General features: G+C 45.6%; 3 protein-coding genes and 3 non-coding genes across 17 annotated transcripts; 4 read left to right on the top strand and 2 right to left on the bottom strand.

The window, feature by feature from the left end:
- Positions 1–27,213: 27,213 nt before the first annotated feature.
- On the top strand, positions 27,214–28,187 carry LOC132234627 (RWD domain-containing protein 1-like). Its single transcript, XM_059695756.1, is given in 2 exon segments — positions 27,214–27,648; positions 27,650–28,187. Coding segments are annotated over 2 exon segments (732 nt in total). The 5' UTR covers positions 27,214–27,273; the 3' UTR covers positions 28,007–28,187.
- Positions 28,188–96,583: 68,396 nt separating this feature from the next.
- On the bottom strand, positions 96,584–108,203 carry SH3BP5L (SH3 binding domain protein 5 like). The gene is made up of 6 exons (XM_059695755.1): positions 107,949–108,203; positions 102,175–102,237; positions 101,911–102,039; positions 100,328–100,489; positions 98,710–98,883; positions 96,584–98,391 (listed from the first exon to the last, which is right to left on the bottom strand). Exons 1-6 carry the CDS (start codon positions 108,129–108,131, stop codon positions 97,945–97,947), a joined length of 1,158 nt encoding a protein of 385 aa, XP_059551738.1. The 5' UTR covers positions 108,132–108,203; the 3' UTR covers positions 96,584–97,944.
- Positions 108,204–112,258: 4,055 nt separating this feature from the next.
- LOC132236371 (U2 spliceosomal RNA) lies at positions 112,259–112,449 on the top strand. The gene has a single exon (XR_009453299.1). It is a non-coding gene; the product is annotated as a U2 spliceosomal RNA (small nuclear RNA).
- A 6,362-nt stretch (positions 112,450–118,811) lies between these two features.
- On the bottom strand, positions 118,812–126,953 carry ZNF692 (zinc finger protein 692). Of its 12 annotated transcripts, none has more exons than XM_059695745.1 (13): positions 126,792–126,953; positions 126,236–126,428; positions 125,850–125,881; positions 125,238–125,501; positions 124,613–124,661; positions 124,401–124,523; positions 123,893–124,114; positions 123,730–123,807; positions 123,569–123,647; positions 122,070–122,184; positions 119,952–120,036; positions 119,353–119,403; positions 118,812–119,262 (listed from the first exon to the last, which is right to left on the bottom strand). In XM_059695745.1, the coding sequence occupies exons 2-13, from the start codon at positions 126,415–126,417 to the stop codon at positions 118,968–118,970; spliced, it is 1,575 nt and encodes a 524-aa protein (XP_059551728.1). In that variant the 5' UTR covers positions 126,418–126,428; positions 126,792–126,953; the 3' UTR covers positions 118,812–118,967. The 12 variants fall into 12 exon arrangements, 11 of the variants coding, with proteins under 11 accessions (XP_059551728.1, XP_059551731.1, XP_059551736.1 ...); XM_059695748.1 differs by having other exon boundaries at positions 125,238–125,333; XM_059695753.1 differs by having other exon boundaries at positions 126,859–126,943.
- A 9,965-nt stretch (positions 126,954–136,918) lies between these two features.
- Positions 136,919–137,023, top strand: TRNAL-CAA (transfer RNA leucine (anticodon CAA)). The gene is made up of 2 exons: positions 136,919–136,956; positions 136,978–137,023. It is a non-coding gene; the product is annotated as a tRNA-Leu (tRNA).
- A 223-nt stretch (positions 137,024–137,246) lies between these two features.
- TRNAE-CUC (transfer RNA glutamic acid (anticodon CUC)) lies at positions 137,247–137,318 on the top strand. The gene has a single exon. It is a non-coding gene; the product is annotated as a tRNA-Glu (tRNA).
- The last annotated feature ends 6,861 nt before the right edge of the window (positions 137,319–144,179 follow it).

Genomic DNA, 144,179 nt, shown 5'->3' with positions numbered 1-144,179 from the left:
GTAGTATTCATATACAGACCTACAAAAGAGGTCACAGATCCAATGCAGATAGAAATCTTTTCTGTTCTTTGCAGATAATTTCACCCTCACCAATAAGAGTTCCATAACTCATATTCATGACCATATTGCTATGATACTTTTTTTCTACTTCTGGCTGCTGGAAAGAAAGAATGGATGGGATTGTAATCCAGCCATGATATATGAAGTGTCCTAAACCATGTAGATTTAGTTCAGGGGTCAGTTAGGAAATGGCTCTCAGGTCAAATTCGACCATTGAAAGTTTTTGTAAATAAAGTGTTATTGAACACAGCCATACCCTGCCAGGAACCAATTCCAGCATGTCATAATTTCAAGAGTTTCATCAAAAGGTTGATGAGACTTGGGGACCAAACAGGGTTGAGTCACACATGTAGTCACCTGTTGGGAATGGCTGAAGGCATTTCCCCAAACCTGAATAGGATACATTAAATTGATTGTGGCTGCCAGACAGTTAAAGGGCATCTTAATCTACATGTTATTGCCTCCTACTGGCCAAACACCTGAACAGCCATAGGCTAATTCCCCCATTCTGACAATGGACTCTGTACCAAACCCTGACCCTTTGAAGTGTATATCTCTGCCTCGCCTCAGGACAAGTTGTGTTAATAAAAACCATGGGGTCCTGGGGACAGAGAGAACCTAAGGCCTTAGACTTAAGATCTTAGAACTTAGCTCCTTTAGCTAAGCTCCTCTGACCCTCAATGCCTTTCAAAATTATATTTTGTCTCCGGACTCTTTATTAGTCTCTGGATTCCTATTGAATCTGTGCACAGCCTTCTCCAGTTTCCTGAACCCTTCTTGATGCTGGGACAAGAACCCCGGCAATACCCATTTGTCCGTATATTGTCTATGGCTGCTTCTATCTGTAACATAGTTAATTGCAAGAGAGATAGCAGTGGCCTGTGAAGCCCCAAATGCTTACTATTTGACATTTTATCTTTATAGAACATTTTCCAGCCCTTGATTTAGGTTTTTGCATTAATACTAGAGTATTTTCCTTTGTTTTTTTAAGAGGAGAAACGCCCAAAGTTTATTACAAATGTACCTCTGGGGTGCCATAAAAACATTAGGCAGTTGAGGACTTGTATGCCATTCTGCACAAAGGAGAAGGGGGGCAGCATTCTGGGATTTCAAAGGGAAAGCAGGTAATTCACAAGTAGACGAGAAAGAGCAAACCTGCCTAACAAAGTCTCTTCCCCCTGAAACAGAGGGAAGTCCAACAAACAGGCCTTGCTAGATTTCTCCCTGTCTGCCATATTGAGTTTATATTACGATATGATCCAGGTTTAAAAAAATATTGATTGATTTAAATTTATCTTAATGTTGAAAGTATTACAGATGTCCACTTTGTTTTCTAGTTGTTGTTGTTTTTCCCCAGTGACCCCCTCCTCCCCCCACACTGTTGCCTGTGTCCATGGGCTATGCATATATGCATATAGGATCCCTGGTTAATCTCTTCCCCCCACCCTAACCCCACCCCCAACCTAAATCTTCCCTCTGAAAATTCATCAGTCTGTTCATGGTTCTATGTCTCTGGATCTATTTTGTTCATCAGTGTATTTTGTTCCTTAGCTTCCACATATGAATGAGATCATGTGATACTTATCTTTCTCTGACTGGCTTATTTTGCTTAGTATAATTCTCTCTAGGTCTATCCATGCTGTTGCAAATGATAAGAGTTCCTTCTTTTTTTTTTTTTTTACTGCAGCATAGTATTCCATTGTGTAAATGTACCACAGCTTTTTAATCCACTCATCTACTGATGGGAACTTAGACTGTTTCCAAATCTTAGCTATTGTAAATTATGCTGCTATGAACATAGGGTTGCATATATTCTTTCTGATTGGTGTTTCTGATTTCTTAGGATATATTCCTAGAAATGAGATCACTGGGTCAAATGGAAGTTCCATTTTTAATTTTTTGAGGAAACTTCATACTGTTTTGTACACTGACTGGAGCAGTCTACATTCCCACCAGCAGTGTACTAGGGTTCCCTTTTCACTACATCCTCGCCAGCACTTGTCGTTTGTTGATTTGTTGATGATAGACATTCTGACAGGTATGAGGTGATACCTCATTGTCATTTTAATTTGCATCTCTGATAATCAGTGAGTTTCAGCATTTTTTCATGTCTCTTGGACTTCTATTATGTCCACTTTGGAGAGGTGTCTATTTAGGTCCTTTGCCCATTTTTTAATTGGATTATTTGCTTTCCTTTTGTTAAGTTGTATGAGTTCTTTAAATGTATTGGAAAGTAACCCCTTATCAGATGTATCATTGGTAAATATGTTCTCTCATGCAGTGGGCTCTCTTTTCACTTTGTTGATGGTTTCTTTTGCTGTGCAGAAGCTTTTTATTTTGATGTAGTCCCATTTGTTTATTTTCTCCTTAGTTTCCTTTGCCCTAGGAGATGTATCTATAAACATATTGCTACGAGAGATGTCTGAGATTTTGCTGCCTATGGTTTCTTCTAGGATTTTTATGGTTTCACGACTTACATTTAGTTCTTTTATCCATTTTTAGTTTATTCTTGTATATGGTGTAAGTTGGTGGTCTAGTTTTATTTTTTTTGCATGTATCTGTTCAATTTTCCCAACACTATTTATTGAAGAGACTGTCTTGACTCCATTGTATGTTCTTGTCTCCTTTGCCAAATATTAATTGAGCATAATGGCTTGGGTCAATTTCTGGGGTCTCTGTTCTGTTCCATTGATCTGTATGCCTGTTCTTGTGTCAGTACCAGGCTGTTTTGAATATAGCAGCTTTGTAGTATAACTTGATATCTGGTATTGTGATTCCTCCAACCTGTTCTTCTTTCCTAAGATTGCTGCAGCTATTCGGGGTCTTTTTTGGTTCCATATAAATTTTTGGAGTGTTTGTTCTAGATCTGTGTATGCTGTTGGTATTTTAATAGGGATTGCATTGAATCTATAGATTGCTTTGGGTAGTATGGACATTTTAATGATATTGAATTAACCAATCTATGAACACAGTACTTTCTTCCTCTTGTTTATATCTTCATCTATCTCTTTTTTCAACATCCTGTAGTTTTCCAAGTACAGGTCTTTTACCTCCTCAGTTAAGTTTATTCCTAAGTATCTTAATTTTTTGATTCAGTGGTAAATGGAATTGTTTGTTTAGTTTCTCTGTCTGAGAGTTCATTATTGGGTATAAAAATGCCATTGATTTCTAGGTGTTAATTTTGTATCCTGCTACGTTGCCAAATTCATTTATTAAATCTAGTAGTTTTTTTGGTGGAGTCTTTAGTGTTTTTTATGTACACTATCATGTCAGCTGTGAATAATGAGTGTTTTACTTCTTCCTTTCCAATTTGGATGCCTTTTATTTCTTCTTCTTCTCTGATCGCTGTGGCTAGGACTTCCAGTACTATGCTGAATAAGACTGGGGAAAGTGGACATCCTGTCTTGTTCCTGTTCTTAGGGGAAATGGTTTTAGTTTTTGCCCATTGAGTATGATATTGACTGTAGTTTTGTCACATATAGTCTTTATAATGTTGAGGTATGATTCCTCCATTCCCATTTTCTGAGAGTTTTTTCAAAAAAGAGTGTTGTATTTGTCGAATGATTTTTCTGCATCAATTGATATGATCATGTGATTTTTGTCTTCCAATTTTTTTGTGTGCTGTGTCACATTTATTGATATGCAAATATTTTACCAACCTTGCATCTCACAATAAATCCCACTTGGTCATGGTGTATAATCTTTTTAATGTATTGCTGGATTGGATTTGCTAATATTTTGTTGAGGATTTTAGCATATATGTTCATCAGGGATATTGGCTTGTAATTGTTTTCTTTGTAGTGTCTTTATCTGGATTTTGAATTAGGCTAATGCTAGTCTTGAAAAAGGAGCTTGGATTTTTTGGAATAATTTGAGGAGGATAGGTGTTAGTTCTTCTTTGAATGTTTGGTTAAACTCCCCTGTGAAGCCATCTGGACCAGGCTTTTGTTTGCTGGGAGTTTTTTAATTATTATTACTACTTCTTCAGTAGTTATGGGCCTATTCAAGTTTTCTGATTCTTCTCAATTGAGTTTTAGAAGACTGTATTTTTTTAGGAATATGTCTATTTTGTCCAGATTGTCCAGCTTGTTGGAATACTTTTTATAATCCTTTGTATTTCGGTGGGATTAGTTGTTACTTTGCCTCTTTCTTTTTTGATTTTGTTTATTTGGGTCCTCTCTCTTTGTTTCTTGGTGAGTTTGGCTAACGGTTCATTAATTTTGTTTATCTTTTCAAAGAACCAATTCTTGGTTTTGTTGAACTTGTGTATTGTTTTTGTAAGTCTCTATGTCATTTATTTCCATTCTGATCTTTATTTTCTTCCTTCAACTTACTCTGGGCTTTTCTAATTCTCTTTCTAATTCTTTAAGTTGTAGGATTAGATTGTTTATTAGAAGCTTTTCTTGTTTTTTTGAGGTAGGCCTCTAGTGCTATGAACTTTCCTCTCAGGACTGCTTTTACTGTTTCCCATAGATTTGGGGTGGTTGTGTGTTCATTTTCATTTGTTTCCAGGAAGTTTTTGATTTCTTTCTTGATCTCTTAGGCAATATATATATATATAAGCCTAAGCAACCAGAACAACCAGAATGACTGAAATGACCAGAATGGTCACTATGATGCGCACTGACCACCAGGGGGCAGATGCTCAACGCAGGAGCTGCCCCCTGGTGGTCAGTGCACTCCCACAGCCAACCTCCCACAGTCAGTCAACACCCCTTCCTCCCCACCCCGTCATCCCCAACCCTGGCCAGCAAACCTCCCAAGGTCCTTTCCTCCGTCTGTTCTCCTGGCCAGTGGTCAGCAGGGGGCAGACCCAGGCCAGCAAGCAGCAGGTGACAGGTCCTGGCAGCAGGTGACAGATCTTGGGTGAGATGACCCTGATAGACCCTGATCACCAGCCAGGCCTAGGGACCCACCCATGCATGAATTTTGTGTACCAGGCCTCTAGTTGTTTAATAACATGCTATTTAGCCTCCATGTGTTTGAATGTTTCTGAGTGGTTTTTACTGTAGTTGATTTCTAGTTTCCTACCATTGTGATCTGTGCAGATGCTTGATATGATTTCAATCTTCTTAAACTTGTAGAGACTTGTTTTGTGTCCTAATATGTGGTCTATCTTTGAAAATGTCCCATCTGCACTTGAGAAGAATGTATATTCCACAGCCTTGGGGTGAAATGTTCTGAAGATCTCAATTAATTCCATTTGATCTACTGTGTCATTTAGGATTGCTTTTCCCTTGTTGACTTCTTTTGTCTAGAAGACCTATCCAGTGAAGTGAGGGGTTGAAGTCCCCTACTATTATTGAATTGCTGTCCATCTCTCCTTTAAAATCCTTCAGATTTTATATTATTATTTTATATTATTATATTATTATTATTTTATATTATTATTTTAAAATCTGAAAATAATATATTTGGATGCTAATGTACTGGGTGCATATATGTTACCAGATTTATATCCTCTTGCTATACCCATCCCTTTAGTATTATAAAGTGACCTTCATCATTTCTTGTTATAGTCTTCACTTTGAAGTCTACTGTTATTTTATCAGATACTAGAGGCCCAGTGCATGAAATTTGTGCACTGGGGTATCCCTCAGCCCAGCCTGAACCTTCTCCAATCTGGGACTCCTCGGGGGATGTCTGACTGCCGGTTTAGGCCCAATCCCTGTGGCCTAAACAATCCAGTACTGCTGGCTCCTAACCACTCACCTGCCTGCCTGCCTGATCATACCCTAACCGTTCCTCTGCCGTCCTAATTGATGCCTAACTGCTCTCCTGCTGGCCCAATTGCCCCCAACTACCCTTCCCTGATGGCCCAATCACCCCCAACTGCTCTCCCCTGCTGGCCTGATCTCATCCCCAACTGCCCTCCCCTGCCAGCCTGATGGCCCCCAGCTGCTCTCCCCTGCTGGCCTGGTTGCCCCTAACTGCCCTCCCCTGCAGACCTGGTCACCCCCAATTGCCCTCCCCTGTTGGCCTGATCACCCCCAACTGCCCTCCCCTGCTGGCCTGATCACCCCCAACTGCTCTCCCCTGCTGGCCTGATCACCCCCAACTGCCCTCCCCTGGTGGCCATCTTGTGATGATATGGGGGCAGCCATCTTGTGACGACGTGGGGCGGCTATCTTGTGATGACATGGAGGTGGTCATCTTGTGATGCTGTGAGGGTGTCGCACGAGGGTGTGAGGGCATGAGGGCCTCCTAGGCTTTTATTAGTATAGATGAATATTACTAACCCAGCTCTTTTTTTTCCATTTGCCTGGAAATTTTTTTCTATCTCTTCACTTTCTTTCTGTGTGTGTCTTTTGTTTTGAGGTGTGTCTTATAGACAGCATATATATGGTTCATGTTTTCTTATCCATTCAGTACTTAAATGATTGGAACATTTAAGTCATTTACATTTAAGGTTATTATTGATAAGTACTTATTTGTTGCCATTCTTATTCTTTATGCCTATGTTCTTCTCTTTCTATTTCTTTTTCTTACAACAGTCCCTTTAGCATTTCTTGTAGTGCTGGTTTGGTGGTAATACATTCTTTTAGCCTTTTTTTTGTCTGCGATGCTCTTTATTTCACCTTCAATTTTGAATGATAGTCTTGCTGGATAGAGTAGTCTTGTATTCAGTCCCTTGGTTTTCATTACTTTGTATACTTCATGCCACCCCCTTCTGGCCTGGAGTGTTTCTATTGAGAAATCAGTTGACAGTCTAATGCAGGGGTGGGCAAACTTTTTGACTCGAGGGCCACAATGGGTTCTTAAAATGGACCGGAGGGCCGGAACAAAAGCATGGATGGAGTGTTTGTGTGAACTAATATAAATTCAAAGTAAACATCATTACATAAAAGGGTACGGTCTTTTTTTTTTAGTTTTATTCATTTCAAATGGGCCGGATCCGGCCCGTGGGCCGTAGTTTGCCCATGGCTGGAATGGGAGCTCCCTTGTAGGTAACTTTCTGTCACTCTTTTCCAGTCTTTAAAATTCTTTCATTGTCCTTAATGTTTGCCATTTTAATTAATATGTGACTAGGTATGTGTCTTTTGGGGTTCATCTTGATTGTACTCTCAGTATTTCCTGAACTTGAGTGACTTTTTCCTTCACTAGGCTAGGGAAATTTTCTGCCATTATTTCTCCAATCAGGTTCTCTATTCCTTGCTTGGATACTTTTCTTTCTGGTACCACTATGATGCAAATATTGTTGCATTTCATATTGTCCCAAAGTTCTCTTAAACTCTCTTGCTTTTTAAATTTTGTTTTTTCCATTTGCTGCTTTGAATGGGTATTTTTTTCCGACGTTGTCTTCTAATTCGCTGATTTGGTCCTCAGCTTCTTTTAGTCTACTCTTGAATCTTTCCAGAGTGTTCTTTATTTCAGCTACGTAATTCCTCATTTCCAATTGATTCTTATTTATTGTTTCACTCTCTTCATGTTGGTGTAGCTCTCACTATGTCCCCTAATATTCTCATTAATTTCCTAATAATCCTCATGAAGTTGCTTGTAGTTCTCACTGAATTGTTTGAGCATTCTTGTTCCCATTACTCTGAATTCTTTATCTGACAAATTGCTTGCCTCCATTTCATTTAGTTCCTTTCCTGCTGATTCCTCATTTTCTCTCATTTGGAGGTTATTTCTTTGTCTCCCCGTCTTTGTTGTCTCTTTATATGTGTTCCTATGTATTAGATCAAACTGCTATGCCTCCCAGACTTTGTGGGGTGGCCTTATGTAGTAGGTGTTTTGTGGGACCCAGTGGTGCAGTTTATTAGGTCTCCTGAGCTGGGTGCTCTAAAAATGTCTCTTGCTTGAGTTATTTTGGTTCTCCTGTTATAATTGTGTCTTGAATGTTATTTTCCTGTTCATGGATAGAATCTCCTCTCAGGCTGGCTGGCTTTGTGGTTCACCCCTGACCACACCAAGCAAGCTGTTGTGGGGATGCTGACAGAACAGGACAGAATACAACATAACAAAATGCAAAACAAAAAGAACAAAACTAAAACATATATAAAACCCTTACAGCAACAATAAAAGCAACCACCAGAAAGGGGAGAATTAGGTAAGAGAAAAGGGAGCAAGAATGATAGAAGAAAAGAAAAAAAGAAAAAATATGAGGAGAAAAATAACAAAACAACCAACCAAACAAAAAACTCCACACAAACAAAAAAGACTCCAAAAAGAAGGGTGAGGAGAAAAAGGAATATATAGGTGCAGAGCTGAAATAAAGATAATAAGAATAAATAATTAAGGGAAAGAAAACAGTTTAAAATAAAAGAAGAAGAAAAGTAAAAAAAAAAAAATTGAAAAGGAAAATAGAGGTGAAAGCAGATAGACCCAAAATAAGAAAAGGAAATAAAATGAGATAAGAAAGGAAAAGGAAAAGAGATAAAGAGAAGAAAAAAATATTGTCTATGAAAAGGGAAAAGGAAAATTAGGTATATGAATGAAACAATAGAGACTAGAATAATAATAAATCAATAAAGCAGACAGATAAAGATGATAATTAAAAAAGAAAAAAAGAAAGGAAAAATAATGGGGAAACAATGCACTATTCAGTTATTTGTACTAAGGTAGTTGCCTATCCATTTGGAAAAAATATATATATTTATACCTAATATTATATATAAACATAAATTCTGGATCAATTAAGAGCCGAATGTAAATAATAAAACTATCAATGCACTTGAAGAAAATGCAAAGTTTTTGGAAAATAATTTTATGCTGGTTAAAAAAACTCAGAATTGATAAAGGTAAAGCATGTTGAACTTGCTTTATAAAAATGTAAACTTTCTAAAGGATCATGGTACCAGCACAAAATTAAAGACTAGTGATCACCTTTAAAAACACCTCAACAAATATAATGTACTGTGACCCAACTGAAAGATGATGGAGGTCAAAATATCATTGGTGATGAAAATATTGCAAAATGGAATATAAAGAAAAAAAGAAAGGAAAGAGAAAAAATTTTAAAAAGGAAAAGAAAAGAGAACAAGAAAAAAAAGTGAAGTGGTATTCTTTTCAGCCGAGTTTAGTGTCGCATGGGAGCTTGCTTTGGATCCCCCTCTTCTGTTCTGCCTGCCAATTCTGGGCTTCCTGTGAGGTATTAGGAACCACTGTCAGGCACTGTCCTTTGGCTTCCAGCAACCTGCTTGAAGCTCCAAGCGACCCACTGACCCACCATGTGTGTGTCTCCACAGGACTTCACTGTGAGCGGGAGGGGGCAATCTGCCCCCTAAAGCAGGTCTGTTAGCAGTGTGGGGCCCAGGGCTGGGTCAGCAAACTTCCCCGGGTTCTCCAGGCTCCACTTCTGCCTGCCTTTGTCTGCCAGCCAGCTGTCAATCTTAATCACTCAAAAGTCTGTTTCTGAAAGGGCTTTAGGTGGGGGAGGTGCTGTTGAGGTTTCAGGAAATGTGTTTGGTGTGTTTCCCTGTCCCAGGGCTCCTCCTCTGCAAGTGGCCCAGAATATTACTCTGCTCTGGGCTGGACAGAGATCCATGGATAGAATGGATAACTGTGTGCAAGCTCGTTGGATCAGCTGGAAGCCTGGCGTTTCTCCCAGCTCTCCCGTGCGGGGAAAGTACCAGACTAGAGTGGTGCCCAAGATAGTGGGATGGACGGACTCTCCCCGAATCCAGTCACTTCTCATAAACATGGCTATTTCTGCCTTTGTCTTTCCTTGGCTCTTTATTTGTTTCAGTCATTCTGCTTTTAAATCCTCCTTTCTTGATTAGGAATTATATGAAACAATATCCTAAATCTTGATTGAAAACAGGATCTATGATGGACAAAATGATCACAATCTCCAATTCTGATGTTGTCACTCACCTATATTTTAGTTACACTATTTTTGAAATGGATCAGAAATTTGTGAAAACCTTTTCAACCCAGCACTACCCTACGCTGTTACAAAATACATATCAATGTTATACAAAACTGTGATGGGTTTTGGAAATTTTGCAAGATGAGAACAAAGATAAAATTTCATTTCTAAACATATTGGCACAAGACAGATAATTATGGTATTTATTTCATTTAGCTTAGTTCCAGCAACATGTTTTTATGTATCATAATGTGAAAGTCATTCTTTTGTTATATTTGGGTGCATTTCTTTTCCTTCAGCTTATATAATGCCTCTCAAAAATTTATGGGAAAAATATGTGCTGCTGCATATTGCTTCTGCAACCACATGCGGGATTTGATTGTATCCACAGAAGAGCTCTCTAAATAAAGTGGGAAGATAGCTCTAAAAAGGACAAATGTGCATGCTGTGAGAGTAAGAGAAGCATGTTAAAGAATTACTGAGAGGAATGTTTTATTTTCTTTGTTCTCTCTCCTGCAAGGGCCTTTATATGGGCTACATACAATTTTTAAAAATTAATTAATAGATAACTTCATAGAACTTTTATAAAGATTAATAGAGCCCATTCAAATAAAACACTTGGCATACACAATTAAATAAATGTGAATAAAAACAACATTAATTTGTGCTATCCTTGGAACAACCTTTTAATGGGACGTCGCAATTTAGGGGCAAGTGTTTATAGTTTTAAAACATAGCTCTGGGAAATGGCACCACAGTGGTATAACTGAGCCCTGATTTGGGTAATGTAAAGAACATTTAACATTCAGTTGTTTTAATATCAAATGTTAAAAAATCATTTTAATACTCAAATTAAAAAATTCAAAACATACAGTATCTGACCTAAAATAAGCCTTAGAGAATTTTATTTTGTAATCAAAAACACTAAAGATGGTTTCCAGTTCAATGCACCAAGAGATTGGACGTCGTCATCCCTATCCTCACCACATAAAAATGTCAAATAAACTGAAAATCAATAACTACGCTTAGAAGTATCTAAGAATTGAGTTCACACACAAACCACTATCCTGCACCCCAGAGAGAAGGGTGAGTGCTGAAAATCTTAGCCTACTGGGAGCAGAAGCTGCGGCTGCACCCAGCAACTGGTAGGAGCGCTTCAAGGACACCTCACTGATTGGCAGAGACTGGATGTAGACTGATTTGAGAGAGAAACACTCGTGGGAACCCAGTTTTACTGAGTCCCCCACAATCTCCTGCCTTTTTATCTTCAAGAGCCTCATCCGGTTGTCAGGGTGAAGAGTAGAGTGAGGCCCCCTGTCACCGGCAGGGAGAGGGCGGAAATAGCCGCTTTGAAAAACCGCGGGAGTGTTCTGTTCTCCGTAGCAAATGCTTCCCCTTAAAGACTATTTCACCGGAGCCTAACCATCTTGGTTTCGCCAGAACTCACCAATATGAGGAAAGGGAACGACCCAACTCCAGCCTCCGCATCTCACCTGAGGAAGAGCCCTTGTGAAGTTCACACCCAGGAGGACAGGCTTCCTGGAAGGCTGAGCCCTAACCCCAGAGCCGGTGGATTCCTCCTTTCTCCGCATGGTACCGCCGTGGTAACAGAGGGGTACGGACCAAATAGACACTGTTTACGTCTCCAGGGAAGCCCCATGACAGGGGAGACTAAATCAAGAGGCCCTTCTAGCCTCTGACCTCTGCAGTTACAGCAAACAGTAAAAAGGGTCTGACTCCTAGCCAGATAAACACAAAACCTCAAACGCAATAAAGGCTTGTTTACCTCAATTCCTTTTACCCAACACACCAGTTCCAGCTTTAACAAATTACAAGGTATGTTAAAAAGGAAAACAAACAAACAAAAACACAATCTGAAGAGAACACCAGAAATTCAGAAAAATACTGATCCTCAGGGCGTCGTAATGAATCATCAATCCACGTCACTGGTGAAGATTTAAGATGGAATGGAAAGTCCACTAGCCAACTTTTATGTGTATCTTTGTAACAGTTTTCATGCATGTCACAACAGTTTTCTTATTTCATAAAGCTGGAATGCTTCACAATGACCTTGAATTCTGCAGAAAACCCAATGCAAAAAAATTCCATCGTGACACTCTCAAAGGTCCTAACCTGTTTTGCACAATAACTCTCACGTTATTTATACTCTTCTCAGCATTGCCCTGTCAGTCTTCCCTCAATGAGGTATTAGATGAATGAATTCAATCTGAGGTGTGAAAGACACACAAGATTTCATAGATGAGTACTGAGGAGTGGGGGGAAGATACAGTGGGTCAGAGGTCACCTAATTCTACTCACTCCCACGCGAGTCAAGGAAACCCTAAATACTCTTTCTCTGAAAACAGCATGCCACTAAATTATGGGACAAAAGTTGCCACATCAAATTTGCCCTTTTGTAGCAAGCCAATAGCCCTTGTTATTGTAAAATGACTGTTTACAAATCAATAGTGCGTGGTTTAGCTGATGGCCAATGTGGTAAAGATTTAAAAAGTAGGACAGATCTTGAAATCGAACATTTCTTGATAGGAGAACAGACTATTGGAAAGGAAAAGTTCCAGGATGGGCAGAATTTTTGAGAGATGGAATCTCCGTTATACTGCTCCTGGCTATCACCCAACAATAAGACAAAAAGCAGAACATGCATAATTTAGTCACCTAGAGATGGCATATGAGAGCATCACACCAAAACTTGCACATGGATGCTTATAGGGGCTTTATTCATAATTGACAAAACTTGCGAATAACCAAGACGGCATTCAGTAGGCTACTGGATAAACAAACTATGACAATGGGATATTATTTGTTGCTGGAAAAAAAAAAAAGGAAGAGCTATCAGTCCATGAAAAGATATGGATGAACTTTAAATGCATATTACTAAGTGGAAGAAGCCAGTCTGAGGCTATATATAATGTATAATTCCAACTATCTGACATTTGAGAGAAGGCAAAATGACAAAAACTAAAAATATCAGTGGTGCCATGGGGAAGGGAGAGATAAGTAGGCCTAACACAGATTTTTAATGTAGTAAAACTACTCTATCTGATATTATAATGATGGATACATGTCACTACAAATTTGTAAAAACCCATAGAGTGTACAACTCCAAGAGTGAACCCTAGTGTAAACTATAAACTCTGGGTGATAAAGATATGTCAGTGTAGGTTCATTAGTCATAGCAAATGTTCCACTCTGGTGAGGGGAGTTGACAGTGGGGGAGGCTATGCACGTGTTGGGCAGGGGGTATAGAGTAAATCTCTCCACCTTCCTCTCAGTTTTGCTGGGAAATTAAAACTGCTCTGAAAAGCAGGTCTATTAAAATAAATGTTAAAAATGAATTTTCTTATTTAATGGAGAGAAGTGTCTTTACTTAGAAGTCTAAGGGAAATGCATGGAGATATAAAATCCAAATGAATACATATAGATTTTTTTCTTTATTGATTAAGGTATTACATATGTGTCTGTATCCCTCCCATAGACCCCCCACCCCACTCCTGTTCATGCCCTCACCCCTTGGTGTCTGTGTCCATTAGTTATGCTTACTAGTATATGCATGCATATAAGTCCCTTGCTTGAGTTCTCCCCCTTACCCACACCCTCCCCTACCTTCCCTCTGAGGTTTGAGCTTCTCTGTCTCTGGATCTGTTTTTGTTCATCAGTTTATGTTGTTCATTATAATCCACAAATGAGTGAGATCATATGATATTTATCTTTCTCTGACTGACTTATTTCACTTAGCATAATACTCTCTAGCTCCATCCATGCTGTTGCAAATGGTAGGCATTCCTTCCTTTTTACAGCTGCATAGTATTCCATTGTGTAAATATACCATGGCTTTTTAATTCACTCATCTGCTGATGGGCACTTAGGCTATTTCCAAATCTTAGCTATTGGAAATTGTACTGCTATGAACATAGGGGTGCATATGTCCTTTCTGATTGGTGTTTCTAGTTTCTTGGGCTATAGTCCTAGAAGTGGGATTACTGGGTCAAATCAGAGTTCCATTTTTAGTTTTTTGAGGAAACGCCATACTGTTCTCCACAATGGCTGCACCAGTCTGCATTCCCACCAGCAGTGAAAGAGGGTTCCTTTTTCTTTGCATCCTCACCAGCGCTTGTCATTTGTTGATTTGTTGATGATAGCCATTCTGACAGGTGTGAGATGGTACCTCATTGTGGTTTTGATTTGCATCTCTCGGATGATTAGTGACTTTGAGCATGTTTTCGTATGTCTCTTGGCCTTCTGTATGTCCTTCTCTTTTTTATTTTTATTTTTGAGGTATAATTCACATAAAACATTATATTAATTTCAGGTATACAACCTAATGATTGATTTTTGTCTACATTGTGAATAATCTCCACAATTACTGTAGTTAACATCCATCACCATACATTGCCGGAAGCCAATTTCAGCATGTCATCATTGCAGGAGTTTCATCAAAAGGTTGATGGAACTTGGGGGCTCAACAAGGGCTGAGTCACATATGATGTCACCTATTGGGAATGGCCTGTAAAGGGATGATTGCTTGGCTGCCAGACAGCTCAGAGCATCTTAACCTACATGTGATTGCCTCCTACTGGCCAAACACCTGAGCAGCCATAGGCAAATTCTTCCAATACAACAATGGATTCTGTACCTAACCCTACCCTTTGAAGTGTATATCTCTACCTCGCCTTAGGACAAATTGTGTTAATAAAAAGCAAGAGGTCCTGAGAGGAGAACTTAGTTCCTATTAGCTAAGCTCCTCTGACTCCCTATAATGCCTTTCAAAATTATATTTCGTCTCTGGGTTCTTTATTAAGTCACACACAGCCCTTCTCCAGATTGCTGAACCCTTCTAGATGCTGGAACAAGAACCCTGACAATACATATCACCAAAAAAAATTTTTTTCTTCTGATGAGAACTTTTGAGATTTTCTCTCTCAGCACTTTCAAATCCTCATGCATATTACTAATTATAGTTCCACGCTGTACATTACAGCCCCGTGTCTTGTTTGTGCCTTTTGACCCACTTCACACATCACAGTTTATTTTATTTGAATTTTATTTGAATCACACATTTTATTTGAATCACTATTTGACATGTACTACATTTACATTGATATGGTGTTTTCCTAACACAATCATGCAAACTTCAGAAAAGGAAGAAAAACATTAAAAATGCCTGCTAGGAAATTTCCTTACAAAGAAAAATTAACGACATTTGTCTAGCCAGAGTTATATCATAAAATTAATCTTTTTAAATATCCTTCTTCATTTATGAACTGGAACTTTAAACCTCCAAAAGGCAATAAGAAACAATATAACAGTTAAGATGTTGTAAAAAGTGTTACTAATTTTAACCTATCATGTATTGATTATAAATCATAAATCATTTTTATTGCTGTATTTTCAGTTTTTCTTTTCTTTTTAATATCATGACTCTCTAAATTTTATGGTGGAAATAAATGACTATAGCTACTGCACAGAAGAATGAAATCCACAGAGAAAGAGAGGCATTAATGAATTAAGAAAACAATGTTTTAATTTTTAGACATTACCTGGCGAGCAGCTGTGACTACTGAGGCCATTTGCATTCTTTGTTACATGCAAAGAACTTATGATGAGAAAAGCTCTATTTTATTGTCATATAAAATATCTGTGCTATTCTTAAAATGTCCCTTTTGTAGAAGACTATAAGGGACATTATAATTACGTTGGTAATGGATTTGATGTGGTAAAACATCAAGCTAAAAATGATACTTCAGTGAGTTCACCAATTTTTTTACACTTTTCATTTTAATATCAAAATGTTAAAAATGTTGAATATTATGACACTCAGGCACTTAGAACTAAAATTTGCCACAGAGATTTTTTTTTTTGCACAGGTGTACACACTGAAGTCGAGAGAACAAGTGCATCACCACAGTCCATTTTATTCATATTGATTTAAAATGTATACAATGATTAGAATAGAGATTTGCTAACAACTTCAAAAGCCATCTTAACCACCTTATGTAACCTCGTAAGCAGAATTGTGCACGTCATTGAACAAAAATCTCACTTCATGAAGTCCAATTCTGTGCTTTGATTTTTGCAGTGTTCTCGCAGAAGTATTTCTGATCCAGTTGAAATGTGAACCATTGTTCATATTTGGCACACACAAAACTAATGAACCAGAACTAACACAGAACTCGAGGCTACCATCAACTGCCAGATCAACCCGGAGCCCTACGCTTCCCATGCCTACTTTTTCCTGTCTTATTACTTAGACTATAGTAATGCAGCTTTACAATGTTATGAAGAGAGAGAACATACTGAGAAATTCATAAAGTCCCAGCACAATGAGATGGCCAATATTACATCAGGATATCAAAAAAACCCCAACAAACCAGAACACGAAAATTGGGAGAATGAGCTGAATGCAGTGGAGGGTGCATGACACTTGGGAGAATGTGGAACTATAAAATCAGGTCACTGAAAAAGTGATGTCAGTTATGTGACTTCCTTGAGACTGATTACGTGAAAGGACAGGTAAAACCTGTCACAGAATTGGGTGGCTGTGTAATCATTGTACACAAGATGAGGCCTTGGAATACGGCATGGGCAGCTCTTTGACGGTACACATGGGGAGATGGGGAGAACAGGAGTTCAGCCTCAACTGGCTTTCCCATTGCCATTGGGATGACTTGCCAAAGCAGCAAATGCATGTTGGTTTACCTTTTCCATTTCATAAATTATACCAGCTCATCTAGTTGTATTTTCTTGTATTTGTATCATTCCTTTCAATAAATTATTTTGATATCCCCCCTCAAAAATTTCATGTGAAGAATAAAAATTCTTGAATCATCAGAAGCTGATTCTCATGAATTATTATTAATTAATTATCATTCCTCATTAATTATTTCCTATTTTACCCTAAACAGATCCAGAAGTTGGGATTAAAGATCAACCTCTCGCTTGGCTGGTGTGCCTCAGTGGTTGAGTGTCAACCTATGAACCAGGAGGTCACGGCTCGATCCCCAGTAGGGGGCGTGCAGGAGGCAGTGGATCCATGATTCTCTTTCATCATTGATGTTTCTATCTCTCTCTCCCTTATGAAATCAATAAAAATATATTTTTTGAAAAGATCAACCTCTCAGTGAATGTTACCCTCTTGCTAACTAAAATAGGAATAAAAATCGCAAAGAATATTAAATAATACTTAGATATACCTTCTTTTCTTGATCATGATTACCAGGATTTTATACACTTTAATAATGTTGTTAATGAATAAATGTGATTTGCTTTTGTTGATCCTCTCATAGTATCCTTTTTATGGAATTGATTTCTGTTCATATCTTCATTATTTATCTCCTTTTATCTTTCTTGATTTAGCCCATACTATTTTTGGAAATTCTTTTAGGTTGGATACTTAGCTCATTATTTTTACATCTCCCCCTCCCCCCTAAAAATACAATTATTCATGAGCACAAAATGTCCTGAAGCACCACAGGTTCGGATATGTGATATTTTCAAAAAGGAAAAGAAGAGACTTCAGAGTCAGTCATATCTTGCTTCACATTTTGATGTGCCTTTAAAGCGATGAATGGCCTTGGGAAAGGTTTTTAACCTCTTTTTATCTCAGTGTTTTATCTCTAAAAAGGAATCTCTTAGCCATGTCTTTCTTACAGGTGCGCTTAAAATCCAGGTGTTTGAGTGCACATACATAGCATGCCTAAACCTGTTGAGGTTTCAGCCAATGATATTTAGAACTAGATTACCTACAATTTTAATGTGTTAAGAGTTTTCCAGATAAAAATGAAGTTTTTATATTATTTCAATTAATCCTCATAGCTCCTTGAGAATTCTTTTTAGAAATTATGAAAATAAGAGTCTTGAAGATTAAATGATGTAAAGATTTGGGGGAATAAAGTGACAGTGTTCAGACCTCTTTAACAGAAATGCTCTCCTTGATCAAAGTCTTTGGCATCCATATTTTAAGAAGAAGCAATGCAAAAGAATCTTATTCAAATTTAAACAACATAAAATTATTTAATTTAGAACTATAATAGATTTAAACTTTTTATCGTGTCAAATATAAGTAGATTGTAAGAAGTATTTTTCTCACCCTTTTAACCTTCATTTTGTTGTGGTTCCCCCCACCCACCCCCACCCCCCATTTTTGGTACCACATAGACTGTTCTCTTCCCCACTTACTAGTATAAGAGAAACAAGTGATCTATTTTATTAGTTGTAAGACATCCAATCCTTTTGGGCCTATCAAAATCTCACTATCTTGCATTTAAAAAATGGTTTAAAAATGTATACTCTCTTTTTTGATCAAGTGGAAAAAAATACTTCCTATACCAATAAATAATTTCTGTTTATTTATATTCCAAATTATTTTTGTACTTTCTCCATTAAAGTCTTCATTACTTCTCATCACATTAATATTTATATAAAAACCCTGGGTGTAACGTCACATCTGAAGCTCAACCAAACAGAAGGAAGTCAGTTCTGCAAGGGTCGTCTTGGAAACGGCTGCGCCCTCCGCCAGCTGTTTCCTGGAGGGCGAGGTTTCAGGCAGGAACCCACCCTCGGAGCATGGAAGAACTGAGTCCTGGGTTGCCTTGCCAAGGGCTGCGCCACCCCCGCCCCCAGCTGTTTCCCCTGAGGCCTGAGGGAAGAACCCACCCTCGGAGCGCCAGGAGCTCCCAGCAGCAGTCAGTCCGGGGTTGCTGAGGCGGAGGCCCAGGTAGAACACTGGGTCTGGCCCAACAGGGGGTGTGGCCGGCCTTCAAACCAGACCCTGACAGGAGGGAGGAGGCAGCCCCATTCCTCACAGAATCTGCTGTTGGATAGCTTGTTGTCAGTGGTCTGCCAGCCAGGAACCCCATTCACCTGCACCCCGGACCCTGACAGGAGAGAGGAGGGAGCCCCATTCCTCACAGAATCGACAGGTGGCCAGCTTGCTGTCAGGGGCCTGCCAGCTAGGAATCCTATTCACCTGCATATCTGTATAAAGTTTTAATACGTTATATTAGAGGTCGTGGTGGTACTGTTTTACCCACAGTGTCTATAGGAATTGCTGCAAATTTACTTCTCGGTGGAAGCACCTTTCATTCCCAATATAAATTACCAATTCCATTAATTGAAACTTCAATTTCTAGACTCGATATAAATAGTGAAGTTGCTAAAACTATTAAAAAGTCCCAACTTCTCATTATTGATGAATGCACTGTGGCATCCAGTCATGCTATAAACGCCATAGACAGATTACTAAGAGAAATTATGAATTTGAATGTTGTATTTGGTGGGAAAGTTCTCCTCCTTGGAGGGGATTTTTGACACTGTCTGGGTATTGTTACGCATGCAATGAGATCGGCCATAGTACAAATGAATTTAAAGTACTGCAATATTTGGGGATGTTTCAGAAAGTTGTCTCTTACAACAAATAAGAGATCAGAGGATTCTGCTTATAGTGGATGGTTAATAAAACTTAGAGATGGCAAACTTGATAGCAGTTTTCATTTAGGAATGCATATTATTGAAATCCCCTGTGAAATGATTTGTAATGGATCTATTATTGAAGCTACCTTTGGAAATACTATATCTATAGATAATATTAAAAATATATCCAAACATACAATTCTTTGTCCAAAAAATGAGCATGTTCAAAAATTAGATGAAGAAATTTTGGATATACTCGATGGAGATTTTCACACATATTTGAGTGATGATTCCATTGATTCCACAGATGATGCTGAAAAGGAAAATTTTCCCATTGAATTTCTTAATAGTATTACTCCTTTGGGAATGCCGTGTCATAAATTAAAATTGAAAGTAGGTGCAATCATCATGCTATTGAGAAATATTAATAGCAAATGGGGTCTTTGTAATGGTACCAGATTTATTATCAAAAGATTATAACCTAACATTACTGAAGCTGAAGTATTAACAGGATCTGACACTGGCCTCCCATTTAAATTGATTCAACAACAGTTTCCCATGATGCCAGCACTTGTGATGACTATTAATAAATCACAAGGACAAACTCTAGACAGAGTAGGCATGTTCCTACCTGAACCCATTTTTGCACATGGTCAGTTATATGTTGCTTTCTCTTGAGCTCGAAGAGCATGTGATGTTAAAGTTCTAAATACTTCAGCACAAGGGAAATTAGTCCAGCACTCTGAAAGTGTTTTCACTCTTAATGTGGTGTACAGGGAGATATTAGAATAAGTTTAATCACTTTATCAGTCATTGTTTGCATCACTGTTGTTTTTATGTCATGTTTTTGTTGTTTTTATATGTTTTGTTGTTTTCATATCATGTTTTTGTTGTTTTGATATCATGCCTCTGTTGTTATAGCCTTTTGTTACTGTTTATTTATTAATAAATTTAATTATTATTTTCATATACATTTTACTAATTTCCTTTCATCTCTCACACTTCTATTATAGAGAAAGGGCAAATAGCAATATTAAAATATTTCCGCTAATTAATTCCCTTTTTTAAAAAAAATACATTTTATTGATTTTTTGCAGAGAGGAAGGGAGAGGGATAGTTAGAAACATCGATGAGAGAGAAACATCAATCAGCTGCCTCCTGCACACCCCCTACTGGGGATGTGCCTGCAACCAAGGTACATGCCCTTGACTGGAATCGAACCTGGGATCCTTCAGTCCGCAGGCCAATGCTCTATCCACTGAGCCAACCGGTCAGGGCTAATTCCCTTTTAATGTGCATAAATTTCGTGCACCTGGCTACTAGTTAAAAATATTTTTCATGCTTTCTAGAAGAAAGTAGTAAGATAAACATAGTAAGCTTATATAAGTAAGATCATCTTAAAAAGTATAGATAGAAAAAATAAAATGAAACCTTCAGAGATTGCTTTTATTTTTGCTTATAGGACCCAACTGGTTTGTGACAGAAGACAAAGCTAATTTATCATTAGTGACCTCTAGTTTAAATCAAGCAGAGCCCTGAGGCATCAAGCCCCCTGTCCTCCCACATAGCTCTAACTGACATAAAATCTCCAGTTCTCTCACATGGATAAGGAGATCAATAGAACTTCACAAAAGTTCTTTGTCATTTCCTTTGCCTTGAGCTACCAGCTGTAGGCTGATTTTTCATAGTCCCAAAAGTTTCAGTACTCACCTGGCTTTTTAGATTTCCCCATAAATACAACTTCATTTAAATGTCTTAACTTCCCAAATATTTCTCTCTTTTTTTGCAGTTGATAATCTATTGTACTCTTCAGCCATACTCTCTTAATTCAGACATATGTGGTTCAATCTTCTTGCTTTTTTTCTTCTTCTTCTTCTTCTTTCTTTCTTTTTTTTTTTTTTTTTTTAGTATACTAGTTGCTCTTAACTACCTGATATCACAGTTAGAGAAAACAGACCAGTTCTTCAGGGAGCCTCTGACAGGGAGTTCTGAACAGCAATTTTCAACCTTTTTCATCTCAAGGCACACATAAACGAATGACTAAAATTCTGCAGCATACACACAAATATGTATTTTTGCCGCTATGACATGAAAATTGTCTATTGTTGTGTTGGCTGTTGTCATTTTGGATTTGACAATCCAAGGGAGAAGAGGTAAGCTCCCCTAACTAAATACTCAGGTTTTGCCTGTTTTGAAAATTGTTGTGGCACACTGGTGTGCCTCTCACAGCACAGTGGTGCCACAGAAAATCAGTTGAAAATCACTGGTTTATGACATTGTAATGCCTGCTCCACTTCCTCCAGAACAAAGGAGGCAATTTGTCTTTGTTTTTGTTTTGTAAAGTGCTGTATAATTTTGTTTCAATAACTTGCTTTTCTGTTGATGCTGGAGACTCACCAACATATTCTTCTTATATCCTCCAATTTTAAATATTAATTATTTTTTAACTTTCTTTGAATTTATTGGGGTGGCACTGGTTAACATGTTTCAGGTGCACAATTCTACAGCACATCATCTGTACACTGTACTGTGTGTTGACCACCTCAAGTCAAGTCTCTGTCCATCACCATTTTCCCCTCCCCCACAATCACCACACTGCTGCCCGGGTCCAGGAGTTTTCTCTCTTTTCTTTCCGTTTTGCTCACAATAAATTACAACATAATCCCCCCACCTACTTGCCCACCCCCACTCCTGCCAGCTGCCAGCTTGCTCTCTATCTATGAGTCTGTCTCATTGTGTTTGTTAGTTGTTAGAACTGGGCTTCTGCCTCCGATAGTCTATTGTGTGTTGTCTCACGTCATATTTTGCCCAAGGTGTCTGGAAGCTGTTCTCCCTCCAGCTTTCATGGGCACCGGCTATTACTTCTTGCCTGAGATCTGAGTAGGTAAACCAAAGACCAGTCTTTCAGGCAGCTCCCATACAGGCTACAATGTTGAAATAGGTCTGTTTGCTCCTTCTGATTTGTTAGATGGATGGGGAACTGGGTTGACACCTCCTCTGCACCAAGGCTATGCCACTCAGGGGAGGGTGTGAACAAAGGTAAACAAAGTGTCATAGAATTTCCTGCCATCCTATCTAATAAAAGACAAAAAGGGTAATTAACTGTACCTCCACTATGCTTCCCATTGGCTAATCAGCAAGATAAGCAAATTAACTGCCAACAAAGATGGCGGCTGGCAGCCACGCAGCTGAAGCGAGCAGGAGGCTTGCTTGCTCCAGTGATGGAGGAAGCCAAGGTTCCCCGCCTGCTGTGGCCTGCTCTAAGCTCCGAAAGCAACAGCTCCAAAAGCAACAAAGTTTCAATTATAGAAGCCAAACAAAACCTAGATATCTGCTTTCAGCCAGCCGCGGCCTCAGAGCTGGGAGCACCAGTGACGGCAACAAAGTTTCAATTATAGAAGGTAAATAAATCCCAGAATTAAAACAAAAAAGAAAAAAGAAAAAAAGGAGAGGCTGGGAGCTTCAGTTGCCGGCCAGCCTGAAAACGGCCCTCAGCCCCTCACCCAGACTGGCCAGACACCCCAGGGGGGACCCCCACCCTGAAGGGGATGTGACCAGCTGCAAACAGCCATCAGTCCCTCACCCCAGCTGGCCAGGAACCCAAGCAGGACCCCCACCCTGATCTGGGACACCCTTCAGGGCAAACCAGCTGGCCCCCACCCATGCACCAGGCCTCTATCCTATATAGTAAAAGGGTTCTATGCAAACTGACCCTAACAGCAGAAAGACTAGGAATGACTGGCCACTATGATGCACACTGACCACCAGGGGGCAGACGCTCAATGCAGGAGCTGCCCCCTGGTGGTCAGTGCACTCCCACATGAGGGAGCTCTGCTCAGCCACAAGCCAGGCTGATGGCTGCCAGTACAGCGGTGGTGGTGGGAGCCTCTCCTGCCTCCTCAGCAGCGCTAAGGATGTCCGACTGCAGCTTAGGTCTGCTCCCTGCTGGCAAGTGGACATCCCCCGAGGGCTGCTGGGCTGCCAGAGGGATGTCTGATTGCCAGCTTAGGCCCAATCCGCTGGGGAGCAGGCCTAAGCCAGCAGATGGTCATCCCCCGAGGGGTCCCAGACTGCGAGAGGGCACAGGCCAGGCTGAGGGACCCCCCCTCCCCGAGTGCACAAATTTTTGTGCACCGGGCCTCTAGTTTTAAATATGGCTTTTCTGGATTGGATGTGTGCTTGCTTCCTGTACACCTTTGAATGGTTTCCAGACCTCCCTCAGAGATCAAGAGCCTGGAACTTCCTAGTCTGCCAGTTTGCTAATATCCCTAAATCAATCACTTTTTTAAAAAAATTGAGGAGATAATTAAAAATATGTCATGTTCGCAGACATGAGACCTAGATGGCTTACAATCTGTTCTTAGGAAAAATAGAAGAAACAAATATTTTCTAAGTAAATTTGTGGTGTTTGAAGGGTAGAAAGAAAAGAAGAGAACATTACCCAACTTATTTATTATATCTATAATAAATTTAATACACAATTATGCAATAACACTATAAAAATATTACAACCAGATATTAGTAACATATAAGCAAAAATCCATAAAATAATAAATATTATTCAGCCATATGATACTTAAAAAAAATCTGTCACAGTAAATTAAGGTTTATAGCAAGTGGTTTTAGTGTTGGAATTTCTTTTTTTTTTTTTATTTATTGCTTAAAGTATTACAAAGGGTATTACATATGTGTCCATTTTTTCCCCCCGCCCTAGACAGACCCCTAGCCTCCCCTATCCCCCTGGAATTTCTTTTAAAAAATGTTTATTTCACAAATCTTAACTGTTGCTTCAATTTCCACAATTGTATACACCTGTATAATTACCACCATAAGAACAACCAGATATTCTCATTGCCCCACAGCATTCTCTAATCCCATTCCTATTCATTCACCCACTTTTCTCCTGATAAATTAATATGCATATTTTATATGATAATAGTTTATATTATTATATAAATGTCATTCTTTTATATTATATGAATAATTAACTTCTATGTTATATAATATAAATAATATCAATATGTATAATACATTATTAATATACTAGAGGCCCGGTGCACAAAATTTGTGCACAGGGGCGGGGGAGGATGTCCCTCAGCCCAGCTTGCACCCTCTCTAATCTGGGACCCCTTGAGGGATGTCCGACTGCCGGTTTAGGCCTGATCCCAGGGGTCAGGCCTAAACCGGCATCAGACATTCCTCTCACAATCTGGGACTGCTGGCTCCCAACTGCTCGCCTGCCTACCTGATTGCCCCTAACCGCTTCTGCCTGCCTGCCTGATCACCCCCTAACCACTCCCCTGCCAGCCTGGTCGACACCTAACTGCTCCCCTGCCTACCTGATTGTCCCCACCCCAGCCGTGGGCAAACTACGGCCAGCAGGCCGGATCCGGCCTGTTTGAAATGAATAAAACTAAAAAAAAAAAAGACCATACCCTTTTATGTAATGATGTTTATTTTGAATTTATATTAGTTCACACAAACGCTCCATCTATGCTTTTGTTCCGGCCCTCCGGTCCAGTTTAAGAACCCATTGTGGCCCTCGAGTCAAAAAGTTTGCCCACCCCTGCCCTAACCGCTTCTGCCTGCCTGCCTGATCACCCCCTAACCACTCCCATGCCAGCCTGGTTGACACCTAACTGCTCCCCTGCTGGCCTGATCACCCCCAACTGCCCTCCCCTGCAGGCTTGGTCTCCCGCAACTACCCTCCCCTGCAGGCCTGATCGCCCACAACTGCTCTCCCCTGCCAGCCATCTTGTGGCTGTGGGCACAGCCATCTTTGCAACGGCATGAGGGTCAATTAGCATATTCCCTCTTTATTAGATAGGATGTGTGTGTATATATATATATGTATATATATATATATATATATATATATATATATATATATATATATATATATATATGTTATGGACATTTTAATTAAGATGATTATGAATCAAGTTGATTATGAACATCCTTGTACAAATATTTTTGTGCACAAATGTTCACATTTGTCTTGGGTAAATACCTACAGATAAAGTTGGTGCATCATAGAAAGGTTGCTTCAACCACATATGAGTCTCCCACGTGCAACAGTCTTGTAAGTATTTAAAGTCATTAGTATTTTTTAAAATGAAATATTCTATCACTTGGGGAAGAGTAGTATGCACTTCCCAATGATTAATGTTCTTGAACATATTTTTATTTATTTTCTGGCCATCCACATACATGTCTTCCTTTTATAATGCTGAAACCTCTGCCCATTCTTTGAGTTTTTTATATTTTTACTGTTGGTTATAAAAATTCTTTGTACAATTTAGATGGGTGTTTTTTCAGATATATGTAAATACTCTTTCCTTAGTCTATGAATTGTCTATTTATTTTATGGGGTCTTTTTAAATTTAAATTTTTATAAATTATGTTTCTTATTTTTTTATTTTGTGATTAGATTTTTGGTGTTCTGTCTAGAAAATCTTCTATCTCAATTTTGCGATTTACCTTTTAGAGAGCCTTTTTAACACCTATATTTAGATATATAGTCCATTTTGAGATAATTTTTGAATATGGAATTTGTTTAGGTTCAAGGTTTACTTATTTTTGTTATAACCACCTTTTTTTATGGCATTGAGTTGGAGCTTCAGAGTCCCTTTTAATATAATGCATTATACTTACAGATTATCTGAAAGAAGCACACAGGGTAGAAAAATGTGTTTGCCAAAAGTTAATTCCACTTTTATAATGTCAAAAATGTAAAAGTCCTCTTAACAAAGTAAGAATAAAAGTAAACATTTTAAAATAGGTAAACACATATATGTATGTAAATATATATATATATATATATATATATATATATATATATATATAAAACATACACGTGCATGATATGTAATATAAACATATGCAATTTGGAGGTTTTAATAATCTTCAATTAATTCCAAATATCAGTTAAATCAGGGTCAAGACAATTATTTAATTTTTTAAAAAATGTTTACATTGTAATGAGGCACTGAGTAATGTAATAAGACGAACAAAAACAAATATGACGTACAATATTTGGGAATTTTTTTTAAAACCTGTTATTTAAAAAACATATGATTACCTATGTAGCAAATGCAATAAAATCCAGCAGACATTTTTTTAATGTGACAAGAACATCCTGAAATTAAGACCAATATTACTTTATACCTTAGAAACCCTATTTATCAATTTATTAATAGACAGTTTAAAAATATGTATTTAAATATGTTTTATTTCAATGATAACAGTGGATATGTATTTTATTATAACACATGGAGACCAAGATACATGCATCAGAATGCTCACACAATATATTTAAGTATCGTTTGAGGAAACAACCAAACATTTTATTAACATAAGACTTGATAAACACACATTTTGGTAGAAATTTATAAAATAAAATTTCAAAATTATGCAGCTGTAAAACAGAAGGATCTCTTACCCTTTGAGACAGCATGGAGGGACCTGGAGAGTATCATGCTAAGCGAAATAAGACAGTCAGAGGAAGAGAAGTATCACATGATCTCACTCATATGTAGAATCTAATGAACAAAATAAACTGATGAACAAAATAGATCCAAAGACATAGAAGCATGGAACAGACTGACGAATCTCAGAGGGAAGGTGAGGGTGGGGAGGTAGGTAGGGAACTTATATGCATAGCCCATGGACACAGACAGTAGTGTGGTGAAGGCCTGGAAGGGACGGATGCAGGGTGGAGGAGGTCAATGGGGCAATACTTTCAACAATAAAGATAAATTAAAATAAAGACATGAATAATGCGCAGCTACATCTCTCAAAATATGACTACATTAAAATTGTTGTATATAAGTACAGGCTTAGTAACCAAAAGCACGATATGTCATTTATTAAAATACTAGAGGCCCAGGCCCGCTTTCCCGGCACCGCGTGGTCCCGGCTGCGGCGCGCCGCCTGGGTGTCTGGACGATCCATGGGCAGCGGCGAGGGCCACGATGACAGACTACGGCGAGGAGCAGCGCAACGAGCTGGAGGCTCTGGAGTCCATCTACCCCGACTCCTTCACAGTACTATCAGAAAACCCTCCTAGTTTCACCATTACTGTGACATCCGAGGCTGGAGAAAATGATGAAACTGTACAGACTACCCTCAAGTTTACATACAGTGAGAAATACCCAGATGAAGCCCCCCTTTATGAAATATTCTCCCAGGAAAATCTAGAAGATAATGATGTCACAAGCATCTTAAAATTATTAGCATTACAGTCAGAAGAAAACATTGGTATGGTGATGATCTTTACTTTGGTAACAACTGTCCAAGAAAAATTAAATGAAATAGTGGATCAAATAAAAACTAGAAGAGAAGAAGAAGAAAAAACAAAAAGAAAAAGAAGCAGAAGATGCCGAAAAGCAATTATTTCATGGCACTCCTGTTACAATTGGGAATTTCTTAAGTTGGAAAGCCAAGTTTGATGCAGAACTCTTGGAAATTAAAAAGAAACGAATGAAAGAAGAAGAACAAGCAGGAAAAAATAAATTAAGTGGGAAACAGCTATTTGAAACAGATCATAATCTTGACACATCTGATATCCAGTTCTTGGAGGATGCTGGAGACAATGTGGAAGTAGATGAGTCTTTGTTCCAGGAAATGGATGACTTGGAGCTGGAGGATGACGAGGATGATCCAGACTACAGTCCTGCTGACCCAGAGAGCGACTTGACCGATTGATGGACCATCCCCATCTGCCGAGGCTTGACTGCCACAGCATCTGTGGTTATGCCGAGAGGGTGTTGATTTTCCTTCCTTTTTTTCTAAGAAAAAAACAATTTTCAGGAGAATATTCTTCTGAAAGCTTTCATCAATGAACTAATAAAGTGACCTTAAAATTTCAAAAAAAAAAAAAAAGAAATACTAGAGGCCCAGTGTACAAAAATTTGTGCGCTTGGTGGGGTCCCTCAGCCTGGCCTGTGCCCTCTCGCAGTCTGGGACTCCTTGGGGGATGTCCACCTGCTGGTTTAGGCCCGATCCCCTGGAGCGGGCCTAAGCTGGCAGTCAGACATCCCTCTGGCAGCCCGGGAGCCCTTGGGGGATGTCCACTTGCCAGCAGGGAGCAGGCCTAAGCTGCCGTTGGACATCCTTAGCGCTGCTGAGGAGGTGGGAGAGGCTCCCGCCACCACCACTGTACTGGCAGCCATCAGTCTGGCTTGTGGGAGCCCAGTGACCACCAGGGGGCAGCTCCTGCATTGAGCATACCGCCCCCTGGTGGTCAGTGTGTGTCATAGTGACCAGTCATTCCCAGTCGTTCTGATGTTAGGGTCAATTTGTGTATTACCCTTTTATTATATAGGATAGAGGCCTGGTGCATGGGTGGGGGTCGAATGGTTTGCCCTAAAGGGTGTCCTGGTTCAGGGTGGGGGTCCCGCTGGGGTGTCTGGCTAGCCTGGGTGAGTGGCTGAGGGCTGTTGGCAGGCTGGCCAAGCCCCCAGCAGGGACCCTCACCCCATGGGGTGTGGCCAGCCTGGGTGAGGGGCTGAGGGCCGTTTTCAGGCTGGCCATGCCCTCCAGTGACCCAAGCTCTAGCCTCTCCTTTTTTTCTTTCTTTTTTTTGGAAGCAGGTGTCTGGGATTTATTTATCTTCTATTATTGAAACTTTGTAGCCTTGAGATGAGTCCAGGGCCGGCCAGGGCAGGCAGGAAGCTTGGCTTCCTCCATTGCCAGGGGCAACCCAAGCCTCTTACTAGCTCCAGCTCCGTGGCCGCCGCTATCTTAGTTGGGTTAATTTTCATACTCACTGCTGATTGGCTGGTGGGTGTAGTGGAGCGTAGCGAAGTGGTGGAGTGATGGAGTGATGGTTAATTTGCATGTTTCTCTTTTATTAGTGTAGATTACAGTATTTCAAACAATAGTAAGAATCTTCGTGGTTTTATACATTTTAGCCAAAAATGGAACCATGTATTTTTCCCCCCTCTATTGGGTTAGTGAGAAAACTAAACAGAAAGGTTTTTAGTAACGGAATTCGTGACCAAAACTCCACAACCTCTGCTTCAGCATAGGAGGTGACCCACCCTGGGAACATCATAGGTGCTGGGAGGCTGATGGAGGGAAGGCTGCAGCTCCTACTTTAAAATTTGATTCATGATGACAACTGCCAGTTAGTGACAGAAATGATGTTTTACTTACACATCTCAGATCACTGGAGCAAACATCAAACTGGCTGAAGAGCTAACATTTATAGAGGACTAAGGAAGAAAGAGAGTTTCACTCTCGTCAGTATATTTGAAACACTTCAACTATAACAGACATTTGCTTATTTTGTCATTCTAAATTTGAATCATATACTTGTATCTATTTATAAGATGGATAAGAGATTAAAAAATTGAGGATAATTATCTCGTTGGAGCCTTAGTAGTCTTTAAGATTATCCAAAATAAATCTCTCTTCATGAATACATAATGTCCTATTATAAAATGAGAGATGAAATTCACTCTATCAGCATATATGTAAGAGGACGGTTTTTTATCATATTCTCTTTATATGTGTATATATACACAAGACTTATTACAATGAGTGATATACTAATTATATTTTAAAGTGAAAATATGTACTTTACTTAAAAACAGTAAATCAGTCTATTTTTTTTAATTTGTGAGTTTGAATTAACCCACTTTGGCTTCGTGCCTTTACATGCAGACAGCAGGAAACAGTGTTTTACTGTTAAAACGTGTGATATAATTATAGCCACTGTATACCAAGCACAGGCTGTCTACAGCTGCTTTGGTTTACAGTTCAGAGAGAGGACACTTTACTGCCCAGACTCATTTCTCTGCCAAGTGTTGCCATGGCAACCACACTTTAAGTTTGCTAATAAATGAACTTTACAGATCCCAGAGAATTTCCCTTAATTCCTATAATAGGTTAAGGGTCCAATTAACTAGTTTCCAGAGGGAAAGATACAGTTTTAACTCATGCTAATTGGGAAGCTATTCAACAAGTTTCTGTGGGTGCTCAATTTAGCTAACTCATTAAAAGTTTTTGCAATAATCCCAGAAGCCTCATGTAATGAGCCCCTGAGCACTGCTCATCCAATTAAGATATTTCCCTTCCATGCTTGGAGCGTACAGTTGCCTATGGTTAGTGTTTTGTTGTTTTCATTAGTGAACACTCTAACCCCACAGATGTAAAAGAAAAACAGTGATTCAAAGATTCTTAGAAATTGACTAGGCTTCCAGGCTGTTAGAAATGTCCCTCAATTTCTATTTACCAATTTCATTAAAACTATATTGGGTAACAGAAAACGCCACATGTCTCTCAACACATTTTAGAACATATATAAATGTAAGTATACATATGAAAGGGATTGCATAGTAGTTCCAACAAATCCAACATTGATTAGGAGGGATCATGTAGCAAACTTCCAAATTCAGAACGTTGAGATGTTATTTCTAGTCTCCCTTTGCTTCCTTTGTTGTTGTTGACAGTATTAAAGATGTCCTACATTTCCCCACCTTTGCCCACTCCACCAGCTCCTACCCCGGGCCTTCACAGCAATATTGTTTGTGTCCATGAGCAATGCATATATCCATAAAAATTATTTGGTTAATCTTTTCCCGACCCTCCCCCCCTTCCCTCTGAGATTCACCTGTTCCATGCTTCCATGCCTATGGATCTATTTTGTTTGTCAGTTTATTTTGTTCATTGGATTCCATATATAAGTGAGATCATGTGATACTTGTTTTTCTCTGACTGACTTACTAAACTAGTATAATAATCTCTAGGCCCCTCCATGCTGTCTCAAAGGGTAAAAGATCCTTCTTTTTTTACAGCTGCATAGTATTCCATTGTGTAAATGTATCACAGCTTTTTTATTCACTCATCTATTGATGGGCACTTGGGCTGTTTCCAGATCTTAGCTATTGTAAATTATGCTGCTATGAACATAGGGGTGCATACATTCTTTCTGATGGGTGTTCCTGAATTCTTAGGATATATTCCTAGAAGTGGGATCACTGGGCCATATGGCAGTTCCATTTTAAATTTTTTGAGGAAATTCCACACTGGTTTCCATAGTGGCTGCACCAGTCTGCATACCCACCAGCAGTGCACTAGGATTCATTTTCCTCCACAGCCTCATCAGCACTTGATGTTTGTTGATCTATTGATGGTAGTCATTCTGACAGGTGTGAGGTGAACCTCATAGTCATTTTAATGTGCATCTCTCTGATGATTAGAGGCACTGAGCATTTTTTCAGATGTCTCTTGGCCATCTGTATGTCCGCTTTGGAGAAGTATCTATTTAGGTCCTTTGCCCATTTTTACTTAGATTGTTTGTCTTCCTTTTGTTGAATTGTATGCGTTCTTTATATATTTTGGAGATTAACCCCTTACCAGATGCATCATTAGCAAGTATGTTCTCCCATACAGTGAGTTACCTTTTCATTTTGATGATGGCTTCTTTTGCTGTCCTGAAACTTTTTATTTTGATGTAGTCCCATCCTATATAATGAAAGCCTAATATGCTAAGTGTCTGTTCATCCATTCATCCATTCAACCAATCAAAGCATAATGTGCTAGTGATATGCTAAGGCCACTCAACCACTCGCTATGACATGCACTGACCACCAGGGGGCAGACAGTCGACCGGTCGGCCAGTCACTATGACGTGCACTGACTATCAGGGGCCAGATGCTCCGACTGGTAGGTTAGCTTGCTGCTGGGATCCAGCCAATTGGGACTGAGCAACATGGGCTGGACATGCCCTGGAGCCCTCCCACCGTCGCTCCTTGGTTGACCAACCACCAGTGTCCCTCCCTGGCCCTGATTGTGTGGATCGTGCACCAGTGGGGTCCCTCGGCCTGCCCTGCACCCTCTCGCAATCTGGGACCCCCCTCGGGGGATGTCAGAGAGCTGGTTTCAGCCCAATCCCACAGGCCAGGCAGGGGGACCCCACTGGTGCACGAATTCATGCACCGGGCCTCTAGTTAGTTTATATTATCCATTGTTTCTCCTGCCCTAGGAGATATATCAGTGAGAATTCTGCTATGTGAGATGTTTGATATTTAGCTGTCTGTTTTCTTCTAAGACTTTTATGGTTTCACAATTTACATTTAAGTCTGTTATCCATTTTGAGTTTATTCTTGTTTATGGTGTAAGTTGATGATCTAGTTTCATTTTTTCACATGTACCTGTCTAATTTTCCCAATGCTATTTATTGAAGAGACTGTCTTTACTCCAGTATATGTTCTTGCCTCCTTTGTCAAATATTAATTAATCATAGTGATGTGGGTCAGTTTCTGGGGTTTCTGTTCTGCTCCATTGATCTATATACCTGTTCTTGTGCCAGTACCATGCTGGTTTGATTACAGTGGCTTTGTAGTATAATTTGATATCCAGTATTGTGACTCTCCTTCTTTATTCTTCTTTCTCAACATTGTTGTGGCTATTTGGGGTCTTTTTTGGTTCCATATAAATTTTTGGAGTATTTGTTCTAGATCTGTGAAATATGCCACTAGTATTTTAGTAGGCATTGTGTTGAATCTATAGATTGCTCTGGATATTATGGAAATTTTATTGATGTTAATTCTACCAATTTATCAACATGATATATATTTCCACTTGTTTGTACTTTTCTATTTCCTTTTTCAATGTCCTGTAGTTTTCCGGGTACAGGTCTTTTACCTCCTTGGTTAAGTTTATGCCTAGATATCTTAATTTTTTGTTGCTGCAATGGAAAATGAGATTATTATTTTAGTTTCTCTTTCTGAGAGTTCATTTTTGTTGTATACAAATGACATCGATTTCTGGATGTTAATTTTGTATCTTGCTACTTTGCTGAATTCATTTATTAAATCTGGGAGATTTTTGGTGGAGTCTTTAGGTTTGTCTATGTACAATATAATGTCATCTGTGAATAATGACTGTTTTACTTCCTCCTCTCCAATTGTATGCTTTTTTTTTTCTTGTCTTATCACTGTGGCTATGATTTCCTGTCCTACGTTGAACAAAAATGGAGAAAGCATGTCTTGCACCTGTTCTTAACAGATACACTTTTAATTTTTGCACATTGAGTATGATGTTGGCTGTAGGTTTGTCATATATGGCCTTTATTATGTTGAGGTATGATCCTTTTATTCCCACTTGGCTGAGAAATTTTATTAAACATGGGTGCTGGATTTTGTCAAATGATCTTTCTACAGTTACCTATATGATCACATGATTTTTATGCTTCATTTTGTTTATGTTATGTATCACATTTATTGATTTTCTAATGTACCAGTTTCACATCCCCAAAATAAATTGCACTTGGTAATGGTTTATAATTTTTAAATGTATTGCTGAATCCAATTTGCAAATATTTTGTTGAGGACTTTAGCGTCTATGTTCATCAGGGTTATTGGCCTGTAATTTTATTTCTTTGTAGTGTCTTTGTCTGGTTTTGGAATTAGGATAATGCTGGCCTCATAAAAAGAGCTTGGAAGTATTCCTTCCTCTTGAATTTTTTGGAATAGTTTGTGGAGGATAGGTGTTAGTTCTTTGAGTGCTTGGTAGAATTTGCCCATGAAGCCAGGTGGACTAAGACATTCATTTTCTAGGAGTTTTTTTAATTGTTTCATTTTCATCAGCTGTTATCAGCCTATTCTGGTTTTCTGATTCTTCCTGATTCAGTTTTGTAAGATTGTTGTTGTTTTTTAGGAATTTATCCATTTTGTCCAGGTTGTCCAGCTTGTTGGCATATAGTTGTTCATAGTATTTTCTTACAATCCTTTAAATTTTATGCCAGTTGTTATTTCACCTCTTCCATTTCTGATTTTATTTATTTGAGTCCTGTTTCTTTGTTTCTTGATGAGTTTGGCTAACGGTTCATCTATTTTGTTTATATTTTCAAAGAACCAGCTCATTGGTTTCATTGACCTTTAGTTTTCTTATTCTCCATCTCATTCATTTCTACTCTAATATTTACTATTTCTTTCCTTCTACTCACTCTGGGCTTTTCTTGCTGTTCTCTTTCTAATTCTTTTGTTGTAGGGTTAGAATGTTTATTTGGGTTTCTTCTTGTTTCTTGAGGTAGGCCTATAATGCTATGAAGCTCCCTCTCAAGTCTGCTTTCACTGTGTCCCATAGATTTTTGTGTTGTGTGTTCATTTTCATTTATTTCCAGGAAGTATTTCATTTCTTCCTTGATCTCATTGATAATGAATTCATTGTTTAATAACATCCTACTTAGCCTCTATGTGTTTAAGTGCCTTTGAATGTTTTTATTTTAGTTGATTTCTATTTTCATGCCATTTTGATCCGAGAAGATGCTTGCTGTGATTTCATCTTCTTGAATTTGTTAAGGCTTATTTTGTGTCTTAACATATGGTCTATCTTTGTGAATGTTCTTTGTGCACTTGAGAAAAATGTATGTTTTGCAGCTTTGGGATGAAATGTTATGTAAATATCAATTAAATCCATTTGACTCATCTAGACATTTAAGGTCGTTGTTTCCTGGTTGATTTTGTGTCTGAAAGATCTATCCAGTGATGTCAGTGGGGCATTAAAGTTCCCAACTATGACTGTACTACTGTAAATCTCTCCCTTAAAGTCCATCAAGAGTATTTTTTTTTTTAGTTAGGTGCTCCTATATTGGGTGCATATATGTTAAGAAGGATTATATTTTCTTGTTGTGTTGATCCCTTTAGTATTGGGTAGTGACCCTCTTTATCTCTTTTATGGCCTTTGATTTGAAGTCTATTTTTATAAGATATGTGTATTGCTACCCCAGCTTTTTCCTATTTGCATGTAATTTTTTTTTCCATCACTCACTTTCAGTCTGTGTGAATCTTTTCTTCTGAGGTGGGTCTCCTGTAGAGAGCAATACACGGTCAATTTTTCTTATCCTTTAAACTACCTGGTGTCTTGTGATTGGAACATTTAGTTCATTTATATTTGAGGTTATAATTTATAGGTATGTATTTTTGCCATTTTTAAATACACTTCTTCCTGTCTTTCTCATTTTCTTCTTTTTGAAGCAGTTCCTTTAACATTTCTTGCAGTGCTGGTTTGGTGGTGATAAACCCTTTTAAGCATTTTTTTGTGTGTGTGTCTATGAACCTCTTTTTTTCACCTTCAATTTGAATAATAGCCTTGCTTAGATTCAACCCCTTGCTTTTCTTTACATTGTATACTTCATACTACTCCCTTCTGACCTGAAGTGTTTCTATGGAGAAATCAGTTGACAGTATAATGGGAGCTTCCTTGTAGGTGACTTTCTGTGTCTCTCTTACTGCCTTTAAGATTATTTCTTTGTCTTGTAGATTTGCCATTTTAATTATGATGTGTCTAGGTGTGGGTCTTTGGGGTTCATCTTGATTGAACCTCAAATCACTTTGTATTTCCTGAATTTGTGTGACTTTTTCCTTCACCATGTTAGGGAAGTTTTATGTCATTATTCCTTCAAACAGGTTCTCTATTCTTCTCCTTCTGGTACATCTATGATGCAGATGTTATTATGTTTCATATTGTCCAAAAGCTCCTTTAAACTATCCTCCTGTTTTAATTTTTTTTCAATTTCTGCTCTGACTGGGTGCATTTTCTACCTTGTGTTGTAATTCACTGATTTGGTCCTCAGTTTCTTCTAATCTTTTGTGCCTCTGCCTTTCCTACCCTCCTCTATGTGGTCTCCACTTTCCATCTTTGGTTATCAGGGTTCCCTCCAGCTAGTCTTCAGTTGATTATTCTGGATGTTGTTGTGTGTTTTTGGTTTCTTTGTTTGTTTGTTTTTTGTATTTTAGTTGTATTTCCAGTTTGGTCCTGGGAGTGTGTCTATGTAGTATCCACTTACTCTTCTGCCATTTCTACTCTCTCCAAAATGCATACTTTATCACATAAATTGAAACTTGAAAAAAGAATTGGAGATGAAGAGCTCAATAAAAAACATCAAGAATAAACTAGTGAGAATAGGAAATAAAGTGGACCAGATGGAGGAAAGAATTAGTGATATCAAAGATAGAAATCTAGAAATTGTTCAGAGGGAAGAAGAGAGAATAATGGGCTTAAAATTCAGCTTAAAATGAAAGAAAGAACTCTGTGAGAATATCTGATTCCATCAGCAAGACCAATATAAGAATAATAGACATACCAGAAGAAGAGATGAGAACTACTCAAACCCATGGAAACATATAGGTCTTCAAATCCAAAAATCTAACAAAACACCTAATTACCTCAATCCTAAAAGCATTCTCCAAAGTACAGTGTATTAAAACTGTCAAAAATTAATGACAAAGAAAAAATTTTCAAGGCAACCAGGGATAAGAAGAAAGTTGCTTATAAAGGAAAGCCCATTAGGTTATCATCATACTTCTCAGCAGAAACTCTACAAGCTAGAAAAGAATGGAATCAGATATTCAAACTACTGAAAGAGAGAAATACCAGCCAAAAATAATATATCCAGTAAAGTTATCCTTTAGATATGAAGGAGAAATAGACTTTTCCAGACTATCACTGGAAGACCTCCATTACAGGAAATATTAACTGGGGTTATTCTACCTGAAACAATGAGTAAAAGGTCATAAAACTACAAGTAAAGATCATCAACAAATTTACAGCATAAACAAGAATAATTTGTGACAAACAAAAAAGCATAAAAGGGGAGGGGATAAATGTCTTAATTTATAAAAGAGAGAAATAAAAGAGAATGTAGATCCAATGCATTCAAGTGAAAAAAGATTACTGTATATAAGAAATTTGATTTTTCATAACCTAATGGTAAGCACACAGAAAAAAATAATGGAGATGTTGTGCCCAGATTTCAAAGTTCCCAAGACCCCCAGGGAGCCAGTCAGTCCGATGCAAAAGCAAAGAGTCATCTATTTCAAACCCGGGTTTGGCTCCCCTGCCACACTCACTGATGCAACGGTAAGCTCCAGTGGCCGAGAGAGAGAGGCCTGATGGGACAGGGGGTTTTAAAGGGGGGTGGAGTGAGGGCAGGAGAGGGGACTGTGGGCCCCGCCGATTGGCCAGGCGTGAGTAGGTACAGGATGTGGTCATAGTGATGGCGTGCACTTCCCTTGATTATTATTGGGTAGTCCAGAGAAATCCTGGGTGTGGCTAGCAGCGGCGTCTTCCCGTGAGGAAGCACATGGCACCGTCCCAAGATGGAGGACCCAAGGCAAGATGGAGGGCGCACATGGTTCTGTCCCAAGATGGAGGACCCAAGGCAAGATGGAGGGCGCAGTCCTTGTCCGGCTCCTGCTGCTGCCGCTCGAACTCGCCACAAGGCAGGATGGCCCCCCCGCACAGCACCCGCAGTTGGCCTGCGGGCAGACCGGGACTCCAGCGCGTCTGGGCGGCACAGGCCCAGCAAACGGGGTGAGGCCGGTGGAGCGGCCCAGCTCTGGAGGAGCGGCATCCGCTCGGAGCAGGCCCGGCCCATGGGGCCGGCGCACCGCACCGGGCTCCCGCCGTGGGCCGGGGAGCCAATGCCCCCCCCCACCCATGGGGCCCGGCGGCCGGCCCACGCAGGCCCCCCCCGACCGGCCCCAGCGCGGGCAAGCGGGGAGCCAACCACGGGGGAAGGGAGGAAAGAGCCAGGCGGTGAGGCCTTCCGCTCCCATGACCTCCCCCGTGGTCGGTAGCCGCCCGGCCCCACCCCTCGGCCCGCCGCAGGCCACCACGCAGCCGGTCTGGACACTCGGACCCGCTCCGGGGAGGCCAGGCCCTACAGCAGGCGCGGAGGGATCTCAGAGCCGGGCGTTCAGACTCCTCCCCCCGCACCGCCCGGAGAGGCGGGCGGCGGCCTTTCAGAGACACATAACTTAAAAAAAGAGAAAACAGCCCCGCTGGTGTGGCTCAGCAGATGAGCATCAACCCAAGGTCGCTGATTTGACCCCAGTTGGGGCACATGCCGGGTTGCAGGCTCGATACCCAGTAAGGGGTGCGCAGGAGGCAGCCCATCGATGATGTTCTCTCTATCCCTCGCCCTTGCTTTCTCTAAAAAAATCAATAAAAACATATTTTAAAAAGAGAGAAAAAGAAACAGGAAAGAAGTATGGAATATCACCAAACAAAAACAAGAGTCAGAAAAACTAAGGAAAAACATTGAGCACAGAGGTACTAGAAAACACAAGAAAATATGGCTACAGGAAATCCTCATGTATCAATAATTACCCTAAGTGTAAATGGACTGAATTCACCAATAAAGAAATAAAGAAAAACCCTAGCCAGTGCAAAAGCATTGGCCCACAGACTGAAGGGTCTCAGGTTCGATTCCAGGATCAATCCCTGGCCCTGGTCGGGGCATATGTGGGAGGCAACCAATCGATGGGTCTTTCTCTGTGTCTCCCCCTCCCTCCCACTCTCTCTAGATTATCAATGTAAAAATATCCTCAAGTGAGGATTAACAAAAGAAATAAATAGAAGCACAGAGTAGATCCAAAAAACAAAGCCAACCATATGCTGCCTATAGTTGACACATCTAAGTTGTAAAGACAAAAATAGACTCAAAGTGAAAGGGTAGGAAATGATTTTTCAAGTAAATACCATCCACAGAAAAGCAGGTGCAGTCATACTTTTATTTGACAAAATACATTTCAAGGTAACAAAGATAAGAAAAGACAAAGATAGACACTTTGTAATGATAAATGTAACACTACATCAAGAAGAAATACCACTTCTCAATATATATGCACCCAATCACGAAGAACCAAAATATATAAGGCAATTACTAACAGAACTAAAAAGAGAAACAGGTAAAAACATAATCATAGTTGGGGAACTTCATACTCCATTGACAGCTCTAGATAGAACATCAAAACTTCAATAAAATACATCAGCTTTAAATGACACATTAGAGCAAATGGACATAATTGACATTTACAGAGCCTTTCATCTCAGAATATGAAATTACAAATTCTTCTACAGTGCACATGGAGCATTCTCAAAAATAGACCATATGTTGTGTCACAAACTAACCTTAACAAATTCAAAAAGATTGAAATCATACCAAACATATTCTCTGACTGCAATGCTTTGTAATTCTAAATAAATTACAAAAAGTAAAGAAAGCCACAAATATGTAGAGATTAAGCAATATACTATTTTAAAGTAACTGGGTAAAAGAAAAAAATAAAAGGTGAGATCAAAAGACATATAAAGACAAAAGAGAATGACAATACAATATATGAAAACATCTGGGATGCAATGAAAACAGTAATAAAAAAGAAGTTTATATCATTACTGGCCTATCTCAAGAAACAAGAGAAATCCCAAAGAAGCAACCTAATATTACAACTTAAAGACCTAAATAAGAACAAAGGCAACCCAAAGTCAGCAGGAAAAGGAAATAAAAATTTGAGCAGAATCGAATAACATAGACAGCCAAAAGACTATACCAAAAAAATTGAAAGATTAATAAAATGGTCAAATCCCTAGCTAGACTCAGTAAGAAAAAAAAGAGAAAAGACTTATATAAACAAATCAGAAATAAAAAAGAAGTTACCACAAACATCACTGAAATACAAAAGATCATATCAAAATATTATGAAAGACTACATAGCAACAAATTCAATAACCTAGGGGAAATGAACACATTTCTAGAAATATATAACTTTACTAGAATAAATCATGAACTCCTGGAACTCATGAAGAATTGGAAAATCTAATAGACTGATCAACAGTAAGGAAATTAAAACAACCATCAAAAACCTCACACACCCTTCCCTGCAAAAAGTCCAGGATCAGAAGCCACATAGAGTCAGATGAAAATCCAATGTGCTTCTCTGATTGCTTTTTTCCTTATAAAAAAAATAGTATCACAGGAGGCCCAAGATGGCTGCAGAGTAGGTGAAAGTAACACACACTTCCTCTCAGTGTCAAACAGAATTTACAGCTAAAATTTAGAACAATCAACCTGAATAAACAACAGAAGGACATCTGAACAGGAGTATTATCTATACTAATCAAAGGGTAATATGCTAATTAGACCAGGAGACCTTACGGGAGACCTTCCGGACAAAGCCATGGTGGTGGGGTCGAGGCAGAAGCGGTTAGGATTGATCAGGCCAGAAGGGGAGAGCAGTTGGGGGCGAGCAGGCCAGCAGTGGGGGGCAGTAGGGGGCAAGCAGGCAGGCAGTGGAGGACAGTTGGGGGGAGCAGGCTGGCAGGGGGGGCAGTTGGGAGCGAGAAGGCCAGTGGGGGGGCAGTTGGGGGCGAGCAGGCTGGCAGGCAGAGTGGTTAGGGGCGATCATGCAGGCAGGCAGGTGAGCGGTTAGGAGTCAGCGGTCCCGGATTGCGAGAGGGATGTCCAACTGCCGGTTTAGGCCTGATCCCACAGGGGTCCCAGTTTGGAGAGGGTGCAGGCCGGGCTGAGGGACACCCTCCAATCCCTGCGTTCACAAATTTCATGCACCGGACCTCTAGTATCCAATGACTGAAAAAGGAAGCTACACAGAGACTGGTAAGAAGGGTGGAGAGGCAGAGAGGGCTGATCCTTGCACCCAGAGACAGTGACTGAGAAGCTAGAGAAATATCACAACTGCAACAGTCCCCTCAAGGAAAGTGAAGATCTGGGTGGCATAGCTCCGGAGATCTGGAAGGTAGGCAGCTGAGGTCCTGGTCCTGAGTCAACATCCCACCCTGCCCTCAGGTGCCATCTGTCAGGGTCAAGCATCTCCATTCTTACAGCACCAGCTGGAGAAAGTGCACTAACCCCGTCCTCCAAACACTGGCGACACCACCCTGAAACCTCGAGTCTGGCATAAAAGACTACTGGCTGCACTCAACAGGGACCTGAGGGGCACTCTTCCTGGAGAAACTATAGATGATCATTGAACTAAGTGGCTTTGGAACAAGGCCCAACTCCTCCCTCCCACAGGTTAGGCAGGTGCCACCCCCAGTGGAAGACTCCCTTGTCAGGGTCTCAGGCAGCAGATAGCAGCAGAGTTAGGGCGAGGCATGTACTTGCACCGCTCCTATGGACCTGCACCACCCCCAACAAAGTGCTACCTTGAGTTGCAGTCCCAAATTTTTCTGGCACCAGCTTGCCAAATGCAGTTCCACAGGGGGGCGGAAGTGCAACCAGAACTGGGACATTTGGCGCGACCCCCTTGGAGTCTATCATCAGGGTCTCAGGTGGGGCACTGCTGAGCTACAAGAAGGCAAGCAGCTAGCTCCCTCCTAAGGGCTTAGAGTCCATATCACCCAATTCAAAGGTGGATTTGATTTGCATTCCCAAATCCTGCTGGCCCCATCTGCTAAGCTCATATCCAAGGGGGGGGGGGGGGGGGACGGGGGGGAGGAGGGGCTCAGAACTGGGACAAAATAATTGCAACCCCCTTGGAGCCTATGGTCAGGGTCTCTGGTAGTGTACTGCCAAGCTGGAAGTAGGCAACCAGGTCTCTCCCCTCCAAAGGGCCTGTGACATGCCAGGCTGGGGGTTTCCTTGCTCTGTTCCTCCAAGTCCTGCATGAGGAAAGGGGCAGAGAGCACAGATTGGAGCCAGGAGTTTTAGAATGCAGTTCAGTCGGGGTTTCTGAAGGCCTGACTGCAGAGCTAAGGGAAGAAAGTGTGCAGCTTTCTCCCCTCATGTGGGCCAGTGCTGCCTTGATCTGTTTTCAAAAACTCAGCTAGATCCATCCTACTTGGCTCAGTTTTGAGGGGGAAGGTAGGCTCTGCTCAGAGCCCGGACATTCAGAGTGCATCTGCCTCAGAGGCTCCAGTCCAGGGCTTGAGCTACAGCGCTAAACGGAGGAGTGCAGCTCACCACCTTCCCATGGTACAGTTGGTGCCACCCCAAAAAAGAAGGTTTTCTCTATTTGTTTGCCCAGTCCCAGTGAACCCGTCCTGTCCTGCTGAGCTTGCTCCTTCAGTGAGGACAGCTGGCTACACCAACCTGAACCTGCAGTGTGCTCCTCCTGATGGAGATAGAGCTGGACACTCTGGCAGAGTCTGAATGGATGGCTCTGGAGAAGGGGCCACATTCTCCCTGTAGAATGCTGGATCACAGTATCCCAAATACCCTGCTTGCCCAACCTGGTCATCCCAAACTATTGGGCCTGAGCCTTGCGGAAAGGTCAGTGGGGCATGACCAGCTTGGACCCACTCTACAGCCTTTCTGCATAAGACTCTAATGAAAGTCCATGGAAGTCCAGGCAACTTGGAGGGGCAGAGAAGTAGCTATTACATGGATGCTGACCTCAGGGAACTTAGTCTTTTCTTGATCTGCCCCCAGTGCAGAGATCACAGAAGCCAACCTGTCTACACAGATTAACCCCTCTCATGCACACAGACACAAACACATACAATGACAGTGTAAAAGCTCAAGACAGGTAGTCCAAAACTGGTTACACACAATGTCTCAAAGCAACCTGTACCTGGAACACACCCAAAAGGACCCAGAAACAACACAACTAGTGGTGGGCTTCAGACCACAACAGAGCTTGACCTAACCAGCCACACAAGTGACACACCCAAAGGAATAATCCAGAAGGCAGCAGTCCCTGCTCGAAATGACTCCACCTTGGGGACAGCACCTCCACAATATCTAGTATACAGTCATTGAGGTTTACCTTTATAGTAAACCCAGCAATACAGTTAACTCCACCCACAAAAGGGCCAACAGCTTTTATCAAGATGCAACTACAACAGGGGGTACACATAACACACAGGAAACATTCCTGGAGCAAGGAGCACAGGTGATCTGGAGGATTGTGCCACTAAACCTAACAAGACAAATTGAAACAGCACCTGAAAAGCAGCCTGGACACGGTGATTGGATTGAGCCTCAGCAAGCCAGCCTGAGGGTCGATCCCACCCATGAATGGGCCAACAGCAATCAAGACCCAATTACAACAGAAGGCCCCACATAACCCACACAAGGACATTCCTAGAGCATCTAACTCAGGAGAAAAAGGAGACTATACCACTGTGTACCAAAGGACACTTACTACATGAGGCCACCCCACATAAAAATCTATCTAATACACAGAAACAAGCACAAAAGACAGCTAAAATGGGGAGACAAAGAAACAAACCTTAAATGAAAGAAAAGAAAGAACCTCCAGGAAAAAAAAAGACAAATGAAATGAAGGCAAACAATTTATCAGACATAGAGTTCAAAGTAATGGTAAAAAAGGCACTCAAATAACTTAGTGAGAACCATGAGGAACTCAATGAGAACAATAAAGAACTTAGAGGGAACTACAGCTGTATGAAAAAAGGGCATAGAAGCCCTGAATAAGAACCAGTCAGAAATGAAGGATACCATATCTGACATCAAGAATACACTGGAAGGAACTAAAAGTAGGGTGGTAGAAGAAGAGGATTGAATCAGCAATTTGGAAGACAAGAAACAAATTCCAAATCATAGAAGTACAAAAGGAGAAGAAAGTGAGAAGGGATAGAGAAACTGCTTGAAGAAATAATGACTGGAAACCTCCCTAACCTGCTGAAAGAAAAAGACATGCCAGTTCAGTAAGCCCATGGACACAGAAAATATGAAGCTTGAGGTGGGGGGGGGGGGGGAAAGGGAGACATATGTAATACTTTCAACAATAAAGATTTTTGGAAAACCAGTACAAAAGATCAATGAATCAAAGAGCTGGATCTTTGAAAAGATAGACAAGTTGATGAATCCCTAGCCAGGCTCATCAACAAACAATGAGAGAGGACCCAAATAAATAAAATCAGAAATGAAAGAGACAATATAATAATGGACAGCACATAAATATAAAGGATTGTAAGAAAATACTATGAACAACTATCTGCCAACAAACTGGACAAGCTGGGTGAAATAGACAAATTTCTAGAAACATACAATCTTCAAAAATTTAATCAGAAAGAATCAGAAAACTTGATTAGGCTAATAGCAACTGATGAAATTGAAGCAGTAATTAAAAACTACTAGGAAACAAAAATCCTGGATCAGATAAATTTACAGGAGAATTTTACCAAACACTCAATGTAGAACTAACACCTATACTCCTCAAACTATTCCAAAAAATTCAAAAGGAAGAAGCCTTTTAAAGCTCATTTTACAAAGCCAGCATTATCCTAATTCCAAAACCAAATAAAGACACTACAAAGAAAAAAATTATAGGCTAATATCCCTGATGAACACAAATGCTAAAATCTTCAACAAAATATTAGAAAATCAAATCCAGCAATATATTATAAAGATTATACACCATGACCAAGTGGGATTTATTTTGAGGATGCAAAGCTGGTACAATATTTGCAAATCAAAAAACACAAATAACATAAAGAAAATGAAAGACAAAAATCACATGATCATATCAATTGATGCAGAAAAAGCATTTGACAAAATCCAACACCATTTTTGATTAAAACTCTCAGCAAAGTGGGTATAGAGGGAGCATATATCAACATAATAAAGGCCATATATGACAAACTTATAGCTAACATCATACTCAATGGGAAAAAAACTAAAACCATTTCCCCTAAGAACAGGAACAAGACAGGGATGTCTGCTTTCACCAGTCTTATTCAACATAGTAGTGGAAGTCCTAGCCACAGCAATCAGACACGAATAAGAAAGAAAAGGCATCCAAATTGGAAAGGAGGAAAGAAAACTCTCATTATTTGCAGATGACATATCATTGTACATAGAAAACATTAAAGACTCCACCAAAAAACTAGTAGATTTGATAAGCAAATTTGGCAATGTAGCAGGATACTAAATTAACAGCCAGAAATCAAAGGCATTTTTATACACCAATAATGAATTCTCAGAGAGCGAAACTAACAAACAATCCAATTTACCATTGCAACAAAAATATTTAAGATACTTAGGAATAAACTTACCCAAGGAGGTAAAAGACATCTGTATATATAAAGAGCCAGGGGCCATTGCAACCAAACGGACAACCGAACAGACGACTGAACAGGCTGTGTGGGGCGATCAGGCCAGCAGGGGGGATAGTGAGGGTCAACAAAACAACTGAGCAGCAGGCTGTGTGGGGTGACCAGGCTGGCAGGGGGTGCAGTTGGTGGCAACCAGGCCAGCAGGGGTGACAGTGAAGGTTGACCAGGCCGGCAGAGGGGGACAGTGAGGGGGGCATTTGGGGGCAACCAGGCCAGCAGAGGGGTCAGTGAGAAGCTACCAGGCTGGCGGGGGGGAGGGGGACAGTTTGAGGTGGCCAGATTGGCAGGGGGGTACAGTTAAGGGTGACCAGGAAGCAGATGGGGGCAGTGAGGTGCAACCAGGCTGGCAGGGGGGCAGTTGGGAGTGACCAGGCCATAGAGGGGGCAGTTAGGGGTGACCAGGCCAGCAGAGGGGGGCTGTTGGGGGTGACCAGGCCACCAGGGGGGGCAGTTAGGGGTGACCAGGCTGGTGGTGGGGGCAGTTGGGAGTGACCAGGTTGGCAGGAGGGCAGTTGGGGGCAACCAGGTAGGCAGGCAGAGGCAGGTAGGGGTGATCAGGCTGTCAGGGGGGCCAGTAGAGGTGATCAGGCAGGCAGGCAGGTGAGCAGTTAGGAGCCAGCAGTCCTGGATTGTGAGAAGGACATCCGACTGCTGGTTTAGGCCCAATCCCCGGGTCTAAACCGGCAGTCAGACTTACCCCGAGGGGTTGTGGATTGGAGAGGGTGCAGGCTGGGTGCGGGGACCCACCCCCCATGCATGAATTTCATGCACCGGGCCTCTAGTCTACTCAGAAAAGTACAGGACGTGGAAAAAAGAGATAGAGGAAGATATAAACAAGTGGAAAAATATACCACATTCATGGATTGGTAGAATTAAAATGTCCAGCCCTAACCGGTTTGGCTCAGTGGATAGAATGTCGGCCTGCAGACTGAAAGGTCCCAAGTTTAATTCCGGTCAAGGACATGTACCTTGGTTGCGGGCACATCCCCAGTGGGAGGTGTGCAGGAGGCAGCTGATCGATGTTTCTCTCTCATCGATGCTTCTAACTCTCTATCCCTCTTCCTTCCTCTCTGTAAAATATCAATAAAATATATTAAAAAATAAAAAATAAATAAAATGTCCATACTACCCAAGACAATCTGCAGATTCAATGCAATCCCTATTAAATTTCCAACAGCATATTTCACAGATCTAGAACAAAGACTCCAAAAATTTATATGGAACCAAAAAAAGTTTTGAATAGCCACAACAATCTTGAGAAAGAAGAACAAAGTTGGAGTAATCACAATACCAGATATCAAGTTATACTACAAAGCCCCTGTAATCAAAACAGCCTGGTACTGGCACTAGATTAGGCATATAGATCAATGGAACAAAGCCATTTAATATTGACAAAGAACGTACAATAGAGTCAAAACAGTCTCTTCAATAAATGGTGTTGGAAAATTGGACAGATACATGCAAAAAAATGAAACTAGACCACCAACTTACGCCATACACAAGAATGAACTCAAAATGGATAAAAGACTTAAATGTAAGTTGTGAAACCATAAAAATCCTAGAATAAACCTTAGGCAGCAAAATCTCAGACATCTCACCTAGAATTTTGCTGATACATATCCTAGGCAAAGGAAACTAAGGAGAAAATAAATAAATGGGACTATATCAAAATAAACGCTTCTGCACAGCAAAAGAAATCACCATCAAAATGAAAAAGGAGCTTGGCCTGTGGGGGCTCAGTTGTTGAGCGTTGACCTATGAACCAGGAGGTTGCGGTTCGATTCCTGGTCAGGGCACATGCACTGCTCGATCCCCAGTGTGGGGCATGCAGGAGGCAGTCAATCAGTGGTTCTCTCTCATTGTTGATGTTTCCATCTCTCTCTCTCTCTCTCTCTCTCCCTCTCTGAAATCAATAGAAATATTTTTTACAAAAATGGAAAAGGAACCCACTGAATGGGAGAACACATGTGCCAATGATACGTCTGATAAGGGGTAATACCCAAAATATATAAAGAACTCATACAACTCAGCAAAAGGAAGACAAACAATCCAATTTAAAAATGGGCAAAGGACCTGAGCAGACCCCTAAGAAGACATACAGCTGGCCAAGAGACATCAGAAAAAAAATTCTCAATGTCTCTAATCATCAGAGAAATGCACATTAAAACCACAATGAGATGTCACCTCACACCTGTCAGAATGGCTATCATCAAAAAATCAATGACCATCAAGTGCTGGCAAGCATGGGGAGAAAGGGAACACTAGTTCCCTGCTGGTGGAAATGCAGGTTGGTGCAGCCACTACAGAAAACAGTTTGGAGTTTCCTCAGAAAAATTAAAAATGGAACTGCCATTTGACCCAGTGATCCCACTTCTGGGAATATATCCTAAAAACCCCGAATTACCAATCAGAAAGAACATATGCACCCCTATGTTCATAGCAGTGTTATTTACAATAGCTCAGATTTTGAAACGACCCAAGTGCCCATCAGTAGATGAATGGATAAAAAACTGTGGGTCATTTACACAGTGGAATACTATGCAGGGATCTCTTACCCTTGGGACAGCATGAATGGACCTGGGCAATATTATGCTTAGTAAAATAAGCCGATCTGAGAAAAACACATATCACACTATCTCACTTATTTTTGAAATCTAATGAACAAAATGAATTGACCAAATAAAACCCAAAGCATGGAGACATGGAAAAGACTGACATCCCTTAGTTGGGGGGGGGGGGGAGTGTGGAGAGATGATGAAAATAGATAAACCAAAGAACTTATATGCATAGCCCATGGACACAGGCAATAGGGTGGTGAAGACCTGGGGGGCGGGTAAGGGTTGAGAGGAGGAGGATAAAGGGAGGCTGGATGAAACAGGAGACATCTGTAATACTACCAAAAATAATTATATGTATTTTTTAAAAGCTGTGGTATATTTACACAATGAAATACTACTCAGTCTTAAAAAAAAGAAAAGAAAAGGAAACCTTTCCTTTTCTGACAGCATGGATAGACCTCAAGATTGTTATGCTAAGTAAAATAAGCCAGTCAGAGAAAGACAAATACCATATGATTTCAATTATATGTGGAATCTAAGGAAAATAAGCTGATGAACAAAATCAAAGCAGGCATGGATTGATGGAACAGAATTACAGCTGTCAGAGGGGAGATGGTTTGGGGGACCAGATGAAAGAAGATGAAAGGGTTAAGCAAAATAAACCCATATTTATATAACACATAGAAACAAACAGGGTGGTGATAGCTGTAGGAAACTGGGGGTGGAGGTAAACCAAGGGGGTAAATGGGTACAAAAAGAGACTTTGCTTGGCGCGATGGCCACAAGATGCAATGTGCAGATGATGTTCTATTGAGTTGTACACTTGAAATCTGTATGATTTTGTGAACCAATGTCACCCCAATACACTCAATAAAAAAAGAATAAAGTTACCATATGTCCCAGAAACCCCTCTTTTGGGTATCCACCCCCAAAATGAGAACATTTATTCACAAAGTTATATGCACACCTACATTCATTACAGCATTATTTATGGTGGCCACACCATGTAAACAACTGAAGTGCCCTTCAATAGAGGATTGAACAAAGAAAATGTGGTACATATATACAATGAAATACAAAGAAAAGATGAAATGCTGCCATTTGTGACAACATGGATGAACCTTGAGAATATCATGCTAAGAGAAATAAGTCAACAGTAAAAGTGAAGAGCCATATTATTTTACTCATATGTGGGATGTAGAACTGAAAGCAACAAATAAACAGGAAAAACAAACAAAAACTCATAGACACAGACAACAACATGGTAATTATCAGAGGAAAGGAAGATAAAGGGGTAGTAATGGGTAAAGGAGGTCAAATATGGTGATCAAAGATGGTTTGGCTTTGGTGGGGGGCACACAATGCAATATGAAGATCATATACCATAGAAATGTACACTTAAACCTATATAATCTTATTAACCAATGACTCCCCAATAAATTTAATAAAAAGAAAAAATAATTTAAAAAATATGAGAGTTTTGGGTGCTTTGCAAGTTGAGTGAGACTGCATCTCAGGGCATCACCTGGCTAGGACAAGTTTAATGCAGATTCAGATACAGCATCAGTGCAAGGACTGGGATCACTAAGCAAGAGTAACAGGGCACAACACGGAAATAATTGCAGGTAATGTTTGCTTCCACCACTGGAACAGCCTCCAGCAATGCATGGGCGAAGGCTAACTGCTGGCTATTAAGAGAGCCTCCAATTGTGGGTGAGTTGGGTGGGATCTCAGGGAGTCAACAGCCTGTGGTAAGTGATGTTCATCAAGTTAATGCAGATTGATATTTTGTCATGTCGGGGGAAGGCTCAATATAGGAAAAATGTTGCCTGAATGTTGGCTGTGTGGGAGGACGGCTCAACACAGGGACAATGGCAGTTGTCTCTTCAGCCTTTGCCCTCAAGCAATACAACTCAGATTCTCCTTGTATGTCTCTGGCACTATCATGCTGTTGTCTTTCTACCTGAACCCAGGCTGAGTTTCTGTGACTAGGTTAGTTTGTGCATGGGCCCTTTAAGAGGACATCTGGGTTTCCAGCAACACTCCATCTTACCCAGATGGATGAAATCTCTAATTTTCACAGACAGATGTTGTGGGGCTCCTCTTCCCGTCACTGGTGCTTTGATCTGGGGAGTCTAGTGTGGGGCTGGGATCTCTCGCTTTTCCGGGAGGAACCCCTGCAGCTGAGATATCTTTCCCAATTCTCAACCACCACATGTGGATGTAGGGCCAATCCATTTCAGCCCTCCTACCAGTCTCGACATAGCTTCTTCTTTATATCCTTAGTTAAAGGCCTTCTCTTCAGCTAGTCTTCCAATGGTTCTCAGGTTCATTTGTTCTAAAATTTAGTTGTAATTTTGATGTGCTCATAGGAGGAGGTGAGTTCACTGTCCACCTAATCTGCCATCCAGATTGAAACCTTAAAAGCTAACAGATGTTAAATGGAGGGAAAAGATAATACATTAAAGTCAGGAATAATTATGTTGGAATATAAAAAAGTACATCAACTGCTCAAACATTTAAGTATAATCTTCAAATTGATTTTCCATCCCTTGTTCTCTCTCTCTCTTCTCCTTCTGGTACCTCTATGATGCAGATGTTGTTACACTTGATGTTGTCCCAGAGGTTTGTTAAATTCTTATTTTTTTCTTTATGCTGTTTCAATTTGTTTTTATTACCTTGTCTTCTAGATTGCTGATGCAATCCTCTGCTTCTTCTAATCTGCTGTTGATTCCTTTTAGTGTATTCTTCATTGTAGTTATTGTATTCTTCATTTCTGATTGGTCCCTTTTCATGTGTTCTGTCTCCTTTTTGATGGTTTCTATCTCTTTGTTAAAGTTCTCACTGAGTTCATCTCTATTCTTACCGTAAGTTTATTGAGAATATTGAGGTTAGTCACCATTTGTGCCAGGTGTGGGGCTGCCTGGTAGGAGTAACAAAGTGATCTTTGTTTGGTCACTGCTTGTGCTGTGCTGAGCTTGGATGTGCTTGGGAACGTCTATGCTGCAAGCCAAGGTCAGCTGCCACTAGTGCCAGCCTTTGAACATTTTCATGGGCAACTTGACTTCATTCATGATTTGTGCTTGGCTTGAGGCTGCCTAGTTGGAGCTACATTAGAGGCCAGTTCTGGCTGCTGTTTATGCCAGGTTTGGGATCACCTGATAGAAGGTACTCTGCAAGTTGAGACTGGTCGCCCCTTATGTTGAGCTTGGGGCTACAATGTGTGCCAAGGCTGGCCACTACTTGTGTGAGGTTTGTCGATTTTTCACTTATATGGTATTAGTGGGCCTTTGAGAACGTCTGCAGTGCAAGCCTACAGCAGACAGCACTCATGAGCTTTGCAGACCTTTGAGTGAAACCGCAGTGTGAGATCATGCAGGCTGATTCTGTGGAGGAGCCACTGGAAGAGGCTGGGCTGGGTGAGCAAGTTGGAGGGGGTGAGGGGGCCCCAGAGAATCACCAGGACAGTGCAAATGGAGTTTAGTTACCCAGGTTAATAGAGAGCACAGATTTGACACACACCTGGGCCAGGCTGACTGGCTAAAAGTGAAGCTCCGTAAAGGAACAACGGTGCCTGCCAGGCTTCTGTCCCCAGAGAGAGTTGCTCCAACCCCTGCCTGTCCTGTCCTAACTCTAAAGTTAGTGAAGTTAGTTTCTCCCCATAGGGCCCTGGTGGTTTTTCAGCTGCTGCCCCTGACCTGATGCTTAAGGTGAGTTTGTGTGCTGGTCCTTTAGAGGCAAAATGTGTGGGTCTCCCATAGCCTTTTGTCTCTCTGGGATGTAATCCCTGATGATTTTCAGAGCCAGATGTTATGGTGACTCCTCTTCCTGACACTGCGCCTGGGTCTGGGGAGCCAGGTGTCAAGCTGGGCCTCACACTCCTCAGGGGACACCTCCACAGCTGAGCTGGCCCTTCCAGTTTTTAATTGCCACACATGGGTGTCAACCTTCCCTTCCAAGTCTCCACTGCTCCCACCAGGTGATGTGGCTTCTTTTTTATCTTCTTAGTTGTGGGAATTCTGTTCAGCTTGTATTCAAGTGATTCTCAGTGGTGGTTATTCTGTAATTTAGTTGTAATTTTAATAAGATCATTGGAGGCAGAGATCTCAGAGTGTCTCTATTCTGCCATGTTGACCAGAGTCCTAAACATTTCAAGTTTTTATATTGGTTGGTTTTGCTTGAGGGGGTCGAAATCTTAAGTAGTACAATGGTGTGTTGCCCTTCACAGATAAACAGTATGCATTAAAATTTTATATGGGAGGAGCCAATTAGGAAGGAAAGAAGTTCTAAAAGGCTCATTAGAGGGACTACCGTATAATGAAAAAAAGTTGAGAAATCCTGGACTAGGGTGGACTGCACTGGGAGAAAAGTGAGAATGTTGAGGGGACCAGGAGTGGGAGTTAAAGCCTGAGTAAATGGCAGGTCCTATTCAGGGACAGGTGTAGAGAGTTAGGAATTCTGTTCTGTGTGTGGCACTGGATGCAGTGCAGGTGAAGGACAGAGGAGAGTAACTCAATGTGATAGCTCCAGGGTTTAGCTATTAAGTTTAAATTAATTAAAATTAGATAAGATTAAAATTTCAGTTTCCCAGTCTAACTAGCCACATTCCAGTTACCTCAAGAGCCAAGTGGATTGCTTGTATGAGTTTTCTAGGACTGCTGTAACCAATTACCACAGACTGAGTGACTCAAAACAACAGAAATGAATTCTCTCAATGTTCTGGAGGCCAGAATTCTGAAGTCAGGTATTGGCAGGGCCATGCTCCCTCCAGAGGCCCTGGGGGAGAATCTTTTCATTGCCTCTTACATTCCTTTGCTTGTGGCTGCATCACTCCAACCTCTGTCTCCATGGTCTCTTGGCCCCTCCTCTTCTCTGTGTCTTTTCCTTTTTGTGTCTGTTCAAAACTTCCCTGCTTCTCTCTTACAAAGGTACACGTGACTGCATTTAGGGCCCATCCAGAACGTAATCACAGCTTTTGCCATATGAGGTAATATCCACAAGTTCTGAGGATTAGAAGGTGGACACACCTTTGGGGCTACCATTCAGCACACTACAGTGCTGTGTCAGCATAAGTATAGGACTTTTATTTTCACTGTAGGAAGTTCTTTTGCACAGGGTTGTAGTGCAAGGTATGTACAAAAGAGGGGTACGGAGTAAATGCGACAAGCTTAGTGACTGAAAGTCACCTCACCGGGTGATGTGATTATGAATTCCTGACTGGGAAGACCATGCTGGGCAGTCACACCCCAGGCCTGTGGCTTCCATAATAAAAGGTTCATCTTTGTCTTCAGTAAGCCCTGCTCATCGATCTAGCGAATCTGGGTGAACACACCTTTGAAATGCCAGTGACCCTCTTTTCCAGATCCCTCAAGGGAGCACATGATCCTGCTGCCTATATTCCACCCTCATTTACTGTAAATATTAAATATTTATCTTTCCATTTTACTTCTATCCAATCATAGAGATATCCCCGCCTTTTCCCCCACTTCCTTAATCTACCAACAATGGGTTTCATGTAATCATCCCTCCTTTGATTCAAAATGTTTAATAACAACTGCAAAACTAAAATTCTCTGGAGCATTTTCTCAGTCCATTGAGATTTTGCTTTGGGGTATGTCCTCAGTTTGGCTCTAATAAACTCATAAATTTCTCTATAGTTTTGTATGTTCTGACATCAACAAAGGTTATGAACCAAGGGTCAAAACACGGGTTATATGGTCAAAAATAACTTAGTAGATGGTGACTCTGTCACAAAGAATATGGCAGTATATATAAATGTCAAAGGAGTAGAGTTTTTCAAATTGTGATTTTAAAAAACCCATAAGATAAAATTACCCATGTTAATAATTTTAAGTGTACAATATAGCAGTGTAACTGCACATCATGGTGCATTTGATCCCTAAAACGTATAACCATTGAACAATTCTCCTTTTCCACTCTCCCCAGCCCCTGGAACCACCATTCTACTTTCTGTTTCTGAGTTAGAGTATGTTAAATATCTCATATATGGGGAATCATGCAGTATTTGTTTTTTCTAACTAATCTCACTTAGCATAATGCCCTCAAGGGTCATCATGTTGTTACATATGCCAGGATTTACTTATTTTTAAGGATATATAATATTTCATATATGTATATGTATATGTATATGTATATGTATATGTATATGTATATATGAAATATTATATATATTCTCATTTTGATTGTCAATTCATCTCTCAATAAATATTTAGGTTGCTTCCAAAAAGAAGTAGGGTTTTTGCAGTTGCTGCAATATCCCGGCCTGAAAACAGCAGTGGGAGAACAGGTAGAATTCCGACCCTTGCACTCAGTACATGATGACAGCCCGTTTATATTCCCAGCACAAAATTCATAACTGTGCATGGTGACTGCACAGGCCCCTGACTCTCCAGGTGCTGGATGAGGGGTGTGAGCGTGTTAGAGCATTCTCCCCCCAGATGCAGGAATCACTCACAGTAGGTGCATGGGTCACTCACAGAGGCGGCGGCGGTCTGGTCAGAGTCCAGCATGTAGGTGCCTCCTCAGAGATGTTGAGGGCAGGCAGGGAAGAGGCTCAGTCCCAGCAAGACATCTTCAGTGGGGTTTGGTGGGTGAGCATCAGAGAACCCCCACAAACAGGGACCCCACCACCTCTGAGCTGCCATTCTCTGAACTGTAGAAATAGCCAGGCAAACTTTCTGCAGTCACATAAGCCCTGCCTGAGGCATCTCATTGGCCAGAACAGGAGGCGGGACCGTTGGGGATGGACCAATAGGGAAGCGCTGGCCCCTGCCTCGTGCGTGCGCAGTGCTTGCGGCCCACTGCAGGACTCGCCGGGCTGGACCATATTGTCAGTTGCGCTTTCAGGTACAGGTGTGCACAGCCTAGCCACGCAGCCCAGCCCAGACCACGTGGTCTTCCCGCTCACTAGAGCCTGTGTGAAGGGGCACACAGGCTGCACCTTCGAGCTCAGGTGCCGTGGGGGCCGAGATCTTCGCCGCGCACGTGATCTGAAGGCCGGGAGGGTCGCAGGTGGGAGGCAGCGGGTGGGGAGGGGGCCCGTGACATGGCTGACCGGCCCTGTCTCTCACAGAGAACCACCCCACAGCATGCTCCCCGCCGCTCCTGGACACCTGCTCCTGGCCTGCAGCCTCCTCCTGGCGCCCTTCCTTGCAGGTGAGAGTCCGTGAGGCCACCCGCACCCCACATCCCCGCCTGAATCGCCACCCACGCCCTACACCCCCGCATCCGCATCCTGCCCTCACCCTCACTCCCACCCACACCGCACACCCAAATCCTGCCCAGGCATCCTCACCCACACCCAGCATCCTACATTTCTCCCACTTCCCTGCTCCCCCACATCCTGCAACCTCATTCCCGCAGTCCCGCTCCCCTTCTGTGCCCAGCCCTCAGAGCCCCACCTCACCTCCAACATAGTTCTGGGAGGACTAGGAATATTGATCAGTTCCAGCCTATTTATTTTTTAAGTACATTTTATTTTTTTTCCTTTTTATTGAATTTATTGGGATGACATTGGTTAACAAAATTATACACGTTTCAGGTGCACAATTCTACAAACGTCATCTGTACACTGTATTGTGTATTTACCATCCCAAATCAAGTCTCTGTCCATTACTGTTTATCTCCTTTACTGGAGACCCAGTGCACGAATTGGAGCATGGTGGGGTCCCGCAGCCCTCCCCATGGGGGCCCATGGGGGCAGGGCCCGCCAGGGGAAGGGCAATTGGGGATGGGGCCGGCAGTGGGGGGGAGGGAGGGGGGGCTCCAGGGCATGTCCCACAAGTCCCTCTCAGTCCCCATTGGCCAGACCCCAGCAGCAAGCTAACCTACTGGTTGGAGCGTCTGCCCCCTGGTGGTCAGTGCAGGTTATAGCAAGCGGTTGAGTGGCCTTAGCATGTCATTAGCATATTACTCTTTGATTGGTTGAACGGCCAACCAGTTGACCAGACACTTAGCATATTAGGCTTTTATTATATAGGATACCCTCCTCCACCTCTCTCCATTCCCCTAACCCACAACCCCTGCAGTCCCCACACTGCTGTCCTTCTCCAAGAGTTATCTCTCTTTTTTTTCTGTTTTGATCAATCCCTCCCCCCTCAACACCCTCCCCACACACACACAGCTGTCAGCCTGCTCTCTATGAGTCTGTCTCAGTTTTGCTTGTTAGTTCAGTGTGTTTATTAGATTCCACGTGAGTGAAATCATAGGGTACTTGTCTTTCTCCAACTGGCTTATTTCACTTAGCATAATGCTTTCCAGGTCCATCCATGCTGTCGCAAAGGTAAGATTTCCTTCCTTTTTACAGCCGAGTAGTATTCCATTGTGTAAATGTACCACAACTTTTTTATCCACACATCTACTGATGGACATTTGGGCTACACTTGGGAGGAGCATGGGTCACAGCAAAGGGTTGGCATTTAGAAAATTTTTATTAGAGGGTAGCTTTCAATTTTTCTCCAGGGACCACTTCATATTGGGGGAAGGAAGGAGGAGAGAAGATGTTCACCCCTGAGGGGTGAATCATGGGCCCTGGTTCTCCTTCGTGATGTCCCTGAGGGTTGGGACTGTGGTAACAGCCTGCCCTATCCCTGCTTGCTCACTGGGTACCATGTTCTGCATCTGCTATGGGCAGCACTCATTTCATTAGTGCCACTTAATCATTTTAAATTCCTGGGGTTGTCCAGGGCATCCTGAGGTTTCCTCCCAAGGTGACCTCCTCCATCATCAGGATAGTCCACTCATCCATTGGCCACCAGCTTTAACTGCTCGTGCTCATATCCTTATGCCATCCCCTCTTCCACCAGCCTCTCAATTGTTTATAGGAAGGACTCATCCCGCACTGCTTAGACCAAAACAAATAGTTATTCCTTACTAAGAGTTCATTATGGGCTAGTTTAGAATTCCTGATACATATAAGAAAGGTCAGCATAATTTTATATGAAATTCCAGGTCTTTATTGATTTATTTCCTCCTCTGCTTTCTTCACCTAATAAAAGATGACAGAAAATCACTGATTGAATTTTGGAACAGGCCGTAGGTAAATGTGGAAGTTTATCTTGAGCTGTCAACCTTCAAGTCCTCCACTCCTTTCTCCAGTTCCTATCTTTCCCATTGCATCATAACTTTCCACCTCCCAAGCTTAAAGCCAGCCTCACTGAATGTTAACATCATAGCTCATTTTCAAGGAAGGATGGGAAAAATCATAATTTTTTCTCACTGTGAATAACTGAGAGCAAGGCTATTAACCTTCCCCTGGTGCTCTGCATTTTCACATAAATCAAAGCTTTTTTAAGAAAGGCCTTTTTCTTCAACAACAGATGTAGAGATGTAGGAGAGTTTTTTACAGGTGCTGGCTTGGGAGGACAGGGAGGTCGGTCAGTCTGCACAATGCTCATACTCTAGTAGTTTCCTTTCAGTTCAAGTACCATTTTCTGGGGGCACCCAAGGGTGTGAGGGCTGCCCAAAGGCAACGGTACGGGCAGGGAATGAAGTGCTGTGCCCACACTTAACCAGGTGACCACTTGTTTCCTCAGGAGTGCTCTCCTTTGCTTTTGGTTTGTGGTTATGATTTGTAGTGAAGTTTGCTTAAGTACTTTTCTATAATACGCCTTCTTTTTCAGTTTTATTGAGATATTAGTGGCCCAGTGCATGAAATTTGTGCACATTAAAAAGGAATTAATTAGAGGAAATATTTTAATATTGCTATTTGCCCTTTCTCTATAATAGAAGTGTCAGAGATTAAAAAGAAAATTAGTAAAATGTATATGAAAATCTTCCTCCTGTCAGAGTGTGGGGCATGCCGCGGGACCCAGATTTAAGTCCCTTCCCACCCACGTGCACCTCAAAATTGTGCAAGACCCAGACCCGGCCGGTCCCACCCCCCTTGGGCAAGATCCAGCCCCGGCCAGCCCCACCCCCATCAAGCCCCAGGGGTGTGCAGTCTCAGGTCCCCGGCCCAGCGCCAGGGCGGGGGCACAACCTGAGGTCCCCAGCCTGGCCCAGTGCCATGCAGCCTCAGGTCCCTGATGATTGCTTGTTATGGCTCATTATGGGAACCCCGCCTCTGCTGTGGGCGCAGCCATCTTGTCTTTTGGGAACCCTACCTCTGCTGTGGGTGCAACCATCTTGTGATGGAGTGAGGGTCAATTTGCATATTACCTCTTTATTATATAGTATACTGACATACACCAATAATTACCAAAATAAGTTTAGTTAGCATCCATCATCTCATATAGATACAAAAAAATAAAAACAGTCCCTGTGATTAGAATTCTTAGGATCTACTCTCTTAACTTTCCTATATATCAGTGTTAACTACAATCACATCATGCTGTACAGTACATTTCTAGTACTAATGTACCTTATAACTGGAAGTTTGTACCTTTTTGCTCACCTTTCCACAAATCCCCCTCTCTGGTAACCAAAAATCTGATCTTTTTCTATGAGTTTGGGTTTTATTTTATTTTTTAACATTCCACATATTAGAGGATCACACAGTTTTTTTCTTTCTCTGTCTGACTTATTTCACTTAATATAATGGCTTCAAGATACATCCATGTTGTCACAAATGGCAGGACTTTCTGCTTTTTTATGACTGAATATTCCATGGTGTGTACCACAGTTTTTTATTATTTCTTCTGTCGATGGACACCTAGGTTACTTCCATATCTTGGCTATTATAAATAATGCTGCAATGAATGTAGGGTTGCATATATCTCTTCAAATTAGTGTTTTCGTTTCCTTCAGCTAAATACCCCAAAGGGGAATTGCTGGGTCATAAGGCAGTTCCATTTTTAATTTTTTGAGGAATCTGCATACTGTTTTCTATGGTGGCTGCACCAATCTACATTCCCACCAACAGTGCATGAGGGTTCCTTTTGCTCCACATACTGGCCAATGCTTGTTGTTTGTTGATTTATTAATGATAACCATCTGACAGGTGTGAGGTGTTATTTCATTCTGGTTGTTCTTTAAAATAATTTTTTAAATAATTTTATATTTTTTAATTGCATTTTTATTGATTTCAGGGAGAAAGGGACAGGGGGAGAGAGATAAACACATCAATGATAGAGAATCATCAATCGGCTACCTCCTGCCCAGCCCCCACTGGGATGGAGCCCACAAGCCAGGAATGTGCCCTGACCGGGAATCGAACCATGACCTCCTGGCTCGTAGGTTGACTCTCAACCACTGAGCAACACCATCCAGGCTCACAGTGGTTTTGATTTGCATTTCTCTGGTGTTGGTCATTTGTATTTCTTCTTTGGTAAAATGTCTATTTTTTGCTTGGATTTTTGCAGGCTTTCTTTTTTCATTGTTTTATTGCTTAAAGTATTACAAAGAGTATTATATATGTCTCCTTTTTTTTCTCCCCTTGACCTTCCCCTAGCCTCCCATACCCCCCAGTGTCTTGTGCCTATTGGTTATGCTTATATGCATGCATGTAAGTCCTTCGGTTGATCTCTTACCCCCCGCCCCGCCCCCTCCCTCCCCCCCCCCCCCCCCCCGCCTATCCCCCAACCCTCCCCGGCCTTCCCACTGTAGTTTGACAGTCTGTTCGATGTTGCTCTGCCTCTGTATCTATTTTTGCTCATCAGTTTATAATGGTCTCAATTATCCATAAATGAGTGAGATCATGTGGTATTTTTCTTTCATTGATGCAGGCTTTTTTCTCAGGGGTAAAAGCAAATTTTAAAACCCATCTTTTCTTCTCCTTTCTCTGTTTTAATTTATTTATGTTTATTTGTTTTTAATTATACAGCTTTTAAAATAAATACTTTATGCCCTTGGTATAAAATGCAAAATGTGTAGAGGAGAGAATATATCCTCCTCCTCTTTAGCCCCCCAGCTCAATTCCTTGGAGGCAACCACAGTCATCCCTTCTTGAGTACCTTTCCAGAGATGGTCTGTGTATTTAGCAACATATCCAAGTGTATCTTTTTCTTCCCATGGCATTTTATACCTTGTGTCATACCTCTTGCTTTTTCCCCTTCAAGGTACACCTTGGAGGACTTTTCATAGTGTAATGACTTCAAGATACATCCATGTTGTCACAAATGGAAGGATTTTCATATCAGTGTGTGTAGAAGCACACATTCTCTATATGTATAACTATTTCATGGATGTCTAACCATGAGAATTTCAGTCATTTCTAACTATTTAGTATCAGAGAATCCTGCAGTGATTGACCTACAAATAAAATTACACATGTAGGAAAATACTTAGGAATTCCTGGACCAAAGAGTTTGTGCAATCTAAACTTTTTTCCAAATTATCAAATTGGCCTCTAAATACATTGCACTAATTTACCCACCAGAAATAGAATGAAAATGCCTGTTGCCCACACTCTCACCAGCACACTCCAGTTTTAATTTGCTTTTGTCTAACCGTGTAAGACTGTAGTGCAGTGCTGGCTTGTGGGATGTTCTATGATGAGTAAAATGTCTGTATATGCAGCTTTTGAGCATTTGAAATGAGAATGGCACAACCATGGCAGTGAGCTTTTGTAGGGGGGGGGGGTTCATTTTAAATCTTTATTGTTGTAAGTATTACAGATGGCCCCCTTTTCTCCTACCATGGCCTCCCTCCACCCGGTTCCCATCCCACCCCAGGCCTTCACCACCCTGTGTCCATAGGTAAGAGATCTTTGGTTAATCTCTTCCTACTCCCCATCCCCTTTCCTCTGAAATTCGCCAGTCTGTTCCATGTTTGCATGCCTCTGATTTTATTTTATTCACCAGTGTATTTTGTTCATTAGATTTCTTGTTCGTTTTTGGATTCAATTGTTGATAGATATGTATTTATTGGCATTTTGTTGTTTATATATTTTTTTTATTTTTTATTTTTTTAAATTAAATCTTTATTGTTCAGATTATTACATTTGTTCCTCTTCCCCCCCCCGCCCATAACTCCCCTCCTCCCAGCTCCCGCCCCACCTTCCACCTTCACTCCCCACCCACTGTCCTCTTCCATAGGTGCACGATTTTTGTCCAGTCTCTTCCCTCATCTCCCACACCCCTTTCGCCCCCAAGAATAGTCAGTCCATTCCCTTTCTATGTTCCTGATTCTGTTATGATCACCAGATTATTTATTCACTTGATTCTTAGATTCACTTGATAGATGCATATTTGTTGTTCATAATTTGTATCTTTACCTTTTTCTTCTTCTTCCTCTTCTTAAAGGATACCTTTAAGCATTTCATATAATACTGGTTTGGTGGTGATGAACTCCTTTAGCTTTTCCTTATCTGTGAAGCTCTTTATCTGACCTTCAGTTCTGAATGATAGCTTTGCTGGATAAAGTAATCTTGGTTGTAGTTTCTTGGCATTCATCACTTTGAATATTTCTTGCCACTCCCTTCTGGCCTGCAAAGTTTCTGTTGAGAAATCAGCTGGCAGTCGTATGGGTATTCCCTTGTAGGTAACTGGGTTTCTTTCTCTTGCTGCTTTTAAGATTCTCTCTTTGTCTTTTGCTCTTGGCATTTTAATTATGATGTGTCTTGGTGTGGTCCTCTTTGGATTCCTTTTGTTTGGGGTTCTCTGCGCTTCCTGGGCCTGTAGGTCTATTTCTTTCACCAGGTAGGGGAAGTTTTCTGTCATTATTTCTTCAAATAGGTTTTCAATATCTTGCTCTCTCTCATCTTCTGGCACCCCTATAATTCTGATGTTGGTGCGCTTGAAGCTGTCCCAGAGGCTCCTTACACTATCTTCGTATTTTTGGATTCTTTTTTCATTTTGCTTTTCCAGTTGGGTGTTTTTTGCTTCTTCGCATTTCAAATCTTTGACTTGATTCTTGCGCTCCTCTGGTCTGCTGTTGGGTGCCTGTATAATATTCTTTATTTCAGTCAGTGTATGCTTAATTCTAGTTGGTTCTTTATCACAACATCGAGGGTCTCATTAGATTTCTTGAGGATCTCACTACATTTATCGGCGGTCTCACCAGTCTTTTCGAGGGCCTTACTAAGTTTATCGGCAGCTTCTAGACAGTTCTTGAGAGACCTCAAAAGTGTGGTTCTGAACTCAATATCCTCCATTGACAGTTTTGTCCTGTTTCTTTGTCTCTGCATTCTTTATGCTTTCTTGGTACACCCCCTAGTGGTCTTTGTGCGCAGTCTTGTTGCCTTTAAGCCTTGATTGATGTCGGCAATACCTGGGGTGATTTGACCTCCAGGCTAACTGGCTATGAGAGTCCGCTGTGTCTGCAGTGGGAGGGCTTCTGTGCTGGATCTCTAGGGCAGTGCTAATCTAGCGTTTGCCTGAGGCTATCCGGCAAATGGTTCTGTGCAGGGCTTGGGTGGGGCGGGTCCCCGGGGATCTACAGGGCGGGCAGAGCGAGCAGTTATGGCTGCTCTCAGTTCCTTCCCCAGGGGCTCTGCCTCTCAGAGTCCCAGCAACCGCTGCAAACCTCGGAGAGAAAGCTGCCTTCGAGTTCCAACCGAAGCCAGACAGTCCCGCTTCTCCCGTTTGAGTCTGGGTCCCCAGAGACTCGCCCGGATCTGGAGCTCAGAGTCTGAAACTCCCTCCCGATTGAAAACAACAACCATGCCCTCCGCCTCCAGCCTGCTCCGCGCGCGCACTCCACACCTGAGTATTTCACTTCAGCACTGCGCCTCCTCTGAGTCTGGGTATGATATTCTCTTTCCTCCTAGTTGTAGAATTTCCACTCAGCCAGCCTTCCTGTGGTTCTGGATGATGTCCGTTCTGTCCTTTAGTTATATCTCTGAAGTGGTTGTTCGAGGGCAGCAATCTCCGGCGTTAACCTATGCCGCCATCTTGGTTTCTGTTGTTTATATTTTTAATCTTTTTCTTCTTCTTCCTCTTCTTAAAGAATACCCTTCAACATGGCATGTAATACTGGTTTGGTGGTGATGAACTCCTTTAGCTTTTTCTTGTCTGTGAAGCTCTTTATCTGACCTTCAATTCTAAATGAGAGCTTTGCTTGGTAGAGTAATGTTGGTTGTACATCCTTACTATTCATCAATTTGAATATTTCTTGCCACCCCGTCTGGCCTTCAAAGTTTCTGTTGAGAAATCAGCTGACAGTCATATGTGCACTCCCTTGTAGGTAACTAACTGCTTTTCTCTTGCTGCTGTTCAGATTCTCTCTTTGTCTTTAACTCTTGGCATTTTAATTATGATGTGTTTTGGTGTAGCTTCTTTGGGCTCCTCTTGTTTGGGGCTCTCTGTGATTCCCAGACTTGTCTGTTTCTTTCACCAGGTAGGGGAAGTTTTCTGTCATTATTTCTTCAAATAGGTTTTCAATAGCTTGCTCTCTCTCTTCTCCTTCTGGCATTACCATAATGTGAATGTTGGTGCACTTGAAGTTGTCCCAGAGGCTCCTTACACTATCTTCATATATTTGGATTATTTTTCTTTTTGCTCTTCTGATTGGGTGTTTTTTGCTTCTTCATAGTACAAGTCATTGATTTGATTCTCTGACTCCTCTACTCTACTATTGAATTCCTATAAATTATTCTTTATTTCAGTTAGTGTATGGTTAATTTCTCTTACCTGGATAAAAGGTCTTTTTTCATGTCTTTGACATTCTCACAAGTCCCGTGAAGCTCTCATGAAGATCCTTGAGTAATCTTATAACCATGGTTTTGAACAACTCTGTATCCAGTAATTTGCTTATTTCCATTTGTGATATGTTTTTCTGTCTCCAAATTTTGGCTGCTTCCTTGTGTTTGTTTCTGTGTATTCGGAAGAGCTTCTATGTCTTCTGGAATTGGTAGAGTGGCCTTGTGTAGTAGATGTCCTGTAGGGCACCGTGGCTGAGCCTCCCCAGTCATCTGAGCTGGGCCCTCTAGGTGCACCACTGTGTGGGCTGTGTGCACAGTCTTGTTGTGGTTGAGCCATGATTGCCATTGGCATCCCTTGGAAGAATTGCCCTCCAGCCAATTGGCTGTGAGAACCAGTTGCAACTACAGGGAAAGCGCTGCTGTGCAGGAGACACCCTATGGAGCAGGACTTGCTTCAGTGGGGCTTTGGTGCTCACTGAGTCTGCCCCTTGAGTGTATCACTTGAGGATGTGTAATCTGGTGTGGTCTGAAGCTATCCACCAGCTGCACTGGCTCTGGGCCTCCAGGGAGGTTCAAAGTCAGCTACTGGCTGGGGCCACCTAGCAGCAGCTGCAGATGGCTTCTACTTGGCTTGGAAGTGCCCAGATGTGAAGCAAGGCAGGCTGCTTCTAGTGGCAGGTCTTGGGTCTTTTATTAATAGGTATGAGCCATGTGGACACCAGCTGAAGCTTGTTTGAGAGATTTTAGCAAAAGCAATCCTGAGCTAGGATAGGGCATTCATATGGAAAAGCTGCAACAAACAGCTTGGGTGGGGCTGCAAATTGGATGGGGCAGTGTCTCAGGGAATCACCAGGGCAGAGTGAACAGTGTGAGCCAGACTGATGGAAACTCAGATATGGCTGCCAGTAAGCCCTGCAACAGGGGAGGTACCAGCACAGGAACAATGGCCCTTGGGAACACCCCTCTCTAGGAGAAGGCTGCCCCCAAGATCCTGCCCTGATGCCAGACAGTCAAGTTCTGCCCCATATGTTTCTGGGTCCCCTGGTGCTGGAGCTCAGATGAATAGAGTCCAAGTAAGTTTGTGCACCAGCCCTTTAAAAACAATCCCTGGGTCCCCAGCAGCCTTCGTGTCCCTCAGCCACAATCCCTGCTGGGTTTTTACAGCCCATAGTTACAGGGCCTTCTCTTTCCTGCTCTCTAACCCTGAGGTTGGGGGCTGGTGTAGGACTTCGACCCCTTGCTCCTCACAGGCAGCCTCCACAGAGAGACTCCCTCCTGATTTAAAAAAAAAAAAAAAAAAGCGGCACAGCCTTAGCTGGTTTGGCTTAGTGGATAGAGTGTTGGCCTGTGGACTGAAGGGTCCCAGGTTCAGTTCCAGTCAAGGGCATATGCCTGTTGCTGGCTCAGTCCCCAGGGTGGGGTGTGCAGGAGGCGACCAATCAATGATTCTGTCTCATCATTATGTCTCTATCTCTCTTTCCCTCTCCCTTTCTCTCTGAAATAAATAAAAATATACTTTTTTTAAAAAGTGGCACAAGTGGCCGCAACCGGTTTGGCTCAGTGGATAGAGCGTCGGCCTGCGGACTGAAGGGTCCCGGGTTCGATTCCAGTCGGGGGCATGTACCTGGGTTGCGGGCACATCCCCAGGAGATGTGCAGGAGGCAGCTGATCGATGTTTCTCTCTCATCGATGTTTCTAACTCTCTATCTCTCTCCCTATCTCTCTGTAAAAAATCAATAAAATATATTTAAAAAAAAAAAAGTGGCACAAGTGGCAGCCTGTTCCGTGTCTCTGCCCCTCCTACCAGTCTTGATTCGCTTTCTTCTTTACTTCTCTAGTTGTAGAACTTCCATTCAGCTAGCTCTCAGGCGGTTCTGAATGATGGTTGTTCTGTGTTTTAATTGTAATTTTGATGTGGTTGTGGGTGATGGCAAGTCCAGGGTTTTCCCTAAACCACCATCTTTCAGTTCCGACAGCAGTGAGCTTTTAATTAATTAAATTTAAAAAGACACAGTGGACAGAGTAGCTTCAAGCACAGTGAGGTATGAGAGTTTAGAAGGAGAGGGGATATGAGACATTGCTGAGAAATTATTAATTGGAATCTCTTTAATGTTTGATTGTAATTTGTTTTTATATTATTTTCTTTTGTTGATTTTTAAATTACTTTTGGCTCTTTGTACTATGCTTCATCAAACAGTTCTCTCTAGAGAGAGCAGGCCGGGTTAGCCCTGGATCTATAGGGGTTGCAGCTCCTTGAGAGCTCCAGCCATCTCTGGACTCTGGTTCTTATGGCACATGTGGCTCCCAGTCCCCAGGAACCAAGCCTCCAACTCCTGCTCCTGCCCAGGATGGAGGGCCTGCTGCCCACACATTTGCAGGGTCCAAGGCAATATGGCTCTATATTGAAATGGTACACAAAAAGCTTAAAAGAACTGGCAGCACTGAGAGCACTGGTCCCAGCTCACCTCCTCTCCCACCCTGCTTCCCCTTCCCTGTGATGGGCATCATGATCACATGCATGGACACACCAGTCCTTAGTCCAAGCTCTCCTCTCCTAACACCTCTGCAAACTGCTTGGTCTATTTGAGCAAGAAATCCCAGGATTCTTGGTACTCGGGCAAGGTTGGGGGAGGGCGCACAGGCTCCTAGTGGACATGACCCCTTGGTGTCACACACTACTTGCCCCTCACCCTCAGCCGGTGGGACTGGAGGAACCCGAGGGAGTGATGGGGGGGTTCTGCTTAGAGGAAAGTAAATAATTCAAACCACCTCTCAGAGCCCGAGAAAAATTCTACAGATAAATCCTATGACTTTTACCCCCTTTTCCCCTTTCCCTATGTTTCCACAGATTTCCACCTCTTTATCCATAGTTCTCTACACTCTGTGGACATATTTCACTGGAGCAGCCAAGCTCAGTGTTTTTCCTCCGTAGCAGGTGGTAGTAGGGACACGTGGATGAGGAGGGCCTCGGAGGACGTAGTTCACGAAGGCATTACAGAGAGTGCAGGGGCTCAGGCTGTTTCAGAGCCTGTGCACGCCGTGTCCTTTGACCTTTATTTGTCACACTGAAGTACTCAGTGCAAGGGTTTGGAAATCACCCTTCCAGTGGGGCCTTCCCTGACCACCCCGTGAACTGCAGCCACACCCTTCGCCTACTACACTGACTGTTCCAGTTCTCTCTTTAGTTTGTCATCGTCTGACATACCATGTATTTTTGTTGTTTGTTTTAGTCTGGCTTCCTCCCCAGGAAGGAACCTCCCTGAGGCGGGGTGATTTTTGTAGTAACTCCAGTGTTGCGTGTCACATACCGAATCGGGCTGGTGAGTCTGCCTGTGAGCACGGGTACATTTGCCTACCAGTGGCAAATAGCCAGCCAGTTTTCTGTCTTTTTTTAAGTCTCCTGGGAGATTAAGATGAATGACCTGGAGGAGAAAGATGTGGATGAATTCACCTCCAATGGCTTTAAGTGCCCGACCTGCTTCGCAGTGATGGGAAGGAAGTGCAACAGTAAGCTCAAGTGGTGCGCAGCAGACAAACTGAAATGCGTTGAATTCTCTGGCATCGTAAACACAGGTACTTTGAAAGGATGCGGTATTCTGTAGACACGGGACAGTGGCGCTCTGTCACCAGCTTGGGGCACGCATCCTAGAGGGAGGGTTGAGGAGAAATCAGCTTTTGTCCTCTTAGGCACGAGGATACTGCAGTGATCTGAGCCTGAAAATATGTCTAATTGGCTTTCTCACACTCATTTAGTCATTTAAGAATTTTTGTACTTTTTCCCTTTTTTCTTTTTTTGAATTTTTGTACTTTTATCAACAAACCCTCCGCTAGCTTTGAGGAAGCTGGTTTTCAGCACATTGAATGAAACTTCATCCTCTGCAAACTTTGCTTAGTTTATTTTAGCACAAGAATAATTTATGCCCTGCCTCGGGGAAGTTTAATTTTCAGAGTAAAAGCTTTGGAAAAAGATAATGATTAACCTTTCCTCAAAAACATCATAAAACATAATTTACAATGCTTGCTTTGAGAAAACCCAACAAAGAATTCCAAGTTAATTGAAGACACGTTAGAGATAAGTTAGGAGCACAGCAGGGCTCCTAGAGCAGAGATCCCTAAGCACCAGGCTGTTCTCATAGCTTTTCTTTACCTTCTCCCTTTCTCTCGCTGAGGAACTCAGCCTTCTTTTTTTTTTTTTTTAACATTTTTTAAAATATATTTTTATTAATTTCAGAGAGGAAGAGAGAGAGAGAGAAACATCAATGATGAGAGAATCATTTGTCGGCTGCCTTCTGCATGCCCCTTTCTGGGGATCAAGCCCACAACCGAGGCATGTGCCCTTGACGGGAATCGAACCTGGGATCCTTCAGTCTGCAGGCCGAAACTCTATCCATTGAGCCAAGCCAGTTAGGGCAGCTCAGCCTTCTTGAAGTCTGTTATTAGTGAGATAATCTAGCAAGGGCTGGTCATATCCATTGGTATCTTGGATTCTTATGTTTGTACATTAAAACAGCAGTCACTGAATATGGCACCCAGAGGATGCAGAGAAATCACCAAGAGCACAGAGTGCTCCGTGTGAAATGATGTATCTGGAGGCGCTTTGAAAGGCAGGGAACCATCAAAGCACTTGCTTTTGTATGGCTGTCGTTGTTTCTTAAAAGGTAATGCGAACCAAGGATAAAAGGAAATTAAATTTCGGTTCTTAAAGTCAGGAAGGGTGTACATACCTGACACAGATGCACCAAGTCCTGAGGTCGGCAGTGCAGAGTGCTCTGATGAGAACTCGGAGAAGAAACAAGTTCTTACTGCCACCTGCATAAAATGTCTGTAAAAACACAATGCTAGATCTGCAGGTGGAAATATGGGTTGGAAAAAATTTACTTAAACCAAGTGTAGAAATTGCATGAGTATTTGATTAACAAAGTTGTGAAGGTTTTGCAAGCCACACATATGGAGGACACCATGACAGCTGATTGCCTCAGCTGTGCAGAGTGACTCACATGCAGGGTGGCCTAGTGGATGTTGTACTCCAGCCCAGTAAGGGGGTGTGTGAAAGAGGGACGAACGGGAGGAGAAGAACGGAAGTGTCATTCATGGTTTCTCGCAGGTCTTAAAGACATCGCTGTTGAAATGAAGAAGTGCATACGAGCAGACCTTTGTAAAGAGACAATAACTTACATGGGTTTTCCAATTGCTAACGGGAGTAAAAATTGCAGATCAGCCATCAGAAATGGGGCATGGGTCAGACCCCCAACTCCCATCTTCTTTGTTTTATCTCTGGAGAAGCTGCTTTATTGAGCCACAAGGGCCCAGCCATCTCCCTTTCTGAATTAAACGTGCATTTTCGGAGGCGTATGTATTCTTTCATGTTGTTAATTTCTCAATACTTACATAGTTGTGCATTTATTGTCTCATTCAGCAAGGTTTACGTGTGTACCCAGCCTCACATAAAGTGGGTCAAGACCAAAGTCAATCCCTGCCCCTAAGAAGATCCCAGGGCATTTCCAAGAGTACACGCACAATGAAATGCTTAGAAAGCAAGACAAGAAGGTAGCCCAAGGTGATTGCTTTAGACACAAAGTAGAAATGGCAGGGTGTGGATTTCATTAGGGAGGGTGAAGATTTCAGATGTACTTTGACTAGATCTGTGCCATTTTATAGCAAGGGTGGTATGCATGGGGCTTGGAGATGGGGCAGTAGCTAGAGGCTACCTAAGGTCAGCAGCAGAGGTCAGTGATAGGGGGCATAGAGGCACACACGGAGACCTGGAAGCCCCTCTCTGTGAGTGATGGAGGCACCACCAGCGGGTGAACACAGTGCACCCACTGCACTGAGCATGGCCTGTTCCCTTCACGTTGGAAAGCAGCTCCCAGCTCCCTGGAGAAATGGTCTGAAGTCGGAGGCCTTCTTGTGGTTCTCACCCCCGAATGCCATTAGAACCCTCTGCTAGCTCAGCTGGGCCACGCTGGAGATCGGAATTCAGGCAATCTGTGAATCCTGGCCCCTGCCTCCATGCTTTTTGTCCTTAGCCAGTTTAGTTTTTATTCCTGTCCCCGCTCTCCCTCCCCCCAGCTATTCTAACTTTTAGCTACTGTTTAAAAAAAAAACAACCCACTGAGGTCTGAGGAAAAGAGTAAAACTCTTTATTTACACAAAATAAAAGATGTTCAGTTAAGCCAATCAACAAATGCATGTAAACACAAACACTTTCTAAAGATATAAAATGTCAATTGATGCAAAGTTTGAAAATTGCAAGTATTCTTCTTTAGCTTTAAATGAGCCATGCAATATAAGAACACTGACCAAATGAACATGTCTTATCTCAAAGGACTTCCAAATCTATACTAATAAAAGGGTAATATGCTAATTAGGCCAGGTCCACCGGACATCTTCCAGACGTCCGACTTCCTTCCAGACAAAGCCACCATGATGGGGGCCAAGGCAGAGGCAGTTAAGGGCGATCAGGCCAGCAGGGGAGGGCAGTGGGGTCGATCCGGCCAGCAGCAGGGTGGTTAGGTGGCGATCAGGCCAGCAGGGGAGCAGCTAGGGGGTGATCAGGCTGGCAGGCAGAGGCAGTTAGGGGTGATCTAGGCTGTAGAGGCCTCCTGTGAGGAGCAAGGGGGCCAAGCCCCACACCAGAGGGCAGTTGGGGGCGATCAGGCCAGCAGGGGAGCAGTTAGGCAGCAATCAGGCAGGCGGAGGCAGTTAGGGATGATCAGGCAGGCAGGCAGAGGTGGTTAGGGGTGATCAGGCAGGCAGGCAGGCGAGCGGTTAGGAGCCGGCGGTCCCGGATTGTGAGAGAGATGTTCCAGATTGGAGAGGGTGCAGGCCGGGCTGAGGGATATCCCCCCCTGCAAGAATTTTGTGCACCGGGCCTCTAGTATATAAAGAAAAGTGAACTCAACTCAAAAGCTAAACTCATGCCATTGGTATCCCTCAAATAAATAGTTAGGCTAAATATAATCCAATAATTTTTATCATAATGAATGGTACTCAAACTATAGTAGGTCAAATATAAGGATTTATTGGCATTTTAAAACAAGAGGCAGATGTTTTTTTCTTATTCCACTGAAAGTATTTTTGCTTAGTTTTCTGAAGAAGCCCCTCTCCTGTGAAAAATGTTGCAGATAGTCTTTAAAATCACTGAACGTATACATAAAAATGTTCTGAATTATCACCAGTTTACAGAACTCTTAAATGAAATAGAATACAGGAGATTTAATTATCTTGTGTCCTTTGCCAACACTGGCTAGGTGAATCCTGAAAGAGTTTTACAAACTTTACCATACTGTTACCTCCAATTCCTTGAAATAAAAAGAATTCTTAAGGGAGAATCAAGATGGTGGCGTAGGTAATCGCTCCAGCCGATAACCACATCAAAGTTACAACTAAAATACAGAACACCCATCATTCAGAACTGCCTGAAAGCCAGCTGAATGGAAGTCCTACAACTAGAAAGGTAAAGAAGAAAGCACAGTGAGACTGGTAGGAGGGATGGAGGTGCAGAACAGGCTGGTCAGACACCCACATGTGGCGTGTTTTTAATTAGAAGGGATATCTAGGCTGTGGAGGCCTCCTATGAGGAGCAAGGGGCCCAAGCCCCACACCAGACCCCCAGCAGAGGGCCCCAGAGCTGGGAAGAGAAGTCCCCATAACTTTGGGCTGTGAAAACCAGCGGGGATAGTGGCTGAGTAACAAGGAGGCTGCTGAAGACCCACACAGTTCCTCTTAAAGGGCCAATGCATTAACTTATTCACCTGCTCCCACTGAGCTTCAGCACTGGGGCAGTAGGTTAGGGGGATCCAGGGACATATGGGGAGGAACTGGATAGTCTGGCATCAGAGCAAAATGAGAAAGAGAAACCATACCTCAATATAATAAAGGCCATATATGGAAAACCTACAACCAACATTATACTCAATGGGCAAAAACTAAAAGTGAGTTCCCTAAAATTAAGAACAAGACAGGATGTCAGCTTTTACCACTGTTATTCAACATAGTACTAGAAGTCTTAACCACAGTGATCAGACAAGAAGAAGAAATAAAAGGCATCAAAATTGGAAAGGAGAAAATAAAACTGCCATTATTTTCCAAACACATGATATTATACATAGAATCCTAAAGACTCCACCAAAAAAAAAAATTGGATCTAATAAGTGAATTTGACATAGTAGAAAGATACAAAATTAACATTTAGAAATTGGTGGCATTTTTATACACTAATAATGAACTATGAGGAAGAGAAACTGAAAAATCAACCTCATTTACTATTGCAACAACAACAAAAATAAGGTACCTAGGAGTAAATTAAACCAAGGAAGAAAAAATCTGTACTCAGAAAACTATAGAACTCTGAAGAAATAAATTGAGAAATATACAAATAAATGGAAACATATAGAGTGTTCATGAACTGGAAGAATTAACATCATTATAATGTTCATACTATCCAAAGCAAACTATAGAGTCAACCCAATTCCTATTAGAATACCAATGGCATATTTCACAGATCTAGAACAGATATCCCAAAAACATACAACCAAAGGAGACCCCAAATATCGGCAGCAATCTTGAGAAAAAGAACAAAGTTGGAGGGATCATAATAACAAATATCAAACAAAAATCAAAACAGCCTGGTACTGGCATAAAAACATGGCTGTAACCAGTTTCGCTCAGTGGATAGAGCGTCGGCCGGCCTGCAGACTGAAAGGTCCCAGGTTCGATTCTGGTGAAGGGCATGTACCTTGGTTGCGGGCACATCCCCAGTAGAAGGTGTGCAGGAGGCAGCTGATCGATGTTTCTCTCTCATCGATGTTTCTAACTCTCTGTCCCTCTCCCTTCCTCTCTGTAAAAAATCAATAAAATATATTTTTTTAAAAACAAACATGCGGGAAACCAAGATGGCGGCATAGGTTAACGCCGGAGTTTGCTGCCTCGAACAACCACTTCAGAGATATAACTAAAGGACAGAACGGACATCATCCAGAACCACAGGAAGGCTGGCTGAGTGGAAATTCTACAACTAGGAGGAAAGAGAATATCATACCCAGACTCAGAGGAGGCGCAGTGCTGAAGTGAAATACTCAGGTGCGGAGTGCGCTCGCGGAGCGGGCTGGCGGGGGAGGGCGCGGTTGTTGTTTTCAATCGGGAGGGAGTTTCAGACTCTGAGCTCCAGATCCGGGCGAGTCTCTGGGGACCCAGACTCAAACGGGAGAAGCGGAACTGTCTGGCTTCGGTCAGAACTCGAAGGCAGCTCTCTCTCCGAGGTTTGCTGCCGTTGCTGGGACTCTGAGAGGCAGAGCCTCTGCGGACGGGACTGAGAGCAGCCATAACTGCTTGCTCCACCCACCTTGTAGATCCCCAGGGACCCGCCCTGCCCAAGCCCTGCGCAGAACCATTTGCCGGATAGCCTCAGGCAAACGCTAGATTAGCACCGCCCTAGAGATCCAGCACAGAAGCTCTCCCACTGCAGACACAGCTGACTCTCATAGCCAGTTAGCCTGGAGGTCAAATCACCGACAACAATCAAGGCTTAACTACAAGACTGCGCACAAAGACCACTAGGGGGTGCACCAAGAAAAGATAAAAAAATGTGGAGACAAAGAAACAGGACGCAAATGTCAGAAATGGAAGATATACAGCTCAAAACCACACTTTTGAGGTCTCTCAAGAACTGTCTAGAAGCTGCCGATAAACTTAGTAAGGCCCTGGAAAAGACTGGTGAGACCGCCGATAAATGTAGTGAGATCCTCAAGAAATCTAATGAGACCCTCGATGTTGTGATAAAGAACCAACTGGAAATTAAGCATACACTGACTGAAATAAAGAATATTATACAGACACCCAACAGCAGACCAGAGGAGCGCAAGAATCAAGTCAAAGATTCAAAACGCGAAGAAGCAAAAAACACCCAACCAGAAAAGCAAAATGAAAAAAGAATCCGAAAATACGAAGATAGTGTAAGGAGCCTCTGGGACAGCTTCAAGCATACCAACATCAGAATTATAGGGGTGCCAGAAGATGAGAGAGAGCAAAATATTGAAAACCTATTTGAAGAAATAATGACAGAAAACTTCCCCCACCTGGTGAAAGAAATAGACTTACAGGTCCAGGAAGTGCAGAGAACCCCAAACAAAAGGAATCCAAAGAGGACCACACCAAGACACATCATAATTAAAATGCCAAGAGCAAAAGACAAAGAGAGAATCTTAAAAGCAGCAAGAGAAAGAAACCCAGTTACCTACAAGGGAATACCCATACGGCTGTCAGCTGATTTCTCAACAGAAACTTTGCAGGCCAGAAGGGAATGGCAAGAAATATTCAAAGTGATGAATACCAAGAACCTACAACCAAGATTACTTTATCCAGCAAAGCTATCATTCAGAACAGAAGGTCAGATAAAGAGCTTCACAGATAAGAAAAAGCTAAAGGAGTTCATCACCACCAAACCAGTATTATATGAAATGCTGAAAGGTATCCTTTAAGAAGAGGAAGAAGAAGAAAAAGGTAAAGATACAAATTATGAACAACAAATATGCATCTATCAACAAGTGAATCTAAGAATCAAGTGAATAAATAATCTGGGGATCATAATAGAATCAGGGACATAGAAAGGGAATGGACTGACTATTCTTGGGGGGGAAAGGGGTGTGGGAGATGCGGAAAGAGACTGGACAAAAATCGTGCACCTATGGAAGAGGACAGTGGGTGGGGAGTGAGGGCGGAGGGTGGGGCGGGAACTGGGAGGAGGGGAGTTATGGGGGGAAAAAAGAGGAACAAATGTAATAATCTGAACAATAAAGATTTAATTAAAAAAAAACACATGCATGTAGGTCAATGGAACAGAACAGAGCCCAGAAATAAACCCATGTCTCTATGGTCAATTAATATTTGACCAAGAAGGCAATAGCATGTCCTGAAATAAACACAGTCTCTTCAATGAATGGTGTTTGGAAAATTGGGCACAAACGGGCAAAAATATAAAACTAGACCACCAACTTACATTATACACAAGAATAATAAAAATATTTTCTGGAGAACCAAGATGGCGGCATAGGTTAACGCCGGAGTTTGCTGCTTTGAACAACTACTTCAAAAGCGAAACCAAAAAACGGAAGGGACATCACCCAGAACCACAGGAACGCTGGCTGAGTGGAAGTCCTACAACTAGGAGGAAAGAGAAACGCACACGGACACTCAGAGGAGGCGCAGTGCTGAAATCAAATTCTGAGGTGCGGAGTGCGAGGAGCGGGCTGGCGGCGGAGGGCGCGGTTGTTGTTTTCAATCGGGAGGGAGTCGCAGACTCTGAGCACCAGACCCGGGCGAGTCTTTAGGGACCCAGACTCAAACGGGAGAAGCGGGACTGTCTGGCTTCGGTCAGAGCGAGTGCAGCTTTCTCTCCCAGCTTTGCAGCGGGTGCTGGGACTCAGAGAGGCAGAGCCCCTGGGGACAGTACTGAGAGCCGCCATAACTGCTCTCTCCGGCCCACCCTGTTGATCCTGTGCGACCCGCCCTGCCCAAGCCCTGCACAGAGGCATTTACCGGATAGCCTCAGGCAAAGGCTAGATTAGCACCTCCCTAGAGGACAGAAGTTCTCTCACTGCTGACACAGCTGATTCTCATAGTCACTTGGCCTGGAGGTCAAACCCTCCCTGGAATTAGCTACAACAATCAAGATTTAACTATAAGGCTCTGAACAAAGACCACTAGGGGGTGCACCAAGGAAGCATAACAAAATGCGGAGACAAAGAAACAGGACAAAATTGTCAAAGGAAGATATAGAGTTCAGAACCACACTTTTAAGGTCTCTCAAGAACTGTTTAGAAGCTGCCGATAAACTTAATGAGATCTACACGAAAACTAATAAGACCCTCGATCTTATATTGGGGAACCAACTAGAAATTAAGCATACACGGACTGAAATAACGAATATTATACAGATGCCCGACAGCAGACCAGAGGAGCGCAAGAATCAAGTCAATGATTTGAAATGCGAGGAAGCAAAAAACATCCAACCGGAAAAGCAAAATGAAAAAAGAATCCAAAAATGCGAGGATAGTGTAAGGAGCCTCTGGGACAGCTTCAAGCGTACCAACATCAGAATTATAGGGGTGCCAGAAGATGAGAGAGAGCAAGATATTGAAAACCTATTTGAAGAAATAATGACAGAAAACTTCCCCCACCTGGTGAAAGAAATGGACTTACAGGTCCAAGAAGCGCGGAGAACCCCAAACAAAAGGAATCCAAAGAGGACCACACCAAGATACATCATAATTAAAATGCCAAGAGCAAAAGATAAAGAAAGAATCTTAAAAACAGCAAGAGAAAGAGACTCAGTTACCTACAAGGGAATACCCATACGACTGTCAGCTGATTTCTCAACAGAAACTTTGCAGGCCAGAAGGGAGTGGCAAGAAATATTCAAAGTGATGAATACCAAGAACCTACAACCAAGATTACTTTATCCAGCAAAGCTATCATTCAGAATTGAAGGTCAGATAAAGAGCTTCACAGATAAGAAAAAGCTAAAGGAGTTCATCACCACCAAACCAGGATTATATGAAATGCTGAAAGGTATCCTTTAAGAAGAGGAAGAGGAAGAAAAAGGTAAAGATATAAATTATGAACAACAAATATGCATCTATCAACAAGTGAATCTAAGAATCAAGTGAATAAATAATCTGATGAACAGAATGAACTGTTGATTATAATAGAATCAGGGACATAGAAAGGGAATGGACTGACTATTCTTGGGGGGGAAAGGGGTGTGGGAGATGTGGGAAGAGACTGGACAAAAATCGTGCACCTATGGATGAGGACAGTGGGTGGGGAGTGAGGGTGGAGGGTGGGGCGGGAACTGGGAGGAGGGGAGTTATTGGGGGGAAAAAGAGGAACAAATGTAATAATCTGAACAATAAAGATTTAATTAAAAAAAAAAAGAATAAACTCTGATAGATGTGACTTAAAGTTAAGTCACAAAACCATAAAAATCCTAGAAGAAAACATAGGGAGTAAAATCTCAGACATCTCTCATAGCAATAGTTTTGCCAATACATATCCTAGGTCAAGGGAAACAAAGGGACTACATAAACATATGGGGCTACATCAAACTAAAATGCTTCTGCACAGCAAAGGAAACCACCAACAAAATAAAAAGGGAGCCCATTCAATGGGAGAACATAATTGCCAATGATATATCTGATAAGGAATTGATTTATAAAATATATAAATAACTTATACAACTCAACACCAGACAGACAAACAATCCAATTAAAAATGGACATACAGATGGCCAAAGAGAACATAGAGATGGAAAAAAGACATGTGAAAAAATGTTCAATGTCACTAATCATCAGAGAGATGAAAGTTAAAACCACAATGAGATATGACCTATCAGAATGGCTACAATCAATAAATTTACTAACAAGGAGTTGTGCAGAGGATGTGGAGAAAAGGAACTCTTGTGCACTGCTGTGAGAATGCAGATTGGTGCAGTCACTGTGGAAGACTGTATGGAGTTTCCTCAAAAATTAAAAATGGAACTGCCTTTTGACCCAGTGATCCTACTTCTAGGAATATGTCCAAAGAAACTAGAAACACCAATCAGAATTAATGTATGCACCCCTATGTTCATAGCAGCATTATTTCCAATAGCCAAGATCTGGAAACAGCCCAAGTGCCCATCAGTAGATGAGTGGATAGGAAAGCTCTGGTACATTTACACAATGGAATACTAAGCAATGGTTAAAAAAAAAAAAAAAAAAAAACGGAAATCTTACCTTTTGCGACAGCATGGATGAACCTGGAAATTATTAGTATGCTAAGTGAAATAAGCCAGTCAGAGAAAGAAAAATACCATGTGATCTCACTTATATGTAGAATCTAATGAACAAAATAAATTGACAAAATAAACACAGAGGCATGGATACGTGGAACAGACTGACAGCTGTCAGCAGGGAGGGTGTTGGTGGGCTGGATGAAAAAAGGTAGTGAGCCGAAACCGGTTAGGCTCAGTGGATAGAGCGTCGGCCTGCGGACTGAAAGGTCCCAGGTTCGATTCCGGTCAAGGGCATGTACCTGGGTTGCGCACATCCCCAGTGGGGGGTGTGCAGGAGGCAGCTAATCAATGTTTCTCTCTCATCGATGTTTCTCTCTCTCTCTCTCTCTCTCTCTCTCTCCCTTTCTCTCTGTAAGAAATCAATAAAATATATATATTTTTAAAAAAGGTAGTGATTAAGCAATATATAGAATACATAGACCCAGACAACAGTGTGCTGATAACCAAAGGCGAAGTATGAAGGGGGTTAGGTGAAGGAGGGCAAAGGGCGGTAAAATGGAGATGGAAAAGGCTTTGCTGGAGCGATGGGCACATGATGCAGTGTGCAGATAATGTTTTACTGAGTTGTACACTTGTAACCGCTATGGTTTTGCCAGTAAACTTACATTTTTTTCTACAAAACGACGATAATCTAAACAGCATGGTATCGGCAGAAAAACAGACACACGGACCAATGGAACAGGATTGATAGCTCAAAAATAAACTCACATTTATATGGAAAATAATTTCTGACAAAGGAAAAAACATATAATAGAAAAGATATCCTCTTCAGTAAATGGTGCTGGGAAATTTGGGAAGCCACATGGAAAGACTGATACTAGACTACCGTTTGTCCCATACAAAAAAATTAACTTAAAGGGTATCAGAAAACTAAATATAAGCTCTGAAACAATAAATTACATAGAAGAAAACATAGGTACAACATAGGTACTAAATTTATGGACCTTGGTCTTAAAGAAGATTTTACAAATTTGATTCCAAAGACAAGGGAAGTAAAGGCAAAAATAAATGAATGAGACTATATCAAACTTAAAACCTTCTGCACAGCAAAATAACTGCCAAAACAAAGGGGCAACTGTCAGGGCAGCAAGAGCACAGCTGCTGCGAGTCCGTGTATTCTTCCGAGTCCTGCTCGAGTACACTAAGTGTCAGGGCAGGTTCCTTCCCGAACCCTGCGCGCTACACTAACTGTTGGGTCCCAGCCCCTCTGCCAGGGGCTGGACCTTCCTGGATGCCGGGTCTTAGATGGAGAAGCCACAAGAAGTTGTGGGTGTGTAAGAAGGAGTCTTTATTGTAGAAGCCAGTGGTCGTATAGCCATCAGACAAAAGAGTTCTTCACAGGAAAGTTTTATACAGGCAGCCGCACACTGGCTGGTGAACAAATACATCTTTCCCACAAAAGCAGCAGTAGCCTCTGCACCCACAGCTATTATCTGAGCAGCTGCACGCTGCCCCCTAGACTCACTGCCTCACATAGTAGCGGCACCTGAGCTCTCTGCCTCAGCAGCTTCCTCTGTGCCTGCCTTTTCTTCTCCCCAGCACACTGGCTGGTTAACATGCATTCCACTATTTAGACAAAAGAGGCTTCTTTCCAAGTAGTGACATTGTTGTGCACTGCACATAGTCCTTGGACATTCTGATTGATTCCCATGTGCAGAGTGGCCTTCGCCGTCCCACGTACAATTAACAAGGCCTTTCACACTCTGAGTTGCCTTGACTATCCAGCGACTCTGGCATGGTTCCCACAACCACCAACCAAATACTAGTAAAAGAAGATATTTGTACACAACTCTGACAAAAGGTTAATATTCAAAATACATAAAGACGGCAGGTCACTTCCAGAGCACAGAGAGGGGCCGAGGCTGCTCCCCACCAGGGGCAGTGCACAGGCAGGGAGGGCAGGCTGCTGGCCTGGGGCAGGGTCCCAGCCCCCACCGCATGCACAGCCCCTCGCTGAGCAAATCCTGCTGCTGGAACCCCTGGCTGTGGCCGGGGCGGCAGCCCCAGGCTCAGGGGTTCTGCAGGCGGTAGAGCTGCCTGAACTCCTGGTTCCAAGACCGCAGGGCTGCTGTTGTGACTGGACATGGCACGAGTGCAGTCCAGCAGCTTTAAGTTATTTTCCCTCTGAGAAGGCAAACCCCTATTTTTTGAAACTACTGTTTAAAATTCTCTGCTATTCTTTAGATGGCCTCTTATTCTGAAAAAGTAACTTTGCTTTCAAGCCTGCTTGAATAATAAGGGGAGATAAACTTAGCTGTCTGACCTTGTAGGCCAGAGACTAGATACACCCAATGCCATGCCAGGTGCATTTTTTAATTGGATAGAACTGTGTAGTTTTCAAGGCCGCCAGCAAGCGCACACAGGGCTGGCTCTTCCATAAAAAGGGAAGTTCTGCTTGTAGCTTCACTTAGAATTTGGATTCATTTCCCTAAGCCCACCGCAGTGAATAAAGTGTAACTTCAAACTCTCAGAGCGTTGCTTGGTTCTTCTCTGGTTTTTCTGTAACACCTCCTCCTAGCAACACTTGATGTCCTATTTATTCGTCTTCCTGGTCTCGAGTGGAAGGACCATCCCAGCAGGTAGACAGAGAGCCCACCCGTGCCGGCCCTCTGTGCCCTTGTGGCTCCCCCTGTGACTCCCCGTGTGGCTCCCCCTGTGGCTCTCCTCTGCTGACACCTAGGGCTGGAGGCCCTGGACCACGTGGGGACCAGGGAGCTGGGTGAAGGGGATCCCTGCTTCTGAATGCCCTGCCCCCAGCCCCTCACCTTCGGAAATGCCAGTGTGACTGCCCACTGGACGTGAGGTGCTCCATGATCAGTTCCCCTGTGTGTGTGTGTGGGGGGGAGAGGTGAGCACATGTGGGGGTGTACATGTATGTGAATGTGTGTGTATGTGTGTGTGGTCATGCGAGCCCTGCCAGCAGCGAGGAGCCCCAGGGAGGGCAGGGCCTGGTTTCCCCGGGGTTTCGGGAGAGAAATGTACTTTCTGGGGTGGGATATGGCCCTGAGCTATTGTAAATTGTACTATGAACATAGGGGTGCATACATCCCTTCTGATTGGTGTTTCAGGTTTCTTAGGATACATTCCTAGAAGTAGCATCACTGGGTCAAATTGCAGGTTCATATTAATTTTTGAGGAGATTCCATACTGTTTTCCATAATGGCTGTACCTGTCTGCATTCTCATCATCAGTGTATTAGGGTTCCCTTTCTCCATATCCTTGACATTTGTTCTTTGTTAATTTGTTGAAGATAGCCATTCTGAAAGGTGTGAAGTGATACCTTATTGTCATTTTAATTTGCATCTCTCTGGTATATCCCCTTTGGAGAATTATCTATTTAGGTACTTTGTCCATTTTTTTTAGTTTGATTGTTTGCCTTCCTTTTGTTAAGTTGTATGAGTTTCCTTAGATATTTTGGATACTAAACTTTTACCTGATGTATCATTGCCAAATATGTTCTCCCAATACAATGGGCTCCGGTTTCATTTTGTTGATGGTTTCTTTTGCTGTACAGAAGCTTTTTATTTTGATGTAGTCCCATTTGTTTATTTTCTCCTTAGTTTCCTTTGCCCTGGGAGATGTATCTGTAAACATATTGCTATGAGAGAAGTCTGAGATTTTGCTTCCTTTGGTTTCCTCTAGGGTTTTTATGGTTTCACTAGAGGCCAGGTGCACAAAAAATTGTGCACTCGGGGGGGTCCCTCAGCTCGGCCTGTGCCCTCTCGCAGTCTGGGACCCCTCAGGAGATTGTCCACCTGCTGGCTTAGGCCCACTCCCTGGGGGATCGGGCCTAAGCTGGCAGTCAGACATCCCTCTGGCAGCCCGGGAGCCCTCAGGGGGATGTCCACTTGCCAGCAGGGAGCAGGACTAAGCTGCAGTTGGACATCCTAAGGAGGCAGGAGAGGCTCCCGCCACCAACACTGTGCTGGCAGCCGTCACCCTGGCTTGTGACTGAGCAGAGCTCCCCCTGTGGGAGTGCACTGACCACCAGGGGGCAGCTCCTGCATTGAGCATCTGCCCCCTGGTGGTCAGTGTGTGTCATAGTGACCAGTCATTCCCAGTCTTTCTGCTGTTAGGGCATATTACCCTTTTATTTATAGGATAGAGGCCTGGTGCATGGGTGGGGGCCAGCTGGTTTGCCCTGAAGGGTGTCCCGGATCAGGGTGGGAGTCCCACTGGGGTGCCTGGCCAGCCTGGGTGAGAGGCTGATGGCTGTTTGCAGGCTGGCCACAGCCCCTTCAGGGGGGGGGAGTCCCCGCTGGGGTGCCTGACCAGCTTGGGTGAGGGGCTGATGGCCATTTTCAGGCTTGCCACGCCCGCTGGAGACCCAAGCTCCCAGCCTCTCCTTTTTTTCTGTCTTTTTGTTCCTGGCTGGAAGGAGGTATCTGGGATTTATTTATCTTCTATAATTGAAACTTTGTAGCTTTGAGCGGAGCCCAGGGTGGGCCAGGGCAGGCAGGAAGCTTGGCTTCCTCCATCGCTGGGGGCAACCCAAGCCTCCTGCTCGCTCCAGCTCCTTGGCCGCTGCCATCTTAGTTGGGTTAATTTGCATATTTGCTCCTGATTGGTTGGTGGGTGTAGCAGAGTGACAGAGTGATGGTTAATTTGCATGTTTCTCTTTTATTTTATAGGATGACATACATTTAAGTCTTTTATCCATTTTGAGTTTATTCTTGTGTATGATGTAAGTTGGTGGTCTAGTTTGATGATTTTTTTTTTGCATGTATCTGTTCAATGTTCCCAACACCATTTATTGGAGAGACTTTCTTAACTCCATTGTATGTTCTTTCCTTCTTTGCCAAATATTAATTGAGCATAGTGGTTTGGGCCAATTTCTGTGGTCTCTGTGCTATTCCTTTTATCTATATGCCTGGTCTTGTGCCAATACCACGTTGTTTTGATTACAGTGGCTTTATGGTATAACTTGATATCTGGTATTGTGATCCCTCCAATTTTGTTCTTCTTTCTCAAAATTGCTGTGGCTATTCGGGGTCCTTTTTGTTGTATATAAATTTTTGTAATATTTGTTCTAGATCTGTGAAATATGCTGTTGGTATTTTTTTTAAATACATTTTATTGATTTTTTACAGAGAGGGAGAGGGATAGAGAGGTAGAAACATCGATGAAAGAGAAACATCGATCAGCTGCCTCCTGCACACCTTCTACTGGGGATGTGCCCACAACCAAGGTACATGCCCTTCACCAGAATTGAACCTGGGACCTTTCAGTCCGCAGGCCAATGCTCTATCCACTGAGTCAAACCAGCCAGGGCTGCTGTTGGTATTTTAATAAAGATTGCATTTAATCTATAGATTGTCTTGGTTAGTATGGACATTTTAATGTTGATTCTACCAATCCATTAACACAGTATATTCTTCCACTTGTTTATATCTTCCTCTATCTCTTTTTTTCAACATCCTGTAGTTTTCAGAGTACAAGTATTTTACTTCCTCGGTTAAGTTTATTCCTAAGTATCTTAATTCTTTTGTTGCAATGGTAAAGATTTTCTTAGTTTCTCTTTCTGAGAATTCATTACTGGTATATAAAAATGCCATCAATTTCTGGGTGTTGATTTTGTATCCTGCTATATTGCCACATTCATTTATTAAATCTAGCAATTTGTAGTGGTCTTTAGAGTTTGCTATGTTCAATATCATGTCCTCTAAAAATAATGAGAGTTTTACTTCCTCCTTTCCAATTTGGATGCTTTTTATTTCTTCTTCCAGTCTGATCATTATGGCTAATATTTCCACTACTATGTTGAATAGAGTGGTGAAAGTGAACATCCCTCTTATTCCTGTGCTTAGGAGAAATGGTTTTTGCCCATTGAGTATGATGATGGCTGTAGGTTTGCCATATATGGCTTTTATTATGTTGAGATATGATCTTCTATTCCCACTTTGTTGAGAATTTTATCAAAAAAGGGTGTTGGGCCAAAACTGGTTTGGCTCAGTGGATAGAGCGTCGGCCTGTGGACTGAAGGGTCCCGGGTTCGATTCCGGTCGAGGGCATGTACCTGGGTTGCGGGCACATCCCCAGTGGGAGAAGTGCAGGAGGCAGCTGATTGATGTTTCTCTCTCATCGATGTTTCTGGCTCTCTATCTCTCTCCCTTCCTCTCTGTAAAAAATCAATAAAATATATTTTTTAAAAAAGGGGGTGTTGGATTTTGTCAAATGCTCTTTCTGCATCTATTGACATGATTGTGTGATTTTTGCCTTTCAATTTGTTTACATGATGTATCACATTTATTGATTTGCTAATTTTGTACCAGCCTTGTATCCCCAGAATAAATCCCACTTGGTCATGGTGTATGATCTTGTTAATATATTGCTGAATCCAATTTGATAATATTTTGTTCATGATTTTAGCATCCATGTTCAGCAGCAATAGTGTCCTGTACTTTTATTTGTAGTGTCTTTGTTTGGTTTTGGAATTAGGATAATACTGGCCACATAAAAAGAGCTTGGGAAGTGTTCCTTCCTCTTGAACTTTTTTTAATAGTTTGAGGGGTATATGTGTTAGTTCTTCTTTGAGTGTTGAGTAAAACTCCCCTGTGAAGCCATCCAGACCAGGGCTTTTGTCTACTGGGAGTTTTTTTTTATTATTACTGGTTCTATTTACTCAGTTATTGGCCTATTCAGGTTTTCTGTTTCTTCCTGATTTAGTTTTGGGAGATTGTATTTTTCTAGGAATCTGTCCATTTCCTCCACATTGTCCAGCTCGTTGGCATATAGTTGTTCATAGTATTTTCTTATAATCCTTTGCATTTCTGTGGTGTCAGTTATTACTTTACCACTTTCATTTCTGATTTTATCTGTGTCCTCTCTGTTTCTTGCTGAGTCTGGCTAAAAGTTCATTAATCTTGTTTATCTTTTCAAAGAACCAGGTTTTGGTTTCATTGACTTTTGTTTTGTTTGTGTTTTTTTAGCCTCTATGTAATTTATTTCTGCTCTAATTTTTATTGTTTCCTTCCTTCTACTTACTCTGGGCTTTTCTTGTTGTTCTCTTCTAATTCTTTAAGTTGTAGGGTTAAATAGTCTATTATTAAGTTTTCTTATTTTTTGAGGTAAGCCTGTAATGCTATGAACTTCCCTCTCAAGACTACTCTTGCTGTGTCCCAGAAACTTTGGGGTGTTATGTGTTTTCACTTGTTTCCAGGGAGTTTTTTTATTTGTTTCTTGATCTCATTGGTAACTCATTCATTGTTTAATAGCATGCTATTTAACCTCCATGTGTTTGAATGTTTTTGAGTGTTTTTACTGTAGTTGACTTCTAATTTCATTCCATTGTGGTCTGAGAAGAAACTTGGTATGATTTCAATCTTCTTGAACTTGTAGAGACTTGGTTTGTGTCCTAACCCATGTCCACTTGAGAAGAATGTATATTCTGCAGCTTTGGGGTGAAATGTTCTCTAAACATCAATTAAATCCATCTCTTCCAGTTTGTCATTTAGAGTCACTATTTCCTGACTGATTTTTTGTCTGGAAGATCTATCCAATGAAGTCAGCAGGGTGTTAAAGTCCCCTACTATGACTGTATTGCTGTCAATCTCTCCCTTAAAGTCCTTTAGAAATTTTAAAAAATATATTTAGGTGCTCCTATATTGGGTGCATATGTTTACCAGGGTCGTATTCTTTTGTTGTATCGACCCCTTTAGTATTATGAAGTGGCCTTTACTGTCTCTTGTGATGGCCTTCATTTTTTTTCTACCCTGACTTCTAATTCACTAATCCAATCCTCAGCTTCCCATAATTTGCTGTGTATTCCTTCCAATGTGTTCTTTATTAGTGTTGTGTCATTTTGTCAGATATGAGTATTGCCACATCAGCTTTTCTTTTTTTTCCATTTCTATTTGTCTGGGGGGAAAAAATTGTCCATCACTTCACACTCACCCTGTGTGAGTCTTTTGTCCTAAGGTGGATGTCTTGTAGACAGCATATAATTGGGTCATGTGTTTGTATCCATTCAGATACCCTATGTCTTTTGATTGGAGCATTTAATCCATTTATATTTAAGGTTATTATTGGTAGGTACTTATTTATTGCCATTTTAATTCTGTATCTATATTCACCAAGAATATTGGCCTGTAGTTTTTTCCTTTGTAGTGTCTTTATCTGGTTTTGGAATTAGGATAATGCTTGCCTCATAAAAGAACCTTGGAAGCTCCCCCCCCCCGCCCCCCCACCCCACACACACCCTTCAAATTTTTGGAATAGTTTGAGAAGTGTTAGTCTTCTTTGAATGTTTGGTAAACCTAGCATGTAAATCCATCCAGTTTAGGACTTTTGTTTGCTGGGAGGGTTTTATTATTATTATTCCTGCTTCGACTTCATTAATTATTATCAGCCTATTCAGGTTTTCTGATTCCTCCTGTTTGAGTTTTGGAAGATTGTATGTTTTTAGGAATTTTCCGTTCACCCATGTTGTCCATATAGATATTCATCATATTTTCTTACAATCCTTTGTATTTTGATGATGTCAATTTTTACTTCACCTCTTACATTTCTGATTTTATTTGTTGGGGTCCTCTCTCTTTGTTTCTTGGTACGTCTGGCTAAAGGTTCATCAATCTTGTTTATCTTTTTGAAAACCCAGCTCTTGGTTTCATTGATATTTTATATTGTTATTTTAGTCTCCGTGTCATTTATTTCCACTCTGGTTTTTACTATTTCCTTTCTTCTACTTCCTTTGAGCTTTTCTAATTATTTTTAAATTTTTAAAAATATATTTTTACCTATTTCAGAGAAGGGAGAGGTAGATAGAAATATCAATGATGAGAATCATTGATTGGCTGCCTCCTGCACTCCCCCTAGTGGGGATTGAGCCCACAACTGGGGCACGTGCCCTGACCAGGAATAGAACCATGATCTCCTGGTTAATAGGTCAGCACTCAACTACTGAGCCACACTGGCTGGGCTCATTCTAATTATTTAGTTGTAAGGTTAGATATCCTTGTTTTTGTGGGGGTTTTTTCCTGCTCTGACTAGGTGATTTTTTTTTCTACCTTATCTTCCCAATCACTGATTCGATCCTCTGCTTCATCAAGCCTGTTTATTTCTCACAGTGTATTTTTTAAAATTTCAACTATGGTAGTCTCTATTGCCACCTGTTTTCCATGTTTTCTATGTGTTTGTGGGGGTTTTTCCAAGCTGTTGAGCATCTTTACAGCCATTACTTTGAGCTCTGTTTCTGATGAATTGGTTGCCTCCTTTTCATTTAGTCTTTCCTGTGTTTTTAATTATTTGGGGCTTGTTCATTTGTCTCCCAATATTGGCTGTCTCTTTTTGTTTGTTTCTATGTAGTAGATAAAACTGCTATCACTCACAGTCTTACTTAGGTGCCTTCTGTAGTAGGTGTCCTGTGGGACCCAGTGGTGCAATCTCCTTGATCTCCTAAGCGGGGTGCTCTAGGAATCTCTCTTTTGTGGGTTATTTGGGCCTCCCTGTTGTAACTGGGTCTTAAATGCTGTTGACCTATTTGTGGGTGGGATCAACCCTCAGGCTGGCTCTCTCACCCACACCCACAGCATGCAAACTTGCATGCTGTCCACTCTTGGTGTCTTCATCTACTGGACCTGTTTTGCATGGGAGGGGTCAATCTGTGTAGACAGGTCAACTTCCTGGAGCTCTGATATAATGGCAGATCAATAAAAGACCATGCACTGTGAGCTCAACATCCACATGTCGGCTACTCAGCTCGCCCTCTATGTTGCTTGGACTCCTAGTCTTATGCAGGAAAGCTGTTGAGTAGGCCCAATCTGGCCATACCACACTGACCCTTTCACAGGTGCAAGCTCAGTAAATTGGGGCAACCGGTTTGGGCAGACAGGGCTAGTGGGTCCGCTAGTTTGGGGCAGCATAGTTTGACACTCAAATGGGGAAAATGTGCCCCTACTCCAGAGCCATCCATTCAGACTCTGCCAGTCTCCAACTCTAGCTCTCCCAGGAGTGCACCACAGGTTCAGTTTGGGTGTAGCCAGATTTCCTCACTGAAGGAACAAGCTCAGCAGGACAGGATGGGGGTCACAGGGACTTAGGCAAACAGATCAAGAAAGCCTTCTTTTGTGAGTGTCACCAACTGTACCACAGGAAGGGTTGAGCTGCATTCCTCCTTTTAGCTCTGTAGCCACTCCTGCTCAAGCCCTGGACTGGAACCTGTGAGGTAGATGGACACTGAACGTCCTGGCTGAGCAAAGCCTCCTCCCCCCTCAAAACTGAGCCTAGCAGCATGGGGCCAGCAGGGCTAGGAAAACTGATCAAGGCAGTCTTCCATCAGTGGTGCTGCTAGCCCCGTGAGGAGAGAAAGCTGTACAACTTCTCTCCCTAGCTCCACAGCTACGCCTTCAGAGACCCCTACAGAGCCACATTCCAAAGCTGCAGTTCCAAACTATGCTCCCTGCTCCATTACCCCCAGCAGGACTTGGAGGAACAGATCAAAGCAGCCCTCTGATGGGTGTGGCGCTGGCCCTCAGCTCTTAAGATGGAAGTGAGCTCCTAGCCTTCCCCTAGTGCACCACCAGAGACCCCAACAGGAGGCTCCTAGTGGTCACACCAGTGTCCCAGTTCAGAGTTGTGCTTCCTCTCCCCTACAAGGCTGCACCAGTAGTACAGCAGTGCCAGCAGGGCTTGGAGAAATAGATCAAGGCTCCTTGGCCAGTTTGGTTCAGTGGACAGAGCGTCAGCCTGCGGACTGAAGGGTCCCGGGTTCAATTCCGGTCAAGGGCACATACCTGGGTCGCAGGCTCAATCCCCATTAGGGGGCGTGCAGGAGGTGGCCGATCCGTGATTCTCATCAATGATGTTTCTCTCTCTCTCCCTTCCTCTCTGAAATCAACAAAAATATATTTAAAAAAAATAGATCAAGGCAACCCTCTGCTTGGGGTGGCACCAGAACTTGGGAGGGGAGAGAACTGTTACCTTTCCCCTAGCTCTACAGTACACTGCCAGACTCTGATGGAGGGTCCCTAAGGGGCTATGTGAAATGTCCCAATTCGGAGTTGTGTGTCCCCCCCGCCGCCACCACCAGATCTGAGCCTAGCAGAATGGGGCCAGCAGGCTTTAGGAATGCAAATCAAGTCGGCCCTCCATTGGGAGTGGCAGAGCTGTGGGAGGGGTGCTAGTGCACACCTCCCCCTAGCTCTGCAGCTGCCCGCTGCCTCAGAACCTGACAAGGAGGTCTTCCTTTGAGGTGACACCTGCCTAAGCCGTGAGTTGGGGAAAATTGGCCCTTGTTCCAAAACTAATCAGTTCAATGATCATGAGTGTTTATAGCTTCTCCAGAAAGAGAGCCCACCTCAGGTCTCTATTGGGTACAGCCAATAGCCCTTTTTCCTGGATTCAATCTTGGCAGGTGGTGTCACCAGTATTTGGCAGACAGCAATAGTACACTTCCTCCAGCTGGAGCTGAAAGGATGTTAAGTGCTTGACCCTGGCAGATGGCATCCAAGGGCCGTATGGGATGTTGACTGTTGACTCAGGACCAGAACCTCAGTAGCCTATCATCCAGATCTCTGGAGCTATGCCACCCAGTTCTTCCCTTTATGGCTTCCATATGCCAAGTCTCCTTCCCTCTAACCGGAGCCCCAGGTGAGTGCCCAACCCCTTGTGTGTTGGCCCTTAAGCACCTGGGTTCTAGACTCCCTCCTCTTTCCAGCAGACAAAGTCCTCATTTCTGCTGCCAGATGCTATGCAGGCTCCTCTTCCCAGCCCTGGTGCTCTGGTTTGGTGGTCCCAGTGTGGGGTTCACCCCACTTTCCTCAGGAGGGACTTTTGCAACCACATACCCCTTTGGATTCTCAGCTGCTGCACCTGGGTTCAGGGGCTAGCCCTCTCCGCATCTCCACCCTTCTTACCAGCCTTTGTGTAGCTTCCTTTTTCCAGACTCCTGTGTAGGTGTTCTTCAGTGGTTTCTTCAGGTTGATGGCTCTAAATTTTAGCTGTAAATCCAGTTCGGCATCAGGTGTGCTGATTTCACCTACTCCACAGTGATCTTGGAACGCCCTGGCAGTTCCATTTTTAACTTTTTGCAGTGGCTGCACCAGTCAGCATTCCCATCACAGTGCACTAAGGTTCCCTTTTGTCAGCATCCTCACTAGCACTTATTAATTTATTGATGGTAGCCATTATCTCAGATGTGAGGTAATAACTCGTTTTGTAATTTGCATCCCTCTAATGACTAGTGAAGCTGAGCATTTTTTCATATAGACTCATACTTCTTTTACATTTGTGGGTGTAAGATAATGAGATTTGCGGTCTCTGTTCTGGTGTTGGTTATGCTTTGAGGGGTCCAGAAAAAAAAAATCTGATACTCCAAAGGTATGTTATCTTAGAAGCAAAAGACAACAGGCTTAGTTAAGGTGAAGATTTGACTTTTGTTAGGAAAAAATACTGCCCTAGCACATGACTACCCTCCCTGAACTATTTTTAGCTAGAAATTTTTTTAATTTCAGACCACTCTATGGGTTCTTTTGGTCTGAGTTTGTAAGGCTGCTATGCAGGCCTCCCATAAATGTGTAAGGTTTAAATTGGTATGTGGCCCCTTTTTTGTCCACAGCTTTACAGTGGCAACTAAAACCTCAGACACAGACTGAACTGAAGTTACCTAACACTCCAAATGCAACGTCTGGGGCTTGTTTGAAGCCTGAGACCACCCAGTGTTAAGGCAATGATGAGGCAATTGGGGAAATTTTAATTTGGTTTAACAGATGACGCTAAGAAATTATCAATTTAGTCTGGTGTGGCAAAGGCACTCTGCTTATGTTCCAAAGACCTTATTTTTCAGACTTGTATTCCAAAAACAGAAACAGCAAATCCAACTTCTGTCACCTCCCTGACAATGTTCATAGCCATTGTTTTTCCTATCGCCTAAAATACACCAGACACCCTCCCCCATTAAGTTAGACCAGGTGACCTGGTGAATAAAAGGGGAATGAAGTGACTGTGTTTGCCATGTTAACATACTGGGTGCCATCCCAACCCACCCCAAGTTTCTGACCCAGGGACTTGAGCTCAGGGACTTGAGAATGTGCATTTCCAAGAAGTTGCAGGTGATATTTATGTTGCTGGTCTGGAGAACCCACTTTAGAAACCAGAGTTCTAGAAGAATCCTCTCTGGGCCAGGATCTCAGAGTGATGAAGGGTGGATGAGAGACATTTCTACCGTTCTCACATCACGGTGAGATGTTCATGCTCATAACTGATCATCCCTCACAAAAAAAACCCAAAATTCTCAGAACCCACAGTCCTCAAGAAAACATCAGTTTTGATTAGACTGGCCCCATCAGTGTCAGCTGGGTTCCAGGCACACAAATCCTCATAGAATTAATGGTGCAGAGCTGCCCAGAGGGCCTGAGCACAGTCCTCTGGGTCTTCCTACCTGGTTATAGGATGGCTACTTCCAGGAGGAAATTCTACCCTCCCCGTGTCTCCAATGGGTCCTGCCTACATATTGCTTTCACTCGTATCTGGCTTCCAATTATGAGATATCAAACCCTGTTAGAGCCAGTTGGGGTTGGAACATGTTTGAAACAAGGTTTATCAGTGATTTTCCTGACATCAGAGCCATAAACTTCTAGCTGGCAGAGGGTCACAAAATGCAGACAGCTCCAGGAAGGGCCCACACCCTAGGACAGGAGTGGGCAAACTTTTTGACTCGAGGGCCACAATGGGTTCTTAAACTGGACCGGAGGGCCGGAACAAAAGCATGGATGGAGTGTTTGTGTGAACTAATATAAATTCAAAGTAAACATCATTACCTAAAAGGGTACGGTCTTTTTTTTTTTTTTAGTTTTATTCATTTCAAACTGGCCGGATCCGGCCCGCGGGCCGTAGTTTGCCCACGGCTGCCCTAAGACCTTGAGCTAGATCAAGGTAAGGATTATAAATCTGACCTGCACTCAGTGAGTGTCCAAGCACCTCAGAGCACCATCCTGCTACTGGCTGAATCACCGGGGCATGCTCCTGCTTCATCTCTGAGGTCCCTCACTGCCGCTGAGTGCACCCATCTTCATCTCTCTTCTCCACTTTTGTACCAATTCTTCTAGTTGCACAGTATTTCCTCTCATCCCCTCCATTTACGCTTCCATACCAATTTGCTTGCCTTTCACATTTTCTCTGGATGTGCCTTTAATATATTCAATTTTATTCAGAAAAAAAAGATAAACAAACAGCATATCCAAGATGGCAAGTAAGCTAAATAGCTGGCTGCATTTAAAAAAACAACAACAAAAAAATCTTGAGTTTGCTTTTGTTGGTGCCATGAAGACATAGCTTCCCTCCGAGAGAGACCATTCTAAGGCCTTGTGACCTTTCTTGTTGGACGGGTTCCTTCCAACTGAGTCACCACAGTCCCTTCTGCTAAATACAACGGTTTGAGGGAGAAGGAAAGTTTTGTGATCAGAGGATTCAGAAATCCTGTCCGAAGTGGAAGCAGAGTTGAGTAGAGGTCAGCTGAAAGCCAAATAGGAGAGCAGGGTGCACACTCCTGCCCAGCACAGGGGCAGCGGGGCTCCTGGCCTCTCCACAGCAGCAACACTGAAGTTAGAAAAGGGGAGGAGGTGTAAAGCGAGGGACTCATCCTCCCCTGAACACTGGCAGCTTCTGAGAGCCCACCCAGTTCCAGGAGCCCCGCCAGGAAGCCCTCCATGCCAGCAGCTTCCTCTATCCCTCCACTCTTCCCCCATCCCCACAGCGCTGTAAGTTCCTGCCTCACCTCTGGAGAAGGGTAGGCCCCAACATGGCTGACATGCCCTTCTGCTGCGTGTGGAGTGGAGAGGACCCCTAAGGAGAGAGGAATGGGGACAGGGTGGCTGAAGGCATGTGTGATGAAGAAGCAGCTGAGGAAAAAGGAGTTTGTCTTCTTTTGCCAAACTCTGCCACTCTGGCCTCCATTCCATCCTAGATACAAATGTTCCTCTGTCCTAAATGGGGAAAAAACTCATTTTGACTCCCCTTTTCCAACTGTGTTGAACAAGTCAGCTGGCTTATCCCAGGTGTGGTAAACGCCTGCCAGCCACCAGGAAGGAGAGGCCACCCAAGCACTCTGCGCCCCCCCCCTCCCCCCCCCCCCCCGGAACTGCAGGGTCCTGATGCAGTGGACAGTCATCGGATCACACCCAAAGCAGCTGGCCACTGCCTCTGGCTGGGTCCCAATCAACCCTGGACTTGGGAGTTCTCATGCTCTGTTCCCAAGACCTCTCTGCAAACGCATCCACCTGCCCACATCACCCACTAAATGCCTCACAGGCCCAAACTCTCCACCGGCCATGTCATTTTAGTTCTTTAAAGAACCTGAGAGGTCATCTGCCCGGTGCGGTACACTTCTTGCAGACTGGGACACTAAGGCCCAGGGAAGCTGGCGGGTCATTCATGTGCACACAGCTCCTCATGGCATAGGCAGGCCAATCACAGCCCTCTGGACAGTGTGGTCAGTGCTGTTCACTCCTGGGTTACATCTGCCCCCTTTCGCCTCACGTGCACCAGTTCAGACCTTACATGGCGTATGGTCACTCTATCATGTCTATTGTAGCATGTTAAGTGTTGAGCAAGATAAAGTCAAATGAGCTTTGGGGAACTTGGAGAGGGTGGGGGGATTAGTTCAGAGCTGGCTGGAGAGCTGGGAACCAGAAAGGCTTTTCTTTGATGACAAAAACCTGAGCTGGGTCTCAAATCCAGGCAGAAGTCTAACAGGTTAAGCAGGGGGAAACATGTCAAGAGTAATACAAGTATCAGCATGTTAGTGGGCAGACTTGATGGACAGTGCCATGTGCCAGACCCTGAGAACATAAGATGGGTGAGACACAGCCCTGGCTGGAGGGGCTCAGGACATGGTTCAGAAGAGTGAGGCCTAGGGTCAGGAAGACTTGGAGGTGGGGGCCCTCCTGCCAGCACCTGTCCAGCTTGCACCCAGTGGCTGGGTCAGAGCTCCAAAGTAATGAGTGCCCCACTCAAAGCGTCCCACTTTCCTTATCTCCCAGATCCCTCCTTCACTGTAGCCGTCTCTAGTCATCAATGTTTACTGCCCTGCATCACCTGCTACCAGCACGAACCTGTGTTCCTCACCTGGGCACCCCACCCACTTTATGGTGTTTCTAACAAGCCCTACCAGTGTTTGTACTTAGAAAGATCCTGGCAAATATTGCTTAATAAACTGAACACATTCAGCCCTGAGGGTGTATTCAGTGGTTAGAGCAGCAGCCCCCGGAACCAAAGGGTCACAGGTTCAATTCCCGGTCAAGGGAAGGTACCTCGGTTGCAGGTTCAATCCCTAGCCCCAGTTGGGGTGCACGCGGGAGGCAACCAATAAATGTCTCACTCACATCAATGTTTCTATGCCTGTCTCTCTCCCCTGCCCCTCCCTCCCTCCCACTCTCTCTAAAAATCAATGGAAAAAATATCCTCTGGTGAGGATTAACAAAAAAAAAAAGAAAAGAAAAAAAACCCGCACACATCCATTTGCCAGCCAGTGGATTGTCCCTGGTTCCATCAGTCCCAGGAGGGCCCAGTGTACAGACCTGGGGCTCAGGAATGGTGGGGTTGGGGAGGAGGGGTGGAGAGAAATGATTGCCCAGGAATGGAATGTGGAGGGAAGTTAAGAAATGAACAGGGACAGGGCCTTAGGGAGGACAAGAAATGTGGGTGGAAAAGAGGACAGGGCACAACAGGCACAGAATATCTGGTCCCAAATGACAAGCCACCCCAAACACCTGGGCCAGCTCACTCTCACACCGCATGGAACACAGACGCAGGAATGCAGGAGGCCTGAGAAGCGGGGACAGATGGGACTCAAGTGGTGTGACCCCCACACTGGCCCAGCGCCCACCCACCAGGCGCCCAGATGCCCACCAAAATTCCCGAATGGAATCTCACAGGACAGACGTGAACATATGCTTCTGCTGTCCCCTGCTGACAGCGCAGGGTGTGACATCCTGGGAGCCCATCCCTCTCCTCACACCTTGAGGGAGACCAAGCCTTAGGTGGGGACTTTATAAGGAGTCTCCTTGTCCAGCACAGGATGGGACCAGGCCCCCCTGTGCAGGTTCACTGTTGAACGGAGTGACTGGCATCCACTGATCTGCACCAGGCTAATCCACCTGGACCTTCTCCTTGTACAATTGATAACACCTAAGAACAGAGACATTGGAGAACCACCCCACCGCCCCCAATGGACGTGGATGTAGAACCCAATCCCTAACCAAGTAATCTGGTGCACATCAGACTGGGGGCGTGTGGGAAGCAAAAAAAGCACGGCCACTGAGCACCCATTAGGCACCAGGTGCGTGCTGGGCGCTGGGAGACTGAGGCCCAGCCGCTCACTTGAGGACATGGTTCAGCAGCACTGCTACCACTCACTGTTTCGTGTGACATGGTACAGGAATGGGAAGGACGAGGCCCCACATTCCCCACAACCTGGCCATCTCTTGCTCACAACAAAATTTTTAACAACAAAATTCCCTTTGACCATGCTGATACTTCATACAACTTCCTAAGAGGTGACTACATCCACTGCCTCTACTGTCACTTCTGGTTCCTGTGAGTTTGGACTCAAAGAATCCAACTGCCACCCTGGACAGATGGCTCAGTTGGTTGGAGGATCGTCCCTTAAACCAAAAGGTTGCAGGTTCAACTTCTGGTCAGAGCACATACAGGAGGCAATCAATTTGTTTCTCTCTCACTTCAAGGTTTCTCTCTCTCAAATCAATAAAAAAACACAGCCTTGTGTGAGGATTAAAAAAAAAAATAAATCCAACTTCCTCCATTTTCTTCTATGAAGCTGGAGCAGACGGGGTACTTCCACTCTACCTGTTGTCTCATCTGGAAAAAGGCAGCTGTGGTGCTACCCCCCATTGTGGGAGTAAAATGGGTCAATGCCTATGCCTGGCACAGGACATGCCCTGGGTGGTGTTGGCCATGGTTGTCGGGATCAGGCTGGGGTGCTTTCACATTTTATTCCATTAGAGCAGTGGTTCTCAACCTTCCTAATGCCGCGACCCTTTAATACAGTTCCTCATGCTGTGGTCCCCCCAACCATAAAATTATTTTCGTTGCTGCTTCATAACTGTAATTTTGCTACTGTTATGAATCGTAATGTAAATATCTGATATGCAGGATGTATTTTCGAACGACCCCCAAAGGGGTCGCGACCCACAGGTTGAGAACCACTGCATTAGAGGATGCATCATCAGCTCTAACCCTCCTGGTCTCTCCTCACTCCTACCTTATGTGACAGGTGATTTTGCAAGGAACTGGGTGGGCACTGCTAGCCCTTTCCTGGGTTCCTTCACACCAGGAGACATAGGTCCACACTACCAGGGCCTGGGAAGGGAAGGATGACCTGAGTGTCATCTCAGAAAGCTCACTTGCCTAAAGACATAGGCCATGCACTCAGCAGCTTTCCTAGTGACAAAGGAAATAGTTTGGCATCCATCTGCCTTATCATACTTTCCTTATTTCTCAATAAAAACAAGCCAGGTCAGAAAAGGCAGTCTCACACTGGACAGTACCTGCCAAAGGACACTAGTACATTTCTGTACACAGTGGCTCCTGATGTCCCATCTGAGGTCACCAGTCACTGCTCTGCCCTCCTGTCCCTCCAACTCCTGGCCTTTGCCCGGCCCCTTGAGTTTAGACCTCATTTCTCACCAGCTTTGCAGGGTTTCTGACCCTCCCAGCAGTACCTTCTTCATCCCTTTGACTGACCCCACTCTTCACCTGGATGTAAACACAGGTGCACCCCTGATTAGGCTCAGTCCAAAGCCTTCGTGTATATCATGCTCGTGAAGTTCTCAGCCCTTCTCCACCTGATGTTTCACAGGCTAGGGCTGTGGTTGGCAAACTGCGGCTCGGGAGCCACATGCGGCTCTTTGGCCCCTTGAGTGTGGCTCTTCCTAAGCCTTAGGATTACCCTCATTAAGTTAATAACAATGTACCTACCTATATAGTTTAAGTTTAAAAAAGTTGGCTCTCAAAAGAAATTTCAATTGTTGTACTGTTGATATTTGGCTCTGCTGACTAATGAGTTTGCCGACCACTGGGCTAGGGTATACAGGAGGGCCTGGCCCACAAGTCAAACCTTGATTTGGGAGTCTCCTCTGTGTTAAACTTTTAATTTCAGGTAGACCACAAATAACTAAGTTATGACCTAAACATTGGGGCAAAAAGCACTCACTATCTGAAACCCAAGTCTAATTGGGCAACCTGCATGTTTGCTAAATCCTGCAACCCTTTCTTCACGCTCATGCCAATCCAGGAGTGGCACTCATAGGGACCACCCCAAAGTAGCTGGCAAGTCACTCCACCCTACAAACCTGGCTCCACCAGCAGGTGGGATGGGGAACCACCCCTGTGCACTTACCCCAGCCATGTTGCTATAAGCCTTCCCTCCTCTCTTGGCCTGGTTAAATCTCAGATCCAACTCTTCTTCACCTCCCAGGGGCCTTCCCTGACCATCCCATCGAAAGAGGCCCCCATCATCCTGCTCAACACCCCCACCCCTTCTCCCTTCCATACAGGGGTAGTAAACATTACTGTTACATAAACTATTTTATTTAAATAAAATCAGGGCAGATCCTTTCCCCCCATACACCAGCACATGCACACACACACACGGGCACATCTTCCCTTTCTTCCCTTCACCCACGGCCACCTCAAACCCACAGGTTCTCATTGTGACCATCCTACCTCAACCCTAGAACAGGGACACACCGTCCATGTGAAGACCCCACTGCTCCCAGTCAATGGCAGCAGCACACAGGCCTAGGTACAGCCCTACTACCCAGTCTAGCTCTCAGCCCTCCTAGGGTGGGACAGAAGGACCAGTCCTCCCAAGGCACCCCAACCTGGTGAGACTTCCCCACCTTCCCCCCGCCAGACGCACACACAGCCTGGCAGCACCACTGAACACCTAAAGCTGCTCCCTGTGGAGGGTGAGTCCCCTCCCCACACCAAGGGCAGCCACACTTTAGCATTCCCCAAGGGACCCTGGAGTAGGTATGGTATTGTTGGGGAAAGAGCACCAAATTCCCCAACTCCATCCTATAGGAATAGGCTGAGATTCAGCTCAAAATCCTCTAAAAAGTAAACCTCACTCGGCAACAGGGATGGCAAGGGTCTCAGCATCAGGACCTCATAACATCTCTACTCCCCACATGGACCCCATTAGAGACCACTAGCACCTTGGCAATGTTAAGGGCCCAACTCTTCTGGGGAAAACACCATGTACATGGGAGCCTGTGCGGAGTAGGTAATGTCCCCTATGCTGACAGCAGGGTCGGGTTTCACCTTTCCTGAGACCAGCACCCTCAAGTCCTGCTCTGGGACACCCAGAGCAAAGTGGCTGAGGTCATGAGGAGGGAGTGCTGAAGGGACAGGGATGTGTCTTCCACAGGTACACAGCCCCACAGTGCATGTTACAGGTGATACACAGGCGGGCTGGAGCAGAGCATGGGGCCAGGCTGCCAGGAGGGCTCCTACACCTCCCTCTGGCCCCTCACGAGAAGGGGAGATGGGAGGAACACCTGTCCACTCACTCAGGCTTGGGGGCCCGAGATGCTAGATTCAGGTCCACATCCACCTTCTGTGATGGGCTTCCCTGTGCTTCCTAGACCAAGTTCCCTGAGGGAAAAGCCAGGCAGAAGGAAAGAATTAGAAAGAGACCAGCAAAGGGAATGGACAGACCGTGAGAGCCGGAGGTAAGCCTTCTGAGGGAGTAAGGCAGAGAGAGCTGTCACCTGTAACACTGGGGAGGTGGGGGGATGACAATGACAGAATCAGACACAGCCAACCCGACCTCTCCAGGGGAAGCAAGGACCCCAGGAAGAAGCTGGGAGCCCCTGTCCTGAGTGGGCTAGCAGGGTAAGGGCCACACCAGACCCCTAAGCACAGGCTACAGACTGATGCTGCGCTGGTGGCGGCCCCCACGGCCCCCGCTCCAGGTGCCCAGCTCCTGGCCGTCTAGACTGGCATGGTCCGAGAGACCCCGCAGGTGTTCCACGGAGTCACACTTTTGCAGGTCTGAGGCCACTGTGCGCAGGCTCAGCAGGCTTACCGTGTCTGCATCAGGGGCAGGACCAAGCCCCAGGCTGCAGCCCTCTTCTGGGGCCTCACCCTCGGCCCCCTCAATGATCCCACTGTCTCCGTCCTCCTCCTCCTGGGGCCTGGCCTCAGCGCCCACAGGGGAAGAGCGCCGAGGGCCAGGCGGGCGAGGGGGCAGGCCCCGCCGGCGCTCGTGAATCTGCTCGCTGATCTGCTCCAGGTTGCGCAGGGCCACCGAGTAGCGAGTCTTGGCCTGAGCAACCTGCTGCTCCAGCTCTGTCACCTTGGCCTTGTGCTCCTGAGGGAGGACAGATGGCATCACCCAGCTGGCAACGCTCCACAGCCGGGAGCTCCCAGTCCCCTTAGGTCCCACTGGGCAGCCCCACTCTGCCCCAAACCCACCGGATCCTCCTCCTCTCCCGATTCTCATTTTTTCTTGTTTATCTCCCTACAACTCCAATCCCTGCCAGCACCCACCCCCAACTCCACCTCCCACTTCCTTGAGGTCATTCTGATCACAGGCGCCACCCCATCCCACCTAGTTGATCACACACTGTCTCCCTGCTCTCACTTGCCATGCCCGCCCTCGCCCACCTGTCCCCCTCCCCATAGCTACCTCCAGGATCTGGCTGAACTGAGCCTTCAGCTCAAAGTAGGGGCGGCTCTTGCCAATAGCCCGCCGGAGGGTCTTCTGCAGGGCCTGCACCCGAGCTTCAGCCTGCTGGCACAGCCGCGTTACCCGTTGGTGCTCCCGCTCACCATGAAGCCGTTCCTCCTCTGCCTCGTTCACCTGGCCCACACAGCATAGATGACAGATTTCACTCAGCTGGGGGACATGCTCCTACCCCTGCCATTCACCCCAGGCTGCCACTCCAAATGTTACCCTGGGGGAAACCCCACTGTCTGAGGAGCCGAGAGAGAGCATGGATTTCCCGAGACACAAAGGAGAACAGTGGGTCCTTGCACCTGCCTATTGTTGCCTGCACCACCGCCACTCGGGTTTGCCGCTGCTGGGAGGGTGCCAGGGCCCTATGGACAACTTGTGAGCCTGTCAGGATGTCTGTCTGGGCACATCTTCTACAGTCATCATCCTCAGGGAGCCCTCGGTGCTGGGGTGGGAGCTGGGGAGACCGGAGGAGCCCCAGTGGGGGCAGCCAAGCTCTGCACTGCGTTCTCTACATTTTCACGCCCCAACAAGGAGTAGGCAAAGTCTCCTGCCAGCCTGTGCACCAAGACCAGGGGCCAACTTTGCCACACACTGGGCAGATGCACACTGGAGCCTGTCACACCCTGCCACTCACAGCTCAACAAGCCCTCCGCAGTGCCACACTCTCCTGTAGGAGCTCCGGCTGTGCAAGGCGGTGGCCTGGACTGAGGAGTACTCAATGGACCTGAGGCATGCCCACCTCTCAGGAGCTCACACTTGCTGCTCTAGACTACACATCTGAATCCCCCCCTCCTGCCCCCCCCCAACTAGAGTTCACATGCTGAAATCCTAACCACTACAGTGAAGGTTTGGGAGGCAGCACTCTGAGGTGAGTAGGTCATGGGTGGGATGAGTGCCCTTACAAAAGGGCTCTGGAGAGCTCCCTCGCCCCTTCCGCCATGTGAGGACAGTGAAAAGGGGGCAGACGGGGAGCCTGGAAGGGGGCTTTCCCCAAACACCAAATCTGCCTGTGCCTCGATGCTGGACTTCCCCAACTCCAGAGCTGGGAGAACATTTGTTGTTTAGGCCCCAGTGATGTCTTTGTTATAGCAGCCTGAATGGACGGAGACACTGCTCTTTACACGGTGAAGGTGGCTGATGCCAGGGAGCCTCCCGCTCCTCAGTCCCCTTCAAGTAGCTTGGAAATGATACACAAATTCCACTTTAAATATCAAAGTACAGTGGCGGAGCTCAAAAGCAAGGAAGAGCGAGTATTCTGAAAGCAGAAGGGGTCACAGCTAAACATAACAAAACATGGGTGTTAAACCGAGAGCATCCAGCAGGATGAACTGTTTGGGATAGTGCCTAACCTGGAGGCAAAGAGCCAAACATGCGTCCAGAGGAGATGTACATAAGAACACTGGAGGCCAAGCAGGGCAGGGCAAGAAACAGGTTTGCCTGAAACAGTTACAACTGAGGGAAGGCTGGAGTGGAAAAAAGAAAGGAGTGAGGAGGGTGATGGGATAAAGAGACAGCAAAGAAAGCAAGGGGACCATGGGAGGGGACCTGCTGGAACCGCCTGGCTCACCTTGCAGGTGGCGTGGTTGAGCATCTCCTGCCACGTAGGGTCCAGCCGGTTCTTGTCAGCCATGACACCCTGCTCGGCCACAAACACCATCTCCCGGGCGGCGTTGTGCATGCTCACAGCCCGCTCGTATCGTAAGGCTGCCTTCTGCGTCTCCTGCTGGGCCTGGGGGGAGAAGGCCATCAGAACAGGGAGTCCTCAGGGACCCCCAGTCCACTGTGGAGATATATCCTAGGTGAGGACATGAGGAGGACTGCCCATTGCAATGCCTCACTTCTCACACTGCGCTGACCAAGAAAGCAACATTGTACAAAGAGTATTTTGTAAGGTTATGGCCTGAGAGAAGATGGGAAAGCGTGATGCTGCCAGTGGAGGGTGAGTTGAGACCGACCCAGCAGTTTCAGAGCCGGATGGCCGCCTGCCCTACAGAGAACAAAGAGAATTCCACCCCTTGGTCGTTGCAAGGGAGTTAGCGACGTGGATCAAGTCTCAAAGAAAGAGCACACCCAAGACCATCACATCAACTCCGGTCCAGTAGGGAAGGTGAAGGAAACAATCTGACCATTGCTCAGAGATCGTCATCACAGCCATGCTGACCAAACAAAACACTGGAAACAAATCTAAGTTTTCAGTTCCAGGAAACTGTTAAGTAAATACAGTATGGCTCATATAAGGAAATATTCGGCAGCCCTTAAAAATGGTGGCATGGATGTATATTTATTGACATGGAACTATGTCATAAGTAAAATAAAGGGATAAAAACAGCATATACTGTATAATACGTTTGGCACAATGTATACAAAAAATGTAATGGGTGATCTGTACTGTATTAACCACGCTTTTTATTGCCTATATTTTATGATGCTTTGACATCCCAGGATCCTTACTGGCCCTTCCAAAGCTAGTTAATTTCTGAGATAAAACTCCCTTGTGAGCACACCTTTCACATGCAAACCAGCCAATCCAACACCCACCACCTCCTTTTTTTGACTCTTCCACACCAGCCAATATTGCCTCTGCCGTTATCCAGGACCAAGTACTAACTAGGTCCCACCACAGAGCACAGAGCCCTCCCCTATTCTCAAACCATCCTACCACCCTAAGTTTAGCCAGAGCTGCCTACCCTGCCTCACCCATTCCTCACCACAAAACACAGTAGAAAGGCCGTGGGCCAGGTTTTCTTCTCCTGCCTTCAGCCTCCTGATCAACCCAGGTGCTTCTCCATGTAACCCTGCATGGCAGGCCCCACTCTTGGGAACTGCCATTGTCTCTGCCACCTCACCCCATACTTGACCAACACAAATCAAGTGTGCATGGCAGGATTTAGGGCAATTTTTGTTTTATCTTTTTCTTGTTTTACTGTTACAATTACAGTTTTCTAATAGTGAACCCACATTATTTGTATAAAGAAAAGGGAGGAGGAAGGGTAAAAAAGTGGAGGGTAAATAAAAAAGAGAGGCATGAACCAAAAGGAAGAGAAGAGAAAAGCAAAGAGAAAAGGTGATCTGTCTCCCCTCCACACAGAGGAAGAATCTTGGGCCAGCATCGGTGCACGGCCTCTCAGATCGAGGGTCAGGGGGCTGTACCTCCTTAGCCAGCCGCCGAGCCTCATAGTAGGGCCGGGCCTTCTCGATGCAGCTCCCCAGCTGGGAGCCCTGCGTGTTAAGCTTCCTCGCTGACTCCTGCAGGATCCTCCGATAGGTGGTTCTGGCCTCCTGGCAAAGGGACAGAGATGTGGGCAGAAGAATAACTGTGTGTGGGTCCCAGTCCCTCTTGTTTCCTGTGTCGCCCCTTCCCCTGCCACTGTGCTGAATAGGGGACATATGGAGACACCGGGGCAGGACACTCACGTCCAACTGTAGCTCCACCTGGTTGATCTCCTCGCTGGCCTGGTTCAGGTGCTCCAGCTCCTCCTGCCACAGAAAGGGGCAGAGTTAGAGCCGGGAAAGAAGGAGCCTCCGTGGGCTGGGTGGGCAGGGAGTGCATGCAGAGACAAAAGCCCGCCAAACCAGGGAGGGAAGAAGTACAGGGAGGCACTGCTCCTCCTTGTCAGAGACCTAACCCACAGTCCACTATCTCACAACTTACCTGTGTCAGGGAGGAAAGCCCCCACGTTAAAGGTCAGGAGATCAAGGTTTGGAGATGAACACTCATGCACACAGGGAAGTGGCAGCAGCCTGGGCGCTCTCCCTCAGACTGTACCAGGTCCTCCTCAAACCCCAGCCAGGAGTTCTCCTCCTCCCTGAGCCACTCGCTCAGCACGTTTACTGCACACTTACCCCAGCTAAGCACATGAGAACCAAGAATTCAGGACTCGGAAAGGTGGCAGCTTATGGCCCAGCAAGTAAGCAACAGACCCTCATGGTGTGAGGAGTCATGGGGGGGGGGGGGGGGGGGAGCAGCATCACCTACCTGGGCAGCACAAGGCTTGGGGCAGGGTGCTCTAAACACCTGCCCAGACTGGGCCTTGATTGATGCACAGAAAGCACCAGTGACAGGCAGGTGCCCAGGAGGCAACGCTCAGATGAGAAGCCAGTGAGGTCAGGGCAGAGGGGAGGGGAGGGCACAGAGCCTGGCACTCCCTGGCTGTGGCTTGGGAAGGCCTATCTGAGCAATGTGAGAATGAGTGGGGAGCCAGGCAGACAATGGTGGAGGCAGTCTTCAGTATCCGGCTGAGGAGGGAAGCACAGGCCCAGGGAAATGCAGGCTGCAGAATTATGAGGGCCTGGTGGGCAATGAGGCCAGATTAGGGAGAGCACATGGTTCAAGAGGCCACGAGCCAGCTTGGGCGTAGAGCGACAGTGACCCTAAGTCCCCACACAGTAGATCCTGTGGGAGAAAGGAAGAGCCTCAGGGAGAAGTCACCAGACACACTGGCTTGAGCGCCTCACTGGACCCAGGACCACCTGGGAGAGAGAGCAGGGAGGAGTGCTGGACTCAAGTTTCCACTCCTGCTGCTTCTTTGTCAAGTTCCTGGAGCCCAACGAGTCAAGGACACTCCTGAGGAGGAGCCGGGCCCCAGAAGACGCCTGGTGCTCAGCTAAGGGACTCCATCCAGGAGCCCTGCAGCAGCCAACTGGACTCACAGGTATGGCCTACACTTGGCCAGGAGGCACACTGCCACTGCCACCTTGCACTCGCCTCATTCAGCCCTTTCAACAGTCCAGTGTATGATCCCCCTCAGTCCTTTTATTTCTATAAAGGAATAAAGTCCTTTTATTTCTATACACCTCCTCAAGCCCTGAGATTTGAGTTTGCAAGTAAGAATCCAGGAAACCAAGTTACATGTCCTAATTACAGTAAAGGAACACAAAGGAAGACACAACAGAACCAAGAACAAAGATATCATAGCACACTTTCCTGCCTCCAAAAGGGCCTCAAACTTGACTCTGGACTGAACAAAGCTGTCCAACAGAAATACAATGTGTGTCTCACCCTTTCTAGTAGCCACATTTTAAAAAAAGCAAAACTGAACAGATGAAATTGTAACTTTTCATTTAACCCTACATGCCCAAGAAATTGTAATTTCAGTTATGTTATCAGCATAAAGTATTTACAACACTCCTATGCTTTTTTTAGACAATGCCTGTGAAATATGCACGTTCATTTGATCCTCAGGGCACATCTTAGCCTGGCCAGTCGCACTTGGCTCCCGTACTGGGCAGTGTGGGTCTAGAAACTGGTGCACATGGGCCACCTGGTTAGTCACACAACCCAGCGTCCATGAGACAAGACAGTCTGGAGCCACAGGCAGCCAACACTCGGACCCCAGGGAGGCCGAAGGAAGTACTCCACCAGCACACAGCTCCGTTTCACTGCCTCCCCAACAAGGACTTCGCCTGCATCTGACAGGAGCACCCCAACGGGCCTCAGAAGAGGTAATTCCTGCAGGATGAGAGGCCACCTCTCCCATGGGCCCAGCTCCTATGTGTGACTCAGCCCAAGATGGTTTCAGACTCTGCGACAAGAGGTGCCGGCCTTCCCAGCAGCCTCGCTGGCATCCTCCCTTTCTCAGCCCATTCTCTTGACAGAAAAGGACAATGAGATGGGACCCTGGCTGCTGTGCTCAGTGGTTTGTGCCAAAGGGTCACAGGTTCAATTCCCGGTCAAGGGCACATAACTGGGTTACAGGTTCCATTTCCGGCCCCTGGTCAGGGCAGTCGGGGTGTGTGCAGGAGGCAACCAATCAATGTGGCTCTCTCACATCTCTCTGTCTATCTCTCTCTCTCTCTCCCCCGCTTCCACTCTCTCTAAAAATTAATGGAAAAATATACTCAGGTGAGGATTAACAAAAAGAAAAGAAAAATAAAAAAAGGAAACCATGAGGTGTGCATCTGGCCATCAGCGACAGAGTTGGGGCTGCATCCTGGACCCACCCTTTGATCTGGCTGCCCAGCCTCTGTGACCACCCTCCACACTGAGGATGTGCCTGGGTGGGACGCTCAGAGAAGACAGGTACACCATCACCTTAGACAACCACGGCAAAGGCCAGGCCTCAGGAGAGCAACAAGTACTGATTTTGAGGAAGGAGAGAAAGTGGGTGCAGTCCACCCTGCATTGTTCCTGTGGGCAACCCGAGATCCAGGCTGCCTCCCACTCGGTTCCACAGCCCACACTGTCCCCAGCCAGACAAGGTCATCAGCGTGGAGGGCTCTATGGAAGTCATCCCCCACTGGAAAAAGGACGTGCAGGGTTTGGCTATTGGCGAAAGGCAGGAATCTACGTCAGCACAGCAGCTCCAGTAATTAAAAGTCTTCTGTTGAATGAGGTCTGCCCCTCAGTCACAAAGCTCTAACAGGCTGGAGGTGGGCAAGGGGGTGGGGGCAGCCAGGCTGAACGGAAGCTGAGGAACACCAAGCAGTTGGGGAGCTGGAAACACCTGCCATGTGGCCTGCCCCACTGGGGACTCCTGGTAGCTGCTGACACAGAACTCCAGGAAAATGAGGTCTGAGTCAGCAAACACTGCCCATCAGTGAGCCTGCAGCCAGCAGGGAGGGTGACCTTCCTGGACACATAGTGCATTCCCAGGATGCCAGGCCACTGTGGCAGAGGCCTAACCACTCAGGCTGCCAACATGCCTGTCTGCCTGTGCCAGCTATTAAAACACTAAGCCACGATCAACGGGTGGGGCCAGGGTGATGCACGGCCCAGGTCTCAGAAATAAGGGAATTAAAGCTGTCTGCGAGCCAAACCAACATTTCAGATGAGGTGGCAGAGGCTGCAGAGTCATCCTTGAGAGTCTGAATGTATCCACTCACCCAGGAAAGATGTGCCCATCACAGAGGCTGAGAAAGTCACAAAGGAGGAGACCCAGGCCCAGAGAACCAGTTTAGAGGCCTCAGAGAACTACGCTGAGGTCAAGACATGGATATGGACAGTGGCCTTCCCAGGAGAACAGCATACTTCCTGTAGGCCTGAAGCTGGCTTCCATACAACTTCCAGGCAATCCCACCAGACAACGGGGGCACGGGCATGCTGCCTGCCTGCCCAGAAACCCCAGTCCCTACATCACAAAGAGCCTCGCCCAAAGATCCAGAAAACACCCGAAAAGGGGCCCTATCTTCGAATATCCCCAGCCCAGTGGACACGTCAGAACCATTTCTCACCCACCCAGGCCAGAAGGATGCACTTGTCTGCGCACAGCTCCGATGGCGGCTCTTACAGCTCCCTGGTGGGTTCTGATGGATCTGTGGGTAAAGACTCACTGAATGTACTACCGATCCACTTAAAACGCTGAAACACACAAAAAGGAGAACGGTCTGTGCACTGTCGACACTAAAGGGACGCAGAAGACACGCCCCACTCTCATCTGCACAGAAGAGCCCGAAGCCCGCAGGGCTGACGCCAGCTGCCTGCTCCATGAAGGGAGCTCTCACAGCAGCCTGCCTCCCACAAGACAAGGGCCGAATCCCCCCTGAGACCAGAAAACTGGCCCGGCTGAGGGCCACCTGTGCAAGGAGACTTTTCCTTCTTACATAACCCACAGCGCAACTCCTATTCTGGCAAGTCACGGTGGGCCCGCCGGAGGCGAGGGGACAGCACAGGTGCCCAGTGTCCTCTAAAGATCACAGAGCTCGTCCGCTGGAACTGCCCATGACAGAATGTTCTAGTTCTGCACTGCCAATAGCACCTGAGGAAATGTATCTTCAGCTTTTACTTCTCTGTAACTGATTTGCTGAAGTCGGCCATGTGAATGGACAGCGAAGCACAGAAGTGCCTGTGGGCGGTGGGCAATGGGCGATACAGGGGCAGGCGGGGCCGCGGGAGACAATGCCGGATTCCCTTCGGGGCAGGGCCAGGAACGCTGCCGCGCGCCACGTGGCCTTCTCCCCAAGGTGCGCAGGGTGTCTTTCCCAAAGCACCACCTGCAAACTCACCAACAGACCAACGAAAGAACGTGAAAGATTCATAGGACTGTCAGAGCAGTGCAGGAAGGAGTCATGCAAATCAGGGGGAACACCCCTCACTTGACAGATAGAGAAACTGAGGCTTGTGGAGGTTACACAACTTGCATGAAAATCACAAATCATCAGTCAGAAGGTTGCTTGAGCCTCAGTCCGAAATGTTTTTCACTACAACTTGTTTCCTCAGTGGAGGACAAATCTAAAATCAACCAAAGAAACTGAGCTGATTTCAAGGCAATACCCGTGAAACAGCAGGAATGTCTGACACACCAGGCTTCACTGTGAGCAGCGACACAGTTCCCACACCCCCCCCCGACTCCAGGAGCCCCGCCAAGAGGCAGGAAGGACTCTCGGACCAGCACCGACTTCTTGTGGACACACCAAAGAAATCTGCTAAAGGGGTGTTGACAGAGAAGCCCAGGAAGCAAGCCCAGGGATGTGTTGCTCACCTGCACAGGTGTGAGTCACCTGCACACCAGAATCTTGAAGACGCTATGAACTAAAGGGCAGACTCGGCCTCAAACACAGAAACGTGCTGACTCTCACCTGCCCAAGCAGCTTCCCCAGCTAGTCCTTCCCAGCCACTGCCTGGAATCACTGCAGTCAGCCTCGGGGGGCAAGCACCTCCACCCGGTGCCCACCCTGCTCCGGCCTCACCCACTGCTGCAGGTCTCCTTCACAAAGAGCTGCCAGCCGACCACCGGCCTGTAAATGCTCCACGGCGACAAATCAGCTCCCCTACACACTCGGTAGCCACCGCATCCTTAGAGCTGGGCATCTGTGTCACTGAGGACGGAGGACCAATACATATCAGGCTTCCTCAGGGGCCGAAACCGGATGCCACCTTTGTAACACACGACAGGTCTCAGCCTTCACGGACGTGAACATCCCTGGAGGCACTGATGAGGTGAGGCTGCCTCCCAATCCGTCCCCTCCTCTCACGTCCCAGCCACCCAAGTCCGAGCTCACAGCCTGCTGCTTATTTGGAAAGAACAATTCCGCGCTGCACTGACCGGAAGGGTGCCTCCTACATGCCCCTTCCCTTCTCCTGAGGCTTCAGCAACCACCCCAGGCATTCGGGGCCTTTCTGGGCTCTAATCTTAGCACTTCTCCCCGCATTGCACTGGTGTGTGGACAAGCTCGCTTTCCTGTCCTGCCGTGCCCTCATCCGCCAGCTCGTCAGGAAGCTGGCACCCCGGACTCTCCGTCGGTCCCCTCACCTGTATTCTAGGATCCAGCTCTTCCTCCTCCCCGGGAAACACTTTGGCCTCACTGCTACTGCTGCCGTCCCCGCGGGGCTCCTCGGCGACTGGGCTGCGGGGGCCTTCATCCGGCCCCGCCTCCGGCCGCAGCTCCCCCTGAGGGGTCTCCCGCCCCCCCGGGACCTGCCGGAGCTCCGCCATGCCGACGGGGAGAGGGCACAGCCCTATACACAGGAGGGGGCTGACATGCTGGGCCCAGGGCCCCAGCTTGAGGCTGCCCGGGCTCTGGGCGGCAAGAAGGGTCTCTCTCCTCAAGGACTGGCAGAGGGGACACAGGCGGGGCTCGCACTGGATTAGAGGCCGATCCCAGTCGTCAGGGGGTCCCTGCAGCTAGAGCCTTGGCTGCACCCCAGTTCTTCCCCCCCAGCCTCGTGGAGCTGCTGCTCCGAGGCGGGGGGCGGAGGGCCTGGATCCGGGGCCGAGGCCTGCGGGGAAGCACACCATTCGGGAGGGCGGAGGCGGGCGCCACGGGCGGGGCGGCAGCTGGAGACGCGGCTGGGCCCGAACGAGGCTGCGGCGAGGTCTCTGGGGAGCTGCAAGGGAAACAAAGGCCACGGGCGGGCTCAGCCCCAGGCCGCCGGCCGCCGGCCCCGCTCTCGTCCCCCCACAGCCCCGACGACAACCGGCCGCCTCCCCGCCTCGGCCCTCGGGACCTGCGGCCCGGCCCCTCCGCGTTCCGCCGCTCGTGCCCGCCCCCAGCGACCCCGGGCGCACCCCGGGGTTCACCTCGCAACTCCCCGCCCCGCCCCACCTGCTCGTCTTCCTCCAGCCTGCGAACACTCCGAGACCGGCCCCAGGCCGCCGGCGCAGTCGGGCGCACGGGTGCCCCACGCACAGCTCTGCCTCAGTTTACCTTACCGTGCGCGAAGGTCCAAACAACCTCCCCCCGCCCTCCCCACAACAAGCCGGTCCAACCTCATAGGACGGGGCCGAGAGGAAGCGGAAATACATGGCGGATAGCACGCCCTCCGCCACCCGGCAGCCCGGCCGCCCGCCCTCCCACGGTCTCCAGCCAGCGGCCTGGTCTGGGTTCCCCGCCGCTCGCCCCGCCCAACCGGCCAGCAGTTTCCGTACAAAATGGCGCCCAACGCGCTCAGGTCACCTCACGCTGCCTTCGGCCCGTACTCTGCCACAGATGGATGAGGTTGAAATATGAGCCAGCTTTACTGAGAAAAACTAGGCCAGGAGATGGAAACAGAGAGGCCCTGGGAGGTAGAGAAGTGCTACAAACAGGATGAAGACTGACCAGCCACTTCGGAGCGAGCGCTGCCATCTTGCCTTACGACCCTGTGGAGCTGAGTGCGGGGAAGCCACTTCCGGCCTCGCCCAGGAAGTTGGAAGCGCGCCGGAAGTGGGATGAGGGGACTTCCGGCGCGGCCAGCCGGGCGGGTGCTCGCGTCCGGCCTCTGGCGGACTTGGCAGGTGGTTGAGCCGTCGTTTTCCACTAGTGACCGTCTTCGCTGCGGTGGGTCGGCGGTGCCCTCAGTGCCCAGCCCACGGCTCCGCGGGGCGCATCCCTCCTCGGCGTCCCGTCCCCCGGAAGCGCCTGCGAGCGCTCCCCTGAGAGCTTCCCGGGGACTCTGCGCTCCCGGCCGCCGCGAGGAGCTTGTGCTCCCGGGAAGGACCCGAGCGCTGCCGCCTGCGCGCTGCTCGCCGCTGCGCCGGCGAGGCCGAGGGACCGGTGTTTCCGCCCCAGGCCAGACTCCCCGAGAGCCGAGGCCCTCCCTCCTCCCTCACCTCTTCACCCCACGTGAAAAAGTTGTTTTAACCGGCAGTGCCAGACGGCCCTTTAAAAGTGATTGCAGAGAGATTTCTTCCACAAAATTAGAAACGTTATTTTTAAAATTCCAGTAGTGACGTTGCTCGCTGCCGTGGGTTAGCGGGAGCCTGAGTGCCTCGGTGAACAGATCTGCATAATAAATGCCTCGGCCGTCTGTCACGTTCCTCCTACTCTTGCGGTGCTGCACAGAAACCGCGTACGGTGCACTTGGGAGTCAGTTCATTTGTTCCTTCATTTTGTAAAACTGTGACGATTGCATTACCCACCTGCGTGCCCAGGCCCGAATCCGCCCTCTGGCCCCGTGCGGTGCCCGGCCCCTCGCAGCCTTGCCCAGGCTCCCTCCCTGCGCAGCCGGCCCTCCGCAGTCATGGCTTCTAGTCGGCACCGATCGGGACTGCATTTGGCGGGAAGCTCCTGGGCGGACACCTGTAACCCGAGGGCGCTGGCGGCTTCCTGCAGTTCAGCCGCCCTCCTGCGGCGTGCCCCGGCCTCTCCCGGGGCTGCCCCCTCAGGCCAGGCGCCCTGTCATCTGTACGGATGGTGCTGGGGTTCCGAGCCGCTTTTCTGCTGGGCTCGGCTAACGTGTCCAGTGCGACGAGGTTGGGCGCTGCACTGCTTGTCTCACTGAGGCCCCGGCATCACGAACGAAGACTCTTTTCTGGAGCATCACTCTCCACTGGACCTTTCCGCAACGACGCGATGCGAGTGTTCCGTGGGCTCTGCACCAGTGGCCGCAGGTAGCCACTGAGCGCCGGGGATGGCGCTGGGATTAAGGAACTGTATTTCAATTTACTTCTTTAAGTAGCCACATGTGGCTAGTGGTTTCATTGTTGGACAGCACAGCTCTAGAACATGCCTTTCCTATGATCTCCAACGTATGTTGGATTTTCGTATCTTTGATACAAAATAGATATCTCTCCATCTCCACTGTCATTTGTCTCAACCCTCCTTCCTCGCCTCCTGTTTGCTTCTGCAGCCTGGCTTCTGCTTCTGCCAGTCCACAGCGGTCACAGGACAACCTCCTTTGTGCTCTGAACATGGCCACATCACTGACATTCGGCCCTGGGTTATTTCTTACCATTTTTTGTCTCCTGAGTCACCCTTGCCCTAGGTTTCCTCTTATTTCTCCGACATGTTGATTCATTCCTTCATGCAGTACGACTTCCCTGAGTGTCTACTATGCGCCAGGATTTGGGACACTGTCCCGGTTCGCATGTAGCTTATAGTTTGTGTTGCTCATTTTTTAAATCAGTGACATTCAAGCTACTTGGACCACAACCCAGAAATACATTTTACTTTGCAACCCAATATACATATATGTGTAAAACTAGAGGCCCAGTGCATGACACTCGTGCACTGGAGGGGTGGTCCCCTCTCAGTCTGGGACCCCTTGAGGGATGTCCGCCTGCCGGCTTAGGGCCGCTCCCCGCTCTAAGCCGGCAGGCGGACATCCCCGAGGGTCCTTAGTGCTGCCGCAGAGGTGGGAGAGGCTCCGGCCACCACCACTGAGCTCGCCAGCAGTGAGCCCGGCTTCCACCAGGGGGCAGCTCCTACATTGAGTGCCTGCCCCCTGGTGGTCAGTGCGTGTCATAGTGATTGGTCATACTGCCGTTTGGTCTATTTGCATATTAGTCTTTTATTAATAGGATTACTCATATTACATACAAAGCATATTAGTAGTTTCTATACTATATTTTTAATGCTGGTGGAGACCTAGTCTGTTGATTTCTTGACCCACTCACAGTTTGAAAACCCTGCCTAAATGCACTGTGTCCCAGCCTGGTGCCAGCCTCTGGCAGTCTCATGCAGCCCACTTCCTCTAAGCCCTTGCTCAGCTGCATGGCTCTATTTCTAGCCCCTACCCAAGGCTGCTGCCCCTTCCTTGGAATGCTGGCTCCGCTCAGACTCCTCACAGATCACAATCTGAGATGCAGCAGCTTCTCAGACCATTGTCCCAAGGCTTGCCTCTCACTCACTGGGTACAAATCTGATTTCATCCCCTTTTCCAAATCCTGCTTCTTCTGTATTCACTTTGTTGGTGAATGGTTCTACCCGTTTACCATAGGGAGGAATATAGAAAACATGATAAAAGAATCCCCACCTTCACTCTGCATCACATTAAGTATCTCAGGGAGATCCCTTCTTTCCATCTGATTGCCACAGCTTCAACTTAGACCCTCCTCATCTCCACTGTAGATAATGTACCTCAAGAGCCTTCCGGCTCTGGCCAAGTAGCTCATTTGGTTAGAGCCTTGTCCCAATACAACATGGTTGCGGGTTCAATCCCAGGTCAGGCACATAAAAGAATCAACCAATGAATGCACAAAGAAGTGAAACAACAAAATTGATGTTCCTCCCTTCCTCTCTCTAAAATCAATCAATAAATAAAAATTTTAAAAATGTCTTCAAAATCAACTGTTCAATAAACTTTCAGCAATGATGGGAATCTCACTATCTGCACTATTGAGAACTTAAAATGTAGCTAGTAATCGCTTCTTGGCCTTTTGGCTAAGATCAAGTGTAGTATCTGTTCTTATCAGTTTAATATCTGATATGTCCTCTATCCGAGGACAATATATTAAATGGATTTTTGGAGTTAGGAGATGGAATAGGAGCTTGCTCCGTCCACTCCACACATTGGCCTGGTATTGCAGTACCTCTAGGAACAGTGCATCAAAATAATAATAAAATAAAATGTAGCTAGTGGAGCCCTACCTGGTTTAGCTCAGTGGATAGAGTGTTGGCCTGAAGACTGAAGGGTCCCAGGTTCGATTCCAGGCAAGGGCACATGCCCAGGTTGTGGGCTCGATCCCCAGTGGGGGATGTGCAGGGTGCAGCCAATCAATGATGTTTCACTGATATTTCTATCACTGATGTTTCTGTCTCTCCCTTTCCCTTCCTCTCTGAAACCAATAAAAATATTTTAAGATAAATAAATAAAATGTAGCTAGTGTGACTGTAGAACTAAAATTTTAATTGTGGTTTGAATATCCACATGGGGCTAGTGACAAACGGACAGCACAGGTCTACATGATCTCCCCACCACGTTTACCCCCTTCCAGTCCTTGGCACAAATAACCAACCCACCCCTGTTGACTAAGCTAGTGAATGAAATATAAAAATAGGAAAGCCATATAAAGATGTTAGTAAAGCCATTAATTACTAGGTAGTATCACAGTCAACCATTTCTCAGTGAAATAAAATATTCTCATAAATTTTTATTTTTTAATTCCTTCACCCAAATTTCCTTCATTTTGGGTTTTGTTTTTTTCTACTATTAGAAACTTTTTTTCCTTTTATTGAATTTATGGAGGTAAGTGATACTGGTTAACAAAATTACGGTTTCAGGTGCACAATTCTACAACACATCATCTGTACCCTATTGTGTGTTCACCACCCCACGTCAGAGCTGACCATCACCATTTATCCCCCCTATAGTCTCCTCCACCTCCTCCCTCCCAACAATCACCATAGTGATGTCTGTGTCCATGAGTTTTTTCTCCTTTTTTTTCTTTTTTGTTCAATTCTTCTGTTATAGGCACCCCAGAAACACCAAAAAAGCTGTCATAGGACACCCCCTTGAGTTGAAGGGAGAGGGCTGTTTCCTCAGTTCTTTCAGTCTCGTGGGAAGGAATTCAAACGAGTGACTTGGGATGATTGCTTTGTAGTAAAGCCAATTTAAGAAAAAGTGAAGCAAGTAAATTTATTAAAGAAGCAAGGCAAGCCTGGCCAGTGTGGCTCTGTCAGGTGAGCATCGTTCCCTGCACAGAAAGTTTGCTAGTTTGATTCCTGGTCAGAGCACATAGCCAGGTTATGGTTTTGATCCCTGGTTGGGATGCTTGTGGGCAGCAGGCGATTGATATTTTGCTCTCACATAGATGTTTTTCTCACCCTCTCCCTTCCTCTCTCAAATCAGTATGTGTGTGTGTATCTATATAAATAAAAATGTAAATGTTCGTTTGTTCAAAATCTTTTTTTTTATCTTTAAATTCTCTCTCTTTTTTTATTATTATTAGTTAAGGTATTACAAATGTGTCCTCATCCCCCCCATTAACCCCCAGCCTCCCCCCCCGTTCAAAATCTTAAATCTCCGAAAGTTCTTCACCGATTGCTTTGAAATTTTGACACAACGTTGCATTCAAATATGCGTGTGTTTTTATATACCTATATGCCTACTATTATATAGATGTCACACCTGTGACAGGTAAAAACATGCTTTTTTTGAAAAACAGCGCCATCTGTTGGACGTAAAAGCAACACACCCTATACTAAATATTTTATGATTCCATTTCAATGTTTCTGTTTACAATTATAAATTGTAGATAAAATTAACTACAAATATGCATGTCCAGCTGCAAAACTATCGATCAGCTGAGATATTCTCACATCAATTGCTGGAAATTGGGAACTGAAAGGTGCCAGTTGATCTGACCTCAGGACGAATTTCATTGCCTCATAACTTCTGCAACTTAGTGACGTCAAAAGAAGAATTGGTTGAAAAAGTATTTCCCAATATTCAAACCAATTATAAGAATCACGATTGGCTGAGTGAATGAGCTATTCTTGTGGCCAAGAACAAAGACGTCTATGAACTTAACAGTATTATTCAGTCTAACATTCAAAGCGAGGCAGTCACATACAAGTCCGTCGACACTGATGTGGAAGCAGATGAAGCGGTTAATTATCCAACAGAATTTTTGAATTCACTCGATCTGCCAGGGATGCCACCGCACATATTGCAATTGAAAATCGGCGTGCTAATTATCATGTTGCGAAATATCAACCAGCCAAAGCTTTGCAACGGCACGCGGCTTGCAGTAAAAAAAATTAATGAGCAACGTCGTAGAAGCAACAATCTTGACAGGACCTTTCAAAGGTGAAGATGTCCTCATTCCTCGCATTCCTATGATTCCAACGGATATGCCATTTCAATTTAAGAGATTGCAATTCCCAATTCGATTGGCATTTGCAATCATCATCAACAAAGCTCAGGGCCAATCTTTAGAATTGTGCGGTTTAGGATCTAGACACGGATTGCTTCTCACATGGACAATTATATGTTGTGTGTTCCAGAGTCAGCAAACCAGACAATCTCTATATCTGCACAGACAATGGAACAACAAAAAATATTGTATACCCACAAGCATTGTGAAATTAAACATATTAGAAATGTGCGCTTTCTCTTTTCTTTCTTTTCCATTTAACCAGACTGAGCCACAGCAACACGTGGCCGGGTACAGCTAGTATATATATATGTGTGTGTGTGTGTGTGTGTGTGTGTGTGTGTGTGTGTGTGTGTGTATATATATATATATATATATATATTATATATGCTTTCATTTTATTTTTTTGTTAATCCTCACCTGAAGATATTTTTCCATTTATTTTTTAGAGAGAGTGGAAGAGAGGCGGAGAGACAGAGAGAAAGAAACATCAGTGTGAGAGAGACACATTGATTGTTTGCCTTCCACATGCGCCCCAACCTGGGCTGGGGATTGAGCCTGCAACTGAGGTACATGCCCTTGATAGGAATCGAACCCGGGACCCTTCTGAGCCAAACCGGCCAGGGCAGTCAAAATACATTTTAAAAAAATATATATTTCTTTATTGACTTCAGAGAGGAAGGGAGGAGATAGAAACATCTCTCATCCCCCTGATGAGAGAGAATCATTGATTGGCTGCCTCCTGCACACCCCCCACTGGGGAACCACCCTGCAACCCAGGCATGTGCCCTTGGCCGGAATAGAACCTGGGACCCTTCAGTCTGCAGTCTGACGCTCTATCCACTGAACCAAGCCGGCCCAGGCTCAAAGTATATTTTTAAAAAAGAAGCAAGGCAAACAAATCTATTTTTTTAAAATATATTTTATTGATTTTTTTTTTTTTTTTTTTTTTTACAGAGAGGAAGGGAGAAAGATAGAGAGCTTAGAAACATCGATGAGAGAGAAACATCGATCAGCTGCCTCCTGCACACTCCCCACTGGGAATGTGCCTGCAACCCAGGCACATGCCCTTGACCGGAACCGAACCCAGGACCCCTCAGTCCGCGGCCGACGCTCTATCCACTGAGCCAAACCGGTTTCGGCAACAAATCTATTTAAACTACATCTGGTGTAGAGGGCAGATGGCTTCTCAGCCAGCCTGAAAAGCATGGTCGGTGGGATTCAGTATTTTATACTTTCTATCTATATGTTTTAAAATTCCTCTGCTGGATATCTTGGGACAGATTAACTCTTAAGGTCTCTCCTTTTACTTTGTTATGTCTTTCCTAGAATTTATGAGAAGTACCAGGTGATTTTATCTTTTTTTAAAAAGATATTACACCTTTTAAAAAATATGTTTTTATTGATTTCAGAGAGGAAGGGAGAGATAGAAACATCAATGAGGAGAGAATCATTGATTGGCTGCCTCCTACATGCCCTCCACTGGGGATCGAGCCCACAACCCGGGAATTGAACCATGACTTCCATCGGTCGATGCTCAACCACTGAGCCACACCTGCCGGGCTGAATGTATGTTATTGAGGCAGCTTGTAAGTTTGCCCTTGTTTTCCTCTTTCATTTCCTGAAATCCACTTTGATCTGGCTTTATAATGTTTGCAACTTAAAGTTAATAAAAATCCCCATTGCTTAAAAGAAGTAAATCTAAAATTCAGGATTTCGTGAAATGTATGCATTCTTGCCTGGTCTCGTTATTCCAGGTTGTTAGACTCACTCTCTGTGCTTGGTTCTCTCCACTGTTGGGGATCTGTCAGCTGACACCTGTGGAGTCACTCGGGGCAGCGTGGGGAGCTGCCATTTTCATGGTGAGGGCACTGCAGCTGGAATGCTTAAAAAATGAAAACACCACGGAAACGCACCGGCAAGTGAGACAGCAGGTATCACCTGACCTCGCTGTACGAGGCCTCACTACCTGGTTGGGTGGTGGTGGCACCGGCAGGGTGCGCGCGTCTCAGGAGGACCCGGCGGGGCACCCGACTCAGCTGGACGCGGGGAGGGCGCGCCGGCCCCGCGCAGGGTCCTCCGCTCCGGTGAGCGGGGCCGGCGGGGCCGAGCCGTCGGGGAAGCATTCGTAAGCCTCCTGGTTTGGCGGCAGCGGCCCGGCCCGCTGAGGCCACCGCGGAAGAGCGGCGTTGAAGCGAGACCCCCTACTCAGAGGCACCTCCCTGCTCCCCGCCTCGGCGGCCGCGCGCTCGGGCAGCCTCGGTCCATGTCCGCAAGGGGGAGCCGGCGAGCCGGCGGCCTGGGTGCGGCGCGGCGTCCGATGTCCAGTCGGCTCCCGACGAGGGGACCTGTGGTTTAGGGCCATTCCAGTGCCCTCGCCATGAAAATGGCAGCTCCCGACGCGGCCCCGAGCGACTCCACAGATGTCAGCTGACACATTCCCAACAGCGGAGTGAAATCCAACAAGCCGCAATCACCAGACCAGGAAAGATGCACGCATTTAATGAAACCCTGACCTCAACACTCCCCCAGCTCCTCCGCTCCGGGTGGGCTCGTGTCTGCATTCATAGTGGCGCCCGAGAGGGAGGGAGTGGGGGGAGGACCCGCCCCCGTGGGCCCCCAGCTGGCGCTGCACCGCGAGCCGCACTGGGGTGAGCGACCACACCGCACTGGGGTGAGCGACCACACCGGGGTGAGCGACCACGTGCCGAGTGCGCAAGTGCTCCAGCCACAGCCGCTCCTGTCGCAGCACCAGCTGGCCCATATGCTCACGCCACTTCCACCACCCAAGGCACCACAGCAGCCGCCCTCATCTGTGCTGGGTGGTAGGACAGCAAAAGCAGGGATGTCCTGTGTCCCAGCTAAGGGAGCCGTGCTGAGAGGCAGCCCTGGAGTAGGCTATGCAAACGCCAATATAGTCACAGGGACTGCGGGCCAACTCACAAGGTGGGGCCTTTACTACCTGGCCTCCTGCGAGCCCTACACCTGCTTCCTTGCCAGTCCTTCTGTTCCTCTGGGGGGCGGGGGAAGGAGTCGGACAGGCCCCCAGATGCTTGGGAGAGCCCGGGGGCGGGGTGTCCCCCAGCCCCTGTGCTCTCGGGTGTTTCTTTCCCTGCTTCCCACTTGAGCTGTTTTCTCTCCCATCTTCTTTTTCCAGCCTGAGTACTTTTGATGTCCTGCCTCTTCAGGTAGTGATCACAGATGTGGCCTCTGTCACATCCCACCTGCCCTTCCTGCCTCATGGTTCCACTTAGCTACTAGCCTCCTTGGTCTTCGGACAGATTGGAAATTTGCAGGCAGAAATGGCAGCGGAGCTAGCTCAACCGAAGGACATCGCTACCCAGAGGCACACAGCCTGCTGCCTTAGAGAGATGGCCCGCTCTCATGAAGGTGGGTGGGAGCCTTCAGCATGGCTGCCCACCTGTCCCAGACCCGGTGCCTCTCAGGACAGTTTCTCCAGCCAGGCAGGGACATTAGCCCTGGGACCTAGGCTAAGACCACATGGTCCCCAAAGCCTGGCACAGCCAAGTGGACATGTGAATCAAGCTCACACTCCAGAGGCAACAGGGCAGGGTGGGGATTTCCTGGGCCAGCAGTGTTCTGCTGTGACTGGTGAAAGAAAGGAGGCATGTATCTGGGTTCCGGAGGCCAAGAGCCTCCTTTATCAAACCTGAGGCCACTGTCTCTGCAAACCTGAGAAGTGACCTGAGAGTCAGGCCCCTTCCAAGTCCCTAGGTCTCACTCTTCCCAAGGCAGCTCAGCAATGCTGCATGCACAGCCCTCTTGCTTTTGTACTAGAAGGCAAGATTCTTTGGGCCTGTATACTTGCTTCTCCTGGTTAATGGACAGAACACGGACCAGGGCCACATACCGTATGCCTGCTGGTCCTCTCCCTGCATGCAGCCTGCTCTGCTCCAGTGAGAGTGGGCGTCGTACTCCACAGGGAAGGGCTGCAAAGTGCCCAAGCAAACCGGGAAACCTGGGTCCTTGAGGGGGGCTGCAGAGGAAGAGGCTGGTGCCCGGGCTGCACTGGCAGAGTGCCTCCAAAGGAATCGATTCCTGCGCCTCCGGTGCAAAATCACTCACTCTGCCCACACGTCCACGTAAAATACCGAGTTTATTCTGTCCTGTAGGAAGACTACTACGGCCTTACCGCCCTGGAGTCCAGTCCTGCCTGTGCCCTGACTCTCCCTCACCCTAGTTCCCAGGAACCAGGCGGCTGGCCGTTCTCCTCTTCAGTCCCGTGGTCACTGCTTAGGAAGCAGGGTCAGAGCCTGAGACACTCGAGGGCCTGCACCCATCGCTGGCCCCCAGGAGCGCAGGGGGAGAGACACTGGAGCTGGGCTCCGCTGGGCTGAGTTGCTCTGATGGGGCCAGGAGCAGTGCTGGGTGGCTCTTGCTGCAGTGGGCTGCCACGCTGTCCGGCTTCTCAAAGCACTTGCCACAGACCTCGCAGGGGAAGCGCAGGGTGGCTGCTGTCTCTGCGTGCTTGCGCCGGTGCCAGTTCAGGGAGGCCTTCTGGCGGCAGGTGAAGCCGCAGATCTCACACCTGTGCCCGGGCCAGCAGAGGGGAGTTAGGGGCCTCGGCCCAGTTGCCTGAGTGTCCGCCCGGCCCCCTCCTCCAACACCCCACACTCACTGCAGCGGCTTCTCTCCAGTGTGGATGCGCCGGTGGATGACCAGGTTGCTGCTGGTGCGGAAAGACCGGGCGCAGAATTCACAGATGTAGTCCCGGGTGTCTGCGGGGGCATGGGGACACCCCAGCATCCATCTCCAGGCTGTGGCCCTTCCTCATCCCATCCACCACCCCCACAGGAGTACTGTCCCCACTCAGCCTACACATCACATCCATCCTGGCCCCCAACAACGGCCTGTGGCTGTCAGCAATCCCCTCTCTATTTTTTTTCTGGAACCTGCCCTCCCTGCCACCTCCAAGATTCTCAAGGTGCCCCTTAGACCTGTTGCAACACCACTCTGCACACCCTGCCCTCAGATCACATACACACACCGGCAGCCTTCGACTCCATTACTCCTGTGCTCCATGCAATACTGGCCCCAGGCCTTCTCTCCAGCTATCCTAGCATCCGTTTGCTTCCTACTTGGCCAGCACTCACTTCTGTTTCGTGACATGACATTCACTGACCTAGCAGCCCACCCTTCTCAACCACCACTCCCATACCCCACCCCCACAATTTCAACCATCCGAGTTCCAGCCGTGGACCTGCCACCACACCCCACCTTGTCACACTGATAATCCAGTGACTCCAGGCTGCCAGTCCAGCGCCCAACACCGTCCCCAGTCCCTCCTTGCCCAGCGCAGTTTCTAGGACAGAGTGACTTCTGTCACTCACACCAATTCACCTGTCCCTCTCTCCCTCAGCTGTACCTGCTAGGCTAAAACCAATGCAGCATAAACACAACTCTGGGCCTGCCCCTGTATACTGAGGGGGCAGAAACCCCTCCCCTCAGCCTCCACGTTCATCCACCACAGATCTCATCGCCGCCACATGCCTCTGCATTCCCCTGGTCAGCTCACTCGCCCCTCTTTGGAGTCCAGAAGGTCATGTTCACACCACCTCCTCTCCAGCGGCGCCATTCAGCACTGAGCTTGTTTTGAAGTCATCAATAAGAGGGAAGCCCAGAGAGGATGCTCATATCCTGCCCCCAAATCCACCAGCCAGAACGCTTCTGTGCCCACATATGTGACTACCACCTGCTCCTCTGTGGCCACCTTCTAACTGTGCCTGATACCCCCTCACTGACCAGAGGGTGCCCACCCCAGTCAGTAAGTCTTCTCTCTCTGAGGGATCGGTCCCATTGTGTGCCCCAAGCTTACAGCCCTCTTAGCTAAGACCCAATTCTCTGCTTGTTTTCTCAGCAATACCCAGAGTTGTTCATACTCACCGTCTCCACTTCCTTAGCTCCTTCCCACCTGGAACTCACTCCATTCTGGCTGTCATTTCCCTTGTCACCCACCATCTAGTCAAGGATGGCTTCCCACTAGGTCTGGTGGCCTGTCCTCACCCTCTTACTCAGCCCTGTGCACCGGCATGCCCCTCCCCGGCACTTTGCTTGGTCCTTCGATACCAGTTTCCTCGCCTGCCTCGCTGGCTCCTCTGCAGCTGCCCTTCCCACCTGCCGGCTCCAGCCTCTTCACCTGGCTCAGTCCCTCCATGTGGGATTATGCCACCCACAGCTCCAAAAACCACCCGCGTGCTCATGACAAACATACTTTTTCTACCCGTATCCCCAAACTCCGGATTCACAGCCTCTGGGATACCTATTATATGCCCCAAATACAATGTTCCTTTCTTACAGCACCTGTCTCTGTTTCAAGAAGCCATATTACCTTCTGCCCAGTTGTTCAGGCTGGAATCCTCCAAGTCACCCGACTCCTCCCGCCCCTCCCACCTGCGCCTAATGTGTCCTTCCCATTGGCAGCCCTCTGGTTCCACTCTGTCGGCTTCCAGACCACCATCACTGCGCCCTGCACGTTCCTGCCGCCCCCTACTCCACGTGGCAGCCACAGCTCTTTTTATTGTTTTAATTCCTCACCCAAGGGTATTTTTTCCATTGGTTTTTAGGCAGAGTGGAAGGGAAATGGAGAGACAGAAAGAAACACCGACATGAGAGAGACACATTGATTGGTTGCCTCCCACATGCCCCTGACCAGGGCCTGGTGCCTGCAACCAAGGTATGTGCCCTTCACTGGAATCGAACCCGGGACCCTTCAGTCTGCAGGCCGACACTCTATCCACTGAGCCAAACTGACTAGGGCCACAGCTCTCCTTTTCAAGTCAGCTGTGTCCCTTCACTGCTCAAGACCCCGAGGTGGAAACCATCTCCATCTGCCCAGGAGCCAAGCCATCCTCATGGTAGTCTCGGGGCCCCCACCACCTATCTGTCTTCTCATCCTTCCACAGGCTGCTCATAGAGATGGACACGTCTCCCTTTCTCCTTTCACTGAGGTCTTTGCTCAAGGCACCTTCCCTCTCTACAAGAGCAACTCCCCCACGCGCTCCTCACTTCCATGCTTTCACTTCTTCCGTGCTCTGTATCACGGGAGTGGACAGTTAGGTGAGGACTGCCTGCTTTGCTCACTGAGGCGTCCCAGCACCTACAACAGTCTCAGCAGGTACGTGCTCAACACAGGGAATGCATGCTGGGTGCGCGAGTGAGTCACCTAGCGAGTGACAGGAACTGCAGAGAGCTGACGGGCCCCACGGGGGAGGCGAAGGGACTCAGATGGGAAGGTAAAGGGTCCCCAAGGGAAGTGAGCGGTCCCACAGGAGGACACGCTAGGCCACAGGCGGAGGTGAAGGGATCCGGGGGACGAGGAGGCATCCCCCCACTGACCACTGTGCAGCTTCACATGCTCCTTCAGGTGTTTCTTGAAGTTGAAGGACTTTCCACAGGCCGGCTCTGGGCAGGAGAAGGACTTCTGGTGGATGTGCTGGTACTTCTTATGGTGCTACGGAAGGAGGGGAACGGTCTCCTCAGGGAGACCCCAGAGCCGACCCACGGGACAGGCTCCTCTGCCGAAAACCGTCACCCTGGCTCACATTACCTGCACCTGAGCGTCCCTCCCCTCCCCTCCCCCCGACCACAAAATGCCCTCATCTTATTGAAGCCTTGACTTCTATGATCTCACCTCCTTGCCACAACTTCCCCTTGTAAAGCCCAGGTCCCCAGCTATGAACGTGCTGTCTGCGGGGATGGGACAGACTGTAGGGGCATGATTGTCCTCTTCACGGTCAATATTCAAGTACATCACCCAGATGGCCTGCTTTTCAGTAAGAGATCACCAGATACATGCTACACGATTTTCTCTGACGTCTGTTTTGGACACACATACTCTCAACCTGGAACGCTCTTAAGGGTAGTGTGTTCTTCTGGAATACATTTCTCTTCCTATGTGACCCAGCTTCGCACCCCGTCTCATTAAATCCCATGGGCTTCCCCCTCCAAAATCCTATTCCTTCCTTTTTCTGATTTCATTTCATTTATTTTTCCATCACTATTTATCCCCTCTATGCCCTCTTCCACTCCACCCCCCCCCCCCGCCCCGCACTCCCCGTCACCCCACTGTTGTCCATGTACATGAATTCTCTCGCTTTATTCTTTGTCCACTTTCTGAGTTAAACTGCCATTGGGGCTGCTTCCGTCTCCTCCTTGAACAGGCTTGGTGTACCCGAGCAGCCCTGCTGAATGTCCACAGCCCAGACCTTCGCTGCCACTTGGGGACTCTCGCCCTCTACTTGCTCCTGGTACACCCAAGCCTCACCAGCCCTGTGTGAGCCCTCCTCAGGCCCCAGACTGCCCTGAGGGCTCTGGCTGAGTGTCGGGGTGGGCCCTGCCCTTTCTGTGCCTCAAACTTCTCCTGAATATGAGGACGAAACTCGGAGACCCCAGCACTATTACGCACTAGCTGAGGAGCCTCGGACAGAGTTTAACCATGTGAACCTTGGCTTCCTGGTTTGCAAAGTGGGAACAGTATTAGCATCTACTCCCTAAGGACGTTTTGAAGATCGACGATCTTCAAAATGTCAAGTGCTTATAACAGTCGCTATCACCCAGAGAACCTGAGGATGCTACCGTCATCTCCCGTGGTCCCTGGAGGCCATGCGACAAGCAGGAGTGGGCAGGGGTAGTGTGTCCAAGGCTGGGTTTTCTGCCTTCCCTATCAGTCACCTGGCTTAGTGATTACGAACTGCAGGTAAGCTCTGCATGTCCACCCAACCCTTCTTTTCCTGACTTCCAACCCCCGCACCCCAGGTTCCTTTGCCTCAGCTTCTCCTTCAGCCCTTCTCCACCGAGGCCACATGGAACCCAACCTGCGCCCTTCACATCCTCACATTCAAATACTGGCGGTTGGAGAAGATCCTCCCACAGCCAGGGTAGTCACAAGGCAGCAGCTCCTTTTTGGCAGCTTTCCTGGGGAGCAGAATAGGGAGGAGCATGAAGACTCCTGCAGGCTCTCCTCTCAGCCCCTTCCAGAACACTCCCCCAGCCTTACCTAATTCTCTTGGGGCCAATCTGTGCACTGTCCTCATCCCAGGCTACCGCCAGAGCAGACTGGACCTGACTCCCAGGGCTACGAGCAGCAAAGAGGGAGCAGAGGGCCTCAGGGAAGGGCCATGTCCCAGGACACCCTGCCTCCGTCTCAGCCAGTCAGTTACCTGGCCAGGACCTCAGTTTGCTGGGCCACCGGAGGGGTCTGACGGAGCTCCGGTTTCCCCTCATCTTCTACAGACAGAGGAGCTCCAGAACCCAGTGGGGATGCTGATGAGGGTGGCACAGCAAGAGAAGTAGGGGCAGCTGCAGGGGCCAGAGGTGTCTCTCCTTCCTCAAGTGCATGGGTGACAGGGGAAGGGTGCGGCCTGGGGGCATCTGGCTCACAGCTGAAAGAGTGAAGAGGAGGACATTAACTCCTGGGCCCTCAGCCAGCCACAGCCCCACCCCAGCCCCGAAACTGAGATGATCCCAAACTCAGCACAACTCCACCCAGGCCTCTACTCCTATCTGCATTCGGCCTTCATTCTCCCTTGAAGCCTAACTTAACCCCTTTCCACCCAATTCCAAGCCTCCAGTTTTTTGTGCCCTTCCCACCAAGTCCGCAAAGCTCTTCACCCTGGTCGGCTGCCCCCCTCCTGCCCTGCTCACTGTCCTCCCTCAGCCCCAACTTGCTTGTCTGAGGAGGAGCTGTAGGTCCACGGGCTGGCATCACTGAGCATCTCCTCTTCACTCTCATCTTCATCCTCCCCCTCGTCTCCTGGGGGCAGGAAGGACTCCGGTGGGGGTCCCATTCCCCTGCAGGGGCAAAGAAGGCAAGCCTGAGGTTCTGATCCCTCACCCCACTGCCCACCCATCTAGCTTGCCCCTCCTTCACCCAGCCTCACCTGGGCAACCTCGCCTCCTGAGTCCTCTCCTCACGTTCAGATTCCAAACCTGTTGGCACAGGTGGGGTTAAAGGGGAAGAAACTCTGGCCGAAGGGATGAGGGCAGGTGGGCTCTGAGGTCTGAATTCATGGGAGGACTCTTAGGGAGGGGAAGAGGCTACTACAGTGGAAAAGGGTATTTTATTTTAAAGGCGACACATTCACATGGTCAAAAAAAGCACACACAAGTATAAAAAGGTACATTGCGAAAAGTCTCCTTTCCAATACTGCCCCCTAGTGGCCTAGCTCTCCCCACAGGCAATCTGGTCTCCACTTGCCTTCCCAGAGAGATTTCATTCTTTCAAAAGTGCTTTCTCACAGTTTGGCTCAAATAAACTCACAAAAATTCTTAAAAAAAAAAAAAAAGTGCTTTCTCCCCCCCCCCCCCTTATTTTCCCACCAAAACACATGCCATACATCCTATTATGCACTTTCCTTTTTCCACCTAAACATCTATTTAAGGACATATTCCCTGGACAGCAAAGTCCATTGAGAACAGATCATTTTTAGAGCCAAAGGTCCTGAGCTCCAGAGAGGGAAACCCTTCTCCCTTCCGATTCTCCACAGCTCTTCCCTCCCCGCCTACCTGCAGGCTCCTGCCCACCCCTGGCCTCTGGGCACCAGCTTCTCTGGGAAGTACTTGGAAGGAGGGCTGGCTTGGGCTCCGCTGGAGGTGTGGGGCCTGAGGAGGGGCCCCAGGAGAAGGTGTGGCCCGCGGAGCACTCCCACACAAGCCCACCATCTCGGCCCCCGGGCCCCCGCAGCCCGGGCACCAGGCTGCACTCTTGGCTGTGGGCATGAGATAGGAGCACCAGATACTGCAGACCCTTGGGGGGCAAAGGCTTAGGACCTAAAGGGGTGAAGGTGACAGTCAGAGCCAGCTGGGGTGCCCCTCTTCTCACCCTGGAGAGCCACACCCAGACAGCCCGGCCGGGTAACACCCTGGGCAGGGCAGTCCTGGTCCCATCCGGCTTACCGATCCTCAGAGCCCAGGCAGCGAGGTCCTGAGAAGCTGCTCCCTTCCCCACGGGCTGCGCTCACCTCGCTGCCTGGGCTCCCCAACGCCTTACCTCGCCCCAACTCCCACAGGCCCCTCTGATCCATCCCCTTAGGGAGTCTTCCTGGGTAGCACCCTCGCTGCTGCCCCCGCTTCCCCCTACGGCCCCTGAGCCCCTTCCCCCAGCTGCTGCCTACCCACCTGCACAGAGCACACAGCCCGAAGAAGTGTACCTGCCAGAGGACAAGGGGCAGGTCAGGCCGGGCCCAGGCGGACCGGTGTCCTCAACTAGGGGCACTCGCACACTCAGGGGGGCGACGCCAAGGGCCCTGTGCACGGGGGCGACGCCAAGGGCGCTGTGCACGGGGGCGACTCCAAGGGCGCTGTGCACGGGGGCGACTCCAAGGGCGCTGTGCACGGGGGCGACGCCAAGAGCGCTGTGCACGGGGGCGACTCTAAGGGCGCTGTGCACGGGGGTGAGGGGGGTGGGCCGGACCCTGGGCACCATCACTCAGTCCATACCGGACCGCTGAGGTGAGAAACGGGCCAGCACTCGGGGTGAGGGTGGGGACTCCGGGTGCCCTAACCGGTCCAGCAGGAACTTGGCGAGCTGCGAGTGCAGGGAGAAGCCCAGCTGCTCCTTGAGGAGGCACCACTGCTCCATGTGGCCGCCCAGGCGGATGCGACACTTGCTGCGGCGCGCGTCCAGCTGCCGCCGCTTCTCCCGCCGCCGGTGGGAGGCGTCGGCCTCTGCCGGGGAGGCGGCCATGGGCCCGGGCCCTGCAAGGCAGAGGACGCGCGTGGGCCGGCCGGACGCGCCGCTCGCCGGCCGGCCTCCGCGGGGGATGGGCAGGACCAAACCGTTGCCATAGCGCTCGCTGCGGTCGGCGGGAGTAGGGGACCGACCACCGCGGGGCAGGAACGGCGGGTGGGCGTGATTCTTCCACGGGAGCTCCTCCCGGGAGGGGAGCCGGGTGGGAAACAGCTTCAACTGCAAGGACGCGTCCTGGGGGCCGGGGGCCGGGGGCCGGGGCCCGCCCCACCCGGTCTCGGGCCGCAGCGCTTAACGCGTACAGTGGGCGCACCGGGCACCGCACAGGCCATCCCGGGGCCGCCTCGAGCGCCCGCCCGGCCCGGCCTTACCAGCTTCCCACGGCGCCTGCGCCGCCGCCAAGCGCGGGCGGGACAGCGGTGGAGGGACGGGGCCCACCTTCCGTGCCCGCCTCCGTTTCTCCTTTAAGAGCAGCCCGTGCCCTGGCTCCTGAGTGGCCCCCGCGGAACTGGGCGGCCGCGGAGGAAGGGGCAGGCACGACGCGCGCCTGCGCACTGCCGCCCGCTGGCCGCCCGCCGCCCGGGCGCGCACGCGCGTAGTGCGGGGCGGGCGGGGCCGGCGGAGAAGGGGTCTGTCTCTTCGGGGCGCCCCTGCGGTGGGTTTCCGAAGCCTTGGCGGAACGTGCTCGGACCCAGCCCTCAGCCTGCACCCCCCGCCCCCAGCTCCTGGTTTGTACTTCCGCTTCAGTTCCGCCTCCCCTGTTGCCACCAACGAACGCGAGCTGCAGAGTCACTGCCGTTCTTCCTACAACAGACCCGCGGAGCTTTCCCCGCCGCCCAGCCGCTGCAACGCGTTCTCAAGGCCGCTGGCGGCGGCCACGTGGCCAAGTGCAGTGGTCAGTTCTCGGACGCTCACGCTTGGAGCGGCACCTGGCGATGCTGCGCTGCACACCCTCCTGCGGCTCTTCGCTTTGGCTCCGTTCCCTGGTTGGACCCTCTGCGGTCCCACTGAAACAGATTGTGTCCCTGGCTCAGGCCCTGGACCAAGGCTTCTCTCTGCTTGGGCTATCGAATTGGTCCCGTGGCTTTCAATAAATACAACGGATGACTCCCAGGTTTCTATTTCCAACCTAGCCTTCTTTTGGCTCCATACTCACAGCCAATTGCCCGCTTGACTGTCCATATGAACTTCGCATGATACATACTACTTGATATGTTCTCACAGACGACTCTGGCCAACACACAACACCTAATCATTCTTACCTCCCCCGCCCCCTTGCACACCCACTTGCACACAAAAACCTAGAGCATGGGCCTGAGCTGGGTCACCTCACACAGGATCTGGTCCAAGGGGTCCCTCTTTGCCACGTGAGCACCTAAAACAAGGTTATCTCATGACTAGGTCTCAGGCAGCACCCCTGCTCTCAGATTTCCGAGGGCGAATCTGACTGCTGTCTCCCTTCTAGTCATTCTTGCCCCCTCCCCAAGCTGTGCTTCCTGCCCAGGTGTCCCTGGGCATAGGTGTACATAGGGATACCTGCTTGTGGACTATCGTGGACTTACTGAGGCAAGATAGTAAGAAGCTAGGAAAATTCCTGGGCAAGTAGGATGGGGAAACTGAGACATAATTAAACAAGGCCTAACAATTTGCCCGATTTACAGCCAGGCAGCGAATGATAAGACCTTATCTTCCCTAAACAAGGATACTTGAGAACAAATGGTTAATACCTCTCCCTCCTGCTCAGAGAATAAATAGCTTTAGTCACCTGGTCAGGGAGATAGAGGAGAGACCCAGATAACGCCATGTGTGCCCGCCAAACCCAAGGACGGATGAAGTTGGGAACAAATAACAAAAACCCGGTAAGAGCCGGGCAGACCCAAGATAAAAGTAACGCCGTAAACCCAACCAAGGAACCCCAAACTCCCCATATACTCATTCTGATGCCGCAGCAGCAGAATTAAAAATGCACTTGAGGAGCTGGTGAGCGTTTGCCGGGGACCCTCCACCTAAGAGAGAAAGCAGGCCAGCATGGGCTCTCTCGGGAGCACGCCATGCCCTCCTCAGGCATGAACTGTTTGCTTCCTTTCTCCTAAACTCTAGGTCCCCAAGGGACTTGCAACCAGGGCAGCAAAGGGCAGCGGCAGGTCATCCCAGGCTCACCCCTGATCCTGTCTCCAAGGTCCTCTTTTTCTCTGACGTCCCAGTGAGCTACAGCAGCCCCACCCAGGCTCACTCTGTCACTGCGACCTTCCCTTCCCAGTGAGCCAACAGCAGCCCTGCCCAGGCTCACTGCTTTCCTAGAGCATTTCTAGGGAGCCAGAGCAGAGCACCACCTACGCTCTCCTGCTGCTCCCACCCTAAGTGCCTCCTTTGTTTCACTGTCCCCAGTACATTTAATAAATGTACTCTCCAAATCACCCGGGCTCATGCTGTGAAATCTTTCCTGCACAAAGTCAAGAACCCACATACTACCAGCCGGCTTGAGGCAGACCTGCTCCGGACCTGGTCCCTGTCTGGTAACATTACAGGTGTCAGTCAGTTATCACCCAGGCTGTGGCAGAGACCCATGCACCTGGCCTTGGGTGTGTTGCAGAAGAAGTAAAGGTGTTTCCAGAATAAATATCCAGGGAAGGAAAAAAAAAACACATTGGAACTCAGGCAGGGAAGTGTTCACGGACACTTAGAATCCAAGTTCCTGGACCACTCCTTAAGCCTCAACCTCCCGTGAAGACGAAAATAAAGAGAAACCTGATTTGGTCTCAGTAAAACCTGGCTTTTTGTGGTTGGATGGGTGAGGAGAGCTCAAAGATGGGGTTCCTCTAGTAAAGGGAGTGCCTCTCTTTCCCCTAAGCCCCCCAACCCCTTCCCCAATTCACTATTTCTCCTGACAGCCATTTCACCCCCGTGCCAGGCCTTTGTACTGCGGCACCTCTGTGCATTCACAGGAAGAGATGAAAGAGGAAGCCAGACTGGCAAGAACGGGGTCTTGACAAAACACTAGTCCCCTAAGTCAGGCCCACTACGCCCTCTACCTTTTCTTCTGCCACATACTGGCGAGCTAGGACTCCACCTGGAATTCCCTACGCTTTCCTCTCATCTGCTCCACTTCCTGTGTTTATTCTTTCCCTCTCGTCTCTATTCTCTCATTCCTGTTCTCTCCATTTACTGTCATTTCTTCCATCTTACATCTAACTATACCCATTTCCTTCCTTTCTGGCCCTCATTGTATATTCTTTTTTTTAAAATATATTTTATTGATTTTTTACAGAGAGGAAGGGAGAGGGATAGAGAGTCAGAAACATCAATGAGAGAGAAACATGGATCAGCTGCCTCCTGCACACCCCCTACTGGGGATGTGCCCACAACCAAGGTACATGCCCTTGACCGGAATCGAACCTGGGACCCTTGAGTCCGAAGGCCGACGCTCTATCCACTGAGCCAAACCGGTTAGGCTCATTGTATATTCTTGACTCCTTTTTCTTCCATTCCTTGTGTCTTCCCTTTTCCTCGCCTCATTCTTTCAGCTTCCTTCCTCTGTACCTAGAAAGTTTTACATTTCAGCCAAAAAGGGATCCAGCCTATCTTCTGCCATCTTTCAGAGCCAGGCTTTTAATACAGAATTTGCGAGCCACCAACATTCTAGGTTCTTCCTCCTAATTCTGTTCTTGTTGCATTCCCCTCCTGGTTCACTCAGTCCATCGAGCAGACCGTATTCCGGTGGTCCCCAAAATGACCATCTTCCCTTGCGTGCACCTCCCAGGGCCTGGTGAATCTTGGCCTCCCCAGACGGCAGTTCAGCTGGTGAGAACTGAAACCCCTTCACCAGTGAGTTCTGGGAACATGGCTGTAATTTCCTGGTTGTCAGTCTTCACTTTACTCTTTCTAGGAGCACCTACACCAGCTTGTAGCTAAACTTCCTGCTTGGAGCCCTGAGCAGAGCCTGCAGCCTGCCGGGTCAGAGCGTTGGGCTTCCTTAGCCTTGGCACCCTTTAGGCTTTCCCCTAAACTCCCAGAGGCTACCCTCCCATCACTTTGCTGCTAGATCAGAATTCTAATGAGAGATGCTCTACCTGATAGACCCCAGTGGGCTGGACTTGATCACATAGCATCTCTAAGAATCGCGGAAGCTTGCCATAATGGTGTGTAAAAATGGTCCCCATCAGGGTCCCTCCCATCGCCCTACGTGGAATGCCTGGGGAAGGACATAACATGTTAGCAGCCCCAACAGTAAAATAAGTGAGAAATGTTTAGTGAGGCTACGATTGGGAAGAACTTCTGTTGTAAGGCCCACTCCTGATTATGCCAACTCTCCCTCTGGGCTTTGAAGACACCCAGCACAATGCCCAAAGACAAATGCCTGCCCCTCTGCCCTCCCCGCCAGGAAAATCCAAGTCTGGCTACTGCATGTATTGAGGTGACTACAAGTTTATAAACAGAAGTCTTAATATTCTGAAGGCAATAATTTCAGACTAGAGCAGAACTGAGATCTGGGATGTGAAAGTTGCTGAGGTGAGAAACAGGCCAGCACTTGGGGTGAGGTTGGGGGGCTCCGGGTGCCCCAGCCTCACCCCAATCCCCTTGCCCTGCCCATCCTCTCTCCTCAACCCACTCCCTACTGAGAGTAGATGGATGTGAAAGTTTCTTGGTAGGAAGAAGTGGTTCATATCTCCACTGAGACTTAAAAATAAGCCTGTATTTCCTTGGAGAGCTTTACTAGAATGAACAATGATATGGGAGTGGTCTGGGGAATGAAACCCTCTCTCCTGCCCCACACACGAGTGCAGTCCACTATGGAGAGAGGGGGGTGGATGGCAAAGCCCTATGGGAGGCATGTCAGGGGCTATTATAAGATCCTCCTTTTGTGATCTGAGCATTTAAACTTCTTGAGTCTCCCACTCCCCTAGTAATGTCATATATTGGGGCTTAGGAGATGGCAGATGTGATGTTGTGTGAGTATGTCCAAGGCCACCACTAGTTGAGGGTCTGGGCTTTACTGACCTATCAAAGTTCAGTTTTTCTTGGGGGATTTTTGTCCTGGGGGAGAGCAGAACTGGGGAGAGAGGAGGGCAAAGAAAAGCAGAGAAACAACTAGGATACTTGAGAGAAGGACCATGAGGCACTAAGGAGACATGGGGCAAAAGGTTTGAGAGCAGGAAGAAAGGACCACTTCTAAGTCCAAATCAGATGGCCCAGTTCAAACTCTTCCTCTTTACTATCACTTCATCCTCCACCCCACAACTCCTACCCTGCACTTGTCTGCACCACCTCTTCAGCCACCCCTACTTTTTGCCCTGCACTCCCTACAAGGTAAAAAGACCCCTTGACATAAATCCATGGGCATTGTTATCTCATAGTAGTACATGTGCAACTACTCCCAGGAAGTGAAACTGCAAGAAAGCAGTCCAGCAGGCTAGAACCAGAGCCAGGGCCAGAGCCTGGAAAGAATCTAAATCTATATATATAAAAGCCCAAGCTATTGTTCGACTGTTCCACTGGTAGCTATGACGTGCAGTGACCACAAGGGGGCAGACACTCTGGCTGGTAGGTTAGCTTGCTGCTGGGGTCCTGAGATGGGGACTAGGCAAGATGGGTGGACATGCCCTGGAGCCCTCCTGTGGTCGTCCAGCTGGCCAACCTCCTGTGTCCCTTCTGGACCCCACCAGTGGGGTCGGTTGGCCTGGCCTGCACCCGTTCACAATCCAGGACCCCTCGGGGGATGTCCGCAGGCCAGGCCAAGGGACCAGGCCTCTAGTATAAAAATAAAACCAAATACCACCTGGCCAGTGTGGCTTAGTTGATTGGGCGTTGTCCCATGTATCAAACCAAAAGGTTGCCCGTTTGATTCCTGGTCAAGGCACATACCAGGTTGTGGGTTTGATTCCCGGTTGGGGTGTTTACAGGAGGCAACCGATCTCTCTCTCACCCTCTCCTTTTCTCTCTTTCAAGTCAATAAAAATAAAAAGGAACTCTTACCATTTGCCACAGCATGGATGGAACTGGAGAGCGGATAAATACCACAGGATCTCACTCATTTGTGGAATATAATGAACAACATAAACTGATGAACAAGGACTGATCCAGAGACGGAGAGGCATTGATTGGACTGTCGGGCCTTGGAGGGAAGGTAGGGGAGGGGAGGGGTAAGGGGGAAAGATCAACCAAAGAACTTTTATGCAAGCATATAGGCCTAACCAATGGACACGGACAACGGGGGGGTGAGGGCATGAGCGGGGGGGGGGGGGGGGGGGGGAGAGGGTAACGTGGGGACAAGGACACATATGTAATATCTTAATCAATAAAAAATATATTAAAAAAAATAGCCCTAACCGGTTTGGCTTAGTGGATAGAGCGTCAGCCTTCGGACTCAAGGGTCCCGAGTTCGATTCCGGTCAAGGACATGTACCTTGGTTGTGGGCACATCCCTAGTGGGGGGTGTGCAGGAGGCAGCTGATTGATGTTTCTCTCTCATTGATGTTTCTAATTCTCTATCCTTCTCCCTTCCTCTCTGTAAAAAATTCAATAAAATATATTTAAAAAATGCCCTAACCGGTTTGGCTCAGTGGATGGAGCGTCAGCCTGCGGACTGAAGGGTCCCGGGTTCGATTCTGGTCAAGGGCATGTACCTTGGTTGCAGGCACATCCCCAGGAGGGGATGTGCAGGAGGCAACTGATGGATGTTTCTGACTCTCTATCCCTCTCTTTTCCCCTCTGTAAGAAATCAATAACATATATTTTTTTAAAAAAAACATATTCCAGTCCCTGTCAATTGTAAACAACTGTAGAATAACGGTTTGGGTTGTCTATCTCAAGATGCTTATACTTCAATTAGCACATTATCATTTATTCTTTAATAAACATATTCTACATGGAAGTTTATTTGGAGAATTCCCATTATTGAGTCAGCTCTGGACACAGGGCCCACTCAGCTACACATGTTCACTTCCAAAGCAAGTTTCTAAGAGTTTGGTTTGGAAGCACTTCAGCTCATTCTGGCACAGACGGAAGGTACCACGTACACCTGAGGACTTGAAAGAAACCATAGCACAGTGCTGTGAAGACAGAAGATCAGCTTGGGCTAAACAATGCTGTCATTCTTCACAGCCACTTGCGAGGAAGCCAAACAGCGAAACAAAGTGTGAACTGCCAAGTGCAACATATTTGTGAGTAGAAATTTTAGTTTATGCATGAAATGTCTTACTGAATTTGAACATTTTTAACACTGAATAATCCAGAGTTAATGAATCTAGGAAACAAAGCATTCCATCAGTATATAACTTTGCCCAATGTCATCTTTCAAAGCTTTCCCCAATCCTGCTGAGGCAGTCCTAAAAGCTGTGTCTTCTTGCTACCTGACAACATTCAAAAGCATCCTGCTAACACCGTCTGTCTTTCTAGTGCTCTCCTTCTGGCCCGCTCTTGACCCCACTGGCACTCCACCCCCTGACCCACTCCACCTCTGTCCTCCCTCCCCAACTTGCCCTTCCAGTCCAGGCTCTCCCACAGCAATCACTTCCCTGGCACACACCCTTATGCCCTTGTCCCTGCTTCCTGCATCTTATTCACTTGGCAGGAAGCCTTTGCTACTATTGTCCTTATATCTCTCAGATGGCCGACTGTTTCCTGGGCACAATGGCATTCTCCCTCCTCATGCCATGTCCACTTTTCTATCACCAATTTTCTCTTGATCTCAGGGGTTTTAGCCTGGGATTCTAGTGGATAGAACTAAGGGTCCCATGAATTTGGATGGAAACAATTTACGTCTTTATCTTCACTAACCTCTAGCTGTATATCTCCTTCCATTAACAATGGACATAGCAAACCACAGTAGTATTGCACATTACAGCTGTAAACGTTTCAGAATATCATTTATACTTATCACTAATTCAAATGACACTATAGCTTATTTAATGTGTTAATAAGTATACATATTACAATATCACAAATTAATTTTAATTTTTTTGATAACAGAATTTCAACATACTAGGTAATTAGTTTCCCCTGTAATCCTATATGTTTTATCTTATGCATTTTAAAATATTGAGGGGCCAAAACCGGTTTGGCTCAGTGGATAGAGCGTCGGCTTGCGGACTGAAAGGTCCCAGGTTCGATTCCGGTCAAGGGCATGTACCTGGGTTGCGGGCACATCCCCAGTAGGAGATGTGCAGGAGGCGGCTGATTGATGTTTCTCTCTCATCGATGTTTCTGACTCTCTATCTCTCTCCCTTCCTTTCTGTAAAAAATCAATAAAATATATTAAAAAAAATAAAAATAAATAAAAATATTGAGGGAATTTCCTCAATATGATAAAGGGCATGTATGAAAAACACAGAGCTAAGATCAGAATCAATGGGGAAAGACTAAAAACTTTCCCTTTAGGATCAGAAACAAGTCAAAAATGTCCACTTTCACCAGTGTTATTCAATATTGCACTAAGACGTTCTAGCCAAAGAAATTAGGCAAGAAAAAGAAAAAGAAGTTATCCAAATTGGAAAGAAAGAAATAAGACTTTCTCTAGTTGCAGATGACAAGATCATCTATTTATATAAAAGGCTAATATGCAAAGTGTCCCTGTGGGAGTTTGACCAGGAGACTGGGAGTTGATGGCTCACTATGACGTGCGCTGACCACCAGGGGGCAGTGCGGAACGAAGGAAGGCCCTGTCCAGCAGCCCGTAGGCTCCAGTGGGTCCTGATCACCGGCCAGGCCTAGGGACCCTCCCCGTGCACAAATTTTGTGAACCAGGTCTCTAGTCCTGTAGATAAAAAGTCCTAAAGAATCGACAAAAAAAATCTACTAAAGATAATACCTAAGTTTAGCAAAGTAGAAGGTCATGAGATCAAACAAAAAATTCAGTACAGTTTCTATACACCAGCAATTCCATTTACAATAGAAAACAATTCAATTTACAATAGTTCCAAAATAATAAAATACCTATCCATAAATTTAACCTAGAAGGTGAAACACTTGTATGTTGAAACTATAAGACATTGTTGGAATAAAGTAAAGACCTAAATAAATGGAAAGATATCCTCTGTTCATGGACTGGAACACAGTATCATTAGGAGCCAATACTACCCGAAGTGGTGTACAGAGTCGATGCAATCTTTAACAAAATCCCAGGGAATTGTTTTTTTCGGATGTGGAAGGGTTAATTCTCAAATGCATCTGGAATTGCAAGGGCCCTCAAATAGCTAAAACATTCTTGAAGGAAAAAAAGTTGGAGGATTCACACTACTTGATTTCAGAACTGACTACAAAGCTACAACGAAAGTAATCAAAACAGTGTGGTGCTGGCAAAATGACGGACAGGAATAAGCCCATGTATCTACGGCCAATTGATTTTGAACAATGGAGGAAAACAGTTTCACAAATGGTGTTAGCCCAACTGGAAAAGAATGCAAAGAATGAAATTGTACCCCTAACTCATACCATATACAAAAATTAACTCAAAGTGGACAGGTGGCCTAAAGATGAGAGCTAAAATGATACAACTATTAGGAAAAAAAATAAGGGTAAATCTTCATGACCTTGGATTTGGCGATGGATTCTTAGATATACCAAAAGTGTGAGCAGCACAAAGGAAAGTAGATAACTTGTACTTAATCAAAATTAAAAACTTGTAAGCATCAGGACATTATAAAGAAAGTGAAAAGACAACCTACAGATGGGAAAAATACTTGCAAGTCAGATAACTAGTACAGGTCTCGCATCCAGAATATATAAAGAACAAAAAGACAACTCAATTTGAAAAATGAGACAAGTAGACGAAATAAAAGGCATCCACACTGAAAAGGAAGAGAAGTATAACTTTTGTTATTTGCAGGCCAAAAACCCTCCAGGTATGGGCCACCCCTTCATTTCTTGCACGCCACCCATTCCTGTTGGTTCCACCTTCAAAATTTACTCTGTCACCACTGCCATCCAGGCCAGCCAGGGGCTGCAGCCCCGCACTCCGCCGGGCACAGAGGGCCTCCTCCTCTGGGATTCTCTCCCGCGGCTCCTGGACTCCGCTCCCCGCTGCGCTGCCGTGGCGCCTCGGGAGGGGCTCGGGCCGCCTGCACCCCGTACCCGCTTTCCCCGCGTGACCGCTGCGCTCATCGCTGCCTGGACGGAACTGCGGGCTCCAGCCGGCTCTGTGTCTCCCCTCCCTCCCGGGTGCGGGCGCGGAGCCCGGGGCGCCGCACGGCCCAAGTCTTGGGGCAGAGACCCCAGCCGGCTGGACCGCCGGCAGAGTTGCGTCCCTTCTGCTCTCCCAGTGCCCGCGACCTCCCTGCAGCCAGGGGTCCCAGCCGAGGGGACGCGGAGGGGAACACCACTGGGTTGTCGCCTGGCGCCCTGTCGCCTCGGCGGCTGGGTATTGCCGGCCAGGGTTGGGCCAGCGGACCGGCCCTCTGTTTTCTGCTTCTTCTGGACAAGAGACACCCTCACTCCTGTTCCCCACGGTCCCGTCCCTGTGCCCACAGCTAACAGGCTACATTGGAGAGGTGACGGCAGGGGTGTCAGGATGGCCGAGTGGTCTAAGGCGCCAGACTCAAGGGACTCCCTTACCTACGGGTGTTCTGGTCTCCGCATGGAGGCGTGGGTTCGAATCCCACTTCTGACACAAGCATTTTTTCACCCCCCCGCATTCCCAGTCCTTTCCCCTCAGGAACCAATGTTTTCTATTGTTCACTGCTTGTTTCTCCTTGTCTGCGGTGGCTGGGAGGTGGCGAGGGAAGGAGAGGGCGGCGGTCTAAAATGGCTGAAGTCCATCCAATCATAAGCCCTCATACAATGTGCGTCACATAACAGGAACTTAGCTTATCAGACAGGGTACAGTCACTACCTCCCTGGTGGTCTAGTGGTTAGGATTCGGCGCTCTCACCGCCGCGGCCCGGGTTCGATTCCCGGTCAGGGAAGGAGACTTTTTTCATTCACCTTAAAAGTATACAATATATCTGATAACTTTCTTTTTTGCAAGAACGTTATTATCAGAGGTTAGCGTTATTGTGGCTAATGAACTTCCACTGTGTGTCAGGCGTTGTTCTATTTCTACAATGTCTTAACTAGGATGAGTTTCACAGTGTTTCCTTCTCTGATTTTTTTCCCAAAAGTTTGACATGGGTTGGCATTACTTCTTCAAGTGTTTGGCAAAATTTTCTAGTGACCCTATATGATCCTGTGGCCCCCCCGCTCCCCCCCCCCCCCCCCCCGCCCAAGGTTCCTTGATATATGAAGTTGAGATTTTTATTTGAATTTTTAATTGGTTTTGTATTTTCTTTTAACGTATTTTTTATTGATTTTAGAGAGAGAGGAAGGGAGAGGGATAGAAAGATAGATACATCGATGAGAGAGACATGAATCGATCCCCAACCAGGGCATATGCCCTGAACGGGAATTGAACCGGAACCTCTTAGTTCATGGGTCCACGCTCAACCACTGAGCAACACCAGCCGGGATGTTTTGTATTTTTTATTTCTGTTACTCTTTTAAATTTTATTTAACCATTTTTTGCTTATTTTTCTCTTATTTGTTTGATGTTACTTACTAGGTATTTAGGTAATTTGTAATTTTTTTCTGGTTTCTTATTAGGTCTCTTTATTTTCCTTAGTGTTTTTGAAAATTTTATTTTTCAATTATGGTTAACATTCAGTATTATTTTGTATCAGTTTCAGGTGTGCAGTAACTAGATAATAATATGTTTTACAAAGTGTTTCCACTAATATTTCCAGTACCTGACTATATATAGTTATTATTGACTATATTCCCTCTGCTGTTTTTATTTTTATTTTTATTATTTTTTACATATGTCCCCCTTTTTCCCCATTGACCGTCTCTAGCCCGCTCCCCCCCTCCCCCGCCCCAGGCCTTTAGCACCCTATTGTCCGTGTCCATGGGTTATGCATATATGCATACAAGGTTTTTGGTTGATTACCTCCCACCCACCCACCCTTCCCCACCTTCCCTGTGAAATTCTGCACTCTTCCATGCTTCCATGTCTCTGGATCCACTCTGTTCATCAGGTTATTTTGTTACTTAGATTCCACATATGAGTGAGATCATGTGATACTTGTCTTTGACTGACTTATTTCACTTAGCGTGATGTTCTCCAGGTCCCTCCACGCTGTCTCAAAGGATAAGAGATCCTTCTTTTTTACTGCTGCATAGTATTCCATGGTATAAATGTACCACAGCTTTTTTATCCACTCATCTGCTAAAGGGCACTTAGGCTGCTTCCAGATCTGAGCTATTGTAAATTGTGCTGCTATGAACATAGGGGTACATACATTCTTTCTGATTGGTGTTTCAGGTTTCTTAGGATATATTCCTAGAAGTGGGGTCACTGGGTCAAATGGCAGTGCCATATTTAATTTTTTGAGGAAACTCCATACTATTTTCCATAATGGTTGCACCGGTATGCATTTCCACCAGCAGTGTACTAGGGTTCCCCCACCCCTTTTTAAAAAATATATTTTTATTGATTTCAGAGGAAGAAAGAGGAAGAGGGAGAGAGAGAGATAGAAACATCAGTGATGAGAGAGAATGATTGATTGGCTGCCTCCTGCACACCCCCTACTGGGGCTCAATTCTGCAACCTGGACATGTGCCCTTGACCAGAATCAAACTCCAGACCCTTCAGTTCACAGGGTGTCACTCTATCCACTGAGCAAGCCCTGCTAAGGCTAGGGTTTCCTTGCCTTCACATCCTGGCTAGCACTTGTAATTTGTTGATGGTCCCCTATGCTGTTGTTACATCGCATGACTATTTTGTAACTACCAATCTGTGCTTATTAATCCCTTCACCTTTTTCACCCAGTTGCCCAACCCCCCTTAATTCTGGCAACCATGGTCTGTTCTCTGTGTCTATGAGTTTGTTTCAGTTTTCTTTGTTCATTTATTTTGTTCTTTAGATTCCACATGCAAGTGAAGTCATGTGGTATTTGTCTTTCTCTAATTGACTTTTTTCATTTACCATAATATCCTTTTGGTCCATTCATGCTGTTACAAATGGTAAGTTTTTATTCCTTTTTATGACTGAGTAATATTCCACTTTATATATGTACCACAACATTTCTATCCAGTCATCTTTTTTATTTATTCTATTTACTGGGAGACTTTGGTTGATAACATTATATAGGTTTCAAATGTACAATACTATCAAGGTCAAATCTTCTTCCATCACCATATATTTCAGCCACTATACCCTTTCCCTCCTGCTTCTGGTAACCTCCATGCTGTCATCTGTGTCTATTAGTTTTTGTTTGTTGTTCTTATTTGTTCATTTCTTCCTTTCAGTTATATATTTTACACCTGAGTGAAGCCATATGGTTCTTAACTTTTCTGTATGAATTATTTCCCTTAGCATGATATTCTCAAGTTCCATCCAAGTTGTCACAAATGGAAGTATTTCATCTTTTCTTATGGCTGAGTAATAATCCATTGTATGTATGCACCATATCTCCTTTATTCTGTCATCTATCAAAGGACATTTTTGTTGTTTCCATGTCTTGGCCACTATGAATAATGCTGCAATGAATATAGGGGTGCATATATCTTTGCGAATAAATGTTTTCAAAATTTTCAGGTATATAACCAGAAGAGGGGTTGCTGGGTCAAATGGTACCTCTATTTTTAATTTTTGAGGAGCCTCTATGCTGCTTCCCATAATGAGTGCACCAGTTTATATTCCCACCAGCAGTAACTGAGGGCTCCTTTTTCTCCACGACCTCGTCAACAGTTATACTCACCTTGTCGATAATGGCCGCTCTAACAGGTGTGTGGTGATAGCTCATTGTAGTTGATTCACATTTCCTCAAAGGCTAGTGAAGATGAGCACCTTTTCACATATCTGCTGGCAATTTGTATGTCTTCTCGTGAAAGTGTCTGTTCAGGTCGTCTGCTCTTTTAAGATTTGGATTGTTTGTTTGGTGCTGAGTAGTGTGAGTTTTTATATATTTCGGATAGTAACTTCTTGTCAGAGCTGTTTGCAAATATCTCTCCCATTTGGTTGGTTGCACTTTTGTTTCTGTGGCTATTTCTTTTGCTATGCAGAAGCTTTTTATGTTGATACAATTCCCCTTCATTTATTTCTGCTCCCCTTGAGTTTGGGGTCAAATTCATAAAATCTTCTCTAACACCAAGGTCCATAAGTTTAGTAACTAGGTTTTGTTTTAAGTAATTTATTGTTTTAGGACTTGCTAGTATATTAGATCTTTGATCCATGTTGAGTTAATTTTTGTCCATGGGGACAAACAGTCGTCTAGTTTCATTAGAAAGCATGTGGCTTTCTAATATCCCCGGTACCACTTATTGAAGAGGCTTTCTTTTCTCCATTGTATATTTTTTAGTCCTTTATAGATAAAGATTTGCCCACATATATGTGGTTTTATTTCTGGGCTCTCAATTCTGTTCCATAAGTAGGTTTGTTTTTTTCTGCCAATACCACGCAGAAACAACATCATAAGTGGATATGAAAGGACAGAACGGAACTGATAGCTGTGTCCCTAACTCCTCTTCCAAGAAAAAGCCGCTGAATGTATCAGTTACTCAGCCTGCCCTCATCTCAGCCAATGGGAAATTGAGGGAAACTAGCCCAAGGCCAAAAGTATGCTAGCCACCCCCCTGTCTTTGTGTAACCAGACCCTAGCTGCACCCTGCCCTTGCGCCACTAGCCTCCAGGCCCTCACTCAACCAACGGGAATCGGCCAAATCAGTGGTCAGAGTGTGCCCCCACCCCCCGACCCCAAGCCCTATAAATTCTTTGTTCTCTTGGGACTCCGGGCCCTCTCGCATCCTACAACGGTGGAGGCAGAGGGACTAAGCTCAGCTTGAATAAAGACTCTATGCTTTTGCATCGGACTTGGCCTCCCTGGTGGTGTCCTTTGGGGGATCTTGAAAACTGGGCATAACAGATACAATGCTTTTTCTGCATCTGTTTCAATTATTGTTGCTTTGTAGTATAATTTGAAGTCAGAGAATGTGATACCTTTGGGTTGTTTTATTTTCTCAAGATTGCTTTGGCTCTTTGGGATCTTTTGTAGTACTATACTAATCTGGTGATTTTTTTTTTCTATTTCCTTAAAAAATGTCATTAGAATTTTGAAGGAGGATTACATTAAATCTGTGTATTGCTTTGGGTAACATAGGCATTTAAACTATGTCGATTCTTCCAGTCCATGAACATGGAAGACCTTTCCCTTTCATTGTGTCGTTTTTCTCTTTAACAATGCTTTGTAGTTTTCAGTATCTATGCCTTTCACATTTTTTGTGAGGTTTATTTCCGAGCATTTTATTCTTTATGTTGCAAATGCAAAAGGAATTGTTTTTCCCACTTCATTTTCTGACATTTCATTTGGTATATAGGGACACAATGGATTTTTGTATATTGATTTTTATTCTGCAAATTAACTATATTCATTTATTTTTTCTAATAGTTGTTTTTGGTGGAGTCTATATGGTTTTTTGTATAAAGAATCATGCCACCTGCAAAAAGTGATACTTTTACTTATCCATTCCCAATTTGGATGCCTTTTATTTCTTTCTCTTGCCTGATTGCTCAGGCGAGGACTTCCAGCACTGTGTGGAACAGGAGAGGTGAGAGTGGGCATCCTTGTCTTGTTCCTGATCTTAGAGGAGAAGCTTTCAGGTTTTCTCCATTGAGTGTGATATGGTTGAGGGTTTGTAATATATGGCCTTTAGTATTTTGAGGTACTTTCCTTCCATACACATTTCATTGAGTGTTTCAATCATGAGTGGATGTTGTATCTTACCAAATGCTTTTTCTGCATCTGTTGATAAGATCACATGCTTTTGTGACCTTTTATCTTTTGTTTATCTTTTGTTTCAGGTAGAATAACCCCCTTGAATATTTACTCTCTTCTGGCTAGAGTTCCTTCTTGGATTTAAACATCTAGCTCTTTCTACAGGTTTGGGAAGTTGTTATCAGCTATTTGTTAGGCTCTTTGTTTTCTTCTTCTCTCTCTTATTCTTTTCCTAGTTCATTAAGATGTAATATTAGGTTGTTTACTTGGGATTTCTCTTGTTTATTGAGATAAGCCTTTAATGATATAAACTTTCCTCTTATTACTGCTTTCACTGCATCCCACAAATTTGATATGTCATATTGTCATTCTCATTTGTCTCTATATATCTTTAGATCTCACCTTTTATTTCTTTTTTGACCCAGTCATTTTTTAGTAGTATGTTGTTTAATCTCCACATATGTGTGTATACTTTTTTTTTGCAGTTGATTTATGATTTCAAAGCATTGTGGTCAGAGAATATGGTTGGTATAATGTCAATCATCTTAAATTTGTTGAAGCTACTTTGTGACCCAACAAATGTTCTATTTTTGAGAATGTGCACTGATGTTCTAGGATGACAGGCTCTGCAAATGTCAATTATGTCCATTTCGTCTGACTGTTATTTAAGGCCAATATTTCTTTATTAGTTTTCTGTTTGGATGATCTCTCTAGCATTGTCACTGGAGTATCAAGGTCCCCAACTATGCCTGTATTGCTGTCTGTTTCTCCCTTTAGGTTCTGTTAGTGGTTGCTTTACATATTGCGATGCTCCCTAGTGGGTGCATATATATTAAGAAGTGGGCCCTCACCGGTGTGGCTCAGCAGATAGAGCGTCGGCCTGCGGACTCAAGGGTCCCAGGTTCGGTTCCGGTCAAGGGCATGTACCTTAAATGTGTCTCTTGTAGGAAGCATATGGCTGTGTTTTGTTTTTTGATCCAACCTGCCACTCTGTGCCTCTTTATTGAATTCAGTCTCGTTACACGTAGGGTAATTACTGATGTAGGAGGATTTTTTATAGCCATTTTATCTGTTTTCTGATAGCTCAGTGCCTCCATTGGTTGTTTTTCTTTGTCTTTCCGTTTTTGTTTTTTATTGTTAGTTTGTTTGGGAGGTATCCCATACTGCTTTCCTTTTTTTTTTAAAGCTGTGTGTGTGTGTGTGTGTGTGTGTGTGTGTGTGTGTGTTTACCGATAGGTTTATGAAAAAGAAAGTTTCATATATATAGTAGTTCTTTTCCTCTTGAATGCATCTGATCTCCATCCTCCTTTGCAAATTCAGACCTTTATCCCCTCTTCTTTTATGTGTTTGTAGTCACAGTTTATCTTTGTTTATGCTGTGAGTTTGTTGGTGATCTTACTCATGGTTTTGTGACCTTTTATCTTTTGTTGCAGGTAGAATAACCTCCTTGAATATTTCTCTCAGCAGCTTCAGTATATCTGGAAAGGTCATTAATTTTTTTTCATATTTAAAGGATGCCTTTGCTGGTAATTTTTCTCTTTCAGTAGTTTGAATATTTGGTTTACTCTCTTCTGGCTAGTAGAGTTCCTTCTTGGATTTAAACATCTAGCTCTTTCTACAGGCTTGGGAAGTTCTTATCAGCTATCTGTTAGGCTCTTTGTTTTCTTCGTCTCTCTCCATCTTCTGGTATGCCTATTATTCTTGTATTGCTCCTTCTGATTCAGATAGTATTGTAGAGTTCTTTTTATTTTTCAAATATATTTTTGGAAGGGAGAGGGAGAGAAAGAGATAGAAACATCAATGATGAGAGAGAATCATTGATTGGCTGCCTCCTGCATGTCCCCTAATGGGATCAAGCCTGCAACCGAGGCATATGCCCTTGACTGGAACCGAACCTGCGACCCTTCAGTCCACAGGCCGATGCTCTATCAACTGAGCCAAGCTGGCCAGGGCTTGTCTTACATCTTGCTGAGTATATTCAAAACTGCAATCTTGAATTCTCTGTCATATATATCAGTG

This window comes from Myotis daubentonii, chromosome 5 (assembly GCF_963259705.1).
Source record: "Myotis daubentonii chromosome 5, mMyoDau2.1, whole genome shotgun sequence".
NCBI lineage: Eukaryota > Metazoa > Chordata > Mammalia > Chiroptera > Vespertilionidae > Myotis > Myotis daubentonii.
Note: the sequence above shows the minus strand (reverse complement) of the source record. Positions and strands in the feature narration are given on the sequence as shown.

Excerpts from the sequence above, each read along its gene's own strand:
- SH3BP5L (XM_059695755.1), bottom strand. The coding sequence starts at position 108,131 with ATGGCGGAGCTCCGGCAGGTCCCGGGGGGGCGGGAGACCCCTCAGGGG. Across the intron at positions 102,238-107,948 it reads AGCTGGATCCTAGAATACAG|GAGGAGCTGGAGCACCTGAA; the intron begins GTGAGGGGACCG and ends TTTCTGTGGCAG. Across the intron at positions 98,884-100,327 it reads TCAACCACGCCACCTGCAAG|GTGAACGAGGCAGAGGAGGA; the intron begins GTGAGCCAGGCG and ends TGTGTGGGCCAG.
- ZNF692 (XM_059695745.1), bottom strand. The coding sequence starts at position 126,417 with ATGGCCGCCTCCCCGGCAGAGGCCGACGCCTCCCACCGGCGGCGGGAG. Across the intron at positions 125,882-126,235 it reads GCCAAGTTCCTGCTGGACCG|GTACACTTCTTCGGGCTGTG; the intron begins GTTAGGGCACCC and ends GTCCTCTGGCAG. Across the intron at positions 123,648-123,729 it reads ATTGGCCCCAAGAGAATTAG|GAAAGCTGCCAAAAAGGAGC; the intron begins GTAAGGCTGGGG and ends TCTGCTCCCCAG.